At 41.2% G+C, this 137460-nt stretch overlaps 3 protein-coding genes and 1 pseudogene across 8 annotated transcripts; 2 read left to right on the forward strand and 2 right to left on the reverse strand.

The window, feature by feature from the left end:
- Positions 1 to 21151: 21151 nt before the first annotated feature.
- ZNF396 (zinc finger protein 396) lies at positions 21152 to 27533 on the forward strand. Its single transcript, XM_032654039.1, is given in 6 exon segments — positions 21152 to 21576; positions 23287 to 23689; positions 23692 to 23776; positions 23870 to 23885; positions 24044 to 24188; positions 25093 to 27533. Coding segments are annotated over 5 exon segments (927 nt in total). The 5' UTR covers positions 21152 to 21576; positions 23287 to 23463; the 3' UTR covers positions 25548 to 27533.
- Positions 27534 to 44749: 17216 nt separating this feature from the next.
- On the forward strand, positions 44750 to 109040 carry ZNF24 (zinc finger protein 24). Of its 2 annotated transcripts, none has more exons than XM_032654106.1 (4): positions 44750 to 45292; positions 46505 to 47007; positions 47254 to 47401; positions 49462 to 54920. In XM_032654106.1, the coding sequence occupies exons 2-4, from the start codon at positions 46588 to 46590 to the stop codon at positions 49998 to 50000; spliced, it is 1107 nt and encodes a 368-aa protein (XP_032509997.1). In that variant the 5' UTR covers positions 44750 to 45292; positions 46505 to 46587; the 3' UTR covers positions 50001 to 54920. The 2 variants fall into 2 exon arrangements, with proteins under 2 accessions (XP_032509997.1, XP_032509996.1); XM_032654105.1 differs by lacking the exons at positions 44750 to 45292; positions 46505 to 47007; positions 47254 to 47401; positions 49462 to 54920 and adding exons at positions 80320 to 80384; positions 101619 to 102130; positions 102406 to 102544; positions 108052 to 109040.
- On the reverse strand, positions 62151 to 63104 carry LOC116765054 (annotated as a pseudogene).
- ZNF397 (zinc finger protein 397) lies at positions 66930 to 120850 on the reverse strand. 5 transcript variants are annotated; one of them, XM_032654103.1, is made up of 5 exons: positions 120800 to 120850; positions 118747 to 119240; positions 118330 to 118471; positions 114621 to 115661; positions 66930 to 69660 (listed from the first exon to the last, which is right to left on the reverse strand). In XM_032654103.1, exons 2-5 carry the CDS (start codon positions 119152 to 119154, stop codon positions 67907 to 67909), a joined length of 3345 nt encoding a protein of 1114 aa, XP_032509994.1. In that variant the 5' UTR covers positions 119155 to 119240; positions 120800 to 120850; the 3' UTR covers positions 66930 to 67906. The 5 variants fall into 5 exon arrangements, with proteins under 5 accessions (XP_032509994.1, XP_032509991.1, XP_032509990.1 ...); XM_032654100.1 differs by lacking the exons at positions 114621 to 115661; positions 118330 to 118471; positions 118747 to 119240; positions 120800 to 120850 and adding exons at positions 78809 to 79040; positions 87784 to 87892 and having other exon boundaries at positions 66930 to 69918; XM_032654099.1 differs by lacking the exons at positions 114621 to 115661; positions 118330 to 118471; positions 118747 to 119240; positions 120800 to 120850 and adding exons at positions 78809 to 79040; positions 79684 to 79763 and having other exon boundaries at positions 66930 to 69918.
- Positions 120851 to 137460: the final 16610 nt, after the last annotated feature.

A 137460-nucleotide genomic window follows, 5' to 3' on the forward strand; every position in this document is an offset into this window, starting at 1 on the left:
TGAGGTGGGGCTAGTTCTCCCCTGCCCCAAGGAGAAGCGCTCCAGCAGCTCTGAAGATTTTTCTGGTTACTTATGAGTAACCAAAGATCCTGCAAGGCTACTAATTAAAGTATGGTGTCAATAATAATAATAATAAAACTAAATTTCATGTTTGGGCTGGGTTTCCCATCACACCTGCAGGGGAAAAGGTCCTGATACTTTTCTCTTTTCTCGTCAACCTCCTTTATGACTTTTGCCCCACCTTTGCTGTGGTTTCTGACCCCACCCAGGATGGAGGTGAAGGTGGGGCAGGGAGTCCTCGTACAACTTGGAATGCCGTGATGCTCTGGAATCAGCTCTCTCCATGAAGCAAGCACTTTCCTCCCTGAAGTACTTTTGTGGGTTTTTTGAACACCTAGTCTCTGGGGATCTCTTTCCAGCCTGTCACTTAAGACTCCTTCCTCAGCCTTTAGGTGTCTGATGGAGCCTCTGAACTTACTCTGCTGTGGGGCTCTGCTCATCAGGCAGCCTCCTTGGTTGGGATATAAGTTGACCCCAGGCCAGCTTTCTCATTTGAGTGGCCTGAGCCTGGTCCTTGGGAAACACTCCTGCCTTCCGTCGGTCACTTGGGAAAGCAGCACCTGTCACTCAGCCTGAACTGGGCTGACGCAAGCCCCGCTTCTCAGTCCTGCCACGCTGATTTGCACGCGCAACGTGTGCAGAGTTTACTCATGGCTGCTGTTGTTCTAAAGCAGGAAGACAGCAAAATGCCAGGAAACAGAAATGTCATAAGGGGAATGGACAATCTGACCAGTCTGACACATCAGTGAAGGTTCAGCCTCCCCTCAGGCCTGGAAACACTGTCCCATTGCAGGCTGTGTGAGATTTTGTTCCAGAATAGAAATGAAAACATTTATATACGCCAGGTGGTTTGTCATGGCAACCAATACGGTATCCTTTGACCCATATTCATATCTAGAAGCCAGATTATGAGCAGAGGTGGTGATGACTCCTCTGGTTTGTCCTGTGGATGCCACTTGCATGGAGCTGACTCCCCGGATGGTGAAGCCACTGCACCCAGAACTGAAACCACTCGCTCTTTCAAACAGCGAGGAATTTAGTGCGAAGAGCTGGTGACTGAGGTGTCCCAGGGCTGGGGTGGCATGGGGGTTACCAGAGGAGACAGACAGAGGAGGGAAGCTATGAGGATTGAGCCGCAAAACCCATGCAGCATGTATGGCGAGTCATATTTGACAAACTCAGAGGAAAGAGCTTGAAGGAGCCTCTTGGAGATCATTCAGTCTGCCCTTGGCAATCCCACCTGATGTCACAGATGAAGAAATAATAATAATAGCTACATTTTTTAGCACTTCCTTTTAGTGTAAAGGATCTCCTAGATGCTTAGGAAACACTACCTCATTTATTGTTACCTCATTTACTTCTCAGGACAATCCTATGAGGTAATTGCTCTCATTGGCTTCATTTTACAGGTGAGGAAACTGAGACTCCCAGAGTACCTTCATTTGCCCAAGTACCCTGGCCGGGAAGGTCAGCACCAGGAGGCGGGCCTGTACATCGTGAACCCTGTGATATCCATCACATCATCACACCACACGACAGACAAGCTCACTTGGAACCATGTTTAAGATCTGAAAGGGCGGTGCAGAACTTTCTCATGTTTCAAGTTCAGAGTCCATAAGCAGTGCTACTGCTTTGGAAATATCAGATTGAAATGTCAAGGATACAGCGTGAACACCTGGCCACAAAAGGAAAAGCAGAGGTGTGAAAAGAGCGTCAGCCGTATTCACCGGAGCCCCAGGGGTCCTGAGGGTCAGTCCCTTTCCAGCCCTCCAGAAAGGGAGCTGACTGGGCGACAGATGAGAGACCAGGGGGAAGAAGGACAGCAATCCTGGTGTTGGGGAGGAAGGTCCAGGAGAGGAGAAGAGGCCTAGAGACCAGAGAGCAAACCCTCAGATAAGTGGGGAAGGCCTGAAAGAATAAGAGGAAATGGCCCTGGATAAGGAAAGGCCTCTGTGAGGAAAGGGTGAAGCACACCTGAAGAAGGTCATGGGGGTGGGGCAGAGCGGGCAGGGGTGGTGTCTGTGTGAAAGTCATGGGCCCTTAAGGGAACAGAGCAGACTGCAAGGGACAAAGAAGGGAGAACAGACCTCAGAAACTGCCCAGTGTTTGCAGGCAGAGTGTTGGTTAAGAAACCTTCGCCTCTTTCATCATGGCCCCCGAGTCTGCTGGTGAAGAATTCCTGTGTTCCCACAGCAGCCCTGGGCCCTCAGTGCTCCCACCGTTGATCTCTCCACGTGCAGTCTATTCCATCGCTCTGCCTCATCCAATGTATCACCCCCAACCATGCCAACCTCTCGGAAGGCACACCCCAACTCATTATCTGTGGGACTCCTTGGGCCCTTAGCACGCCCTCCAAATGTATTATTTTTGCTCCCTTTGGGACCCCACTAGATTGTGAGTGCTTAAATCATGACTTATTCATCTGGGTGTCCCTTCAACAGCTCCCGGACCTCAAAGACAGTTGTTTAGATGTTAACAATAGTAGTTTGTTAACTCTACCAAAATGGAGGTAAGCGGCAGTCCCTGGTCACAGCCGAAGGCCCTGGCTGAAACAATGGACTTGAAAATCTTATTCACCTTGCGCCCTCTTGTGGAGAAGAAGGCAAAGAACACTGTATTACTACTACCTTGGAAGATGGGGATTTAGTTCTTTCCCTACCCCCACCTCCTCCTCCTCCTCTAATTATACTGGTAGTACAATATTAATAAATTAAAATATATTTAACTACAAATATATCTTTCAATATTTAATTCTAACTTAATATTAGTCTGTATTTATATATAACTATTCTAAATATAGTTATAATAGGATATTAATAAATCATCTTTACCATATTATGATTTATGATTTTGTAAGTATTATTCACAGATGAACTAGAAAGTATTATATAATTATATTTTCCTCCTGGTAATATCCTTGTATGTTTTTGCTCCTGGAAGATCATTACAATGCTTCATTTTTTTATTTGCTTAGTCTTCTAGGCATTGTCAAAATTAATGTCCAAACTCTCTGATGAAGCTCTAAGGTCCTCTCAATATGGTTAAACAAATCTGGAAACTTCAAAAATACTATTAAAAATTACTGGAACTGAGTAAGATGATGGGGGGAAATAGGTGAAGGGGATTAAGAGGCACAAACCTTCAGTTATAAAATAAATAAGCTATGGGATATAATATACAGCATAAGGAATATGGTCAATAATATTGTAATAACTTTGTATGGAGACAGATGGTTACTAGATATATTGTGGTAACCATTTCATAATGTATACAAAAGTCAAATCACTATGTAGTACACCTAAAACTAACATAATATAATACATTAACCATACTTCAATAAAAAATTAAAAGTAAATTAAAATTTTAAATTGTTTATTGAAGTATACTTGATGTATAATATCGTGTTAGTTTCAGGTGTACAGCATAGTGACTCAGTATTTTTGCAGATTATATTCCATTATAGGTTATCACAAGATAATGAGTATAATGGGTATAACCTATGCTATACAGTATATCCTTTAAATTAATTTTTTTTAATAAAAATGACTGGAGCTATCTTCAGTGCTACCACTTAAAATGAGACTAGGGCCTCCCTGGTGGCGCAGGGGTTGAGAGTCCACCTGCCGATGCAGGGGACACGGGTTCGTGCCCCGGTCCAGGAAGATCCCACATGCCGCGGAGTGGCTGGGCCCGTGAGCCATGGCCGCTGAGCCTGAGCGTCCGGAGCCTGTGCTCTGCGGCGGGAGGGGCCGCAACAGTGAGAGGCCCGTGTACCGCAAAAAAAAAAAAAAAAAAAATGAGACTAGTTATTTACCCCCTCATTTGGTGCACAGCTAAAATTCTGAGATCCCACACTTGCTTGCCTTCTCAATCTTTTGATGAATAGAAGTTCTGAATTTTAATAAGACAAATCTGTCATTTTTTCCTTTTTTGGTTAGTGCTTTTAATGTCCTATTTTTAAAATCTCTCTCATCCCAATACCTTGAAGATGTTTTCCTACATTATATTCCAAAATCTTTATTGTTTTGCTTTGCACATTTAGGCCTAAAATTGACTTGGAAATTATTTTTGTGTATGGTGTAAGGTAGGGATAAAATTTTACTTTACTTTTTCTACATAGATAATTAATTGATCCAACATCATTTATTGAAAAGACCACCTTTCACCCACTATTCTGCAGTGCTACTTGTGTCACTCATCAACTAACCATGTATGTGTGAATCTATTCCTGGTACCTTTAATCTCTTCTATTGGTATGTTTATTTATTCTTACATTAATATCACATTTTTTAGCTACTGCAGAGTTTTAATATATCTTTATAGACAACAGAGCAAGTCCCACCACCTCATTCTTCTCCTTTAAGGGTGTCTTGGCTCTTCTTCATACAACTCAACATCAAAAACCAACCAACCCAATTAAAAAATGGGCACAAGACCTGAACAGACATTTTTCCAAAGAGGACATTCAGATGGCCAACAAGCACATAAAAAGATCCTCAACATTGCTAATCATCAAGGAAATGCAAATAAAAACCACAATGAGATATCACCTCATACCTATCAGAATGGCTATCATCAAAAAGAACACAAATAACATATGTTGAGCAGGATGTGGAGAAAACGGAACCCTTGTACGCACTGTTGGTGGGAATGTAAATTGGTGCAGCCACTGTTGAAAGTAGTATGGAGGTTTCTCATAAAACTAAAAATAGAACTACCATGTGACCCAGCAATTCCACTCCTGGGTATATACCTGAAAAAAAAAAACCCACTAATTTGAAAAGATACATGCATCCCAGATGTTCATGGCAGCATTATTTACAACTGCCAAGACACAGAAGCAACCTAAGTGTCCATCAACAATTGAATGGATAAAGAAGATGTGGTATATACATATACAATGGAATACTATTCAGCCATAAACAAGAATGAAATTTTGACATTTGCAACAACATGGATGGACTTGGAGGATATTATGCTAAGTTAAATAAGTCAGACAGAGAAAGACAAATACTGTATGATATCACTTATATGTGGAATCTAAAAAATACAACAAACTAGTGGATATAACAAGAAAGAAACAGACTCACAGATATGGAGAACAAACTAGTGGTTACCAGCTGGGAGAGGGAAGGGGAGAGGGGCAATATAGGGGTTAGGGATTAAGAAGTACAAACTATTAAGTATCAAACAGGCTACAAGGACATATTGTACAACATGGGGAATATAGCCAATATTTTATAATAACTATAAAAGGAATAAAACCTTTAAAAACTATGAATCACTATATTGTACACCTGTAACTTATATAGTATTGTACATCAACTATACTTCAATTGAAAAAAAGAAGACTGTCTTGGTTCTTCTTAAGTCTTTGCATTTCCATATAAATGTTAGTATCAGTTTTTTAATTTACAGAAAAAGTGTTGAAATTTTTATTGGGATTGCATGAAATCTACAGATAGTTTTAGAAAGAACTGTCATTTTTACTATGTCAGGTCTTCTAATCCATGAACACAGGATGTCACTCCATTTATTTCAGTCTTTAATTTCTCTCAATAATTTTTCCATTGGTTCCTAAACAATCTCATCTATAAATTTTATTTTATGGACTCTGTTGGATTTTTTAAATTGCTGTAAAAGATACACAACAAAATTTACCATCTTAACCATTTTCAAGTGTACTGTGCAGTAGTATTAAGTATACTCACGTTACTATGCAACCAATCTCCAGAACTCTTTCCATATTGTAAAACTGAAACTTTGTATCGAACAACTACTCCCCATACCCCTTCCCCCAGCCCCTGGAAACCACCATTCTACTTTCTGTCTCTATGAATTTGACTACTCTATTGATTACACTCATATAAGTGGAATCACACAGTATTTGTCTTTTTGTGACTGGCTTATTTCACTTAGCATTATATCCTCAAGATTCATCCATGTTGTAGCATGTGTCAGAATTCCCTTCCTTTTTCAGGCTGACTAACATTCCATTGCATGTTTATGCCACATTTTGCTTATCTATTCATCTGTTGATGGACACTTGCTGGCTTCCATCTTCTGTGAATAATGCTGCTATAAACATGGATGTACAAATATCTTTTTAAGACTCTGTTTTCAATTCTTTGGGGTATATACCCAGAAGTGGAGTTGCTATATCATATAGTAATTTTAGTTTTTAATTTCTTTGGAACTACAGTATGTCATTTTAATTCTTATATAATTATTTTTAAGTAGTGGGGGAAAGTCATATTATGATACAATGTACTAATCCAGAATAAAATATTTTCCATAAATCCCTGCTCTATATCAAGCAAAACTTGATGAATTTTTTTAAATTTCCAAGTAATTTTGAGTAAGTTTAACATATTAATGTCAGAGGCAATCTCTAGTCAGATTAGGTTAGGAAACACTGTATTAGCTGAAACACTAAATTTGGAGCAAGAAGCAGACAATCAGTGCGGCAAGCAAGGGCAGTTAATTAAGAGATATTCATTGCATGTGTATTCATGTGTGTATTTTTGGTGGATGAGGCAAAAAAGGAATGAGACATTGTCCTAAAAGAGTTTAGGATCAAATGGACTGGGGCTGGTGGAGGAGCAGTGTAATGCACCAAATAATGAGAGGAAAATTATATTCAGAGTACAATTAGATGCTAAATGTGTGATATAGTCAAGTTCTTCAGGGTCATGAGAAGAACAAAATCACTATAGAACAGGGAAATTGGAAGAAACTTCACGGTGATACAAGCTGTGTCTCAAATTGGAGAGGACAAGAAGAGACACTTAAAGGTTCCAAGAATAGCTGGAGCAGTAGCACAGCAGTACAAGTGAGGAGAGCCCTCTGGCTCCTCAGCTTCCACGTGCAGCCTTCTACACAGCTTCGAACTTCTGTACATCAACAAAACACCTCTATTTTTTCCCGTAACAAAATACAACTTTCTGTATTAAAAGTAAAGTTCTCACCTCTTCTTCAAAATGTAGAGGCACACAGTTCCAACAGGCACCATATCCATCAATGGTTATATGAATCACTCCCCAAATTCAGGTGGAGTCCCACTGAATATTCTGTCACCTAAAGAATAAACTGTAAAGTTAATTTTCAACCACATGTATGTAACATAAAAATAGAAAGGAGATAGAAGACGAAAATGTTTAATACATTCAATAAACACACATGTATGTAATGAGAATATATACGAAGCTACTACTGCCATTATTTCTGTGCTTTGTTATGAGGCTGTCAATGGTACCCATCTCTTCCTTCTTGCACTGCCCAGTCCACATCACATTTTCCCCATCCTCAGCCAGAAATTCAGCTGGTTGGAGTTCATTACTTACCAGAGTGACCCAAACCTTCACTCTCAAGAGTGTTTGAGTCTTCAGTCCTGCCTTTCCTGGTTTCTGTAGTTTTCCATTAACTTTCGCTATTAGGCATGGAAGTACTAAGAAGCACACCCACATAACTCCCTGGGTTTCAGACATAGTCCTCCTTGCCTGCACTGTGTAGTAGCAGCCCAAGTTCAAGTACCTCATTTAGAGTAACCCCCTCCCCTTTTTCTCTGGCCAGTTGGTGAATAGTATAAGAGGTCCACAATGTCCAGGAGGCATTCTCACTTTCCAATTCAATTGAACCATTGTGTCTGCTGGTGGAAACGTTCCTCCCCTGGGGACTATGAATTCCAAACCAGCATTGCTCAAAGTTTCTGGGGAAGGAAGAACATTTCTTCTTAGTGAGTTTAAGAGTGAAAGGAGCCACTCCCACTTCCTCCCCTTGATGCCCAGATCCGTGTGTTCTGGCTACAGGAGAGAGAACATCATATAACAGTCACTGATTCAAAACCTATACTCTACCCTGTAAGGCAGAATCCCATGGTTCTGGGGGGGTTGTCTCCCAACTGGCACCACAACTGAATCATCCATTCCGACTTTCAATTAGGCCAATGGCTCCAGGTGATGGGGTATGTGGTAGGACCAGTTGATTCCATGGGCATAAGCCGATTGCTCTATTTCCTTTGCTGTGAAATGAGCTCTTTGATGAGAAGCAGTGCTGCGCAGAATACCAAGATGATGGATAAAGCATTCCATAAGTACACAGATGGTGGGGCTGAAGTGTTATGTTCAGGGAAGGCAAATCCATGTTCAGAGTCATGAATATTCCAGTGAGGATGAATCTCTGCTCCCTCTATGAAGAAAGAGGTCCAATGTAATCAATCTGCCCCAGGTGGCTGGTTGGTCCCCGTGGGGAGTGGTGCCATTTGAGAGGCTTAGCTTTGGCCTCTGCTGTTGACAGGTTAGACACTCAGCAGTAATGCTTGTCAGGTCAGTCTTGGGTAGGTAAAGTCCGAGTTTTTAGCCCACGCATAGCCTCCATCCCTGCCACTGGGGCCACTTTGTTTATGGCCCGTAGAGCAAGCACTGGGGTGACTTGGGTAAGGGACTGACTTACATATACCGAGTCTGTCATTTTGTTTACTTGCTTAGGAGCCTCCTCTGCAGTGCAGTCATGGCTCACTGGATAGAAAGGAGTCAACTGTTGTGCCATGGTAGTGGATCTTGCTGGAAGTCTTCCCTCTAGAGGGCAAGGGAGTATCTCACTAGAGGCAGCGTGCCTGAGAGGGTGCAGGAGAAAACTGCTGCAGGGAGAGCTGCTGCTGGATTCTGGAGAGCCACAAGCTGAGCCAGCACACCAGAACGGGGAAGGGAAACCCCTTCCTCCCGCAACATTTCTCCAGCGCCCCCAACTGACAAATCGTAACATCATGTTTGTGGGTAAAGGGAAAATATTTAGGAGGCCAATTTCAGGTTTACAGAGCAGGCAAAGAAGGGTGAATTGCAATAAACTGCTAAAAGGCAAAGGCACTGAACTGGGTTGAATAGTGTCCTCCCAAAATTCATGTCCACCTGAAAGCTCAGAATGTGACGTTATTTAGAAATGGACATTTTTTGCAGATGTAATTAGTTAAGATGAGGTCATACTGGATTAGGGTGGGCCCTAAATCCAATGAATCCTTTAAAAGGAGATGAGACAAGAAGCCACACTTAGACACAGAAGGAAGAAGGCCATAAGATGACAGAGGCAGAGATTGGAGTGATGCAGGATCGCCAGCAAGCATCAGAAATTAGGAAGAGGCAAAGACCCTTCAGAGGGAGTATGGCCCCGCCAACACCTTGATTTCAGACTTCTAGCCTCCAGAACTACGAGATAACAAATTCTTGTTGTTTGAAGGCACCGTTTGTGGTAATTTGTCATGGCAGCTCTAAGAAACTAATACAGCACCAAATGTTCAGTTGCAGTTTGTAGAGAACCAACTCATAAATGAATACCTGGAGCCCCGTGTTTCGGGAGAGAGGCAAGAAGCAAGACTCCACGTAGACAGTGTGCTAAACACCCAAGGTTACAGCAGACTGTGAAACTCTACCATTTATCTCCCTCTCATTGGGTTTTACTGTCTTCCCAGACATGGATGCTCAGTACTGTATGAAATGTATTATCTTCATCTCTTCACATGAAACTGTCATGAAGCCATTATGCTTTTATTGCAATATTTGTACCTGTAGCAGCTCTCTGACCCACTGCGCTCTCCTTGTGGATTACCTGTCTTCTCTGGTAACTACACCTTTAAATCCATCTGAACACTCTTTGCTAAATTTCAGATTTAACATTTTGACTTCGTCTTTCATCACCTTCAGACCTTACCCTGGACTCCCACTACCAGTATACATCAAATTTCATATCGTTTCCAGTCCACTCCCATAATCCCATTGCTAGTGGGAAACTGGCCCTTTTATCAATTTGATCCTCTTCTTTTTTATTCCTGCATTTATGGAGCATGAATTAAGTAGAGATCAATGTGCCAGCCACCATAAAGGGAATAAAGGACACAGAGAGCCCAAGGATGAATGGGACACAGACACTGCCTGATATGTACATGAGTGAAATAGACATATCTGGAAGATTCCAGATTTCTACTGGGGGGAATGAGTGGATGGTGGTGCTAGTTCAAGAGATAAGGAGGTGAGTGTGGGAGAAGTGAGGAGTAACTCATCTTTAGTTTAAGGTGTCAGTAAAACAAACAAGTGGCTTGTTTTTTTTTTTTTAATTATTTTATATTGGCGTATAGCCAATTAACAATGTTGTGATAGTCTCAGGTGCACAGCAAAGGGACTCAGCCATACATATGCATGTATCCATTCTCCCCTAAACTCCCCTCCCATCCAGGCTGCCACATAACATTGAACAGAGTTCCCTGTGCTATATAGTAGGTTCTTGTTGGTTGTCCATTTAAAATACAGCAGTGTGTACATGTCGATCCCAAACTCCCTAACTATCCCCGGCCCTCCTCCCTTCCCCCCAGTAACCATAAGTTCATTCTCTAAGTCTGTGAGTCTGTTTCTGTTTTGTAAATAAGTTCATTTGTATCATTTCTTTTTAGATTACACATATAAGGGATATCACACGGTATTTCTCTTTCTCTGTCTGACTTAACAGGTGGTAACGTCTGATAAGCACTCAGCTCTGTGGGGAGGAGCCTCAAGGAGAAGATCAGGCTCAAGATGTAAATTGGAACTGATTAGTTTAGAGATGGTTGGTGAAGAGTTACAGGTGGAAATAGATGAGCTGGCCCACAGAGAGCCTACAACATGAAAAGTGCAGGAACCAAAGGCAGAACAATGGGGAACACTCAATATGTGGGATTGCAGAGCAAGAGGAACCACTGTAAAGAGTGTTCAGGGGCTTCCCTGGTGGCGCAGTGGTTGAGAGTCCGCCTGCCGATGCAGGGGACACGGGTTCGTGCCCCGGTCTGGGAAGATCCCACATGCCGCGGAGCGGCTGGGCCCGTGAGCCATGGCTGCTGAGCCTGCGCGTCCAGGAGCCTGTCCTCCGCAACGGGAGAGGCCACAACAGTGAGAGGCCCGCGTAACGCATTAAAAAAAAAAAAAAAAAAAAAAAAAAAAAGAGTGTTCAGAAGAAGGAAGAGAACCTGAAGACAGAAGAGTAGTGAAAATGAAGGACAAAGAGTTCAAAGTGGAAGAAGTACCGTAGTTAATAATGCGAAATTCTGAGAAGATGAGAACTAAAACAAGTGAATTAGATTTGGCAACAGGGAAGACTAGTAAGGGGGTGAGGGTGGAAGCCTCAATACAGAAGGCTTAAAGAGGATGGGAGGTGCAATTATAGTTTATTCTCTATAACTGATGTCATAATACATATAATTGAAAAGTCAAATTGGTCTACAAGACCTAGAATGGACAAGGGCAGTCCCTTCCCCATCCCCCGCTCCCCAGGACTGCATCTACCTTCAATTCTTACAGCTGTTTCTATGGCGATTTACTTACACTTTAAAAATAACTTGTTAATACAGCTATTTCTTCTTGATATTTCATTTTAACTACTATTGACTAAGCTCATATTATGGAAGATAAGGACTTAGCTCTCTTATAAATCCACAGGCATCTTCGTCACACAGGATTCTCCTCCCTGCAACCCCAATCCTCCCAATATACTTCTAACATATTTTGGTTAGATCAGAATTCAGTGTTTACATTATTATGACTATATAAATATTATCCATAGCTAAGCCTTATGATATACTATAATTAAATTTCGTATATACTATTTTGCTTACCTGGATCTAATGATAAATGATAACATTGTTTTCCCCCTTTGTTTAGTCTTCTATCCATCTACCACTAATTTTTTCCATTGACTTTCAGCCAGAGTATAAATCTCCTCTTAACACTGGAACATAACAAAACAAACACACCCAGTACTCCATTGCACCATTTTTTCCCCCCCTTGAAGTCATGTTCCTTGAGCTCTCCATCCCTCTGCTGCTTAACTCCGACTGCCACCTGGGACCTCCTATCATCACCCTCTTGGGAATTTTCTTAATTATCTCCTGTGTTGAATCCTCTATTCGTATCTTCTTACTTGGTTTACTCTCTTTTTGGTAGACATCCAATAGTCTCCTGAAAAAGGCTGCATGGAAGGTAACTTTTTTTTAATACTTCGCATGCCTGAAAATGTCCTTTTTCTCGCTTTGCATAATGATCCAGCAGGGTTTTATTTTTTATTTTTAAATTTTTTAATTAATTAATTTATTTTTCTGGCCATGCCACATGACTTGCGGGATCTTAGTTCCCCGACTAGGGATTGAACCTGGCCACGGCAGTGAAAGCACTAAGTCCTGACCACTGGACCACCAGGGAACTTCCCAGCAGGATTTTAATTGGAAATAATTTTTCTCAAGATTTTGATGGCACTGTTTATCACCTTCTAAACTGAGAAGTCTAATACCATCTTGTTCTTCAATTTTTAGTTTGTGGCCTGTTAGATTCTGGAAGCTTTTAGGATCTTAAATTTTGAGAAATTCCATAATGATATAGGTCTTCATCCCATGTGTTGAGTACACAAAGGGCTGCCCCTTTTTTTTTTTTTTTTTTTTTTTTTTTTTGCGGTAGGCGGGCCTCTCACTGTTGTGGCCTCTCCCGTTGAGGAGCACAGGCTCCGGACGTGCAGGCCCAGCAGCCATGGCTCACAGGCCCAGCCGCTCTGCGGCATGTGGGATCTTCCCGGACTGGGGCACGAACTCGTGTCCACTGCATCGGCAGGCGGACTCTCAACCACTGCGCCACCAGGGAAGCCCAGGGCTGCCCCTTTTGATCTGTGAATTCTTGTCTTTCAGTCCTGGGACATTTTCTTGAAAAACCTTTACTCAAAGCTCAACCTTTATTCAGCCTCAAAGCATACACACTGGGGACAAGTTCTGTCCTCCTAATTGATCATCAAAGAATCCACACTGGGGAGATGTGTATCATTTTCAGGTTGTTTGATCATCTTCAGATTTTTTTTTTTTTTTTTTTTTTTTTTTTTTTTTTTTTGGCTGCACCTTGAGGCTTGAGGGATCTTAGTTTCCCCAACCAGCGATCCAACCCGGGACCTCAGCAGTGAAAGTGCTGAGTCCTAACCACTGGACTGCCAGGGAATCCCCTCTTCAGATGTTTTGGTAAAATGATTTATGCTAAGTATCTTGGCAGCCTTTACCTCAAAAACAGTTGCTGAGTGGGCAATTAAAAACATCTCCACTCATATCTGTGAATAATTAAACTGGGTTTTAACTGGTACAAATTCACTATTAAATACCAAAGAAGCCATTTTAAAGATGGGGGAAGCAGCCTCATTTACCAGTTGTTCAGTACTGCTACTAGTGCTGTGACTTCTCCAATATTCAGAACATGTCTCCGGCAGCTTGAATTTGGCTCTCCACTAAGTTATTCTATTGATAGAAAATAGATTCTAGATTCCATCAGAGCCTTGCTATTCAAACATTACCATCACCTGGGAGTGTATTAGAAATGCAGAAACTCGGGCCCCACCTCAAACTTATTGAATCAGAATCTGCATTTCAGCAAGCTCCCCAAGTGATCTGTAGGTATTGATACACTCAAGTTTGAGAAGCGATAATCTTGGACATCTTTGAGAATCAGAAGATGAAGATGAGAAGCCTCAAACTCCACTAACCTGTAGGGGCTAGACTAGTGATAGAAATGGCAGTGGGTAGGTGGGGACAATGGCAACTGGGGAAAGCATGATCTGTCTAAAGCAGGTAGCAGATACTTTGTCCAAGAAATGTTTGCTCTGGGGGAATGCGGGATCAGTATTCCTAGATTTTTCAGTTTTTCAAAAGAAGTAGTGTGATTTTTTTTTTTTTTTTTTGCGGTACGCGGGCCTCTCACTGTTGTGGCCTCTCCCGTTGCGGAGCACAGGCTCCGGACGCACAGGCTCAGCGGCCATGGCTCACAGGCCCAGCCGCTCCACTGCATGTGGGATCTTCCCAGACAGGGGCACGAACCCGTGTCCCCTGCATCGGCAGGCGGACACTCAACCACTGCGCCACCAGGGAAGCCCGATTTTTTTTTTTTTAATGTATTGAATCAAAATGTCCATGTTAGGAACCAATTCAATTTTAAAACAGTGAGCCAATAAAACACATCAACAGGCTGGTCTTTGTCAGTGTTGGTAACTTGTGTCTTCTGTTAGACCCTGTCCCCAGAAAAGTGAACATACGCATCTAGAAACATATTTCAGGGGTGAGAAATGATGTCCATTAAAGCTTTCTACGATTGTGGACATGTTCTGTATTTGTGCTGTCCAATATGGTAGCCCGTGAGACACATGAGGCTACGAGCATTTGAAACTGGCAGATGTGACCAAGGAATTGGATTTCTAATTTTATTTAATTTTAATTAGTTTAAATTTAAACTTAACTAGCCACAGGTATTTAGTGGTTACCACATCAGGCACACAGATAGAGAGCCCATAGACCATGGGTTAGAACTCTCCTCTTAAATGCTTGTTTCTCCAAAGCTTTCCTTTTGAGGCAGTTCCTTATCTACCTAATATAGAGATTCTCAACCTTGTCTGTTGTGGCAGACCCCCCAAAAAATGGCCCCCAAAGATATCAGATCCTAATTCCTGGAACCTGTAAATGTTACCTCATTTGGAAAAGGTGTCTTTGCAGGGGTGATTAAATTAAGAATCTTGAGATAGGGAAATTATCCTTGATTTTGTGGGTAGGTAGACCCTAAATGCAATCACATTTAACCTTAAAAGAGAGAGGAAAAAGGAGACTTGAAGTTACTGGCCTTGAAAATTGAAGTGATGCAGCCACATGCCAAGGAATGCTGGCAGCCACCAGGAGCTGGAAGAGGAAAGAAATGGATTTTCCCCTAGAGCTTCCAGAGGCAGTGCTGCCCTGCTGACACCTTGATTTCAGCCCGGTGAAACGGATTTTGGATGTCTGGCCTCCAGAACTGTGAGGGAATAAATTTCTGCTGTTTTAAGGCACCAATTCTGTGGTACTTTGTTCCAGAAGCCCCAGGAAACTGATACAGCTGTCCACTGGAATCACCTGGTGGAACTTTACCTACGTACATTATCTTATTTAATCTTCACCCAATGAGATGACTACTATGATCCCTATTTTATAAATGAGGAGATGAGGAGTAGAGGATTGCAGGAACTTGCCCACAGCTAGCTTGTGGCAGAGTCAGAGCATGAACCAGGTCCCTCTGCTGACTTCTGCACCCACTGGGGGTAGTAGAATGAGGGAGAGGGAAATGTCCAAGATGAATTCTAAGATTTTTGCCTGGAGCATGGAGTTAACAGTAGTTTTCACTATCAAAGCAAGGAATTGGGGAAGTGGGGCCAGTTGAGGGTATAAGGGGAAGAACATGAACTCAGTTTGGGATGCCTCCTTAGTTGTTTCCCTAACATGTATCTTAGTTGTTTCCCTAATTTGTATCTTCCTTAGTTGTTTCCCTAATTCGTATCTTCCACAAAGGGACACATCCAAACTCTCATAGCCATTCAATGTGTATCCACACTTGGACTTGCTACACACACTCTATCCACCACTCTCTGGAAACTGTAGTTCAATTGCAGGCAAATTTCTTTTTATTTCTAAAGCTAAATTTCTTGACTTTCTAACCTATTTTCCTTATAGAAATACGGCAGCTTGTCTCTAACACATCTGCTTCACATACCCTGGGCAAGGAAAAAAATGGTTCTATGCACAGGTGGAAACAGAACCACACCACTAAAAGCCTTTAACTAGGTGGAAAGCAAATATGCTGGAATGAGGAATGTCGTGAGGAAGGTGAATAGAAAGTTGAGGAGTGAATGTCTCTATAATGTCATTATGGCAATCAGAGAAGAAAAAGAAATAAAAGGAATACAAATTGGAAAAGAAGAAGTAGAAGTGTCACTGTTTGCAGATGACATGATACTATACATAGAGAATCCTAAAGATGCCACCAGAAAACTACTAGAGCTAATCAATGAATTTGGTAAAGTTGCAGGATACAAAATTAATGCACAGAAATCCCTTGCATTCCTATACACTACTGATGAAAAATCTGAAAGAGAATTTAAAGAAATACTCCCATTTACCATTGCAACTAAAAGAATAAAATACCTAGGAATAAACCTACCTAGGGAGACAAAAGACCTGTATGCAGAAAACTATAAGACACTGATGAAAGAAATTAAAGATGATACCAACAGATGGAGAGATATACCATGTTCTTGGATTGGAAGAATCCACATTGTGAAAATGACTATACTACCCAAAGCAATCTACAGATTCAATGCAATCCCTATCAAATTACCAATGGCATTTTGTACAGAACTAAAACAAAAAATCTTAAAATTTGTATGGAGACACAAAAGACCCCAAATAGCCAAAGCGGTCTTGAGAGAAAAAAACGGAGCTGGAGGAATCAGGCTCCCTGACTTCAGACTATACTACAAAGCTACAGTAATTAAGACAATATGGTACTGGCACAAAAACATAAACATAGGTCAATGGATAGATAGAAAGATAGAAAGCCCAGAGATAAACCCACACACCTATGGTCAACTAATCTATGACAAAGGAGGCAAAGATATACAATAGAGAAAAGACAGCCTTTTCAATAAGTGGTGCTGGGAAACCTGGACAGCTACATGTAAAAGAATGAAATTAGAACACTCCCTAACACCATACACAAAAATAAACTCAAAATGGATTCGAGACCTAAATGTAAGACCGGACACTATAAAACTCTTAGAGGAAAACATGGGAAGAACACTCTTTGACATAAATCACAGCAAAATCTTTTTTGATCCACCTCCTACAGTAATGGAAATAAAAACAAAAATAAACAAATGGGACCTAATGAAACTTCAAAGCTTTTGCACAGCAAAGGAAACCATAAACAAGACGAAAAGACAACCCTCAGAATGGGAGAAAATATTTGCAAACGAATCAATGGACAAAGGATTAACCTCTAAAATATATAAACAGCTCATGCAGCTCAATATTAAAGAAACAAACAACCCAATCCAAAAATGGGCAGAAGACCTAAATAGACATTTCTCCAAAGACATACAGATGGCCAAGAAGCACATGAAAAGCTGCTCAACATCACTAATTATTAGAGAAATGCAAATCAAAACTGCAATGAGGTATCACCTCACACCAGTTAGAATGGGCAGGCATCATCAGAAAATCTACAAACAACAAATGCTGGAGAGGGTGTGGAGAAAAGGGAACCCTCTTGCACTGTTGGTGGGAATGTAAACTGATACAGCCACTATGGAGAACAGTATGGAGGTTCCTTAAAAAACTAAAAATAGAACTACCATATGATCCAGCAATCCCACTATTGGGCATATACCGAGAGAAAACCATAATTCAAAAAGACACATGCACCTCAATATTCATTGCAGCAATATTTACAATAGCCAGGTCATGGAAACAACCTAAATGCCCATCGACAGATGAATGGATAAAGAAGATGTGGTACATATATACAATGGAATATTACTCAGCCATAAAAAGGAACGAAACTGGGTCATTTGTAGAGACGTGGATGGATCTAGAGACTGTCATACAGAGTGAAGTAAGTCAGAAAGAGAAAAACAAATATCGTATATTAACGTATATATGTGGAACCTAGAAAAATGGTACAGATGAACCGGTTTGCAGGGCAGAAATTGAGACACAGATGTAGAGAACAAATGTATGGCCACCAAGGGGGGAAAGCGGTGGCGGGCGGGGGGTGTGTGATGAACTGGGCAACTGGGATTGACATGTATACACTGATGTGTATAAAATTGATGACTAATAAGGACCTGCTGTGTACAAAAATAAGTAATATAAAATTCAAAAATTCAAAAAATAAATAAAGTGATTGCCATCTTCCTTCACTGTGTTTTTTTTTTTTTTTTTTTTGTGGTACGCAGGCCTCTCACTGTTGTGGCCTCTCCCGTTGTGGAGCACAGGCTCCGGACGCGCAGGCTCAGAGGCCATGGCTCACGGGCCCAGCCGCTCCATGGCATGTGGGATCTTCCCGGACCGGGGCACGAACCCATGTCCCCTTCATTGGCAGGTGGACTCTCAACTGCTGCGCCACCAGGGAAGCCCCCCTTCACTGTGTTTATAAGTAGCTTATAAAATTTACAGGGAGGGAATTCCCTGGCAGTCCAGTGGTTAGGACTCAAAGCTTTCACTGCCAAGGGCGTGGGTTCAATCCCTGGTTAGGGAACTAAGATCCTGCAAGCTGCTCCACGCAGGGAAAAAAGAAAAAAAGAAAAAATTTACAAGGAGTTTAATATACAGGAGAAGCATTCAGATATAGAGCACATTTGATATTTACTTTCACATAATCTCACAAAGTGTCCAATTTTGTGTTGTGTGATTGTATGGTATTGCTTTCATCTCATTCAGACTCAGATTCAGGCTACCGAAAACTCCCCTCAAAAGTCCATGTAAGCCACTGTCAAACCTCCTCATACTGTTTTTTTTTTAAAACTTCTTTAATGATGCACAATCCATCCAATGGTCAGCCTACCATCCAACAAACACCAGCCTCCCAAATATTCCCTGAATCTGCCTCCATCCTCTCCCCGCTGTGCACTAGTTCAGACCTCCATCAGTTGCAGCCTGGAACCTTGAAATAGCTTCAGAGCTGGTCACCCTACCTTCAGTTTGGTCTCCACTCAAACCCATCTTTCACACTGCCATCAGAATTTCATCTGAATTGCTGATATGCTTGAGCCAGTCGCTCAAGACCCTGCTTAAAATTTTAGTTCACAGCCTTTTACTTGGCCTGCCAAATCTTTCAAAACTAGACCCCTGCTTACTTCTTCACCCTCATCCTCAGCCACTCGTGTTTTGACGTCCTTCAATCCAACAAATGTAAACTTTCTGCTCTGGTCCCTCAGTCTGAAATGTATCAACACTCAGCTCTCCCCAACACCTCCCTTTCTTTGTGCTTTTGTAGCATCCTGTAGGTAGCTCCATCAGAACATCTGCCACTTTGTTTGGAATAGTCAGTTTATATACTCTTCTCCTTAAGTAGTCTATCAGTTCCTAAAGAGCAAGAATATGTATCTCAGGACTTCCTTGGTGGTCCAGTGGTTAAGAATCCACCTTCCAATGCAGGGGACGTGGGTTCGATCTCTGGTCAGGGAACTAAGATCCCACACGCCACGGGGCAACTAACCCGGAGCACCACAACTACTTAGCCCGCATACTCTGGAGCCTGCGAGCCACAACTAGAGAGAAGCCTGCATGATGCAACGAAGATCCCACATGCCTGCAACTAAGACTAACAACTAAGACGCAGCCAAATAAAAAAAAAAAAAAAGAATCTGTATCTCAGATCTGAATTCCCAGTGTTTACCATGCATCTGGTATACAGCTAGATGCTTGCTCTACTAGGAGCTTGTTCTTGTTAATTGCTTTCCACCCAAACATTAAAAAATAAAACAAACAAACAAAAGCCTGCCCTTTATCAAGCTTACTGTGAACTATTTATTACAACCAATCTTTTACATTTGCTCCCTTTTTCTTTTCTTTTTTTTGGCTGTGTTGGGTCTTTGTTGCTGCTTGTGGGCTTTCTCTAGTTGCGGCGATCGGGCGCTACTCTTCATTGCGGTGCGCAGGCTTCTCACTGTGGTGGTTTCTCTTGTTGTGGAGCTCTAGGAGCACAGGCTTCAGTAGTTGTGGCACACAGGCTCAGTAGTTATGGCTCGCGGGCTCTAGAGCGCAGGCTCAGTAGTGTGGCACACGGGCTTAGTTGCTCCGTGGCACGTGGGATCTTCCTGGACCAGGGCTCAAACCCACGTCCCCTGCATTGGCAGGCAGATTCTTAACCACTGCACCACCAGGGAAGCCCAGAAGCCTCCCTTTCTTAAAAGAAACTTTAGGTTCTTGGGTCCAGCTATTTGGTAGAATCCTAGCTGATGTACTCACCTCTGACTTCCTGCCAAATCACATGGCTTTTCACAATTCCTTATTCTCCTTGCAGCTTTTGACTGCTGTCCATTTTCTCCTTAAACCACCTTCTATGACTTCACACCACTGCCAAGATTGCCCTTGAGGATCTGTTTCAGATTCCTCATTGCCTTGAGTCATTTAACCTACCCACCATCACCATAAATACATTCCCTTGTACACTTTTGGGTTGTCTTGCTATTTGTGTTAGCAATTAACTCAACAAAAAATCTTATCTCATGAAATACCGCTGTAGAAGCAAGAATTTCTTTAAAAAAATAAATTCTTCAAATTTAATACCATTGTAGGTTAATTAAGATGCAAGTTTCTCCACTAATCCCCTAGGTCTGGCATAGACTGAGTACACCTGCCTTTTCTCTCATCACTTCAGACTCCATTACTAATATACCTTTCTTTTTTATTTGTTTGCTCACACCAAAAGGGTTTTTTTCTTCTTATTGTCGTTTATTAATTTTCAAGCATTGCTGTCCTCTCCCTGATTCCCTACTTCCCTCTATATTTCCAAGAGTCCCTAGGGAAAGTGGGTGGAGGAGGGAGCCAATATGTGGGGCTGTGGCCTTGTAGCTCAGTTAGCCTCAAATTTATTTTTAAATTTACTCAAGATTATCTGAGGACATATATATGTATATATTAGTGCCAAAATATGTGCGTGCGCGGGTTCACACCTTTTCAAGGTCCATTAGGTTCTCGTGAAAATATGGGGTGAGGATGGGAGGGTCAAACACATTTCTTACGACGATACTTGGAGCGTAGCCAGCCTCAGGAGCGCAGATTGGTATTACAGAAAGTTGTGCGTAGCGGTGGAAAGCCGGGAGTCTCCTCCGTGACCTTGGCCAAGTCACTGAAACTTTGGGTTTATTCCCTGTAAAATGGAGAAAAACCGTACTGGGTTATCGAAAGAATAAACGAAATAATGTAAGTAAAAGTACTCTGAGAAAAATAATGCTGGTTTCTTTGAACGGGGATCCCAAGCAGCTGGATTCCCATCCGTCGGTATTTCGCTCTTCCCCGCAGTCCAAGAGCTTACCCCTCTGGAAGCCTGAGGCGCGGGCCTCGGCTCGTCTCCATGGCAACGTCTCCGGCATCCCGAGCCCCGCCCCCCCCCCCCGCCGCCGCGAGGACCGGAAGCAGCGTCCTGTTGGGCGCTTCCCCGGCTTCTCCCCAAAACGCGGGGTCATCCTTCCTAGGGCGGAGGTGAGAGTACGTCTCTTCGCTCTGCTAGGCCTCTGGGAGAAGCGACCGGCACCCGGGGGGATGGGGAAGGGATGGCCGCCGGCCTGGGGCCACCTCACGGGAGCCCCACCACCACTCCTAGCACGCGCTCGCGCAACCCCTCTTCATACCCCTCCCCGCCCCCACCCCGGCTACCTCTTCCTCACGCCCCCGGCGCTTCCCCGCGGCCTCCACCTCGTCCCGCACCTCCTGGCCTCTTACAGCGCATGCGTGCACCCCCTCTCCTTGTCCGGGTACCCCGTGGCGCCTGACCCCCGCCCCCCAAGCCGACCTCCTCCCATCACCCTCCGCGCGCTTACCTGACCTCCCGCGCACCCTCCCCCCGCGCCCATTCTCCTCGTGTGGTCTCGCGGAGTCGGGTCCCCGTCCGGGAGCGGCGCCGTGTGGTGGAGGAAGGTGTCCCGGGACCGTCGGGAGCAGGCTCAGCAGAGGAGGTATTTCCAAGGGAGAGTGGGTCCCCTCGGGAAAGACCCACGGATCTGGGACTCTGGGCGAAACCTTCCCTCCAGGGACCGGGTTCGTTACGGACCCTCGCGCGGTGTTGGGGGTTTGGTCTCTTGGGTGGAACTGAGAGCAATTGTGGACCCGGCACAGACTTCGCTCCTGGTGCGGGAGACGCAAAGTGCGTCCCGGTGGCCACTCCTGCGACTTCCAGAGGATGCTTTAGCTTAGGGGCCCTCTGTGTAACTCCCCTAGACGGCTCCAGACACGTGGCCTCAAACCCCACCTGTCGCTCCGGTCTCGATCCCAGATTCGGTTCCGGCTCAGGATCATATGGGTCTGCTGCCCTTCTTTGCGCTGGGACCCCGGCCACCGGCTCTGGACCGCGCAGCACCGTAGAAGGTGTGGATGGCCTGAACTCAGACCCCAGCCCTGCTCCTTTGCCTTTGGTCTCCTTACCTGAGCTTGCCCTGGCGGGTTCCTCAACGTGGGGATGAAAAGAACCTTACAGGGCTTTTGTGGGGATTTAAATGAGTTTGTATTTATTAAGATCCCTAAACGAGTGCTTAGCACATAGTAAATTCTCTGCGTTTCGGTTGTGGAGCACTGTATAAAGTTGTGTCATTTATTTGGTAACCTTGTCTTTCCCGGGCTAGAATATAAGCTCTATGCAGCCGCAGGCTTTGTTCGGGTCACCGCCATATCTTCAGTGCCTAGAAGAGTTCTCGGTGAAGTGGGGGAAAAAATGGTAGAGAAGAAAAATAGGGGCACATATAACAGTTTAAATTAGCTGTCAGTTACTAGTGATACATATACTAAAATGCTACTAAGGAAAGTGTCTTCCCACCTCCTTCCTGCTAACAAGCTAGCGATACTTGGAGAAATTGTTGCCCCCATACATCACTATGTTGCTGGTGACACTGTGATTTGATACAGCGTTTTCTATAATCTATTTGATAATACATAGCAAGATATTTGTCCCTTTTCCTTTGACCCCAGTAAGTCAAGTCCTTGGGACATCTTTGAAGGAAATAATTTGAAAGGAGAAAAATAGTATATTTTCTGAAAATGTGCTTCCCAGCATTGTTTATAATAGTAAAAATTAGAAACAGCCTAAATATTCTACAGTAAAAAGATAATTAAGTAAATAATATGGATGTCACAGATGAGCAGTAGACATGGACATGAAAAAATGGAAATACATTAAGATGGAGGAATATGCTTTTTTCTTTTGAATGGTCCCTTTAATGCCAAAGTAATATTGTTTTTAAAATTAGTAAGCATCGAAAAAAAAATCTATGCAAAAGTACTTCTCTCGTGAGACTATTCCTTAGAGCTCCTTGCAGCAGTCTAGAAAAACTTAAACTGGCTCTTCGAGGCTGACCCAGAGTCATAACTTTCCTCAGCCTTCCCTTATTTCTGTTCTCCAGGAGCTCCTCTGCAACCCTGGCTGAACTCTTATTGTGATAGTCAGCCTCACGTGCATGATTTTCAGAATAGATTGCGAATTACTCATGTATGTAAATTAATGCCTCTGAGCTCTTTGATTCTCTTAGAGAAGGAAGTGTTCTTTGAAAGCATGGTTTATGTTAAGATTAAGGGCAGCACTTTCTGTACAGTCTTATGTTTCTAATCTTAGTTGTATCGTTCTAAGAAGCATTTGTCTCTGCCTTGTTTCCACTTGTCTCTTAATCATATTTTAGGAGTGTCCATAAGGAGAGGTTTCACCTTCTTGAAGATTAAAGCCTAGCAGTTCTGAGCTATTCCTAGTCCAAATGTCTGCCAAATTGAGAGAGACATCAAAACTCCCTTCCACAAACTTCAGGGGACCCTGACTGCATTCTGGCAATGAGGTGGAAGAGGGAGGGCAGGCCTCTAATATGGTCTCCAGCCGCCACTGGAGCAGCTACTACAGCTCAGAGGCCTACCGCCAGCGGTTCAGGCAGTTTGACTACCAAGAGTCATCTGGGCCCCGGGAGGCTCTGAGCCGGCTCCGCGAGCTGTGCTTGTCAGTGGCTGAGGCAGAGGTGCACAGCAAGGAGCAGATCCTGGAGCTGCTCGTGCTGGAGCAGTTCCTGGCCATGTTGCCTGAGGAGCTGCAGGCCTGGTTGAAGAGAACCGACCAGAGAGTGGAGAGGAAGCCGTGGTGATGCTGGAGGAGCTGGAGAAAGAACATGACGGGTGGCTGAACAGGTGAGAAGGGGCTGTGGGCATGAGGGACAAGGCTGAGTCAGGAGCTCTGGCACATCACTGGGGTTAGAGCTCCCAAATTGTACTCCCACTCAGCACAACTAAATGTAGAGTGTGGTGAGTGGACTTCCCAGCTGTTGCCAGAGACAGAACGCGCCTCTGCCTTCCTCCCTTTTCCTGTGTCCCAGGATAGTTTCTTCACTGTTATTTATCTTCAAGTCCCAACCTGATTCCCTTCTTCAGCCTCAGTTAGTACCAAACTGTTTCTAGGTCTCTCTTGGACGAAATGAGGACATGCTTGCAAAGAAGCTATCAACTTGTGAAATCACTCAGGAGACACCATGTAGCCAGCTTAAGCCCACAAAAAAGCAACTGCAGTGGGCATCGAAGGAGCATCACACCTTAAGACAAAATGGTGAGGGGCAGGGTTCAGTTCATGGTTGGGGGGTGGGAAGGTGGCCTCTCAGCCCACCCATCACACACATCTAGGCTGCGTTCTGTAAGCGGTCTCCAATCTCCCCTCCTGCCTCCTGTTCCTGTGGGAACTTCCACCATTATATATCCTGCCAGTGCACATTCTCAGTATTTTGTCCTTATTTCCTTCTCAGAGATTCTTATAATATCGTTCAGATTTTTGAATCCTTGACATCATCTCCATCCGGATTTTCAAACCTTTTTTTAAGCAGCATGGCCCTCTTCTCAATGAAATTTTATGCGGAGTTGCAATATATTAAACAGATGAAAACACAGCTACTCTGACTAAAGCAGGAACAAGCAGTGTCAGCCCACCTCTTCCGCCATCAGGCAGTCCCTGAGGCCCTTTTGAGGGACCCCAAGGTCACGGTCTAAAGACTGATTCATTTATTTTTATAACTTTTGTTTATTGATACTCTTGTACTAAATCTTGCTTATTGCTACCCACTACCACATTTAATTCCTCTCCTTCAGTTGCTCCTCTGCTTCTCCAATAATTCCTCATCTTTTAGGCCCTTTCTTTTCCTCCAGACTTTCCTCAGTTTCTAATGTATCTTTTTACCCCTACCCACCATTCTACCTTTTGCACAGAGCTTTTCATCTTTTTTTTTTAGAGCTTTTCATCTTTATAGTTGCCCGCCTCATCAGTATATAAACCTCTTTCACCTTTTGATCTTCTCAGTGTTTTCTGCCTTACCCTCTCCATCCTCCACATTGTGATGCTATGTTTCAAACATGCCAGCTAAAAAATAGTCTATATATATTTCATTTGGATCATTCTATTTCGTTTTCCTTCCTTCTGAACAGAGAACTGGTTACATTTGCTTTTCCATGTATTATTTCAGATAGAGACACCGGAACTATAAATGTGAAATCAGCTTCAAGGCGAAAGACTTCTTCAGGCAAAGAACTGCATCACAAAGTTTCTAACACTCTTCAAATGAATGCTTCCCAGAGTTTCACATTTAGAGGAACCTGTGAACAAGATAGAAAGTTTGAAAGAAGACAGGGAAACCGTACTCGAAAAAAACAACACAAATGTAATGAATGTGGGAAAGTCTTTACTCAGAGCTCAGCCCTTAATCTACATCAGAGGATCCACAGTGGAGAGAAACCTTATACATGTGACGTGTGTGCAAAGGCTTTCAGCCGAAGTGCAATCCTGATTCAACATCGAAGAACCCACACTGGGGAGAAACCCTTCAAATGTCATGAATGTGGGAAAGCCTTTAGTCAGAGCTCGAATCTTTTCAGACATAGGAAAAAACATACTAGAGAGAAAGTCCCATCAGTGCTGTGAGGGAGTCAAAACATTTACTGAGAACTTTTTCAACAGGGGAGCAGACACAAGGCACCAATACTCCTTTAGCATAAATCGGTAGTTTCAGTGGGCACCAGTTTCCTTTCAAAGGTTGTAAAAGCCACAGGAGAGAATGTAGAATATTTTCTGTCAGCATTGTTTGCTTTTCTGTACAGTGTCAGTTCAGATGATTGAGAGTCTAAAGCTTAAATCGGATTTCCATCCCTAGTGCAACTCTTGAAAAGATACTCTCAGACATGTCCTACTGTTTCCATTATTAACACAAATAATGAACTAGTATGTTCCTTTTTAGACAAGTACATTTTCCCTGTTGAGAAGGAGTGTGTGAGTTAGTATATAAGTGGGTATTCTCCATTTCATTTCTTGCACATTGGAGTTACTAGACCAAAGATTAAATCAGTTTTTTAAAAAAATTTCCTGGAAATTCTCTGGCAGTCCAGTGGTTAGGACTCCACACTTCCACTGCTGCAGGCCTGGATTCAGTCCCTGATCAGGGAACTAATATCCTCCAAGTCACGTGGTGTGGCCAAAAATAATAATAATAAAATATAATAAATTTCCTGTTTTATTTTCTGTTACCAGATTCAAAATATGAGAATAGGATTGAGGAGACCCAAAAGAATATGTACCTCAAGACCTAAGCTGAAATGTCCAGGGTCATTGTTAGGAAGCAGGTGAGTAAAGGGACTTTACTCGTCTCTTACAAAAACCTGAGAACCTACATACTGTTTTGTTTCAATTTTTAAAATTGAGGTTTAGTTGATGTATAATATCATCTATACATACTGTTGATGATACTAAGTAATTTCCTGTGTAGGAAAAAAAAAATTATCTCCTTTACAATTTATATTGGAAATATCTCAGTGAAAGCATTAAGATTTGCTCTACGTGTCTTTAGGAAGTGGCCTAAATATGATGAGTGTTCTAATAATGAACAGTTATCTGTGGGTGCTTATATAAAGTTGACGATCACCTTAACATAAAGAAATAAGGAAGATGAAGAAAAGACTGTCCAAACGAGACTGATGTTACCTGGTAAGTGCAGCACATAATGGAGAACTGTACTTACCTGGAAATGGGAACCCTTAACAGCTGGTGACTATCCTTCAGAGTTCTTCATGGCCTCTGTTCTGGCATTAATCAGCTGTGAACATGTTTCAGGCATCCCAGGACAACCTTTTCAGGGTCTTATGCATTCTTAGTAAATGAGTTTCTAGACAATTTATCATGATGTTAAGACCTTGGATTTCGATACTCTTGTACAAATGAGAAAATCACTAAAGTTCAATTTAAAGAGTCCATTGAGTTTAACCCACATTTAATTCAATCAGATTCTCTTGTTTAAAAAGTAAATGACTGGTTTTTTTTTTAAGTATTCTGACAATATATAACATAATGTCCCCCTTTCCAGGGATTCTTAATAAAACTCTGTGTGTATTACAAGAATACATGGATTGTCGTGCCTCCCATGGTGCCACCGTTACCCAATATGGAGGCAACCATGAGAAATGAAAGTCCTTAGAAGGAGAAGGGAAGATAGGCCTCATGGTGACCTTTGTACCTCATGAAGGGTAAACATTTCATTATCAGAAAATCCAGTCATATCTAGTGCTTGGAGTAACTCCTGAGACAAATGTGGGATTACATGCTCTGCTTAGTTAGAATATTGATAAATATTAGATTAGTAAGGGGAGAGGAGAATACAAATTTTAATTTTAGAATTTTCTGATAGTGATTATACTTTGTAGCTCTAGTAAATATGAATAAGTATTGAGTTTTGTACATTTTCATTTATTAAAAATGTAAGAGTCTTTTTATTTGGGTCTCATTCTTTTTATAATTAAAGAGAGGAACAAGCCATCTATTAAAGAAGCAAATGCCTCAAAAGATACATGTATTGTGAATTACTGCTTAATCATGGAAAGAGTTTTTTGGGTACTATGTGAATAAAATGACAGAATCTAAATCAAATATTCTGAGGGAAGCGTCTTTCTTCACTTGCTTCTGCCATAAACTTTGCAAGATTACATTGTCTTCAGTGTGAGTAATCTGAACTTCTCCAACAGACAGTGATGTGAATCATATCACCTTAGAATAACGAATCTTTAAAGGGTGTCGCTGAGTACCCGAAGTTATCTTGCACTTACACAGGTCTCCTAATATGTAGAAGGTGCTAGTTTATGTAACTGGAGAATTAAATGACTTGGTGTAACCTTGATAAAATTAGCGTATTAGCACCCCATCAAACTGATTAATTTCCACAGATAGTAAATACTCCAAAATGAAATTGGTGTTTTTTAAGTGAATTTCACTCCATCTGAGCCTTTATTATTATCTATAATCCTATGTTCCCTCTTTTTCTCCCATTCTCTTCAGAGACTAGGTCAGATGTTTGTCACTGTCCTTGAAACTTCCTGTATCAGGAATGCTTCTGGATACAAAATCCACCTTTGGTGGCTTAAACAAATTAGACTTTGCAACCAGAAATCTGGAGGCGAGTTGCTGCTAGCTGTCAATCGGCAGCTGAACAATGACTTGTCTGGCTGCTATCTCTGCACTTCTTTGGACCTTTCCTTCATACTTATTTTCTCAGATATGCAAGAGAGCTGTCCCAGCTCTGGGAATGGCATCTGGGGTCAAGTCAGAGAGGAGGAGGGACTCCAGCCATGGCCATGTCTTCTACTAGGAAAAGGGAAAGCTTTCCAAGAAACTCTAGCAAAATTCTGCTTATATTTCCTTGTTGCAGGTGTGTCTAATAAAGCCAATGTTTTCAACTCCTAGAGGGAAAGCAGCAGGGCAGATGGGGATTGGGAACCACAGTGAGTCAGCCAACAGTGTTTGCCATACTCCTTGGCCACTTTCCTTTTCATGAGCAGATGGCTATGATTTTGCCTCCTTCATTATCAAAAAAAAAAAAAGATGAGAACTCCACCAAGTTTGTCAACTTACCTACATCTCACCCATCATTTCCTCTCCCCTTCCTTTCAGAATAATAGAGGAGTCTCTCTTCTCTGGTCCGTCAGCATTCCTTCCCACCTCTGAAGGATGTTGGCTGCCATCAGTTATTCTCTCTCTTTTTTATTCATCCTTTTGTTTTCCTTCAGGATCCATCTCTTCAACATTCAAATATGCTGATGTGACTTTTCTAGCATATTCTTAAAAATTCAAGATGGTGGCTAATCCCTGAGTCAGGGGGAGCAAAATGGCCCTTACTTTTGCCTCCTTCATATGCATCCATCTCTCAAACACAGTGATCTTTCTAAAACATAAATTTGATTATGTACCCTCCTTGCTTAAAACACAAGCCACCCATTGCTTTTTTTTTCCCCCTTTGGCCAAGCCGCGCGTCTTGCGGTATCCTAGTTCCCCCACTGGGATTGAACCTGGGCCCTCAGCAGTGAAAGCATGGAGTCCTAACCACTGGACCGCCAGGGATTTCCCCCCATTGCTTTTAATATAAAATCAGAACTCCTAAACAAGGTTTTTGAGGCTTTTCATGATGTGACCACAGCTTACCATTTCAGCTTTCTCTTTTGTTACTGCCTCCTTAATACTCTATGCCAAGGACATTCTGAATTAGAAGTCCTTCTCCTGCCTCTGGGACTTTGTATGTGTTCCTTTTAAACTCTTATCCAGCTTCTGCACTTTATCTAACTCCTGTGTATTCTTCAGGTTTTAGCTTAAATGCCACTTCTTCCAGGAAGCCTACTGTAACACCCTAAGAATAGGTTGGGACCACCTCCACACCTTCCTATTGATTCCATAGTAATCTGTTCTCACCCTGGCATTACATTTATCACATGAAATACGATATTTTTAAAATATCAAACTACAGTCGGCCATAAAAAAGAACAAAATAATGTCATTTGCAGCAACATGGATGGACCTGGAGATTGTCATAGTGAAGTAAGTCAGACAGAGAAAGGCAAATATCATATGCTGCTTATATGTGGAATCTAAAAAAAAAAAAAACGGTACAGTTGAACTTATTTACAGTAGAGTCACAGATGTAGAACTTATGGTTACCGGGGGGAAGTGTCAGGGGAGGGGTAAATTGGGAGATTGGGACTGACATATACACACTACTATATATAAAATAGATAACTAATAAGGACTTACTGTATAGCACAGGGAACTCAACTCGACTCTGTAATGACCTATACGGGAAAAGAATCTAAAAAAGAGTAAATATATGTATATGTATAACTGATTCACTTTGCTGTACAGCTGAAACTAACACAGCATTGTAAATCAACTATACTCCAATTTTTTTTTTTTTTTTTTTTTTTTTTTTTTTTTTTGCGGTACACGGGCCTCTCACTGTTGTGGCCTCTCCCGTTGTGGAGCACAGGCTCCGGACGCACAGGCTCAGCGGCCATAGGCTCACGGGCCCAGCCGCTCCACTGCATGTGGGATCTTCCCGGACCGGGGCACAAACCCGTGTCCCCTGCATCGGCAGGCAGACTCTCAACCACTGCGCCACCAGGGAAACCCACTCCAATAATTTTTAAAAGATAAAATATCAAACTGCAAATATGGCCCAAGGAAGAGGAGGAATGATACTTTGAGAAGAAAGAAGTCACGGAATAGTAAAAGAAAAAAAAAGCCCTCCTGATCCTGGGAATGGTGAGACAAAGAGAAGGTCAGACACGGGTGACGTTTCACCTCTGCAGAAATGCTGGAGGGGGTTGGGAGAGAACTTGAAAGGGGAGAAAGCTGGGCTTACTTGTCATTGAGTGCATTGGGGTGCATTGGGAAACAGTTGCTCAGCAGACTTCCTGTGCTCCAACACTGGACTATTGTAAAAATGGCAATACAGAGTTAGTGAAGAGTCTACCAGCTACCATGTGATTTAGAAGGTATGTAGCCGTTCCCCCTACCCGATGGGGACCTTGGAAAGGAGCTGATTGAACCACCTGGAGAATTGGGATCATTGGACAAAGTAACTTTGTGGAACTTGTAGCCAGAACTGTGAGTCTCAGCTACACCTTAGAGGGGTGGCTAGAGCCAAGGTGGAGGCAAATCATGAAGGAAGGGATACTGGCCTCCTGCCTCACCAGAAGAACAGATCACTTACTGCTGCAGGTTTGGTGAGCAAGCACCTCAGACTAGCTGCCCAGAATAGAAACCAGAGAGGCTCAGGAGGATAGCAAGGCCATCTGAGACCCAATCCACAGCACCACCTCACCACAGGGAATATAAACTCTCTTCCCAGACATCTAGATGGCAGAGAAGGACAGAGGGAGAAATAGCCGTGATAGGGAGTTGAACTTAAAATGGACCGAATAATTTAATTCAACTCTTTCATCACTACCACTCCCCACTCAATGGGGTGGGAATTCAAGAAGCAAAAACATCAGTTGTAAAAAATAAGCTCCACTTTTCTTTTCAATGTGGTAGCTTTTTATCCACTAAATGGATACTATATCTACTCCTGTATTGACCTCACTATGCTATGTTTCTCCAGAGCATGAACTGCCTCATTCACGTGTTTCTCAAGCATCAGGCACAGTACATGCCCATAATAGGCACTCAAATATTTGTGAAATGAAAATATTTGCAAATCTTATATGTGATAAAGGGTTAATATCCAGAATATGTAAAGAACTCCTATAATTCAACAGGAAAAAAACAAAACCCATTTCAAAAATGGGCAAAAGACATGAATAGACATTTCTCCAAAGAAAATATATAAATGGCCAGTAAGTACAGGAAAAGATGTTCAATATCACTAATCATTTGGGAAATGCAAATCAACACCTCAGTGAGATGCCACCTCACACCCATCATGCTGGCTGATTAAAAATACAAAAAATAACAAGTGTTGGCAAGGATGTGGAGAAACTGGAACCCTTGTGCACTGCTGATGGGAATGTAAAATGGTACAGCCACTGTGGAAAACAGTTTGGTGGTTCCTCAAAAAGCTAAACATAGAATTACCACATGGTATGGCAATTCCACTCCTGGTATATACCCCAAAGAATTGAAAGCATGGACTCAAACCAATACTTGTACACTCATGTTCATAGCAGCATTATTTACAACAGCCAAAAATTGGAAACAACCCACGTGTTCATCAATAAATCAACGGATAAGCAAAAATATGGTATACACATACAACTGGAATATCATTTAACGTTAAAAAGCAATGAAATTCTGATACGGGTTTTCCCCGCTTTTCAAAAGTTCACTTTACACCACTTCGCTTTTACGAAAGACCTACATTAGTACAGGCTTTTCCCACTATCTGAAAGTAGAGTGTTCCTATGAAACTTTTCATAAGCTGAAATGGTGTAAAGCAAAGAAGCAATTACTGTAGACACAGTTCTAAGCTATGGCAGTTTCACGCTGAGATGCTGAGAGCAGTTCTCCAGGAAGGAGCTTGGCAGTGCCACTCTAGCTGCTTGGGCGGCTTGCTGCCTCTATAACAGCTTGCCACCAAAACAAAGGCTGAATGCTGTCATTGCTTTTTGCCGTTTTCCTTAAAAGTGAAAATCCTCCTCAGATTTATTTCAGTTAGTGAAAACAGGTACAGGTATCCTCTGCTTTTTGAAAGTTTGCTTTCCATCACTGCACTTTTATGAAAGACCTACATTAGTACCTATTTAACGGTCCGTAATAGAGGCAGTATGCTCCCCACACGGCAAGACTGGCACAGCCAAGCTCCTTCCCTGGAACTACACCAAGCATCTCAGCATCAAGCTGCCGTAGCTTTGAACTGTGTCTGTGAGCATATGTGCTTTATCTTGATTTATTTCACGTATCCGTTAGCAAGATGTGTCGTAAAGTAATCGATTCTTTGCTTTACACCATTTCGGCTTCCGAAAAGTTTCATAGAAACTCCCTGCTATGGGATAGCAGAGGAAACTTGTACACACTACAACATGAATGAACCTTGAAAACATGCTAAGTGAAATAAGCCAGACAAAAAAGGATGAATATTGTATGATTCTACTTACATAAGGTATCTAGAATAGGCAGACTCATAGAGACAAAGTAGAATAGTGGTTACCAGGGCAGGGGGGAGAGAGGAATGAGGAGTTGTTTAATGGGTACAGAGTTTCTGTTTAGGGTGATAAAAAAGTTCTGGAAATGGATAATTGTGATGGCTGTACAACATTATAAATGTACTTAATGCCACTGAATTGTACACTTAAAAATGGTTAAAATGGTAAACTTTATGTATATTTTACCACAAGAGCATTGGAAGAAACAAAAAGGAAATCAGTTTTCTATAATCCTGTCCTAATAACGTTTATATTCTAGTAAAAAAAAAAAGAGGAATAATAAGAAACTCTATGGAATGCTGAAAAGCAGAAGATCTGGAAGATAAAATCCAGACGAGTGTTTGGTGAAGGGACTAACAATTTTCTCTTTGCCACTAACACTTAGGACAGGCAATGATGAGACTATCCCAGCAGCCCTAAAAGAAGATTTGAATGGACTATATGGGCTACAAATCCTGGATGGCTAGTAAATAATATTAAAATTAGTTATAATTTCCATCTTGGATTCAATGTATTTCCTTATATAAAGCCATATGCTAAGTTAATTACTTTATTGATTCCTGAAATTTTAAGCTAATGGATGTATCTTATTATCTGGCTCTCTTAATCATACTTGAGTTTGAATTTAGCTCAGATTAACTGGTTTGTCTTCAAATGAAGGATTATTTTTATTCAAAGGCTACAAAGACATTGAGTGGCAGCTAAGCTAAGGAACTCTACTGTCAGAGCTAATGATCAGCCAGGTAGACATCTGCAGTCTTTTCCTATGCAGCTTTGCTGGCTCCAGTCTTTTGAAGAAGGAGTTGTCAGGATTCTAGGTAGAATATCTCCAGCTGGACATGTCAGTGAGGCTGCATCAGAACTGAGTTAGTCCATTAAATTTACTTTTGATTCATTGGCTATTAGCAGTCTTGTCACCTAGGTGGTTTTACAGCTCGATTTTTTAAATATTCATTCAACCCCAAATGATTAGTCTAAGCCAATTACGATAATCCTATTCCACTTGCAAGTAATTTTGATTTAGGAACAGGCATATCACTCAATTTGGACCAATGAGACATTAGGGGAAGCCTGCTGCATGGCTTCTGGAAAAGTTTGCTTTCTTCTAAAAAAGAGACATAGGGACTTCGCTGGCAGTCCAGTGGTTAAGGCTCTGCACTTCCACTGCAGGGGGCGAGGGTTTAATCCCTGGTTGGAGAACCAAAATCCCACATGCTGCGCAGCGCGGTCAAAAAACAAAAGAGAGACATGAAGAAGAGATGATGCTTTTCTATCTCCAGATGTTGTTGTGACTGGTTATGACAGCAGGCAGTGCTGCAACAGCTGGAAGATGAAGCAGACCCATGTGGAGGAAGGAGCCAAGAGTACTACAGACAAGCAGGACTGAAGCCCTGAGGTAACAAGTTTTTTTTTTTTCCTGAGGTACCATTCCTTTAAATACTTATATTAGAAGAGACAAAAGACTTAAAATCAGTGATCTGATTATCTACCTTAAGAAGCCAGGGAATGGGACTTCCCTGATGGCACAGTGGTTAGGAGTCTGCCTGCCAATGCAGGAGACACAGGTTCGATCCCTGGTCCAGGAAGATCCCACATGCCGAGAGGCAAATAGGCCCGTGCGCCACAACTGCTGAGTCTGTGCTCTATAGCCCGCGAGCCACAACTACTGAGGCCCTGACGCCTGGAGCCCGTGCTCTGCAACAAGAGAGGCAACTGCAGTGAGAAGACCGCACACCACAATGAAGAGTGGCCCCCGCTCACCGCAACTAGAGAAAGCCCGTGCACAGCAACAAAGACCCAACGCAGCCAAAAATAAATTAATTAAAGAAAAAAAAAGTAGGAGAAGTCAGGGAAAAAACAAAAGAGCAATTTAAAACTAAAGTAAGCCAAAGGGGGAAAATGATCAGAATAAAAATAGAGGCTCTGGTTCTAGGCAAGATGGAGTAAGTACACTCCAACCTGTCTCTCTCTAAAGAGAGATTCCCACAGAATCCTGGACAGAAAGCATGGAACTTTCATGCTGAGGACTCCTCAATGTAAATAATAGCAAGCAGACTGGGGAAGAGGACTAGAATTTCAAGTTCCACTGAATTTACCCTTTTTCCCTTTTGGTATCACCTGGCCTGGACTCAAAGGGAGCCTGAAACCCTGAAGTGCACAAAGAGAAGAACTCCAAGAGAAGTGTTCTGTGTCTGGCCCAAGGGATGGGAAAGGGGCTTCTAAGGGTCCAGAAAATAGGGGAAATCCCGCATCTTTTTTTTTTCATTCAACTTCTCTCCCTATGGCAGTGGCAGTGGCAGCAGCAGCAGCACAGCAATGGCAGGGGTCACAGGGAAGTCACCTTAAACTAAGAGAGAGGGGAACCCTTCACTCTGATCGGAGGAGCTTTGGTCCCAAGAGCATGGTGCCAATCCCCATTACTTTTATTCTCTTGGTGTCCTATCACTCCTTTGACCAGGATGCAGATGTAGTTGAGAGGAGTAAATATCACAGCAAGGAAAATAAAACCCCAGCTTTCTAGCTGGAAGACTAGTAAGGGAGGCCTCAAGGAGTGAGAAGGTGTTGCATTTGTTGCAGAGACTAGAGAGATCAAGAGTGATTCCCACAAGTAGTGTATGAACTCCTCTACTCACCTCTAAACTATGCATGCATGGATCTGACCCTAAACATCAGAGCACAGGCATTGAGAACTGAGCTACAGGGCAGACTACCGCCCAGAATCCAGACTGGCCACTGAGTGCATACACATAGGACTAGAAATGTTTGGAAACTGAATTGACTTTGGAAAGCCCAAACAATGGAGATCAGACCTCGTTACCTGACCCTAACAAGGGCAGCTCCTTGCTAAAACAAACAAACAAGTCAACCTTCAACTTAGGGTTTAAATGATACCCAGAATCTGATAACATAATATTCAAAATGTGCAGTATACAATGCAAAATTGTTAAGCATAGGAAGAAACAGACTATCTCAATTTGCAAAGAGAAAGAAAATCAAGTTATATCAAGGCCTAGATGACATAGATTTTAGAGTTATCAGAAAAAGACCTTAATCAGATATTATAACCCTGCTTAGGAAGTAAGGGTGAATGAATGGAAAGACAGGAAACATCAGCAAAGAAATAGAAGGTATAAAGAAGACCCAAACGGAAATTTTAGTGCTGAAAAATACAACCAAAATAAAATATTCACTTGATGAGCTTAATGGAACAATGTAGATGACAGAGGAAATAGCTATAGATCAGTAGAAACCATCCAATTTAAACAACACAGAGAATAAAAGATTGAAAAACAGAAAAAAAACCAGACAGTACAATAAAGAAAACCACAATCCAAAATCCTTAAGGAACACAGGCACAAAATTCCTCAACAAAATGTTATCAAACTGAATCCAGCAATGTATAAAAAGAATAAAACACCTGGACCAAGTGGGGTTTATCCCAGGACTGTAAGGTTGACTCAGTATTCAAAATCAAAGAAACACACCAGATTAGTAGTTGCAAAGAGAAAACACCACATGGCCATATCAATTAATGCAGAAAGAGTGTTTGACAAAATTCACCACCCACTGAGAAGAAAAAATAGGAACTTCCTCAAACTCATAAAGGGCATCTATTAAAAAGCTAGAATTCACTACAAACCTATTAGAATGGCCAAAACCTGGAACACCAACAATGCCAAATGCTGATGAGGATATGGAGCAACAGGAACTCTCACTCATTGGTGGTGGGAATGCAAAATTGTACAGATACATTGGAAGACAGTTTGGTAGTTTCTTACAGAATTAAACATACTCTCTTGCAAATGATATGACCGATAAGGGGTAAATATCCAAAATACATAAACAACTCATACAACTCAACTTCAAAAAAACAAACAACCCATTTTAAAAATGGGCAGAAGATCTGAACAGACATTTTCCCGAAGAGGACGTTCAGTTGGCCAACAGGCACATGAAAAAATGCTCAATATCGTTAATCATCAGGGAAATGCAAATTAAAACCACAATGAGATATCACCTCACACCTGTCAGAATGGCTATCATCAAAAAGAACACAAATAACAAATGCTGGCCAGGAGGTGGATAAAAGGGGAACCTTGTACACTATTGATGGGAGTGCAAATTGGTGCAGCCACTGTGGAAAACAGTATGGAGATTTCTCAAAAAACGAAAAATAGAACTACCATATGACCCAGCAATTCCAGTTGTGGGTATGTATCCAAAAAAAAGAAAACATTAATTCAAAAAGATAATTGCAGTATATCCAGACAATGGAATACTATTCAGGGCTAAAAAAGAGATGAGCTGTCAAGACATGAAAAGGCATGGAGAAACGTTAAATACATATTACTAAGTGAAAGAAGCCAACCTGAAAAGACTATATACAGTATGATTCCAACTGTATGACATTCTGGAAAAGGCAAAACTATGGAGACAGTAAAAAGTTGCCAGGGGTGGGGGAGAGTAGAGAGATGAATAGCCAGAGCACAGAGGATTTCAGGGCAATGAAAATACTCTTTATGATATTATAAGGATGGTTATATGACATTATACATTTGTCCAAACCCATAGAATGTACAACACCAAGCGTGAACCCTAAGGTAGACTATGGACTTTGGGAGATTATGATGTGTCAATGTAGGTTCATCCTTGGTTTAAAAAAAAAAAAAAAAATATATATATATATATATATATATATATATATATATATATATATACCATTCTGGTGAGTGATGTTGATAATGAGAGAGGCTATGAATGTGTAGGGGCAGGGGATGTCTTCTTCTCAATTTTGTTGTAAACCTAAAACTGCTCCAAAAAAGTCTTACATAAAGCAAAAAAACCAAAACAAACAAACAAAAACCTCTAGAATTAGGATCATACTTAATTGTGAAAGACTGAATACTTTTTCCCCTAAGAGATATCTACTCTCTCCTCTCCTACTCAGTATTGAATTGGAAGTCCTAGACAGTACAATAAGGCAAAGAAAAAGAAATCAAAATAATACAGATTGGAAATTAAATAAATTTTCCCTATTCACAGATAACATGATTATCTCCATAGAAAATTTCACTGACTCTATAAAATATCTTCAAAATGCTAATGATGGAGTTATGATGGTTAATTTTATGTGTCAGCTTGATTGAGCTAAGGGATGCCCAGATACCTGGTAAAACCTTATTTCTGGGTGTTCCTGTGAAGGTATTTCCAGAAGAGATTAGCATTTGAATCAGTAGATTAAGTAAAGAAGTTCACCCTTGTATTGGGAGTTTGGGATTAGCAGAGGCAAACTATTATATATGGAATGGATAAAAAACAAGGTCCTCCTGTACAGCACAGGGAAATATTCAAAATCCTGTGATAAACCATAATGGAAAAGAATATGAAAAAGAATGTACTTATGTAATTGAATCACTTTGCTGTACAACAGAAATTAACCCAACATTGTAAGTCAACTACACTTCAATAAAATAAAAAATAAAGAAGAAGTTCGCCTTCACCAATATGGGTGGGCATCATCCAATCTCTTGAGGACCTGAAAAGGCAAAGGATGGGCATATTTGCTCTCTCTGCTTGAACTGAGACATCCATTTTTTCCTGCCTCTCAGACATCAGCCAGAATGAATTACATCTCCAACTTTCCGGATTCCCCAGTTTACAGATAGAAGATTGTGGAACTTCTTAGCCTTCATAACTGTAAGGCAACTTCTAGAACATATCTTAGATAGATAGATACAGATATTGGATATATATCCTGTTGGTTCTGTTTCTCCGGAGAACCTTGACTAATACAGGAATTTATCAAGGTTCTAGGATAGAAGTCAATACACAAAAATCAATTATATTTATAAATACAGCTGTGAATAACTGGATATTTTAAAATATCATTTTAAATAGCTCCAAAAATCAGTTAATGCTCAGAAATAAATTGAATAAAACATGGGCAGGATCTACACACTGAAATATACAAAATGCTGATGAATAAAATCAAAGAAAATTTAAATGGAGAGATATAATGTGTATGCATGGATTGATAGACTCAATATGATTAACATGCCAGTCGTCCATAAAATTGATCTATGGATTTAAAGCAATTCTGACAGAATTCAGTAGGATATTTTGTGTAGATATAGGCAAGCTAATTCTAAAAGTTTTATGGAATGCTAAATATATATATATATATATATTATATATATATATATATATACCTAAATAATTTTGAAAAGAAAAACAAAAGTTGGAGGACTCACACTACCAGATTTTAAGCAATTATTATAAAGCTATAGTAATCAAAGATGTGGTATTGAGATAGACACAGAGATCAATGTAACATATTAGAGAGTTCAGAAAAAGATCCACACAAATATGGCTAACTGATTTTTTTTTTTATAAAGATGGAGGGCTTCCTTGGTGGTGCAGTGGTTAAGAATCCATGTGCCAATGCAGGGGGACACGGTTCAAGCCCTGGTCCGGGAAGATTCCATATGCCATGGAGCAACTGAGCCCGTGCGCCACAACTACTGAGCCTCCCTTCTAGAGCCCTCGAGCCAAAACTACTGAGCCCGTGTGCCACAACTACTGAAGCCTGCATGCCTGGAGCCCGTGCTCCACAACAAGAGAAGCCACCACAATGAGAAGCCTGAGCACTGCAATGAAGAGTAGCCCCTCCTCGCTGCAACTAGAGAAAGCCCACGCACAGCAACGAAAACCCAATGCAGCCAAAAATAAATTAAAAAAAAAAGATGGAAATGCAATGCAATAAAAACAAAACCTTTTTATCAAATAGAACAACTGGACATCTATATGGAAACAGACATATACACAAACTTTCAACCTATAATTCATACCTTATATAAAAATTAATGTAATATAAATCATACATCTAATATTAAATGTAAAAATATAAAACTTTTAGGAGAAAACATGAGAGAATCTTCAGGTCCTGGTGTTAGGAATTCTTAGCTATGGCACCAAAAGGACTAGCCATAAAATTTTAAAATGGATAAATTGGAGTTCATCAAAATTAAACATTTTTCTCTGTGAAACACACTATTAAAAGAATATAGAGATAGATATAATTTTTAATAGTGCTTTTCCAGATTCATACTCTATGTACCAAATATTGATTTTGGCTCAATATTTCTTTCTTTTTTCACTTTTTAAAATTCAACTTATTCAAACTAAAAAAGCAAAAATCATATATATTAGCTCCAGCTGCTATAACAAAATACTATAAACTGGGTGGCTTAAATAACAGGAGTTTAGTTCTTACAGTTCTTGAGGTTGGGAAATCCAAGGTCAAGGTGCCAGCTGATTTGGTTCCCAGGTGAGGGCTCTCTTCCTGTCTTGCAGATGGCCATCTTCTTGCCTTGTCTTCACATGGTGGAGAGAGAGAGGAAGCAAACTCTCTACATCTCTTTTTATAAGGGAACTAATCCCATCGTGGAGGCCCCACTCTCATGACCGTATCTAACCTAATTACCTCCCAAAGGGCCCATCTTCAAATACCATCACACTGTGGGTTAAGGCTTCAACGTGTGAGTTTGGGAGGCGGGCACAAATATTCAGTCCATAATACTACATGACCCAGCAATTCCACTTCTAGATATTTACTCTAGAGAGATAAAAACTTATGGTCACACAAAAGCATGTCCATTAGTATTTATAGTAGCTCTATTCAAAATCGCCCAAATCTGGAATCAACCCAAAAGTCCTTCAGTGGATGAATGGATAAACAAACTGATATCTACAGTAAAATACTACTCAGCGATCAAATGAAATGCACTATTGAGACATGCAACAACATAGATGAATCTCAAAGGTAGTATGTTTAGTGAAGGTTATGTAAAAGGTTAAATACTTTATGATTCCACTTGTATTACATCGTGTAAAAGTCATTGATGGATTATAAATCAGTGGTTGCCATGGGTTAGGGAGTAGGAAAGTTGTGAGTACATCTTGAGGGAGTTTTGTGGAATGATAGAACGATCCTGTATCGTGATTTTGGTGGTAGTTTTACAATCTGTACATGTTTTAAAACTCCTGGAGCTATCTGCTAAAACAGAACTAATTTTACTGTATATTAATTTCTTTTAAAAGGAGCAGAACTCCATGAAGTAGAAAACAAAAGTAATAGAGCAAATAAATGAACCCAAAAGTTGTTACTTTGAAAGATTAATAAAATTGATAAACTTCAAGCAAAACTGAAAAAGAAACAAGAGTATCAATTTCAGGAATGAAAAAGGGGACATCACTACTGATCCTGTAGACAGGATAGTAAGGAAATATTATGAACAACTTTATGCTAATACATCTGACAACTTACATGAATTAGATAAATTTCTTGAAATACACAAACTCCTGCCCCTTACATCTCATTGACCAGAACAGAATCATTTGGCCATTCCTAGCCATTAGGAAGGCAAAGTGAATACATGGCAAAGAGAAACAGAGAAGTCATGGATGGCTTAGCTCAATCACAACTTATTATCTATGGGCTGGGCACAGTGTTGGGCCCCCAAAATCAAAAAAATGAGGGGTGTATTAGAAGTAAGGGGGAGTGCTTTATGTAGGAAACTAGCAGTGCCTGCCACAGTTACCTTTTTAGTCACTTGCAATGAAAAGATTCCTCATGCAGTGCATTTATTAGCTAAAATGGAATATTTAACCAGTGTATTTTAAGTGCCCAGAGGGAGATACTTTTGAGCTGAGGAGAAGGTATGAGAGCTCCAAAATAATTGTTAGAGAAAATCCAGAAAAGATAATTTTGGATGAAATATGGTAACACCAAATCTGAAGGTCTGTGTTTTTGTTCAGCGTGAAAACTTTTCTTACTCCACTTCCTCCCTCTCGGGGTGCCTCCGTTCCTCTTCAGCATACTAATTCATTTAGGTGCCCCTGCTGGTATTCTTTTCTTTTTTTTTTTTTTCCTGCTGGTATTCTTAAGCGCTTTTACTGTAGCACTTCTACATTGTCTTGTAAATACTTGTTTTCTATGTCTATCTCCTTGTTTTCTATGTCTGTCTCCTGAACGAGACGGTAATGTTAAAAGAGGGAATCATGACTTCATTTTAATCATTTCTAGGTCTCTGGAACTCAGCCAGGTAGCATCTGTCTGCTTTTGTTTGTTTGTTTGCATTTAATTTTTACCATTAATTAATGGATGAGATGCTTTCAAGGCAAGGTTAAAAGATTTGGCTGGTAAAGAAACAGCAAGCCGTTTTTAGATTTAGACAGATTATTACTGACAGAGACAAAGCAAGAGTAGCCAAAGGTTTCAGCTCCCCATGAGCTTTTGTCTCACACACCAAAAGGATGACACCAAAACAACAGTTGGGTGACTGCAACCTGAGATGTGGGACCCCTTGTTGCTGAGGGGCTAATGCCACACTGCATGTCTAAACCTGTGTATAATCTGCATCTGTACTCTAGGCTGGTGAGGCAGAAAGCCTCATCACAACCTGGGAAGCCTGGAGAAACTTCCCTGACAGCCTCCTGGGAGGACAGGGAGCTGAGTGGCAAATGGCCTATAGCAGCTCCTCATGAGCCTCTCATGTGCCAGGGGGATCACAAGGTGTTCTGCCAAGACTCAGGTCAGCTGCAGCACAAGCCTCGTCTCTGTGGCCTCTGTAGCTATGTGCAAGGTCGTCACACGGGCTCTAGGTGCGCGGGCTTCAGTAGTTGTGGCCCTAGGGCTCTGGAGCACAGGCTCAGTAGTCGTGGTGCACGGGCTCAGTTGCTCTGTGGCCTGTGGGATCTTCCTAAACCAGGGCTTGAACCCGTGTCCCCTGCATTGGCAGGCGGATTCTTAACCACTGCGCCACCAGGGAAGTCCTAGATCTTTAAGACTAGATCTTTAAGATAGCAACAGGGTCCACCATTCAGGAAAGAGCTCACATAGTGGGGCTCAGAAGGATGGTGTTTCAAAACCAGGGTTGGTAGTCCCTGCCCTCAAACGAGTAAATTAGAGAGGAAAACTTCATCGTGGTTACCATTTATTCTCTCAGAATTAGGAATGATAAAACGAATCCCAGGCAAAGGGTTTTGTAAAATTTTGCAACATTTTTAATCTCCCCAAGTATTTCTGTTTGATGTGTATCCTTTTAGTTTTCCAACATTAATTAGATGTAGAAAAAAGAACTCTTAAAGTAAAACAAAAAACAAAAATTTTTTGAGCTAGCTTGAGCTAGCTTTTTTTTTTTTTTTTTTTTTTTTTTTTGCGGTATGCGGGCCTTTCACTGTTGTGGCCTCTCCCGTTGCGGAGCACAGGCTCTGGACGCGCAGGCTCAGCGGCCACGGCTCACAGGCCCAGCCGCTCCGCGGCATGTGGGATCTTCCCGGACCGGGGCACGAACCCGTGTCCCCTGCATCGGCAGGCGGACTCTCAACCACTGCGCCACCAGGGAAGCCCTGAGCTAGCTTTTAGAGTCACAGAAGAGAGAAAGGTTGGGAAGAGCAGCCAGGTAGGTTGGTGGCAGTAGGCAAGCAGGAAAGAAAAAAGTCTGGATTTCGGAAACCTCCTAAATGAAGAGAGAAGAGGCATTAGAAGTCGCAGGGGTTCTGGGGAGGCAAAGCTCTAGTCAGAGAGTAGAGTAATGCTATACCATCAGCTTCTAACTCACTTGCTCTCTCATTCATGAATCCAGCAGAGACTTGAGGGCTCTTTGCAAAGGACACTTTCCTGAAGGAGGCAGAAAGCTGAAGCCTGAGGAACTTGGAATGCTTCTGGAAGGCTGGACCTGCACTTCTAACACAGAACTTAAACAACAGGGCTCTTTTGTGTGGTTTCTGAGGCCTGACATGTGATCTGGCAAAGGCAGCAATCTGAGCAGCCCATGCTTCATTCATTTATTCAATAAATATTTATTGGGTTCTCTATGTACTAGGCAGTCAGCATCCTGGGACTACTAGGTGGGGATACTGTGGTGAACAAGACAGGCAAGGTCCCTGCCCTTAGGGGACTTATGGAGAAAAACAAAAGAAAACAAAAACCAGAGAAATGAATAAGTGGGCTCACTTCTACCCAGTGCTTGAGAGTGGGGAGGCTTCTGGGAGGAAAGGTGGTCAGGGAGGCTGAGGATCCTGGGTCACAATGAGCCTAAGAGCTGTGGAGTAGGGTGGGGTGGAGATGGGATTGGGGGCAAGGAACAGATTACAGGAGGCCTTACAGACAAACGTCAGGAGTTTTTATGTCATAATTAAGGCAGTAGGGATCCACTGAAGGCCTTTAAATAGGGGATGAAATGATCTGATTTATGTTTTTAAACGATCACTTTGGTAGCTGTTTTGTAGTATAAAATGTCAAGCCTGAAGTCAGAAGGTGACCACGCATTCTGCAAATTCAATGTGCGATCATTGCCAAAGCTCTTGGTTAAGAGTCTCATTTTGTTTCCCTGACACACAAATTGGTCATACTAAAGCTCTATAGCACAGCAAGTGGGAGGCAAAGGTTAGAGTCATGCCTTGGTTTTAAATCTTGCTTCCCACTTACTAGTTATGAGCTCTGGGCAAGCTATTTACTTGTGCCGCGATTATCTCAGCTGTGAAATGGGGATAATAAAAGTTCTTACCATCTTAGGGTTGTTGTGAAAATTAAATTACAATACATGTGAAGCATGGTGACTGTGCCTGGTACGATGTAGTTAGCATTCATAAATATTAGCTTTTGTTACTTCTGTCAGAGGATTACTGTGAGGATCACATGAGATAATGCATGTGAAAAGGCTTATGAAACCGTAAGACTATCTTAGTGGCTGAATTCTTTCTTTTCCTTGTCTTCTAAGCGGAACACAGAAGGCTGGGCTATCCGGAGAAAAGAGGCGCGAGGCCAACCGTAGCCTCAAAGAAGTCATTGTCGTCGGACAGCCCTTCCCCCCGCCCGGAGCGCATCTCCATGGTAACGCGGTGCTTCGCCTCCCCCCGCCTCCTGGGGCCCGCAGACCGGAAGCAGTCTGCGCCGGGGGCTGCTGGGAAACCGCTCGTGAGTGGCGTTTGTGCGTCCGCCGTGCACAGCGAAGCGGCTGCGGTTCCCGAGCCCGAGGTTTGCGCGAGTGTGGGGGGAAGTGCGTGAGGGGGACTCTGGGCTACGGGCTGCGGACCGCTTTGGCAAGAGTCAGCGAAGAAGCCTGGCGGGGACCTTTCTCGGCTTCCCGGGAGGCGCGGGGGGGGCAGGCCGCGGTCTCCGTGCCCGGCAGTTGGGGGACGGCGAGGGGTAGACGGAAAGCCAGATTCGGCTTTCAGCACCTTCGGAGACTCCTCCATCCCTTGTGTCCTCCGCGACCCTTGCCTTCCCCTCCCCCATCGGCCGGTTTTGTTCTATTTCGAGGCCCTGGCATCTCGCGGAGAGTTCTGGGATTCTTTTCGGGCGGAGGTGGGAGTGGGCGGACCTCGCGCGGGGCCTGCCGGGACTTGTAGTTCAGCCGGCCGCGGGCGGAAGTACCGTGGCTTCGACGCTGTTGTGGCAGAGTGGCTTTTGGTCTAACGAAAGCCGCCGCCGCGAGTGCGGGGAAGAAGGCTGGAATCGCTGCGGTGGGGGCGGGGTTCGCAGCGGCAGTCTGCAGGAGTGAGTTACTTGGAACTGGGCTCCCCGCCCACGCATCGTCGGGACAGCGAGGCTGCTCTCCCCTCACCTCCTCACGTCCCACGGGCAGGGTGCTCTATGAGAACGTAAAAGGAAGAGAAATTTATTTTCTGTAGACTGTTTGAACCGTCGATAAGGTAGGGTCTTGGAATAGGAACAAACGAATCTGTAGGCCAAACCTACGTGTTTGTAAGGCCGCCACACTCCAGAGTATTTAATTACACCTGTATGTATATTACCTGATAAGATCTTTTCCGATTCCTAGTCTCATGGGGTTACGGGAAGTTGTTTGGAAATTACTGGCTTTCACATTCCGGGTCCTGAATAGGTACATTGAGTAGCTGCATGGCTCCATTCCTAATGGGTATTGTAAACAATGGCATGGGCATGACTGTGCAAATACTAAGGAAAGGATCAGAAATAGTACAAGGTTTCCCTGAAGGTAGAAGCCAGGGAGCCTGTGAGTCACCCAGTGTAAGGACAAGAGTCTGCACCACTGCACGAAGTTACGGTGTTATGAGAGTGCCTTTTCTTCGAAGAATTTTACTGTGATTAATGCCTGTCATTACAAATGTAAAGGTACTTACGGCGCGGTGGGTGACTGAATAATACTTAAGTTTTATGGCACATAAGTGGTTAATTTTTATCAACATTATGTATCTGTTACTGAGCAAGTGAATGTTTTTTTCACGTATATTTTAACTCCAGGGAGTTCTTAAACATTTTGAAAATATTTCTTAGCCCTTAAAAAACATTTGTCAAAAGAAATTTTTTAAGCGGATAATGAAAAAGCAGTCCCTGCTTTTGAGGTGACCTAAGTGTGTCAGGGAACATCAGTTATGAATTGCAAATAATGTGTTCAAGGGTCAGATGCATTTAAATAACACTGAAGTGGTCTGGTGCTTACTTGGATTCTTTTGATTGTTGAAATAGGTTTTGTAGGTCACAGATAGGCAAACTTTTTCTCTAAAGGGCCAGAGTAAATACTAGGTTTTTCATGCCCTATAGTGTCTATTGCAACTACTCAATTCTGCTATTGTAGCGTGAACAAATAAATAAAATTTATGGAGACAACTTAATTTCGTATCATTTTCACATGTCATGAAGTGTTCTTTTGATTTCTTTCAACCATGTCAAAATGTGAAAACTCTACTTAGTACAAGCACGGTACAAAAGTGGGCACCAGGCTAGATGTGGTCGTGAGCTGTAGTTTGCCAACTTCTGGTTTAGGTTATTGATTGGAATTTTTAACCTAGTAAAAGAATACATTTTTATTTCCTTTAATCGGTATGTGTCCAAATTCTTAGAATATTTGGTCATTAATATATTTTTCATTTCTTGTGCCTCAGGAGTGCCTGTGAAGAAAACGGGGTATTTCCCTGAGGCCTGTATCCTACCTTGATTGTCTTTTCTTGAAGTATTATAAATCAGGATGTCTGCACAGTCAGTGGAAGAGGATTCAATACTTATCATCCCAACTCCAGATGAAGAGGAAAAAATTCTGAGAGTGAAGTTGGAGGAGGATCCTGATGGCGAAGAGGGGTCAAGTATCCCCTGGAACCATCTCCCTGACCCGGAGGTTTTCCGGCAGCGATTCAGGCAGTTTGGATACCAGGATTCACCTGGGCCCCGTGAAGCTGTGAGCCAGCTTCGGGAACTTTGCCGTCTATGGCTCAGGCCAGAGACACACACAAAAGAACAAATCTTGGAGCTGGTAGTACTGGAGCAGTTTGTTGCCATCCTACCCAAGGAGCTACAGACTTGGGTTCGAGAGCATCATCCAGAGAATGGAGAGGAGGCAGTGACGGTGCTGGAGGATTTAGAGAGTGAACTGGACGACCCTGGACAGCCGGTAAGCCTGCTGCGTCACGTTCCTGGGTCAGGAGCATTGGCATGGCAGTAGACGCAGCTGCTGAATTAATTCCACTCAACTAAGTTAAAATTATGTTTCTGTGTCGCTCCCCTCACCCCCCATTATCTATGCTTGTTTGCCATCTAGGCCTCTGCAGCATATGTTTTTTATGGTTTCTTTTGTGTGCGTTTAGGTTTGATTCTCATCACGTTCATTCTCAACTGAACCAAACCCTTTCATTTCCAGGTTTCTCTTCGACGACGAAAACGGGAAGTGTTAGTAGAGGAGATGGTATCTCAAGAAGAAGCTCAGGGATTACCAAGTTCTGAGCTCGATGCAGTGGAAAACCAGCTCAAGTGGGCATCCTGGGAGCTCCATTCCCTAAGGCACTGTGGTGAGGACCCCATGTGGGCAGGAGGATGAAAGAGGGTGTGGACCTTTTGTCCGGAACTCTTTGCTTATTTTTACTGTGGGGGGGGCGGATAATCACCTTAACTTGATTGCTTAGACATAGACACACTGTAGGGTTTCGATTCTTTTCTAATAACAGTTGGTTTGCTAACCTCAGGTCTTTTATTCCTCAACATTAACATCATCAGCCTTTTCTTCTCTTTTACTTCTTTCTTTGAAGGCCTATCCATTTCAGGCTGGCATTTGCCTTACTCTGAGCCAGCACCCACCTGTAGACTGGGTCGCTCTGTTTCACTTGCCATATTGCTTATTTGCCATCTGTTTCACATCCTTTTAGTCTCTTGCCTAGTGTTCCTGGTACAATAAGCTTACCTGATACCTCTTCAAATCTAGTTTTTTTGTTTATAGTTTATTACTGAAGCCTTTTCTGAATTTTTAGCTTTTTGTATGTGTTTTTTCCTTCAAACATCCTACCTAAAGTCATTTTTGTTTCCTAAGAAGCTTCTTTTGTAGAAATGATATTTAGAGAAAATTCTTCACCTTTTCTAAGTATTTAGGCAAAAATATGGCCCCTAGCTATAATAAATATAAGTATAGAAAAATTAAGTAGAAAGCTCATAATTCACTAAGGCTGTTCTTTCCCAGTATCTTGGCAGTTAATGCCACATACTTACTTATTTTGATACAACCCCGTATATTCCTAAAACCGCTATATGTCTTTTTCATATTTTTATGAATTAAAATGAAATTTTGTTTGAGACTGCTTTGGGAATCATTCCTTGAGGTAGTTGGAGGTAATGCTAGTGTAAAGAGCTCTGAGCAGGCTTCCCCTCTGAATTATGGGGCATTCTTTAGTGCAATAAAGTTTGAGAACCACTGTCTTTGGTTGTTGGAGGTGGTATCTTCCTGGGAACTTCTCCCCTGCCTGAACTTTAGGATAATTCTCGCCTCTTTTTAAGTAGCCTCATTTTAGCAGTCTGGTCTCTACCACACTTGGGAGCTCAGTTCTTTGTGTGCCATTTGTCACCTTCACACTCCTCTGTTCTTCAAGTCTCCAGACCTCACTGATCCCCTCTAACTCTTCAGCATCTCTTTGTCCGCCTTTTTTCTGATTATCCCTTTCTTAATCATTTGTTACAGATTTGCTCACTGTTTATAACTTTTTTGAGCAGTTCTGTTCACCCTTTAGTAACTGTGTTTATTCTTTAAGGCTTGAAGTTTCAGGACTCGCTCATAATCACTGCCTGCCTACAGGTGGGTCATGGTACCTCATGTTGGTAATTTGGGCCGTTCTTTCACTGAACACATCTAACTGAGGCCTGGAAGTAACAACTCGTCTAAAAACCATGACAAATACCAAATACATGAGGCTGCTTTTAAAGGAAAACTTTCACTTATTAAAGGTGCATTATTAAAGGTGCATTGAATTTGTAAGTGTCATGTCCCAAGTTAACACAGGACACTCTCGGCTTACCTTCAGCTTTTTGTCAGGACTCCTATATTCTCCTTTTAGTCTGATCTTGGCTGTGACCTGCCTTGTCCTGCTCATTTTAGAAATAGTCACTTTCTGACAGATTGATGGTTATTTACACATTGTATTTTGATATAATTTCTCCCTTTTTCAAAGCAAAAGAATATTGAAATGATTTCTAATGGCCAATTTTATTTTATTTTTCTCCAGACCTAGCTGCATCACTTTGACTGTCTCTAACAAACTTAGACTCTCTAAAAAATCTGCCATTTTTCTGCCCTTTGGTTTTTGACTACTACTGTATAACCCACTCCCTTATGTTACCACTTTATTAGGATACAACCTTTTAATTTCTCATGTTCCCATGCTCTCACTTCATTAACCTCATAATCAGCCATTTCATTTTTTTTCTTTTTTGAGAGTAGGTAACCTTATCACCTGTTTTCATAGTGCTGTTTATAGACATATGCAAGCTATTTACTTTTAGTTCATTTTTTAAAAAAATTTTTCTTCAAGTTTCTTTCCTCTCAGAATAGGAAATGAGTGATATTTACATTTTCTGTTTATTTCAGATGATGATGCTAGGACTGAAAATGGAGCGCTAGCTCCAAAGCAGGAGATTCCTTCAGCAGTAGAATCTCATGAAGTTCCTGGCACTCTCAATATAGGTGTTCCTCAAATTTTTAAATATGGAGAAACCTGTTTTCCCAAGGGCAGGTTTGAAAGAAAGAGAAATCCCTCCCGAAAGAAACAACATATATGCGATGAATGTGGAAAACACTTCAGTCAGGGCTCAGCCCTTATTCTTCATCAAAGAATCCACAGTGGGGAGAAACCCTATGGATGTGTTGAGTGTGGGAAAGCATTCAGCAGGAGTTCTATCCTTGTGCAACACCAGAGAGTCCATACTGGAGAAAAACCTTACAAATGTCTCGAATGTGGAAAAGCCTTTAGCCAGAATTCTGGGCTTATTAATCATCAGAGAATCCATACTGGGGAGAAACCTTATGAATGCGTTCAGTGTGGGAAATCCTATAGTCAAAGCTCAAATCTTTTTAGACATCAACGAAGACACAATGCAGAGAAACTTCTCAATGTTGTGAAAGTTTAAGAAATGAAAAAAAAAAAATCAGCACTCAGGTCTTTTTCTTCTGAAATGAAGACAAAATTAAAAACATGAAATGATACATAATAGTTTTCCTATAGACTTAGAAAATCCACTGGGAAATGTAGAAAATTTTCACCCACTATTATTATCTTATCTTGAAAGAAATGGTGTCATACCTGCCTAGAAACTGAAATTTTAAACTTAATTCAGGTGTTAATGCCTAAATCTTCCATGTGATGTTTATATTCTTATTATTTTTCCAAACGATAAACTACCTGATTCTTTGTCCCTTTGTTAAAACTTTTCCTTCTTAGACAGATATGTTATTTGTGTTGATCATTGAAATGTTCTTTACAAGGATACATTCCTTTCTACATTGAAAAGCAATGTAGGAATTGTAAAATCTGAAAACTGAAACCATTTTTTCCAAATTTACCAGTTTTCTTTTACCTAATTTGAATATGCATTTCAGAAAATAGAAGATAAAGGATGACCAAAAACCTCAAAGTGAAATGAGCCTTAAAACTCAGATAAGAAGTGATGGTGATGAAACATCAAAAAGTGAATGGGACACCTAGATTGGGGAAGATTGACAAATACTTCGATCCAAGAATTGAAGTATATCAAGAATTTATCTAGGTGTAGTTAGTTTCCTGCCTGCAGGAAAACTCAAAAATAGCTCATCTTACCTGTAATTGGGAAGCATCCCACTAATGAAAATGATGTCCTCTCATGTATCATTAGAAAGTGGACAGTCTAAACAATAAACAGTTACAAAACTATGAAGGTAGAAATTATAACACTAGGAAAAGATTTGTAGTGAATGGCAGTGTTGAAGGGCAAATGTAAACAAGAGTGATGGTCTGTCTTGGCTTTTAGAAAACAAAAGACTTGAAGATCTAAGTCATTATTATTTTTCCTTCATTTTTAAGGACAGAAAAATCCATGACAGGTGGGCAATGAGTATCAGGTTTGCGATTTTACTCCTTTGGTACAAAAGGATTGAACACCAGGCTAACAAAGCAGCCGTGCATTTATTAAATTTTCTACCGACAAGGCACTGTGCTAGGTACTGTAACCCTGCCATAATTAGGTAGGTATTTCTTCCACTGTAAATCTTTGGGGGTTGGTACAAAGCTGTTGCATGTGAGTTAGCCTCTTCCCCCACCTCAGATTCCTAGAGCCATAGTTGTCTTACCAGGGTGTTGTATTTGGGTAAAGGAAGACTCAGCTCAAAGAGCTAGCCAGCTCTTCAGCAATCTTCAGAGGTGAGTCCGAGATAACTATCACAGTTTGGAGGTTTGTGGGTCTTTTATAAAAAAAAAAAAACAAAAACTAATCAATCTCTAGTAGCATTGAGGTTATACTTACATGTTAAGTTGAATGGGTTCTATTTTAAAAAAAAAAAACTAGCTTATAACAACTAGTTTAACTGTCAGAGTTGGTGGAACTATTTTTTTTTTTTTCATTTTAAGTCTTTAACACATTTTTTTAATGTATAAAAATAATACACATTGTAGTAGTAGGATCATATACTCCTTGTCTGAGAATCCCAAGTACTGTGGTTCTGTTTAGTGGAAAACTCTGAAAGTTAAAATATAGATATGAGAAAAGGCTTTTTTATAGTGGGCATAATTGTGTGGAAAATGACCCATGTGAATAAAAATATTTCATAGTTCCAGAGGTTTTGGTTACATCTGGTACTTGGATCAAATTAAAAAATGGAAGGTGAGATTTGCATGAGCCTAATGCGAGGCCAGCTGATGGAGAAGTGAGGCAGAATGGAGCTTGTTTATAGATTTTCTGATAATTATAAGAAATGTGCTTTATAGATTAAGATTTATTGAAGTATAAATATGTAGTAATGATATAATGTATTTTAAGTTATACAAGAATATGTAGGGACTTTTGTTTGGGTCTTCTCTTTGTGGCTGAGAGGAAACAAGTCAATGTCCAATAAAGCTATAAATTCCTCCACTCTAAGATAAAACGGTCTTGGGTTGATTGATTTATTTATTTATAACTGGCTTCTTTCCAAGTAGGTTTTGAGGTGGCATATTTGGAATACTGCTGGGATGACAGAATTCTTTTATCAGAGTAGGTAAGAAGGGAATAACCTCTTGGTGGCTAGAATTTCATGGTTTTTTTTAGATCTTATTTTTCGTATATACAAAGAAGCTTCCCTGTGGTACATTTTTCATAAATGCCAAAGATGTTTGGTATAATGTGAGAGCTTAGAGAAAGTATTTGAGTTGGCAAATATGAGGTTGTCTTGCCATCTCCGATACCTGTACGTTGTTTAGAAAGGATTCTGAAACTAAGGCAAGGCTCTGGGGAAAATGGGTTGGACCCAAAAAAACTGTGTGACAATACACATGAAGAGGAAGTGATGGTCTGTGTACTCGCCATCTCTGGTTAGTCTAAGTTCCCACTAGACAAATTGATTTTAAATAACTATTTGGTGATTTATGATTTCATCCAGACATTCATTTACGTTAACACAGATAATCATATTGGCGATTCTGGGGGGGTGCCCAGCCTCTGATGAAGTGGTGATCTGGCAGTTGCCAGGCAGTGGCATCTGTTGGGTTATCAAGTGAGCAGTCATTGTTAACAGCATGCAGACTGCTGATGCCTGTCCAGTAGCCACTGAGCATTTATTTGCTCATTACTGCTAAATTTTCTTTTGGTTTTCTTGGAGGTTGAACTCCCCACATTCACACCCAGTTGGCACTTGATCATTTAGCAATATGTCTAATACATTTGTGTAAGTTCAAGGGAGAGTTCTATGTACTGAAGTAATCTGCATGCCAGACATTGGATTAGACACTTTACCTATCTCACTTAGATTTGTAGACTAGGAAAGCAAGATTTAGAGATTGTGTGACTTGCATGTGGCCAATTAGAGCTAAAACTCAAAATCTAGTTCTGTGAATTCCAGGGATGTATATTTTTTCACAATGCACTGAATGATGGCTATTAAACCTTGATTGATAAATTTTATGCTTTTATCTTATGGTTAACAAATGTAAAAGCTATTAAAACATGCTCGTTTGAGTTTTCTACAGTACAGAAATGTAAAATGAAAAAGGACATTCCTTTTCATGGTCTTCACACAGAAGTAATAATTATTTGGTTTGCTGTTCTTCCAGACTTAGACATATACATAATTAAGCAAAAATGTGTTAATAGCTGACACTTGTCACTGTATACAAGCACTGTTGGAAGTGCTTTACCATGGATTAACTCTTAATCCTCACAGCGATCATATGTGTGTGGTAGGTACATATCCCTATTTTACGTGAACTGCACTGAGACTTGCCTCCTCCCTCCCACTTTGATGTAGACATTGTCTTTTTATAGCTACATACTAATCCATTGCATCAATACACTGTAACTTATTTAGCCAACCCCTATTGGTAGGTAATTTGGTTATTTCTGATTCTTTATTATAGGTAAATTAGAGTTAACATCCGTATATATTTTGCTGCCTGTGTTGGTATTTCTGTGGGATAAATAGCTAGAAGTGGAATTATTGGGTCAGAAAACATGCACATTTAACATTTTGAGAAATACCATCAAAAAGATTGTACCACTTTACAACTCCATCAGTAGTCAGAGTGCCTCTTTGCCTACACTCCCAACCAACACTGAATCCTTCAATATTTTTGCCACTCTGATAGGCAAAAATTTATCTTTCTTTTCTTTGTTAATAAGAAGGAACATCTTTTCGTATGTTCATTGGCCATTTTCATTTCCTATTGTGAATTGCATTTCCCCATTTTTTTAAATTATGGAAGTATAAATGACTACCATCTCAGTGTACTTAACTCTTACACAAGACTGAAGAGAGACCCTTTTCTGCAGCGTTTCCTGTCACATTCCACTGCCCACAGTTTAGTATACGTTCTTCTGATCTCCTTTCCATAATTTCCATGTGAATATACATACACATATAAATGCTGTTTTTACATAAATAGGGTCATATATGTATTCTGCAGCTTGCCTTTTTTTTTTTTGTCTCAGATCCTGAGGTCTTTAAATTAATGGTTGAATAGTATTCAGTACTATGAAAATACCATTATTTAACTATTCCCTTATTTTTTTCTTTTGCTATTACATTGCCGAAGTAAAGATCTCTTTCATAGCTCTTTGTGCACGTGTGTGAATATGTCTTTAGAATGGAGTATAATGTAGATTGTTGGGACAAAGGGTGTGCTCTGGTAGACCCACCTTAGCCTTCCCAAAGGCCCTCATAACTTTCTATTTTCACCAACTGTATAGAAAGTGCTCATTTCGCCATATAGCCTTACCTACACTTGATAATTTTTATCTGATGGACAAAAAAAAAAAAAAAGGATGATTTTGCATTTCCCTGGTTAATGGTGAGGTTGATTACATATATTTATTGGCCATTTATAGTTTTATCATGGATTGTTTGTATCCTTTACCTGCTCTTCTGTTGGGTTATGTGTGGATATATGTTGTTTTTGTTCAGCATCTCTTTCCCCATCTTGTGATAACAGAATCCTTATTTATTGTGGGGAACCCATTCCCTGTGGCTTAGGTGAGTACATAACCAGGCCTGGCCCTCCTGAGTCCCACAGCTCCTTAGCCACAGTGATTAAAGAATGGGCATGTAACTCAAGCCAGGCTAAAGAAAGCCCTCAACAGAACTTCTGCTGGAACTCTTGGAAAGAACGCTCGACAGAGATCTCACGAACTAATGACTGTGTAAGACTGAAAATTTGTACCATGTGGAGCGAGTCTGAGGGGAAACTCAGAGGCTAGCAGAAAGGAATGAGAACTAAGTTCTGATGTCAATTTTCTGGAGGCCCTAGATCCAGCTGTGCCTAAAGCCTGCCCTACCTCTGGACTTTAACGTTTTGTGAGCCAATAAAGTCCCTTTCTTGTTTAAGATAATTGAATTGGATTTCTGTCCTGATTAATATAGGTTATTTGTATTTTCTTATCAATTTTTAGAAAACCTTTGTAATTTTAAATTCTAGACTTATACTTAATGCACTACATAGGTTAATAAAATTAGCATGGCGTTCCATGATTCGGCCTCTCTCAACCTCTGCCATTTGTTACTCTACACCACACACCACACACATATACTTTAAATTCCAATAATAACTGAACATTGGTGTTGGCATTGTCTATAGATGAAAAACTTCACACAATCAGGTCTTTGGCATTTCTCTTCTGTCCTTCCTACAGATTCATTAACTTGGGACTCAGACAGGATTACACTGCTGAGTCTATGCTGTACCCACCTCCAACCGTTGCTCCTGGGGTGTTTCCCTGAAGCATCCCCTGTATGTGACTTCCTCCCCATGGCCTCCACTCCCCTGCCTCCCCCCAAGGTTCTCTGGAGTCCTCTTTTTAAAATTTTCAGGCCTGTGGATTTGAAGTTGCTCAGGTCCAGGAGTGTTCTGGGGTTTACATCTATTGATTTTGGAAACTATAGACGGCAGTGGAAAAAAAGGAAAGCATATTGTTCGACGTGATGAATGGTAAAAAAATATATTGGGAAAGAAAGGATCACAAAACATCAAGGAGGAAGAGTATTGCAATTTAGATAGGTTGTCCAGGGAAGATTTCACTGATAGTGAAATTTGAGAAAAGATACAAATGAGTATAAGGAAGTCCATGAGACTCTGGAGGAAAGATGTTCTAGGCATGGGAACAGCAAGTGCGAAGAACTTGATGTAGGAGCAATGCCCGATTTGTTCAAGAGACAGCAAGAAGGCCAGTGAGGCTGGAGCAGAATGAAAAGGGGGAAAGTAGTGGATGAAGCCAGAGAAATGAGTTAAGGGTGGAGGGTAGGGCCAGATCATGGAAGACCTGGTTAGCCATTGGTAAGGACTATGACTTTTACTTTGAATGAGATGAGAAACTGTTAGAGGTTTTGGGCAAAGGAGTGTAATGAGTAGGTGCTGAGAATAGAACAAAGCAGTGTCTAGCTATCTCGTTTCTTTAAATTCTTTAAAAATATAATTCTATAATATAACTATTAATATATAAACTAATATATAATAGGAAAAGTTTAGAAATAGAAATCACCCCAATAGTCACCCATGAGTCCACATAGTAACAGTCCATTAACATTTTTATGTTCTCTCTATGCCTATATTATTCTCTATATACCTATCCCCATCTATACCTATTATACCATGTTTAAAACAGAAAGAAAAATCTAGAAGACAGTAAACAAAATGTCCGTATCTTGGTTTGCTAATCTTAGTGCCTCTTTCCTCTTAACTTTGGATCAACTGTGCTTCTGCCTGAGGCTAGCATCTTCATTGGATCTAAGCCACCCTCTCACACCTACTCAAAGACATACCCCAATAATCCTCACCTCTTGCATTATCAAATTTTCCTCTCCTGAATTTTTTAATTAGCATGCAAACATACTTTTTAAAAGTCACTCACATAGCCTTCGGACCAAGATGACTAACCTGCCTGAACAAGTACAATACCAGACAAAATATATCAGAAGCAAAGGATGGGAGAGACGTGATCCCTGAAATGGGAAACGTGAAGCAAACTTGGGTTCCCTCAGTTTACTGCCTGGAGAGAGTTTCTAGGCTACAGCACAGGGAGGGAGAACTCAAGCAGACCTTGACCGTATTCCTAAATTGAGATGATGGAGCAAGGCGCCCTGAGAGGCCAAGTGACTAGATTGGCAGGGCAGAGTACCAAAGAGGAGAGACCTAAACGCTGGAGGTCTGCAGAGGGTCCCTCACAAGTATTCAGTTGATTGCTGATGAACACCTGTGTAAAGAAACTACCTGAGGTGGGGGAAAGAATCATCCAGAAGAATTAGGGGGAAAAATCACTGGAACTCACAAAGTGCCAGTAATAGTACCATCGGCGAGGGCAGAAAACCTCCTAAGTCACAGGACGTCAGAGCAATGGCTCTCAAACGATGGCAGTTTTATGCCCCGCTCCACCCCCGCCAAGAGACAATTGGTAGTATCTGGAGACATTTTTGGTTTTCATAACCAGAGAAGATGGGATCTACTGGCATCTACTGGGTAGAGGCCAGAGATGCTGCTAAACATCCTACAATGAATTATCCAGCCTTAAATATCAATAGTGCTGAGGTTGAGAAACTCTGGGTTCGAATAGTAGAGTCTTGCCTGCATAGGAGAAAAAAATGAACCCTAGACTAAACACTGCCTGAAAGATACTTAATAGCAAGACCTAAGAGGATAAAACTGCCCAAGTAATTTAAACACATCCCAGAACAAAGCTCAAGAATATATATATTAAAAATATTCAGTACCCAACAACATACAATACAAAATGACTGGCATCCAATCAAAAATTGGATAACTCGTAAGTCATGCAAAGCAGGAAAATACAACCCATAATAAGAAAAACCACTCAATCAAATTGACCCAGAAATGACAAAGAATTAGACAAGCTCATTAAGACAATTATTAAACTATTCCATGTGATCAAGAAGCTAGTGGAAGTATTGAACATGCTCAGTAGCAACATGAAAGCTATTAAAAAGTCAACCAAATTAAGCTTTTAGAGATAAAAACTACAATGTCTGAGATTTTAAAAAAATGCACAGATGGGATTAACTGTGGATTAAACATAATAGAAGAAAAGAATTAAAAAATCATGGTAGATAAGACATAACAAAAGAAACCATCCAAAATGAAAAACGGGCAAATAAAACACTAAGAAAAATTGAACAGAGCTGTAGTACAACTTCAAGCAACCTAATATGTTTAAGAGTAATTAGAGTTCCTGAAGGTGAGGGGAGGGAGGAGGAATAGCGAAATATTTGAAAAAAGTAATCTCTGGGACGCAGCTCTTATTGGTAAATTTTTAGTAATGAAGTACTTATACTAGAAAAAAAAAAGTCTCAATTTCTTCAGCTTCCACCTTAAGAAACCAGAAAAAGAATAAATTAAACCCAAAGTAAAGAGAAGAAGAGAAAGATTAGATTGGAAATCAACAAAATAGAAAACAGAAAAACAAGAGAAAAATCAATTTCTGTACTCTGTTTAAACCAAAAGCTAACTTTTAAAAAAGATTAATAAAATTGATAAACTTCCCGCCAGACTGATCAGGAAAGAAAAAAAAGTTGAAGATACAAATTATAACAGGAATGAGAGGTGTGACATTACTGTATATTACACAAATTTTTCTCCACATAAAGAGTGCTGCTAATCAGTGGGAATTCCCTGGCGGTCCAGTGCTTATGACTCAGCGCTTTCACTGCCGTGTCCCAGGTTCAGTCCCTGGTTAGGGAACTGAGATCCCGCACGCAAGCTGCATGGTGTGGCCAAACAAGACAAAACAAAAGAAGAGTGCTAATCAACTTTGCTAACTTCCATATTGCTGATTTCAATATTCATTTATTACTTATATTGCTTGAGCCATCAGCAGTATTTTGCATAATTGATGTATTTTCATTTGGCTTCAAGAAACAACATGCTTGGTTTTTCTCTACCTCATGGGACATTTTTTTTCAGTCTCGATGCTGGTATTTCCTCACCTCTCTGGACTTCAGTATGTTGGAGTGCCTGAGGGCTCAGTGTTCAAATCTCTTCTTTTTTCTACCTATGTTCACTTCCTAGGTAATCTCATCTGGTCTTAGATCTTTATTACCTAGGACTCCAAAATCTATATTTCAGCCTAGATCTCTTCTCTGAACTACAGGCTCATATATCGCTTTGCCTACTAGACATCTCCACTTTGATACCTGCTTTAATCTGGGTTCCTAAGAAAACAGCATAAAATTAAACCTTATTGTTAATACTTTATTGGGGTGATGCAATCCCGGAACAGGATGACTGAAGGTAAATGAGCAGTGAAGCAGGGGAAAAAGAGAGAACAAACACAGGTGGGTGTTACTGAGCGTCTACAGCATAGGCACAGCTCTTTGCTTAGTCTCACTGACTATCTTCAGAGGGCAAATGGCATGAACTATGTCATCTCACCTCACCATGGGGTAGGAAGAGGGAGAAGAATTTTCTGCAGGCTCCCCTCGCTCGCCCTCTGGTCAGTTTCCACCACAGAACATCAATTCCACACTTCCAGGTGCACCATTCAGCCTCTCCAGCAGTCAGGTTCCAAGACAACGCAATAGCACAGGAGTGGCAGGCAAGAGATCCAGCGGGAGTCAGTTGCTCCCTCTGCCTGCAGCCCGGTGGGCCTGCAACCTGAAGGGTTGGTGCAGGCAGTCTTCTTAGAGCGTCATCAGTATCACAGAGCAGAAACTCTGGCCCTGCAAATAGGCGGAGGCTTATAAACTGGGCTTGGTACAGTGACTAATTAGGCATCTTAAACCCAACATGCCCCCATCACATTTTTAATTTCTCCCCAAACATGTTCTTCTTGTAGTTATCTTCACCTTAGAAAGTGGCAATTTTGTCCTCCCAGTTGGTCAGGCCATAGTCTCCCTGATTTCCTGCTTGCTCTGCTTCACTCAGCTCTCCCCACAGCATCCAGATCATGTTCAGACTGTGTCACTTCTCTGCTCAAAATCCTCTTCCTCCTCGCTCTGTTTGAATGTCAAAGGGGCATTGTGTCTGTAACTTACTAACAATTCAGGGAAAACTTAACATATCTATATATATAGATATAGATATATCTGGGCATGTAGCATAAGTAGATAGAGAATTATAAAGCAAATGTGATAAAATAATACTTGGGGAATCTGGGTGAAGCAAATATAGGAATTCTTTGTTCTATTCTTGCAATTTTTCTGTAAGTTTGAAATTATCTCAAAATTCAAAATTAAAGAAAACTTAATGGCCCCGAAAGGGAGAGAGTGAATTACTAACGGAAAACCAGGTAAGGTGCTGTTATCGAGAAAGCTTGGGGCAGGGAGAGGGAGAAGGGAATATTGAGAAAGCAGTTATAAATATCCCCTACAGCCATATTTAAAAAGAAGACGAAGAGCTATGTTTATGGATGTGTAAAATATTTATGATAGGGCTTCCCTGGTGGCGCATGGTTAAGAATCTGCCTGCCAATGCAGGGGACATGGGTTCGAGCCCTGGCCTGGGAAGATCCCACATGCTGCAGAGCAACTAAGCCTGTGAGCCACAACTACTGAAGCCCACGCGCCTAGAGCCCATGCTGTGCAACAAGAGAAGCCACCGCAATGAGAAGCCCGCGCACCGCAACGAAGAGTAGCCCCCGCTCGCCGCAACCAGAGAAACTCCGCACGCAGCAATAAAGACCCAACACGGCCAAAAATAAAACAAATAAATAAATTTATTTTTAAAATGTTTATGATACAACAATGGGAAATTTTTCATTTGCCATCATCAATATCATTTTTGGAAAAAAGTACACAAATATATATGTAGAATGGCACTCATCAAAATACTAAGTTTGCTAAGTAGGCTTCTGGAGATAAATGACTTTTATCTTTGTTTTTACATAGTATCTTTTTTTTTTTTAACAGCAAGCTAGCAGCACATTTATAATCAGCAAAAAGAAAAAAAAATCAATAAAAGTTTAAAAAACCTTTCATTTAGATCATGGGTCAGCAAACATTTTCTGTAAAGGGCCAGATAGCAAATATTTTCAGCTTTGAGGGCCATACAGTTTCTGCTGCAACTATGCAACTCTGCCTTTATAGCAGAAAGCAGCCTTAGATAACTCACAAACAAATGGGTGAGGCTGTGTTCTATTAAAACAGTGGCTGGCTGGCCTTCCTGCAGTAGTTTGTAGACCCCTGATTTAGAAGAATACTTTTTCCCTAAAGCATGGCTTACAGGAAAGGAATATTCTCATTCTTCTGGAGTTTTCTATAGGGCCCCCTTGACCAACTGACAGTCTGGGAATTCCACTGGCCCCATGTAATTAGCTATATCATTGAGTAAGCTGACTAAATAAAATTTAATGAAAGCATTTAAACAGAACCACATTTATAAACAAATAACAAACACCTTGTCTGGAGAAGTGTAGTGTAAGTGATAAATATGCATTGTATGATATTGTAGATAATTAGATTCAGTCTGCTTGCCACTGGATCCCAACTGTTGGAAAGAGATTCCTTTTAATGTGCCCTGGAGGCTCGGATGCAGCTGCCTGACATCTGGAGTGATCAAAGGCCTGAAAGGCATCCTAGGGAGATGCGGAGAAATGCGTGTGCCAAAATCCTTGGGAAAGCCATGCCTCCTGGTCTAGTTCCAGGAAGGAAATCTTCTGTAAGGAACGTAATCCACAGCTTCCATAAAATTAGTTGGGTAGTGTATTGTCTTTTTCTTTTACCGTGAAGAGATTGTGTAAGATTGCTTTATTTCTTCCTTTAATGTCTGGAACTTTTCCCTGCTGAGATATCTGGCTTGGACTATTCTTGATGGGAAAATTTTAAGTTACAGATAATTTCCTTTTTTTTTTCTTTTTGGCCACCCCGGCAGTGAAAGTGCCCCATACTAACCACTGGACCACCAGGTAATTCCCAATAATTTCCTTAATAGACACAGAGCTATTTAGATTTTATATTTCTTTTCTTTTCTTTTCTTTTTTTAAAGCCATTGAGCTGGACATTTTATTTTAAATTAATTAATTAATTTAGTTCTGGGCTGTGTTGGGTTTTTGTTGCTGCACACTGGCTTTCTCTAGTTGCGGTGAGCAAGGGCTGCTCTTTGTTGAGATGCGCAGGCCTCTCATTGCGGTGGCTTCTCTTGCTGTGGAGCACGGGCTGTGGAAGCGTGGGCTTCAGTAGTTGTGGCTCTCGTGCTCAGTAGTTGTGGCTCGCGGGCTCTAGAGTGCAGGCTCAGTAGTTGTGGCGCACGGGCTTAGTTGCTCTATGGCATGTGGGATCTTCCCCGACCAGGGATCGAACCTGTGTCCCCTGCATTGGCAAGTGGATTCTTAACCACTGGGGAAGTCCCAGATTTTATATTTCTTATTGTGTTAATTTTGGGTAAATTTTATAATTTTTTAGGGAAAACTATGAATCATATCCTTTATATTACACTTGTAGTGGCTGTAGATCTGTGCTGATGGCCACTTTTGCATTCCTTATGTTGACAAACGGGACTTCTCTCGGTTTCTTGATCAGTTTTGCTGGGGGATTGTCAATTTAATTCTTTCTCAAAAATGAGCTTTTGGCTTTTTTTTTTCAAAAATGTGTGCTTTCTATTTCATTAATTCATGCTCTACTATTTCCTTCCTTCTATTTTCTTTTTTTAAAGAAACTGTTGATTTTTCATCAACTTCATTTCCATTTTCTCTTTAAGGTCTATGGGAGAACAGCTTAAAGCCAATCAGTGGTCGTCCCTCCCCATTCAATGTCCTGAGCAGTGGGAGCTGCAGACCAGTCTTCAGGAGGGAACTGCTGAATAGGCACACAGGGGACCTACACATCTGCAGACCAGTCTGGGATCTCAGGTTGAGTAGCAGTAAACTCAGGAGTTAGAGCCGTCCATTCGCACTGAAATTCCTCCTTGGTCACAACCTTTTCAGGTGTGGCCTGCTCTTCCTTTTCAGTTTCTTCCAGGTGTGTGTGGAAGTAGAGATCAGGAATGACCTCCCGTGGGTGTCCACGGGCGATGGTGCCACGCATGTGCAGAACTTCCAGGGTCAGCACCCACCACCTCGGACCCCCTGAATGAGCTCCCTTGTTGCTGTAGGGAATGGCAATGCCCGCAGAACAGAGTTGAGTCTGTGTTACACAGAGCAATGGTGGGCAGGTCAACATAAGACACCTGTGTGAGAGGCTGGTGGGCAGCCCTGGGGTCAGTAACCACCAGAAGTCTCTACTCCTGGAAGGCTGCCTGGATCTGGTGAGTAAAGCTTCCAGGAGTGACACAGTCAGCAGTAGGAGTGGCTCCAGCGGCAGCAGCAAACTTCAGCACAGCTTGCCGGCCAGTACTTCTGGAGGATACGACACTGACATCTGTTGAGTTTTCAGTGGCATCAATGGCACAAGCTACCAGCAGAACCCTCTCCCAGATTCTCTTCAGATTTATGAGGCAGATGCCATCACTTTTCCTTTTGTAGAGGCACTGTTGCATTTGGAAGTCGAGGCTGGTGTCACCCTAAGTGGGTTCCTTATGTAAGGAATTTGAGGACCTCCTCTTCCTTCATTTGCAGGACATCAAGGGCTCTGCACATTGTGAATATTTCTCTTTAAGTTATGATGAGAAACCAGAACAACCCTTATGGACCTCATCCTACTTGCTTTAGATTTACTTGCTATTCTTTTTCTAACTTCTTGTGATGGATCCTCAAATCATTGAATTTTAGCCTTTTTTTCCCCTAATAATATCACTATTATCCAGATAAAAATATATTCTAATTTCTTTTTTTTTTTTTTTTTTGCGCTATGCGGGCCTCTCACTGCTGTGGCCTCTCCCGTTGCGGAGCACAGGCTCCGGACGCGCAGGCTCAGCAGCCATGGGTCACGGGCCAGCCACTCCGCGGCATGTGGGATCTTCCCGGACTGGGGCACGAACCCGCGTCCCCTGCATCGGCAGGCGGACTCTCAACCACTGCGCCACCAGGGAAGCCCTCTAATTTCTATTGCGCTTTCTTCCTTTACCCATGGGTAAGTTCAATTGTTTTTCTTAATTTCCAAACATTTAGGAATTTTTTTAAGTGTGTGTGTTATTGATTTCTAGCTAATTTCATTGTTATGTGAAAACATGTGCTAAGTCTGTGCTGTCCAATATGTAGTCGCTAACCAGATGTGGCTATATAAATTAATTAGAATGAATAAAATGTAGTTCAGGCACACATTTTAAGTGTTCAGTAGACACATGTGGCTAGTGACTACTGTGTTGACTATGGTGTCTATTGTATTGAACAATGCAGGTAGAACACAGAATATTCTATCGCACAGCCCTACTCTAAACAATTTCAATCTGATGAAATTTGTTGAGGCTTGCTGCATATGCTTGTTGAATATACAAACCCGCATATGCTCAGTTTTGGAAAATGTTCTCTGTGCACCTAAAAAGAATCAAGGTTTCTGTCACTGTTGGTTGTACTGTTATCTAATATGTCCATTAGGTCATTTTGTTAATCATATTGTCCACATATACTATATTCTTAGACATTTTTTCTGCTTGCCCTCTTTTACTAAGGGAGTTGTGTAAAAGTCTCCTACTAGGATTGTAGATTTATCTCTTTCTCATTTTAGTTTTGTCAATTTTAGTTTTATATACTTTGAAGCAAAATTATTAGATGTATACACTTTTAGAATATTTCTATTTTCTTGGTAAATTGACTCATCAATAGAAATGTCCCATTTTATCTCTAGTAAGACTTTTGCTTTAAAGTCTACTTCTTGTTTGATATTGGTACAGCGATTAGCACCTTTCTTTTGGTTAGTGTTTGAATGCAGTATCTTTTTTCCGTACTTGTATTTTAAATTTCCTGGATTCTGGTAGTTGTATCTCAAGTAAGTACTACATGATTAATTTTTAAAATTCTAGTCAAGAATCTTTGTCTTGTGTCCACTTGCAGGTAATATAATTACTGGTGTATTTGGGCTTACATCTATCATGATCCAATTTGTTATCTATTTGTCTTGCCTATTTATATTCTTATTCCCTTGCCTTCTTTGAGATTAATCAACAATTTTTTTTTTTTTTTTTTTTCCGGTACGCGGGCCTCTCACTGTTGTGGCCTCTCCCGTTGCAGAGCACAGGCTCTGGACGCGCAGGCTCAGTGGCCATGGCTCACGGGCCTTCTCGGACCGGGGCAAGAACCCACGTCCCCTGCATTGGCAGGCGGACTCTCAACGACTGTGCTACCAGGGAAGCCCTAATCAACAATTTTTATTACTCCATTTTACTTTTTGTTAATTTGTTAGTTATATTCCTCTTTTACTCTAGCGATTACAACATGCACCCTTGGTTTATTAGAACCTAATATAAATTAGTGCTTCTACAATCTCTCTGAGAATGTATTTAGTTCCTAACTTTAGGCATTATTATCTTTTCTTACAGTTAATATTCATTTAGATTTACCTTCAGATTTACACTTCCCATGGTTCTTCATCTCTTCCTAAACTGTTTTTTCCTTGTGCCTGAAGAACTCCTTTTAGTATTTTTTGTTTGAGTATGTGGGCAATGAATTCTCTCATTTTTGTTTGTCTGGAAATGTCTTCACATTGTCTTTACTTTTGAAAGTTATACTTCCAAGATATTTCATTATCTTCTGGCTTTATGTTGAGAAGTTAAACCTCAGTCTATTTGTTGCTTACCTGAATATAATGGTTTTTCCCCTTTTTTCGATTTTTCTCTTTTTCTTTGCTTTTGTTAGGTACTATGATGTCCCCAGGTATACTTTTCTTTGTAGTTTTTGTTGTCTGTGGTGCTCCTTTAATGTATAATTTGATTATTCATGAGGGTTGGGAAATTCTTGACCACTCTTTCTTTAAATATAGCCTTTGTCCCATCATCTCTTATTTCATTTTGAGACTCAGATATGTGTATGTTAGGCCTTTTTTTCCATATCAGATATGATTCCTAGGCTCTCTGCTGTATCTTCTATAATTTTTCCCCTCCATGTTTCAGCCTTCATGTTTTCTACTTATGTAGCTTTCACTAACTCCCATTTCAGTGTATCCAAGCTGCTAGGTACTTCATGTAAGTGGGATCATAAGATATTTGTCCTGTGCCTGGCTTATCTCACTTAGCATGATGTCTTCAGTGTTCCTCCATGATGTAGTGTATATCAACATTTCTTTTCTCTGTAATGCTCAGTAATATTCTATTGTATGTATACACTGCATTTTGTTTATCCATTTATCTGTCAATGGACATTTAGGTTGCTTTCAGCTTTTGGCTATTGTGAATAATGTTGCTATGAACATCAGTGTACACACATTTGAGTCCCTTCTTTCAATTATTTTGGGTATACACCCAGAAGTGGAATTGCTGGATCATATTGTAATTCAATGTTTACTTTTTTAAAAATAATTAATTAATTAATTTTTGGCTGCGTTGGGCCTTCGTTTCTGTGTGAGGGCTCTCGAGCGAAAGCGGCAAGTGGGGGCCACTCTTCATCACAGTGCGTGGGACTCTCACTGCCGCGGCCTCTCTTGTTGCGGAGCACAGGCTCCAGACGCGCAGGCTCAGTAGTTGTGGCTCACGGGCCCAGTTGCTCCGCGGCATGTGGGATCCTCCCTGGACCAGGGTTCGAACCCGTGTCCCCTGCATTGGCAGGCGGATTCTTAACCAGAGCCACGAGGGAAGCCCTAGCATCACATTTCTTAACTGTCTTTTCTCCTTCATTTTAATTTCCACTTTATTCTTACTCTTTTAAGTACATGCTTCAGTCATTATTTTCCTAAACACTTAAGCATGAGGGCAGGAATAATTTTTTCTTCAGCAGCACTCAGTACAGTGCCTGACACTGAATATTTATTGAATTAATGACTAAGCACCATACTCTACATCACTTCTTATATTTTCTTGCTTCTGTGCCTTTGTTGATTATTCCCTCTCTGCCTTTATGCCTCTACTCCCATCCTTCAAAACTCAAATCTCAGGAGTTCCACAAAGCTTTTCCTTTTCTTTCCAATCAGAATTGAACCCTACCTCCTGTGAGCTCTTATAAGCATCTTGCCTAACTTTATGATTATATTGAACCATATATTTTCTGTATACATCAGCCTTTATCACTGTACAGTACATGTTTTTGGGGGACAGTATATTCTTTGTGTATACTACAAAACCTAAAAAAATGCCTTGCACATAATTTAACAATGTATGTTAAATTAAAATATTAATTGGATAATTATGGGGATAGTCAAAGTAAATGACAGTAGCAGGATTTTAACAAATGGTTAATACCACAAAGACAATTTTTTTTACTTTTTTTTTTTTTTTTTACTTTTAAAAACTATTTGTTTTTCAGTTGAAAACATTGTGTACACATGGCATATTATCAATATATATGTCAGAAATCAACAAACAAAACAAAGTCTGATGAATGTTGCCATTAAAAAAAGATCAATAGGTCTTTTTATTTTTAGACAGAATATGCAATATCAATTAGTCATGTGGGTGTTACTTTAGCTAACATTTTTGTTCAATCTATAGATGACAGACAGGATAAACATAGAAGTAGAGAAATATCCACACTTTAACATATGGAATTATTTTTTTTTAAATTGTTTCACATATTTAGAAACTGTAATTAAATGGTAGTGTTGAAGAAGTAATTTCAAACCACTAAAGTTTATGGATGGGCTACATTATTAAGAGCAAAAAAATTCATGTTTGCTGTGAACACCACAGGAACTTGAAAACTCATGCTCACTAGGAAGACCAAAACTTGGCCACCCCCACAAAAAAAAGGATATTTCAGAAAATGGGGCACTAGAGTTATGCAGTTAATAAGTTTAATACCAGAATAGCATAGCATGTTCACACAGAGGGAATTTAATAACTAATGTTTGCATAAGGTAGGATTCTCCAGCTTTCAGGAGATAAGTGGTATGCGAATTATCAGAGTGAATGCCAATTAAGATATGGGAAGGGTTTAAATTTTCCCTACATTCGCTAAAATAACTTCTGTGATATGCAATAGGTGATCTGGGCTCACAAAAGGTTTGAGATTATAACACTAATACATTTCTTTCTGATTGCACACAACACCACACTGGTTTTTACAATATCTGATAAGGTTCTGCATTAATATGGTTAGACATTTCTTATAATGATAAAACTTTCCTCTTGTGCAGTGTTTGAATAAAAGACTAGAGCTTTTCTTACATTACAGCAGATAGAATTTTTTCCCATCGTTTCTGACATTCAGTAAAAATTTTTTCACATTGAAGGTTTTTCCAACAACTCACAGGATTCCTCCTCAGAATTTTTCTTTAGTAATGTCTGAGCTCTGAGTTAAACTTTCATTATAAAAATTGAATTAATATGTTTTCTCTCTAGTGCGTGTGGTCTTTTTTAATGTAGCACAAGAGTTGAGCATTGATTAAAACCTTTTTCATAATCATCCATAGCATTCATAAGATTTTTTTCTGGCAGAGTGTCTCTGGTACCGAATAAAGTTGGTGTATACACTAAAGGTTTTCCCATATTCATCACATTTAGAGTGTCTTCCCCCGAATGGACTTTCTCATGATTAATAAGATCAGAGAGTTGGCTAAAATGTCTGCTGCACCGAACACACCTGTGGGATTTCTCTCCAATGTGGATTCCCTGGTGTTCAGTAAGATCAGTGCATGCGCTAAAGGCTTCCCCAGACACATCACATTTATATGTATTTTCATTAGTGTGGATTCTTTGATGGTTAATAAGATCAGAGCGTCGACTAAAGCTTTTGCCACACTGATCACATGGATATGGTTTCTCCCCAGTGTGGATCCTCTGATGTAGGACAAGAGCTGAGCACTGACTGAAAGCCTTCCCACATTCATTACATTTATATGGTTTTTCCCCAGTGTGGATCCTCTGGTGCTTGATAAGGTCGGAGTTCTGACTGAAACTTTTGCTGCACTGTGTGCATGGATATGGTTTTTCTCCAGTGTGAATTCTCTGATGAAGAATAAGGTCAGAACTCTGACTGAAGGCTTTCTCACAACAATCACAATGATAGGGTTTTTCCCCAGAGTGTACTCTCTGATGTTTAGTGAGGTCTGAGCTTTGACTAAAATTTTTATTGCACTGATTACATGCATACGGTTTCTCTCCAGTGTGTATTCTCTGATGTTTCACGAGGTCAGAACGACGACTAAAACTTTTAGTACAATCGCTACATGGATAGGGTTTCTCTCCAGTGTGGATTCTCTGATGCAGAATGAGGTTTGAGCTTTGACTAAAGGTTTTCCCACACTCATCACATTCATAGGGTTTCTCACCTGTATGAATTCTATGATGTTTAATAAGGTCTGATCTTCGACTAAACATTTTATTGCACTGGTTACATGGGTAAGGCTTCTCTCCAGTGTGAATTCGTTGATGATTAACAAGATCTGAAAGTCTACTGAAGGTTTTGCTACACTGATTACATGGATAGGGTTTCTCTCCAGTGTGAATTCTCTGATGCAGAATAAGGACTGAGCTCTGATTAAAAGCTTTCCCACATTCATTACATTTATAGGGTTTCTCTCCAGTGTGGATCCTTCGATGTTTAATAAGGTCTGAATTCTGACTGAAACTTTTGCTACACTGATTACATGGATATGGTTTCTCTCCAGTGTGGATTCTCTGATGTAGAATAAGATCTGAGCTCTGACTGAAGGCTTTTCCACACACATCACATTTATATGGTTTCTCACCAGTATGGATTCTTTGATGTTTTATAACATCAGAACTCTGACTAAAATGTTTGTTACACTGGTTACATGTATAAGGCTTCTCTCCAGTATGTATTCTTTGATGTTTAACCAGGTCTGAGCGCTGGCTAAAACTTTTACTACAATGACTGCACTGATAGGGTTTTTCTCCTGTATGTATTCTCTGATGTATAATAAGATCAGAGCTCTGACTGAAGGCTTTCCCACATTCATCACATTTGTAAGGTTTTTCACCAGTGTGGACTCTTTGATGTTTAATAAGGTCTGAGCTCCGACGGAAACTTTTAATACACCAATTACAAGGATAGGGTTTCTCCCCAGTATGAATTCTCTGATGCAGAACCAGGGCTGAGCTCACATTAAAGGCCTTTCCACACTTATCACATTCATAGGGTTTCTCCCAATGGGTTCTTTGATGCCTAATAAGGCCTGTACTACAAGCAAAGTTTTGCCCACATTCAGCACAGTTATATTGTCTTCTTTTGAAGAGGTTCTGATCCTTTTCATTGAATTTATCCCCAAATCCACAGAATTCCCTGCATTCAGAATCCTGGAGAACATCACCTCTGGGGTTACCAGACTCTTCAGTCAATGGTTCAATTTTTGCTGTAATTTCCTCCTCGGAAGCCAGCTCTCCAACCTTGGCCTTAGTCTCACCATCTAGAACAATAAAATATAAATGGAATATGTTCTCCATACTGTAAGAAAGTTTCAGGTGAAATATATTAGTATTTTCCTATGAAAATACTGAAAATTATCTTCTGAGAGGGAAACTAAGAAGAATCAACAAGTAATGGATAATCGTTTATTGAAGTGGCTTATCAGATATGTTCTGTATATGTCTGTCACAGGAGATCTGGGAATACTGAAACCTAATTACAGTGATTAGGAAAGTTTGACTATATTAGAGCTAATACATAAACAATTTACTGACATATATAAAGTAGGCAGTATGAATGAATACTTGGGTGAAGGAGTGGGGGAGGAGGTGAAAGGGAGGGAGAGGAGGAGGAGGCAGTGGCAGCCAGGCTGTCACTGTGAGTGTATACCAACCAGGCTGGTCACATGTTGTCATTAGTGGAAAGAAAGAAGCATCAAGCTCAGGAATGGTTAGAAAAGAAGTCTGAATTTTCAAAAAGAGGTCTACATAGTCCTCCACCTCTTTTGCCCTGATTATTAGAAAGAAGTGGCCTAGAAAACATGATCCTTTTGGGAACAGCCATATTCAGTGACCAAACTTCCTTACTAAGGTATGTGGACCAGAAAAAGGTTAGGGAGGTAGGATCAGAAATCTCTTTTGAGTTGATTTTTGAGGAGATTATTCCTCTGCTCAACAATACCAGAGGCCTGTAATGGTAGAGAACATGGGAGCTCCATTGAAATTCTTGAGACTATCAGTCATTAAGTGGTGTTTACTATAAAAGGCACACCATTCTCAGACAGCAAATGGTCTAGAGAGCTGAAAACATGACAAAGATTAATTTCAAGGGCTAAAGTCCAAAATCCCAAGCCTCCAAGTGGAGGCTTATCCTCTTTGCCAAAGGCAAAGGGTACTGGAAAAAGTAAAGTATTGCGGTAAATCTAAATGTGTATGTACTGAATGATATAAGCAATATGAATGTCTCATGGATTTTACAATATATATGTAGAGTTAAAATATATGGCAAAAATAGCACAAGAGGAGGGAGGTAAATAGAACTATAATATTACAAGGTCTTTGGGTTATCCTAGAAATAATAAATTAAGATAAACTGTAATAAATCAAATGTGTATGTTGTAACTTCTAAGGCAGCCTTTTTCAACTAGGGTTCCACAAGAAAATAAAAAGAAAATAATTTGCCTGACTATTTTCTTAATTCTCCCAAAGATGGTAGATAGCAAGTAAATCAATAGATGTACAGGAGAAACATTAATATGTAACTTAGTGGATGCCTCAGAGCATTTTGGCTTAATTCTCTCACAGAATCACATTTGAGAAAGGCTGCTATTAGGTGACAATTAAATAACAATAAAAGGATGTATAAACAATAAGCTAATAGAGAAAAAAACAGAAAAATAAAAAACTTGTTAACATAATTAAATTAGGCACAAAGGGAGAAAAAAGAAAAAGAAAAAAGAAACAAAATATGGGAAAATAACAAAAAATAAGATGGTACATTTAAATCCAAACATCAACTATGTTACATGTAAATTAACTACTTCAATAAAAAGCAAAGAAAGACCAACAGCTAACATCATACTTAATGGTTAAACATTAAATGCTTTTGTCCCAGGAACAAGGGAGGAAAATAAGGATGCCCTCTCTTAACTACTTTTATTCAATATTGTACAACTTTTACTCAATATTCATAGTAAATGCAATATAACATGAAAAATAAATGAGGCATACAAGAAGTCAAACTGTCTTATAGACTATGCAGTCACGTATACAGAAAATACTAAAGTGTCTTTAAAAAGTTATTAGAACTTGTAAATGGTTTATTAGTGCAATACACAAAACCTGATTGTATTTCTGTATACTAGCAATGAACAATTAGAACCTAAAATTAAAAACAATTTTTTTCAATTGCACCAAAAAAATGAAATAATTAGAAACAAATTCAATGAAATATGTGCAGTATCTACATAATGAAAACTATCAAATGTTGCTGAAATTAAAGATCTAATAAATAGAAATATATGCCATCATTTACGTATAGGAAGATTTAATATTGTTAAAGTGATGAAATTCTCCCCAAATTGATCTATGGATTCAATGCAACCCCAATCAAAATCTCAGCAGGCCTTTTCATAGAAACTGACAAACCGATTCTAAACTTTGTGTAGAAAGGCAGAGAAGGGTCTAAACAATTTTGAAAAAGAAGAACAATATTAGAGAGCTTATACTCCCTGATTTCAAGCTTTATTACGAAGCCACAGTAATCAAGGCAGCGAGGTACTGGCATAGGATCGACATATCCATTAATGGAATAGAACAGAGTCTATAAATAGATCCAAACATATATGTACAACTGACCTTCAACAAAGTTGCCCATATAATTCAAGGGTGAAAGGGTAGTCTCTTTTCAAAAAAAGTGTTACAACTGGATATCATAATAACAAAAATTAACTCTGACTCTTTCCTTATGCTATACACAAAAATTAACTAGACATGTAATATAAACCTAAACATAAAAGCTAAAACTATAATACTTCTAGAAGAAAGCAAAGCATAGATGACTAAAATTAATGCACAGAACTGAGAAAACAAATTTGTGTTGTTTAAGCCACCTAGTCTGTGGTTTTGTTATAGCCCTAGCAGGCAAATACAGCATGTTTTTGAACTTTATGGAATCATACCACATGTATTCTGTGACTTGTTTTTTTACTCAACATTATGTTTGGAAGATTCATCCACAGTCATGTGTGTAGCTGTAGTCCATTCATGTTCACTATTATAGTGTGACATACACCACAAGTGGTTTATCCATTCTTCTTCAATGGATAAGAACATTTTGCTATTTCAAACAATGCTGATATGAATATGCGGGTACATCTATCTTGATACACATATCCAAATGTTTCTCTAGGTTATATAAATTTAGGATCAGAACTGTTAGGTCTTCAACTAGACTTTTCCAAAGTGGTTAAGCCAATTCACACTTCCATCAGGTGTATATAGTTCACATTGCTCTATATTCTAACCAACATCAAGTCTATTCTCTTTTTAACCCAATACAATCAGGCTTTTTATCTCCGTAACTCCATCAAAACTGCACTTATTAAAGTCCCTAATATGCTTTATCTTGAAAAATCCAGTGGTCAGTTTTCAATCTTATTCTTGATTTGTTTGACATAGTTGACTACTCTCTTAAATCATTTGCTTTCTTCCTGCTAACTTACCTTTCTCCTGCTCTCCACACAACAGTCAGAGTGATCTTTACATGTTATCCTGTGTAAAGAGTTCCAATGGTTTCCCATTTCACTGGGAATAAATTCTAAGTCCTTACCGTGACTTAGAAGGTTCCATATGATCTGGTCCCTTTCTTTCTCTCTGCCCTGATTTCATTCTAAACCACCCCTATCACATGTCTACCCCAGGCTTATTACTCTGTTCCTGCTATATCTATGGGCCTCTGTCTTTTGCTATTCCCTCCACCTGGAAGACTCTTCTCTCAGATGGTTACAGCTTATTCTTTCACTTTGGTTATCTCTCTAACCAACTGTTACCACCTCAGAAAGGCACAATGTTGGTGGGCCCTGCATTTTTGAGGCAACAGATACCATAGTAAATGTGCTGAAATGACCAATTTGAGTAACTTGCACAGTTGCTACTTTTGAGTGAGGCTTAGAGTAAAAAAGCGTTCTGCAGTAGGACCATGTTGCAATGCAAGCTGTCCTGTCACATGACCCTTATTAACCAGGATAACCAATGGTATTGGAAGTGTCTGCAGCAGTCATGGTTGCTGTATGAAGCCTCTTGCAAGCCTCTATAAGAGAACCACACTGGAGTAAGGCCATACTGTTTTCTGCCAACAATTTTCTAAGTGAAAAGCAGATCCTGGCTTGCTTTTGGGCACTAACAGAAACTTAATGCTTGACCACAGGGCACCAAATAACTATTGCAAACTGACCACTATGTATTAGTTGTTATTTGACCCATCAATTCATAAAATTGAACATACAAACCAGTATTCCATTATAAAAGCATATCTGGAAGACAAGTATATTCCATGTGCTAGTGACTCAGATTCCCATGGTACTTGTTCCTACTGCTCCACTACCTCTCCCCCTCAACCTATATTCATGGCCCTATGGGAATTCCCTATTACCAGTTAACAGAGGAGTAAAATGTACAGAACTGGTTTGTAGATGGGCCTGCCCAGTGTGTGGGCACCACCTGAAAGTGAGTACCTTTCACTTACACCCCTACTCAGGGGTGGCCTTAAACATGCTGGTAAAGGCAAATCCTTCCAGTGGGCAGAATTTCAGGTATACACCTGGTTGTCTACCTTCCATGGAAGGCAATATAGCCTAAGATACATGTATATACTGATCCATGGATAGTGACTAATGGGTTATTTGATTAGTTAGGTACCTGGAAAGAACAAGATTGGAAGACAAGAAATAAGAATTCTGGAGGAAAAGTATGAGGATAAACCAAAGAATGAATATGTTTGTGGCCCATGTGAATCCTCACCAAAGGGCATCCACTGTGGAGAAGCCTCCCAATCAGAAGGATGGACTTGGTGACCCATATTATGAATGTCAATCAGCCTTTTTACCAATGTTTGCCCAATGGACTCATGTACAAAGAGGTCATGGCAGCAGGGATGGAGGCTATATATGGGCTTAACAATACGGACCTCCACTTATCAAGGTTGATATGCCTGTAATCATTGCTATGTGCCCAAGTAGCCAACTGCTAAGGCCCTAATAAGGTACCATTCCCTAGAGAGGAACCAGCTAGCCACTTGGGGACAGATTTATTACATCTGACCCCTTTTATTATGGAAAGGGCAGCAACTTCAAAGGACTAAATACATAGTCTAGATACAAATTTGCATTGACTTAAGAGAATGCCGTATATATTATGGTACTCTCTATAATATTACCTCCAAAGGAGTCATTTTACAGGGAAGGAAGTTAAGCGATGATCTAATACACATATAATTCATGGGTCTTACCACATGTCCCATCATCCAGAAGTAAGTGGATTGTGATAATGGTGGAACGATTAAATGTAGGCTCAATTACAGTACAAGCTAGACAACAACACCTTGATAAGTTTGGGGTGCTGTCATACAGGATGTAATATGCGCATTAAACTAAAGGGTGATAAACAGTGTTGTCTCCCCCATGGCCATAATACATGGGCATAGGAACGAAGGGTGGTAGAGAAAGTAATGATGTCTCTTCTTACTATATACCTCATAATCCACTTATATTATTTTTGCTTCCTATCCCTATGATCTTGGGCTTGGTGGGTTCAGGGTTCTGATTCTCAAAGGAAAAATACTTCTACCATGGGACAAAGTCATAATTTTGTTAAATTTGAAGTTGAGACTGCTTCCTGCTTCAGCATTTTGGGCTCCTCAAACTGCCAAACCAGCCCGCAGAGATGGGGTCCCTCTACCGGCCAGAATGACTGATACCAATCACCAGTGGGGAAATGGTTGCTGCTATTGGAACTCAGAGGACTCAGTGGGGGTGCCTCGTAGTTCTCTCATGTCTAATAGGCCCAGTCAATGGTTCACAGAAGTAACCTGAAAGAGGCAGGATCACCAAGGACTCAGGTCATCTAGAAAACGTTTATTTTATTTGACTAGATAAAGAACTCTGTGCCACTGAGATTCTGGCAGAAGGCAAGGGCAATATGGAGTGGGTGATGGAAGAGGATAGTTATAACTATCAGCTTAGGCTTTGTGTATGCTGTTCTCCATCCCTTGTTGATTTCTGTAATCCTTCCCATCCTCTTTATGAAACTTTGAATTACCCAATTTGAATGAGCCATCTGTTTCCTGCCAGAATCCTGACTGATACATCTTATATAACCATTATCACTATCTGATACTACACTGTATACTTAAATATTTCCTGTTTCCCCTACTAGAATGTAAAGTCCTTGAGGGCAAAGGCTTCTCTGATTAGTTCACTGCTACATCCCCAGAACTTAGAACAGTGGCTGATACAAAGTAAACCCTCAGTAACTAATAATATTATTATTAATGGTTAATAATCATTAATAAGCTATGATCTTATGAACTAATAAACATTTATCAACAATAAATATTTGGTGAACAGTTAATTAAATGATTTGAAGGATACATTAATGTATTAATGTATCCAGTGACTACCTCTAAATGGTGGAGTTGTAGGTTATTAAAATTTCTATTTTGTGCCTTTCTATATTTTATAAATGCACTTTAATATAATTATATTTCTTTATCATAAAAAAGTTATTTTATACACATTCTAAGAGACACAAACACATATAGTATGTATGTCAATTTAAGTAAAACAACAAGGAGGAGGCAGTGATTCTCAGGAAAGAAGACAGCTAGATGCCTTAGAATAGACTCTTAAGGAAAAACAAATTCTAACTACAGGAGAGAGAAACTAAATAAAATAAAATAAAAGATACTCCAGGGCTTCCCTGGTGGTGCAGTGGTTGAGAGTCCACTTGACGATGCGGGGGACATGGGTTCGTACCCTGGTCAGGGAGGATCCCACATGCTGCGGAGCGGCTGGGCCCATGAGCCATGGCCGCTGAGCCTGCACGTCCGGAGCCTGTGCTCCGCAACGGGAGAGGTCACAACAGTGAGAGGCCCGCGTACGAGGAAAAAAAAAAAAAAAAAAAGATACTCCAAAACTAAAGACAGGCAAAAGATTTAGAGTAAAAGAAAAGGACAACAGGTTAATTTCATAGGCAAAACAGCAGTAATGGAAAGACCAAAATCAAAAAGCAGCAAAATATGGTGGGAATGTGAATTGGTTCAGCCACTATGGAGAACAGTATGGAGGTTCCTTAAAAAACTACAAATAGAATTACCATATGACCCAGCAATCCCACTACTGGGCATATACCCTGAGAAAACCAAAATTCAAAAAGAGTCATGTACCAAAATGTTCATTGCAGCTCTATTTACAATAGCCCGGAGATGGAAAGAACCTAAGCGCCCATCATCGGACGAATGGATAAAGAAGATGTGGCACATATACACAATGGAATATTACTCAGCCTTAAAAAGAAATGAAATTGAGATATTTGTAATGAGATGGATAGACCTAGAGTCTGTCATACAGAGTGAAGTAAGTCAGAAAGACAAAGACAAATACCGTATGCTAACACATATATATGGAATTTAAGGGGAAAAAATGTCATGAAGAACCTAGGGATAAGACAGGAATAGAGGCGCAGACCTACTGGAGAACGGACTTAAGGATATGGGGAGGGGGAAGGGTGAGTTTTGACAGGGCGAGAGAGAGTCATGAACATATACACACTAACAAACGTAGTAAGGTAGATAGCTAGGGGGAAGCAGCCGCAAGGCACAGGGATATTAGCTCGGGGCTTTGGGACAGCCTGGAGGGGTGGGAGGGGGAGAGTGGGAGGGAGGGAGACGCAAGGGGGAAGACACATGGGAGCACATGTATATGTATAGCTGATTCACTTTGTTATAAATCAGAAACTAACACATCATTGTAAAGCAATTATACCCCAATAAAGATGTTAAAAAAAAAAAAAAAAAAACAAAAAACCAGTTGAGCTGGGGGATATGTGTGAAATTGGTGAAGTTATGAAAAGGAATGATACCCCAGATATCTGGCTTCAAGAAAAGTTTTGAATTTGTTTTAATCATCTGTTTTCCTGATTATAATTATTATATTATTTATAAAAAAATAAGAAAAAACAAAACAGAAAATAAAAATAATCTATAATCCTATTCCAAAAAAAAAAAAAAAAAGCAGCAAAATATGATGTGGAAAAGAGAGCCTGCAGAACATCTGAACAAAGTCATCACCAAGATTATCTTACTAAAAATAACAGTGACTACCATTCGTAAAGAATTTACTACCAGCCAGGTATCTGCTCAGAGCCGTATATATGGAATCTTATCTAGTGCTTGTGGTATCTGTTATAATAGTAATGGACCCCAATGATCCTATCTCCTAATATCTATATCCTTGTGTGGTTTTCTCCCACAATGACTCTGGAATTGGTTATGTGACTTGCTTTGGTCAATGAGATAATAACAAATGTAACGCAAACACAGGCTAGAAAAGTGCTTAGCATCCCTCTCTCTTTTTAAAGACTAGCTGCCCTGTGAAGAAGTCTAGGCTAGCCTGCCGGAGATACGTGACCCAAGCTATAGCCAGCACCAACAGCTGGACATGTTATAATTGATACCAACATAGACCCTGGCCCTAGTTGAGCATGAGTGATTCCAGAAGAAAACTGCCCAGCTGAACCCAGCCCAAGCCAATGACCTACAGAACCATAAGAAAATAACATCGTTGAAAAATGTCTTAGTGTTTTAGGTCACTAAGTTTTGGGGTCCTTTATTATGGAGTAATAGATAGACACAACCCTCAAAATAACTTCCAAGGTATGAGTTATTATACACTTATAAAGTGAGGAAACAGGATTATTTTTTTAAAATGTAAGTAACTTACTGAAGCTAGTAAATGACAAAGCTAGTATTTGAATACAGGTGTCAGACTCCAAAACTTTTAACTATGCCCCAACAGTACATGAGAAAGATGACTTGAAAAGATTTTAAAGGGCAAATACCAAACACTGACAGATTGGTAATAAAGTGATTATAATGGGAAAAATGGACGACACTGGGTACTTAAGAAGAGGAAGGAAAACCAAGAGAATTTGATTGACAGAATGTACAATAAAGCCATGGGCTTGGAGCACAAAAGAAATGGTACTGCCTAATACAGTGGGGAGTAAGCAATGAGGCATACCAATAGCACTTGAAGACACTAACATAGCAAGGTAACACGGCGCCCACCCCCCAACCCACCCAAACCACTAAGAAAGATACACACTGCTTCTCACCTGACAGAAGGTAGTGTTCTTGAGCTTCATAATTGAATTGGATCTCCATAGACTGCCACTGGACACTTGACACCTCAGGGAGCAAATGGAGATTTACCATTTCCTCACTAAGCTTTTCTTGTCCATGTAGGAGTCTGAGACCTGGAGGCAACTGGGCACCACCGGACTTGGAAGGGAATCATTGCGGAGACTGGAGATATAAGTTCTGAGACTAGACCACCAGGAGCATTCTCTAGATATAAAAGAAGTTAAAGAGAAAATAAAATCTCATTTAACTTTCAAGCGCTTTTCTTTCAAATTTACTACGCTTCTTTCCCTATCATTCAGGAGTCAGGCATCACCCCTCTTGGATATACATTCTCCATTCCAAACCTAGAGATCTTCAAAGATAATCAGGGGGTTAATGCTACCAAAATCAGAATATAACTGTAAAGATAAGGCAGGGGAGGGAATTTCAGAATTTTGCCCTAGCGATTAGCTCTATATTATTCGCTGCCCCTTCTACACCGAAATGACACTACTGATCCATCATCATGATCTGTCTCTCCCTCCTTCCGTTCTTATCACACTCACGCATTCGTCCGCTGATTCGTGTGAATGCATCCAAGCTCTGGATTCCACCCGGCCCCAAAGTTTCTGGTGTTCATTCAGCTGAACCCAACGCTAGTCAAGGGCGACCGCGTACCAAAAGAACACCAGGCCGAGAACCGACCAGCTCGCAGTGCCCAGGAGCCGCGCCTGGGGGCCACGTCGGCAGCCTCGACTCCCCACGGACACAAGAAACAGCATACGGTTCCCCGGTGGCGCTGCAAGGCCGCTGGGGAGGGCAGATCACCCGAGTTCCTCCGCCTTCCGTGAGCCGACATCACCCATACCTCGATGTATTCTCCAAGTCACCGTCAAGCCTCACACCCTGTAAACCGGCCATCACCGCCGACCGCTCTAGGAATCTGGGAGGATTGCTCAGCTCTATGGCGCGCAGCTTCGCACGTGCGCACGCGCGGGGCGGGGGGCGGCGAGGTGAGGTGGGGGCGGGGAGTTGCCGAGATTTAACCTTGAACAGCTTCGGATCTGGCTCCAGCGGAGCCGTAGCTAGGGGCCTGGCTGGCACTATCTGCCAATGACTTTTTTTTTTTTTTAAAATACGTGTGTGTGTGTATATATACATGCACACACATAACTTAATCACTTCGGATTTTTAAAAATGAATTATTTTGGCTGCGTTGGGTCTTCGTTACTGTGAGCGGGCTTTGTCGCGGGCGAGCGGTGGCTACTCTTCCTTGCGGTGCGCAGGCTTCTCATCGCGGTGGCTTCTCTTGTTGCGGAGCACGGGCTCTAGGCATGAAGGCTTCAGTAGTTGTGGCTCGCGGGCTCTAGAGCACAGGCTCAGTAGTTGTGGTGCACGGGCTTAGTTGCTCCGCGGCAGGTGGGATCTTCCCAGACCACGGATCGAACCTGTGTTCCCTGCATTGGCAGGCGGATTCTTAACCACCGCGCCACCAGGGAAGTCCCCCTATCTGTCAATTCTTGACGTGAATGTCCGAAAACATCTTTCTAGAAAGCTCCCTGGGGCAGGGTAGGTTTTCTGACTACAAAATGAGTTCTTCCTTAATTATCTCTCTCTCTTTTTTTTAATCCCTTCCCCCACCCACCCAACCCCAAACCTGTCAATCAGATTCGCCGGTGTGCTTCCATTCTAACTTTCTTCCTGTCCTCTCTGGTTTTCCCCCCAGCACAGTGGCATGCCTCTAATAAAATACTGATTTCTGGGCCCCACGCCGGTTTAGAATCAGTAAGTCTGTCATGGGAGCCCAGGTTCTCAGGTGATCCTGATGCTGCTGGTCCTGGGACCACACTTTGAGAACCACTGCCTTAAAAATAAATAATGCTCAGGAATTAATCCCTAAATTGCTGCGAAGCTGGATTTTCACCTACTTTGCTATCAAGAAAGGCCATGGGGTCTCCTAAAATGTTTGCTCGCCAATACAATCCTCATTGTGGCTAAAGGATCAGGGTGAGAAGGACCTGAAAGGGGGTGGGGGAGGGCATCAGGGTAGGAAAGGATATTGCTGTTTCCTTGGAAATATCTTGGGAAATAAGGGCGGGGGGCAGGGGGGGGGAGATATAGAAATAAATAATAGAAGTATTGAGACTGGTGAGACGTGTGACTTGGGTTAAGATGTCGGAGGAAAAGGTATAGGTTTGAGAAAATGGTGACTGGCTGAAGTAATGATTGAGGTAGAGGAAGAGGGTTTTCTGTTCCAGCCTAAGACCCTGTTCTGATTTATGAAATCTTAGGGATGTGTGAATGAGACCCTGATAAAAGGTAAGGAGCTCGTTTGTGTCCAGCCCTCCCAAGTAGAGAGTACAGATGCTTTTTAAAAAATAGCTTTACTGATGTATAATAGGCATACAATAATCAGCAAATATCTAAAGTATACAATTTGGTAAATTTTGTCATATGTATACAACTGTGAAACCATCACCACAATGAAAATTGTGACCACATCCCTAAAAGTTTCCTCCTTCCCTTGATAATCCCTCCCTTTCCTACCACAGCCACTGTTCTGCTTTCTGTTACTATAGATTAATTAGCATTTTCTAGAGAGTTATTTAAATGGAATCAAACAGAATGCACTCTGTTTTGCACTCAGACTTCTTTCTAAGCATTATTATTTTGTGATTTATCTATCTTGCTGTGTGTATCAATAGTCCACTCCTCCTTTTTGTTGCTGAATAATATTCCATTGGATGTACACACCACAATTTGTTTATCCATTCACCAGCTGATGGGCATTTGGGTTATTTATTGTTTTTTCACTATTACGAATAAAGGTGCTATGAACATTCGTGTACAAGTCTTTATATGGACATATGCTTTTTTCTCTTTCCTGGTTAAGTGCATGTTTAACATTTTAAGAAACTGCTACACTGCTTTTCAGAGTGGCTGAATCATTGTGCATTCCCACCAACAGTGTATGAGAATGCCACAGCTGACATACTTGTAATAGGTTTCCAGTAAAAGAGAATGGGAGAGTCAACCAAAGGTTAATTCTCATGTACAAATGTAAGGGTTTTGTTAATCTTTTACCCAGAAGTGATGAAGTGAACATACATTTTCTGGGTGTTTAACCAAGAAAACCAAACTGTTCTTTCAGATTATGCTAGATTTGTTGCTTTGTGGAGTCTTACCAGAGATGTTACATTCTGTGAGTGAGTCTGAGAAGCCAGCTTGGAGTTCAACAGTTCGATGGATTGGCCAAAACAAACCTAGACCCAACTGTGATCCACTCCAGCTGACACTGAAGAGGTTCATCTCAGTAAGGTAAAAGACATTCAGAGGTTTCCAGAGAGATCAGGGATGGTAATACAGGCATGAAAATGATATCAGAGCCTGAAGAATGAAACTGATATGTTACCCCCCCACCCCAATATTCTACCTGATTTCTATTTCCTATTCCATTTCTTCTTGGGAGAAACTAGGCCAAACTAACATATATCTGATTTAGGCATGGTTTGTAGAGTAGTGGTTCTTAATCTTTGAGCTAATATAATTCCTTTGAGAATATGATGAAAACTATGGACCTCTTCCTCAGAAAGTTGAACATGAAGACCTACATGAGAACTTTTGCTTACCATGTATTACATTGCATTGGAAATTAATTTCCTTCGATACTTAGACTATATAAGCAATCTTCACAAAGAATGAACTTCAACTTAAAACTCAATCTCTAGGTTTAGGTAAAAAAGGGATATAAATCCAAATTGTGAAGCCAAATTTAAAAAAATTAACTTTCCTTTTGATCAAGTATGTATTAATGAGTAGGCTGCTGCTGTTTGTTTTGAATAAGACACCTGAATTACAACAATAAAACACCTTTGAAATGTTAATGTGTGTGTCCAATTGACTTTGACTTTTCAAAAACGAACAAGTGCTGAAAACTCAGATTCAGAAGGGGAAATAACGGCCAATATAATCAGAGTTCCCTAGGTTCACTTTGCAGAGATGGGTAGGCTTGTATCAGAAACACTAGAATTCTCCAAGACCTTTAGTGTTGAATTCAGATCAAATCATTTCTTTTGTCTTCAATCAAATGAGGTCATTGGCAACAATTTGAAGTCTTCAACTTCAAAACCAAGTCACAGTGGTTTAAACAACTCTTAGTTTGTACTTACCACACTGTTGTGTTGAATTGTGTCCCGCCCCCTTAAAAGATATGTTCAACTCCTAACCTCTGTTACCTGAGAATGTGACTGTATTTGAAAATAGGGTCTTTGCAGATGTAATCAAGTAAAGATGAGGTCATACTGGTTTAAGGTAGGCCCTAATCCAATGACTGGTATGCATATAGAAGAGATGAATTCAGACACAGAGGGGACTCACAGAGAGAGGAGGATGCTATGTGAATGTGGAGGCAGAGACTGAAGTGATGCATCCATAAGGGAAAGAATGCCAAGGACGGCAGCAACCACCTGAAGTTAGGAGACAGGCATGAAACCAGTCCTTCCCCAGAGCCTTCAGGGGAGCATGGCCCTTGCCAGCACCTTTGATTTTGGATTTCTAACCTCCAGACTGTGATAGAATCAATTTCTGTTGTATTAAACCACTCTGTCTGTGGTACCAGAAATGTGGTGCTGCTTTAACAAATACCTAAAAATGTCGATGTGGCTTTAGAATTGGGTGGAAGCTGGAAGAGTTTTGAGGCTCGTGATACAAAAAGTCTAGGTTGCCTTGAAGAGATTGTTGGTAGAAATATGGACATTAAAGGTGACTTTGGCAGGGTCTCAGAAGGAAGTGAAAAGGACAGTAGAGGAATCCTCTGTCATCTTAGAGAATACATATATTGTCATGAACAGAATTTTGCTAGAAATAATGAGCATTAAAAAAATACTTCTATACAGAGTGAAGTCAGAAAGAGAAAAACAAATATCGTATATTACTGCATATATGTGGAATCTAAAAAAATGGTATAGATGACCTTATTTGCAAAGCAGAACTAGAGACACAGATGTAGAGAACAAATGTATGGATACCAAGGGGGAAGGGGGGATGGGAGGAACTGGGAGATTGGGACTGACACATATACACTACTGATACTATGTATAAAATAGAGAACTAATGAGAACATACTGTATAGCACAGGGAACTCTACTTAATGCACTGTGGTGATCTAAATGGGAGGGAAATCCAAAAGGGAGGGGATATATGTGTATGTATGGCTGATTCATTTTGCTGTGCAGTAGAAGCTATTAAAACATTGTGAAGCAACTATACTCCAATAAAAATTAAAAAAAAAAAACTTCTGGTGGGGGGAATTCCCTGACAATCTAGTAGTTAGAACTCAGCACTTTCACAGCCGGGGCCCAGGTTCAACCCCTGGTCTGGGAACTAAGATCCCACAAGCCACGTGGCATGGCCAAAAAAGAGGTCTTAGGCAGAAATGAAGAAAACATTACTGGAAACTGGAGAAAGGTGATAGATGTTAGAAAGTAGCAGAAACTTGGCTGAATCATATTCTGCTGTTGGACAGAAAACAGAACTTGTGACGACCTTGGGTAATTAACTGAGGATATTTCCAAGCAAAATGTGTGAAGTGTGGCTTGATGTTTTTTCCTTGCTGATTATAGTAAAATGTGAGAGGACGAGATAAATTGAGGAAGGCACTGTTAAGCAAAAAGGAATCAGTACTTGAGGATTAGGAAAATCCTCAGCCTACACAGATAGCATGCTCTGGAGACAAGGCCATAAGTGTAGCTGTACAACCTTTTGGTGAAGAGGTTGGATGTGTGATTCATGGATCCAATCAACCATCTCAACAGAAACCAGGAATAGAAATGGGGTTATCCATAGGAAGGATCTGTGGAGGACCCTTGTATCCAATTGTGTGGATCCCCTGATATCCATGGAAGACCAACGTGGCTCTTGAGAATGTTATAGCACCAGAAACAACACCGCCATCTTGGACCGAATTTTTTTTTTTTTGGCTGTGCTGCAGGGCATGCAGGATTCTAGCTCCCTGACCAGGGATTGAACCCACGCCCCCTGCAGTGGAAGCGCAGGGTCTTAAGCACTGGACAACCAGGGAAATTCCTGACAGAGACAGGACAAAATAAAGGAAAGCTGTCAGACTTTTGGGATTCTACATCCAGGAAATGGAGTACCCAGAGGGCGGGTCCACTACTGAGGGCTGAGACACCAAGGCCACCTCAGCTGAGAGTGGCTCAGGGGTCAATGGGACCTATGTGGCCCAGAGACTGGGGTTGATAGTGTTTTCACTGACCCAGAGGGCATATCAAGCCACAGAGTAATTTGGGAACTCTAAAATATTTAGAAATTAAACAACCCATATCTAAATAACCTGTGGTTCAAAGAAGAAATCACAAGGGAAATTAGAAAATGTTTTATGCTGAATGAAAATGAAATACAACATATAAAATTTTATAGGGTGCAGCTACAGCAGTGCTTAGAGGAAATTTTTTAGCTTTGAAATGCCTATATTAGAAAAGAAAATCTCGTATCAGTAACCTAAGTTTCCACCTTAAGAAACTTAAAAATGAAGAGCAAACTTAACAACAACCAAAACAAGCAGGAGGAAGGAAGTAATAATGATTTGAGTAGTAATTAATGAAATAAAAAGCAGAAAAACAATTTTAAAAAAACAAACCAAAATTTGGTTCTTTGAAAATACCAACAAAAATTGACAAGCCTTTACTAGACTGACCGAAGAAAAAAGAGAGATTAACAAAATCCGAAAAGAAGGGACATCACTACCAACCCTATAGAGATTTAAAGGGATTATTGTTATGCCAACACATTACACAACATAAGTGAAATGGGCAAATTACTAGAAATATACAAATTACTAAAACTGACTGGAAAAGAAATAGAAACTGTGAATAAATATATGAAAAGTAAAGAAATTGAGTTAGTGATAAAATTTTTTCTAACAAAGTAAAGCACAAAAGCACAGGTTCAGATGACTTCACTAGTGAATTCTATCAAACAGTTTAAGAATAATACCAGTCCTTCACAATCTCTCCCAGAAAATAAGTGGGGCCAGTAGTTACTCTGTTACCAAAGCCAGCAAAGATATCACAGGAAAAGAAAACTACAGACCAATACCTCTAACAATATGGACACAAATATCTCAGTCAAACAATAGTAAATTAAATCCCTTAATATATTAAAAAATTATACACCATAATCAAGTAGAATTTATCTTAGTAATACAAGGTTGGTTTAATATTCAAAAATAAATTAATGTACTTAGAGACTTAAATACTTCACTCTGAATAATGTTCACCAATAATAAAATGTCTGAGTGTTGGCATAATCACACAATATAATATTATTAGAAGTGAAAATGTACAGTGTACATCTACAAAACAATATGAACAAATTTCACACACAATGTTGAAGTCTGACTTAAAAGAGTGCATACTGAGTTCCATTTATACAAAATACAAAAATAGGCAAGGCCAACCTATCGTGCTCAAGGTTCAGTGTAGTCTACCTTTCAGGGCTAGAGGAGGGTAGCGGCTTGAGGAGAGCACAAGGGGGTTTTCTGAGGACTGATAATATTCTGTTTTTTTATCTGAGTGCTAGTAACATGAGTGTGTTCAGTTTGTGACAATTCAACAAACGGTACATGCACATATTTACTGGTAAAATCAGCATTACTAACTGATACTACTTGGCTGGTCTGCACTCAAAGCATGACAACATAGACCAAATGCACCATTTTTTATTATAATGCTTCATCTTATTTTCTGAGACCTATCCAGTCTTATTCTCACCCTGTCAGCTATTCCTCTTTTCTTTTATCTTCAATTTTTCACTCCACTCACACTTTACCTTTTTTCTACAAATATAATTAGGTCTCTACCCTCCTCAGAAAACAAAGAAACACCTTTCAATCTTGTTGCCTAGACCAACCAGTGTCCTCTCTTTTTCCTTCCTGCATTATCACATTTCTTAAAAGGAATTATTATCTATTCTCAGGGCCTTACCATACACTTCTTAACCCCTGGCAAGGACATTCCTCAGGTAACATCTCTCTCTGACCCTTCTTCTGCCCTTCGCCTTAATTCCAGCATCACCTTAGTTCTCATCATCTCCAGCTCTCTGGCACAACTCCTAGACCCCTGTTTCCTCTCCTGAGATGCTCTCCTGGCTTTGATGTTTGAACCAGCTGGGCCCAACTTCTCTGAGAAGCCCCTCTTCTTTACCAACTCTTCCTCTTCCCACCCCCGGGTACTAGTATTTCATAATTCCCTGTTTATTTTCCATAATATCTCCCTTGGTAATGTCATTCCCTTCCCCATCTTCAATCATATTTTCAGATACTAGCAAATCTTGCTAAGTTCACATTTTTAACCGCCTGTCCTCTTTCTCTCCTCTTTTTTGCCCTTTAATCCTCTCTACAAAGTACTGTCAGATACTGCCCTGAAGTACAGTTCTGGCCATCTCACATATAAATGGTCTGCACCGTTCCTAAATGCGTTCCTAATTCCTTAGCCTGGCATTCGAAACTCTCCAAACTTGACCCCAACCCATCCCTTAGCCTAGGTTCCGGCCAACCAAGATGCTGGGCTAACTCCCCAGCCTGCCCTGTACGTCCCACCGCTGGGCTCTCGCTCCTGCCGCTCCCTACCTGGGAAACCTGCGCTCCTCCAAATCTCCGTTTTACCCGGTCGTCAAGGCTCAGCTTGAGTACCGCATTCTACGGGAAATTACTGACCTTCTTTGGCTCGGCCCCGGTCCCCACGCCCTTACAGTCGACGGTAGGGTTGATCTCCGCCTTGTCCCCTCGCCATGCCAGGCTACAGCCTCTTCCCCTACAGTCATCCCCGTAACTTCTAGAACTGTCATTGCAGACAGTCAACGTGTTTGTGGTGTGTGAATGTGATCTGGTCCTCTTCCCCAAATTTACAGATGATGGGTTCTATTTTTATCTCCTTGATGCTATACTAACCTCTATCTCTATTTCTTTTTTCCTCTTTCAGTCGTCTGTCAACCGTTTTCGACCTGGGGCTCTCCCCACCAGGTCCCACCCAGAGACGCGCTCCTTCTCCCGGACCCCGCACCAGTCCTCCGAACCCCGCCGCGCGCCCGCCACAGAGCTGCAGTCCTCCGGGCGGCCTAGAGGGGCGCGCCGCTCTCACTTCCGGCGCGCGCGCCCAGAGGCCGATCTGCTCCCCGCCTGGGGTCGGTCCCCGCAGCCCGCGGAGCGAAGGGTGAGTGTGGTGGTCCGGCAGCACGGCCCTGGGTGTTTCCCAAACCGCCCTTGACCGGCCTCGGCCTTCCTCGGCCCCGGGCAGAGCCTGCGTCTGCACCAGGTGGCCGCCCCTCGATGCTACCGTCCGCCCGTCCATCTGTCCATCAGCCCATCACTCCGTCCGTCCATCTTTCATGCATTTGTCCGTTTGCCGGTTCATCCACCCGCCCTTGCGTCGACTGACTCCACAAGCACTTACCGGGCGCCTCCTGTGTGCCAGGCCGCTAGCAGAGGAGTCGGGGAGGCACTAATGGAATCTTTCCTCCCACTTCACGCGCCCAGAGATCGCTTTTGAGTCCGCTCTCAGCCGTCCTTATTGACTTCCCAGTCTAGGTTAGATTTTTTACCAGACACTTTCAGAGCACTTTCTGCTCTCCCTTTTGTAGTTCTTATCACGATTAAATCAGGTAGTTCCGTGCGACTTTTGTTTGACATCTGCTTCTCCTTACTATTTTTAAGTTCTGTAATGCAAGGACACTGTTTATAACTCTTTGCTCAGTGCCTAGCACAGTGCCTGCACAAAGTAGGCACTCAATAAATATTGTTAGAGAAATGTGCGAAAACCACAGGCTGTCCTTAGAAGTGCTCTTGGTTTGGTGGGGGAAGGCAGATGTGAAAGGGCAGTTCAGCAGAACACACATCCAAGAGTATGGACTCTGGAGTCAGACCATGTGGTTTCAAAACAGTCCCGACTACATCTCTTACTAGCCATGTGACCTGAGACAAATTGCATAACTTCTCTGTTTCTCTTCTGTAAAACTGTAGAACATAGAGTGCTATGAAGGTGAAATGAATGAAGACACTTAAAACAGGTAGACAGCACTTGACTGTAATAAAAGCTCAATTAGTGTTTAAGTAAGCAGACAATGCAGATACATTATACTGCAGTAAGCAGGATTGTCCAAAAGTGCCGTGGAGGATCTTGGGTTGAATGGACTAAGAGGTAACTGGAACCAGGATCTTATCTCCCAGAGGTGCTTCCAGCCCCCCAACTGGGTTCCCTAGACAACTCCATAAACAACTGACACTTAAATCCACACTTCTGGTCCAAAGCAGTCAACTTATGTCACACATTGGATTGGGTGATGGTGATACAGTGGTGAGCAAAAATGTTGATGTAGCTTACAATCTAATCATGGAGAAGATATGTATTACCCCAACAGTCCTACCGAAGTATATATACTGACAAAATGAGAGACGTGCTCTGAGGGAAAGGAATGCAATTCTCTTTCATTGTGTCTCTCATGACTCCTTGACTGGCCCAGGGTTCTCAAGCCTGCCTACACATCAGAATCACTTGCGGAATGTTTTACAGATCTAAAACCCGACCCACAAGTTTCTGGCTCAGGCTGGGATGAGGCCCAGGCATCTGTAAAGTGAGGTGACTGCAGTCAAAGAAAGCCTCACCTTGGCTAAAGGATTTTGTTTTGTTTGTCTTTTTAAATTTTTATTTTATACTGGAGTATAGTTGATTAACAATGTTTTGTTAATTTCAGGTGTACAGCAAAGTGATTCAGTTATACGTATACCTGTATCCTTTATTTTTTTTGGCTATCAGATTTTTTTCACACACACACACACTGTATTTTATTTTTACAAGAGATAAATAAACAGACACCAAGCATTGTAAATGGATGACCACAACAAAATCAACAATGATTCCAATTACCAAACACGAAACACACTCATACTATGTCATAATATTGACATTCAGTCCAGTAATCCTCCACTGTAACAGCTCCTTTACTTTGCAGTGAAAATTGATTTGTATATTTTTTGCTTCTGAGTCCTTGTGGAATGTTTTTTTTTTAATATTCAAACAGAAAGTCACAAAAATTATAATCATCCTCATCAGCTCACTCAGTCCCATGTAATTAATTTTTTTTATCTTGATCTTTTGTTAGCACTTTTGTGAATTCATCAGTTTTCCATTAGAGTTCTGAAAATGCTTATTCATTCAGTTCAGCACTATAGTCAGTTACCAGAAACCTGTACTTGTCAGAGTCTTTTCCATGAATTCCTTGAACATAAAACCCTCTTATAGGAACATTTTTGCAAAAGCATCAGAGTACACCCAGAACTGTCTATAAATGACAAAAGACTTAAAAATGACCACGGTTAAAGATTTGATGAAAGTTCATAATAATGCAATTGACAAGGAAATTTAGTTATTTCTGAGATACACATTTTAAAGTAATAACTAGAATTATGACATAACATTATACTAGAACATATAAGATTTTTAGAAATTTCACGTAATGTCTGAAACATTTATATTAACATATTTCCATACAAATAACCCAAAGAAAGTTTAACATTAGTTTTGTTTGTTTGTTTTTTTGTACTGCAGGTTCTTATCAGTCATCAATTTTATACACATCAGTGTATACATGTCAATCGCAATGGCCCAATTCAGCACACCACCATCCCCGTCCCACCGCGGTTCCCCCCCCCTTGGTGTCCAAACCTTTGTTCTCTACATCTGTGTCTCAACTTCTGCCTTGCAAACAGGTTCATCTGTACCATTTTCCTAGGTTCCACATACATGCGTTAATATACGATATTTGTTTTTCTCTTTCTGACTTACTTCACTCTGTATGGCAGTCTCTAGATCCATCCATGTCTCTACAAATGACTCAATTTTGTTCCTTTTGATGGCTGAGTAATATTCCATTGTATATATGTATCACATCTTCTTTATCCATTCATCTGTCGATGGGCATTTAGGTTGATTCCATGAGCTGGCTATTGTAAATAGTGCTGCAATGAACATTGGGGTGCATGTGTCTTTTTGAATTATGGTTTTCTCTGGGTATATGCCCAATAGTGGGTTTGCTGGATCATATGGTAATTCTATTTTTAGTTTTTTAAGGAACCTCCATACTGTTCTCCATAGTGGCTGTCTGTATCAATTTACATTCCCACCAACAGTGCAAGAGGGTTCCCTTTTCTCCACACCCTCTCCAGTATTTGTTGTTTGTAGATTTTCTGATGATGCCCATTCTAACTGGTGTGAGGTGATACCTCACTGTAGTTTTGATTTGCATTTCTCTAATAATTAGTGATGTTGAGCAGCTTTTCATGTGCTTCTTGGCCATCTGTATGTCCTCTTTGGAGAAATGTCTATTTAGGTCTTCTGCCCATTTTTGGATTGGGTTGTTTGTTTCTTTAATATTGAGCTGCATGAGCTGTTTATATATTTTGGAGATTAATCTTTGTCTGTTGATTCGTTTGCAAATATTTTCTCCCATTCTGAGGGTTGTCTTTTCATCTTGTTTATGGTTTCCTTTGCTGTGCAAAAGCTTTGAAGTTTCATTAGGTCCCATTTTTTTTGTTGTTTTTATTTCCATTACTGTAGGAGGTGGATCAAAAAAGATTTTGCTGTGATTTATGTCAAAGAGTGTTCTTCCTATGTTTTCCTCTAAGAGTTTTATAGTGTCCGGTCTTACATTTAGGTCTCGAATCCCTTTTGAGTTTATTTTTGTGTATGGGTGTTAGGGAGTGTTCTAATTTCTTTTTTTTTTTTTTTCCACTACGCGGTCCTCTCACTGCTGTGGCCTCTCCCGTTGTGGAGCACAGGCTCCGGATGCGCAGGCTCAGCGGCCATGACTCACGGGCCCAGCCGCTCTGCAGCATGTGGGATCTTCCCGGACCGGGGCATGAACCCATGTCCCCTGCATTGGCAGGCAGACTCTCAACCACTGTGCCACCGGGGAAGCCCTAATTTCATTCTTTTACATGTAGCTGTCCAGTTTTCCGAACACCACTTATTATTATTTTTAACATCTTCATTGGAGTATAATTGCTTTACAATGGTGTGTTAGTTTCTGCTTTATAACAAAGTGAATCAGTTATACATATACATATGTTCCCATATCTCTTCCCTCTTGTGTCTCCCTCCCTCCCACCCTCCCTATCCCACCCCTCTAGGTGGTCACAAACCACCGAGCTGATCTCCCTGTGCTATGCAGCTGCTTCCCACTAGCTATCTATTTTATGTTTGGTAGTGTATATATGTCCATGCCACTCTCTCGCTTTGTCACAGCTTACCCTTCCCCCTCCCCAGATCCTCAAGTCCATTCTCTAGTAGGTCTGTGTCTTTATTCCTGTCTTACCACTAGGTTCTTCATGACATTTTTTTTTCTTAGATTCCATATATATGTGTTAGCATACAGTATTTGTTTTACTCTTTCTGACTTACTTCACTCTGTATGACAGACTCTAGGTCCACCCACCTCATGACAAATAACTCAATATTGTTTCTTTTTATGGCTGAGTAATATTCCATTGTATATATGTGCCACATCTTCTTTATCCATTCATCTGTTGATGGACACTTAGGTTGCTTCCATGTCCTGGCTATTGTAAACAGAGCTGCAATGAACATTTTGGTACATGACCTTTTTTTGAATTATGGTTTTCTCAGGGTATATGCCCAGTAGTGGGATTGCTGGGTCTTATGGTAATTCTATTTTTAGTTTTTAAAGGAACCTCCATACTGTTCGCTATAGTGGCTGTATCAATTTACATTCCCACCAACAGTGCAAGAGGGTTCCCTTTTCTCCACACCCTCTCCACCATTTATTGTTTCTAGATTTTCTGATGATGGCCATTCTAACCTGTGTGAGATGATACCTCATTGTGGATTTGATTTGCATTTCTCTAATGATTAATGATGTTGAGCATTCTTTCATGTGTTTGTTGGTAGTCTGTATATCTTCTTTGGAGAAATGTCTATTTAGGTCTTCTGCCCATTTTTGGATTGGGTTGCTTGTTTTCTTGTTATTGAGCTGCATGAGCTGCTTGTAAATTTTGGAGATTAACCCATTTTCAGTTGTTTCATTTGCAAATATTTTCTCCAATTCTGAGGATCGTCTTTTAGTCTTGTTTATGGTTTCCTTTGCTGTGCAAAAGCTTTTAAGTTTCATTAGTTCCCATTTGTTTATTTTTGTTTTTATTTCCATTTCTCTAGGAGATGGGTCAAAAAGGATCTTGCTGTGATTTATGTCATAGAGTGTTCTGCCTATGTTTTCCTCTAAGAGTTTTATAGTGTCTGGCCTTATATTTAGGTCTTTAATCCATTTTGAGTTTATTTTTGTGTATGGTGTTAGAGAGTGTTGTAATTTCATACTTTTACATGTAGCTGTCCAGTTTTCCCAGCACCACTTATTGAAGAGGATGTCTTTTCTCCACTGTATATTCTTGCCTCCTTTATCAAAGATAAGGTGACCATATGTGCGTGGGTTTATCTCTGGGCTTTCTATCCTGTTCCATTGATATATCCTTCTGTTTTTGTGCCAGTACCATACTGCCTTGATTACTATAGCTTTATAGTATAGTCTGAAGTCAGGGAGCCTGATTCCTCCAGCTCATTTTTCATTCTCAAGATTGCTTTGGCTATTCGGGGTCTTTTGTGTTTCCATACAAATTGTGAAATTTTTTGTTCAGGTTCTGTTGAAAATGCCAGTGGTAGTTTGATAGGGATTGCATTGAATCTGTAGATTGCTTTGGGTAGTAGAGTCATTTTCACAATATGGATTCTTCCAATCCAAGAACCTGGTATATCTCTCCATCTGTTCGTATCATCTTTAATTTCTTTCATCAGTGTCATAGTTTTCTGCATACAGGTCTTTTGTCTCCCTAGGTAGGTTTATTCCTAGGTATTTTATTCTTTTTGTGGCAATGGTAAATGGGAGTGTTTTCCATAATTTCTCTCTCAGATTTTTCATCGTTAGTGTACAGGAATGCAAGAGATTTCTGTGCATTAATTTTGTATCCTGCAACTTTATCAGATTCATTGATTAGTTCTAGTAGTTTTCTGGTGGCATTTTTAGGCTTCTCTATGTATAGTATCATGTCATCTGCAAACAGTGACAAGTTTTACTTCTTCTTTTCCCGCTTGGATTCCTTTTATCTCTTTTTCTTCTCTGATTGCCATGGCTAGGACTTCCAAAACTATGTTGAATAGTAGTGGTGAGAATGGACATCCTTGTCTTGGTCCTGATCTTAGATGAAATGGTTTCAGTTTTTCACCATTGAGAATGGTGTTTGCTGTGCGTTTTTCATATATGGCCTTTATTATGTTGAAGTAGGTTCCCTCTGTGCCCACTTGCTGGAGAGTTTTTTTCATAAATTGGTGTTGAATTTCGTCAAAAGCTTTTTCTGCATCTATTGAGATGATCATATGGCTTTTATTCTTCAATTTGTTATTATGGTATATCACGTTGATTGATTTGCATATATTGAAGAATCCTTGCATCCCTGGGATAAATCCCACTTGATCATGGTGTATGATCCTTTTAATGTGTTGTTGGATTCTGTTTGCTAGTATTTCGTTGAGGATTTTTGCATCTATATTCATCACTGCTATTGGTCTGTAATTTTCTTTTTTTGTAGTATCTTTGTCTGGTTTTGGTATCAGGGTGATGGTGGCCTCATAGAATGAGTTTGGGAGTGTTCCTTCATCTGCAATTTTTTGGAAGAGTTTGAGAAGAATGGGTGTTAGCTCTTCTCTAAATGTTTGATAGAATTCACCTGTGACGCCATCTGGTCCTGGGCTTTTGTTTGTAGGAAGATTTTAAATCACAGTTTCAATTTCATTACTTGTGATTGGTCTGTTCATATTTTCTATTTCTTCCTGCTTCAGTCTTGGAAGGTTATACCTTTCTAAGAATTTGTCCATTTCTTCCAGGTTGTCCACTTTATTGGCATAGAGTTGCTTGTAGTAGTCTCTTAGAATGCTTTGTATTTCTGAGGTGTCTGTTGTAACTTCTCCTTTTTCATTTCTAATTTTATTGATTTGAGTCCTCTCCTCTTTTTCTTGATGAGTCTGGCTAATGGTTTATCAATTTTGTTTATCTTCTCAAAGAACCAGAGTTTAGTTTTATTGATCTTTGCTATTGTTTTCTTTGTTTCTATTTCATTTGTTTCTGCTCTGATTTTTATGATTTTTTTCCTTCTGCTAACTCTGGGTTTTGTTTGTTCTTCTTTCTCTACTTCCTTTAGGTGTAAGGTTAGATTGTTTACTTGAGATTTTTCTTGTTTCTTGAGGTAGGCTTGTATAGCTATAAACTTCCCTCTTAGAACTGCTTTTGCTGCATGCCATAGGTTTTGGATCATCGTGTTTTCATTGTCATTTGTCTCTAGGTATTTTTTGATTTCCTCTTTGATTTCTTCAGCGATCTCTCGGGTATTTAGTAACGTATTGTTTAACCTCCATGTGTTTGTACTTTTTACATTTTTTTCCCTGTAATTCATTTCTAATCTCATAGCATTGTGGTCAGAAAAGATGCTTGATATGATTACAATTTTCTTAAATTTACTGAGGCTTGATTTGTGACCCAAGTTGTGATCTATCCTGGAGAATGTTCCATGTGCACTTGAGAAGAAAGTGTAATCTGCTGTTTTTGGATGGAATGTCCTATAAATATCAATTAAATCTATCTGGTCTATTGTGTCATTTAAAGCTTCTGTTTCCTTATTTATTTTCATTTTGGATTATCTGTCCATTGGTGTAAGTGAGGTGTTAAAGTCCCCCACTATTATTGTGTTACTGTCGATTTCCTCTTTTATAGCCGTTAGCGGTTGCCTTATGTATTGAAGTGCTCCTATGTTGGGTGCATATATATTTATAATTGTTATATCTCCTTCTTGGATTGATCCCCTGATCATTATGTAGTGTCCTTCCTTGTCTCTTGTAACGTTCTTTATTTTAAAGTATATTTTATCTGATATGAGTATAGCTACTCCAGCTTTCTTTTGATTTCCATTTGCATGGAATATCTTTTTCCATCCCCTCACTTTCAGTCTGTATGTGTCCCTAGGTCTGAAGTGGGTCTCTTGTAAACAGCATATATATGGGTCTTGTTTTTGTATCCTTTCTGCGAGCTCGTGTCTTTTGGTTGGAGCATTTAATCCATTCACGTTTAAGGTAATTATCGATATGTTTGTTCCTATGACCATTTTCTTAATTGTTTTGGGTTTGTTTTTGTAGGTCCTTTTCTTCTTTTGTGTTCCCCACTTAGAGAAGTTACTTTAGCATTTGTTGTAGAGCTGCTTTGGTGGTGCTGAATTCTCTTAGCTTTTGCTTGTCTGTAAAGCTTTTGATTTCTCCATCGAATCTGAATGAGATCCTTGCCGGGTAGAGTAATCTTGGTTGTAGGTTCTTCCGTTTCATCACTTTATATCATTCCACTCCCTCTGGCTTGTAGAGTTTCTGCTGAGAAATCAGCTGTTAACCTTATGGGAGTTCCCTTCTATGTTATTTGTCATTTTTCCCTTGCTGCTTTCAATAATTTTTCTTTGTGTTTCATTTTTGCCAATTTGATTACTATGTGTCTCGGCGTGTTTCTCCTTGGGTTTATCCTGTATGGGACTCGCTGGGCTTTCTGGACTTGGGTGGCTATTTCCTTTCCCATGTTAGGGAGGTTTCGACTATAATCTCTTCAAATATTTTTTCTGGTCCTTTCTCTCTCTCTTCTCCTTCTGGGACCCCTATAATGCAAATGTTGTTGCATTTAAGGTTGTCCCAGAGGTCTCTTAGGCTGTCTTCATTTCTTTTCATTCTTTTTTCTTTAGTCTGTTCTGCAGCAGTGAATTCCACCATTCTGTCTTCCAGGTCGCTTGTCCATTCTTCTGCCTCAGTTATTCTGCTAGTGATTCCTTCTAGTGTAGTTTTCATTTCAGTTATTGTATTGTTCATCTCTGTTTGTTTGTTCTTTAATTCTTCTAGGTCTTTGTTAAACATTTCTTGCATCTTCTCGATCTTTGCCTCCATTCTTTTTCCGAGGTCCTGGATCATCTTCACTATCATTATTCTGAATTCTTTTTCTGGAAGGTTGCCTACGTCCACTTCATTTAGTTGTTTTTCTGGGGTTTTATCTTTTTCCTTCATCTGGTATATAGCCCTCTGCCTTTTCATCTTGTCTGTCTTTCTGTGAATGTGGTTTTTGTTCCACAGGCTGCAGGATTGTAGTTCTTCTTGCTTCGGCTGTCTGCCCTCTGGAGGATGAGGCTATCTAAGAGGCTTGATGGGAGGGACTTGTGGTGGGTAGAGCTGACTGTTGCTCTGGTGGGCAGAGCTCAGTAAAACTTTAATCCACTTGACTGTTGATGGGTGGGGCTGGGTTCCCTCCCTGTTGCTGACTGTTGCTCTGGTGGGCAGAGCTCAGTAAAACTTTAATCCACTTGACTGTTGATGGGTGGGGCTGGGTTCCCTCCCTGTTGGTTGTTTGGCCTGAGGCAACCCAAAACTGGAGCGTAAGTGGGCTCTTTGGTGGGGCTAATGACAGACTCTGGGAGGGCTGACACCAAGGCGTCCTTCCCAGAACTTCTGCTGCCAGTGTCCTTGTCCCCATGGTGAAACAGAGCCACCCCCCGCCTCTGCAGGAGACCTTCCAACACTAGCAGGTAGGTCTGGGTCAGTCTCCTCCGGGGTCACTGCGCCTTCCCCTGGGTCCCGATGTGCACACTACTTTGTGTGTGCTCTCCAAGAGTGGAGTCTCTGTTTCCCCCAGTCCTGTCGAAGTCCTGCTATCAATTCTCACTAGCGTTCAAAGTCTGATTCTCTAGGAATTCCTCCTCCCGTTGCCGGACCCCCGGTTGGGAAGCCTGACGTGGGACTCAGAACCTTAACTCCAGTGGGTGGACTTCTGTGGTATAAGTGTTTGCCAGTCTGTGAATCACCCACCCACCAGTTATGGGATTTGATTTTACTGTGATTGCGCCCCTCTTACCGTCTCATTGTGGCTTCTCCTTTGTCTTTGGTCGTGGGGTATCTTTTTGGTGAGTTCCAGTGTCTTCCTGTCGATGATTGTCCAGCAGGTAGTTGTGATTCTGGTGTTCTCGCAAGAGGGAGTGAGAGCACGTCCTTCTACTCCACCATCTTGGTTCCTCCTCCCCTGTATCTATTCTTTTTCAAATGCTTTTCCCATTAGGTTATTATAGAATATGGAGCAGAGTTCCCTGTGCTATTCAGTAGGTCCTTGTTGGTTATCTATTGTTTTTGTTTTTGCTTTTGCTTTTTTAAAACTAGTCAGAGGAACAGGATGAGATTTGCAATTTGAAGTCACTGTGGTTACACTATAAATAGACTGTGGGTTATTGTACAGTGTAACAGGAAGGATAGTTGCTGGAATGAAGAAGGTGGTGGCAGAGATGGGAAAGAGCAGATTCTGGAAATAGGAAATAAAATCAATGGGACTTAATTTGCATTAAATACAGGAAGGAGGTATTAGGAATGCTTCCAGGTTTCTGGCAGTGCAGCCGTATGGTTGTTCCTACTTCTGAGAGGGAAATCACTGGGAGAGGAGCAGGTTGGGGTGGGAGGAATCATCAATTGATCGTGGATGTGCTGAGTTTGAGGTCCTTTTGAGAAATTCAAGAAGAGTTATGATGAGGCTTCCATGGTGGCACAGTGGTTAAGAATCCGCCTGCCAATGCAGGGGACACGGGTTCAAGCGCTGGTCCACAGAGCAACTAAGCCCATGTGCCACAACTACTAAGCCTGAGCTCTAGAGCCTGTGAGCCAGAACTGCTGAAGCCCGCACGCCTAGAGCCCATGCTTCGCAACAAAAGAAGCCACTGCAATGAGAAGCTCGTGCACCGCAACGAAGAGTAGCCCCCACTCGCTGCAACTAGAGAAAGCCCGCGCGCAGCAACAGAGACCCAACACAGCCAATAAATAAAGAAATAAATTTATTTTTAAAAAAAGAAAAAGAGTTGTGATGGATGTGAGTCGCAATGGATAAATAGGGCTGGAGCTCAGATGAGAGGTCCAGACTAGAGATCGATGGTAACTGAAGGTAAGGATGAGACTGCCTGGGAGAGCATGAGAAGAGTGGTGGACTAAGGGCTAACCTATGGAACTCTGATGTAAGGGAGGATGGACTTGTGAAGGAGATGGAGAAGGAACAGCGATAATTCTTCAGCCACCCAATGGAGGACAAGTTGCTGAGGCATAGTATTTATACTGATGCACAGATCTGACAATGCATCATCATGGGATTTCTTAAATGTCAATTGCTGTAATAAGACCTAAAGAAATGTATTTAGTATTTTCCAAATACCACAAAATTAAGTAGAAAAATGTCCCCAAGTTTCTCTGTGTTTAGGTTCCTCCTCTCACTATTCCTTAACTCTGCCAAGGCTCTGGCCCAGGGTTTTTACCCTGGCTGCACATCGGAAGCATTTGTGGCACTTATTGAAGCCCCACCCATGGAGATTCTGATTCAACAAGTCTGAGGGCCATGCATGGCTGTTTCTGAGCCATAGCCATGAGCCTGGCCTTTCTGAATCACCTACAGTTTCTTCGGTGGGCCACATCCTCTCATACCTACTGCTCCTTGCCTGAATGACCTCCCTCTACAGCTCCACCCAGCTCACTCATACCAGACTCTGCTGAGATGGTTCCCCCAGGCAGGCAGTTCTTCCTGGTCTTAGTCATCTTTCCGGGCTACCTTATCTGCTTCCCTCCATTCTTGGATGTATTGCACTGTGTTTGCCTGTTTCCCTATCACTTCCCCTTATTAAACTAGGAGTCCTTGAAGACAGACCTCTGAATCCTGAGAGTCCTGTTCAGTACACTGCCTAGCACATAGCTCAAATATTGTTGAGATAATAGATGAAGGAATCCATTCCTCTTTCCTTTGTGCTGTCTCAGAATCTTGTGACTTAAAGTCAGGAAAAATTCTTCTGGGCTTCCCTGGTGGCACAGTGGTTAAGAATCCGCCTGCCAATGCAGTGGTCACAGGTTCGAGCCCTGGTCCGGGAAGTTCCCACATGCAGATGGAGCAACTAAGCCCATGTGCCACAACTACTGAAGCCTGCACACCTAGAGCCCATGCTCTGCAATGAGAGAAGCCACTGCAATGAGAAGCCTGCACACCACAACGAAGAGTAGCCCCTGCTCGCCGCAAGTAGAGAAAGCCTGTGCACAGCAATGAAGACCCAACACAGCCAAAAATAAATAAATTAAAATTAAAAAAAATAAAGAACTAAACATTAAAAATAAAAAAGAAAAATTCTTCCCTTTTTTGTACATTCACCCTGGCCATTCTCCATGACCTTTTCCTAACATTTTCACCCTTATTTTTTTATTTTTATGTTTTTTAGAAAGCAGATTTTTTTTTTTTTTTTTTTTTTTTTTTTTGCGGTACGCGGGCCTCTCACTGTTGTGGCCTCTCCCGCTGCGGAGCACAGGCTCCGGACGCGCAGGCTCAGCAGCCATGGCTCACCGGCCTAGCCCCTCCACGGCATGTGTGATCTTCCCGGACCGGGGCACAAACCCACGTCCCCTGCATCGGCAGGCGGCCTCTCAACCGCTGCGCCACCAGGGAAGCCCTAGAAAGCAGATTTTAAAAAATTTTATATATTTATTTATTTATTTTTGGCTGCGTTGGGTCTTCGTTGCTGTGTGCGGGCTTTTTCTAGTTGTGGCGAGCGGGGGCTACTCTTCGTTACAGTGCACGGGGTTCTCATTGCAGTGGCTTCTCTTGTTGCATAGCACGGGCTCTAGGCGCACAGGCTTCAGTAGTTGTGGCACATGGGCTCTAGGGTGCAGGCTCAGTAGTTGTGGCACACGGGCTTAGTTGCTCCGCGGCATGTGGGATCTTCCTGGACCAGGGCTTGAACCTGTCTCCTGCATTGGCAGGTGGATTCTTAACCACTGTGCCACCAGGGAAGTCCTTCACCCTCATTCTTAATTTATAGTAGCAACCAGGATTGTCCTGGGCATTAACCCGTTCTGTAATTTAAAAAAACAAGTGCTTTAGAGTTGGGCTACTCTAGGTTCATGTCTTGACTTTGCCGTATACCAGTTTGGGGCCTTGGGCAAATTATTTAACTTTCAAGAACCTCAGTTTCCTTGTCTGTAAAGTGGGGCTGATAATACATACCTATTAGTGTTATTTACAAGCCTCAAAAAATTGTATTTGTAAAGTGCCTGGCCCATAGTAGGTTTATTAAGTGCAAATTCCCTTCTTTGGGGAGACCCTATGGCTTAATAGAAAGAACTAATAAATCCTCTGGTTGCAAAGAGCCATTCTGCTGCTTACTGGCTGTGTGTCTTTGGTCCCCTTGTGATTCTCAGTAGCCTCATTTGGAAAATGGGCATAATTATGATTATCCTTATAGAATTATTAGGGAAATTATATTAAATTTATGTCAAGTATCTAGCTAGTGCTTGGCATCTAGTAGGTGCTCAGTAAAATGGTGGTTATTATTCTGAGAGGTGATAATATACTATAGTGTTTTTCCTGATTTCCATGATGTATAAGCATTAGTTATTATCCCTAATGTCATCTCTAACATTGTTACAAAAAGTTGAATTTATTTCAGTGGTACTTTAACTTTTCTGTTTTACATCCTGAGAAAAATCCTGAATCATCTATAAAGGTATTATTTACATGGAAGCTCCCTTTTAGTCAGTTTCCTTTACAGTGCTACACTCGGTGGCAACTGGCTTTCAAACACCTGAATTTATATTCTAAACACATTTTTTTTTCCCTGTGTGATATTAGCATTGTCCACCTCAGGAGCTCTTTGGAGAACTGGAATTCAGAAAGAATCTCTCAGACACGAGACGTCCATCCCCTCCCCGCTTCAACTAGGCAGCCTCTTCAGACTATCTCTGCCCAGAATGGCAGGAAGGTCGGCAGCCTTGGTCTACCATGCTCCAAAAGAGCAGGAAGGACTCATAATTGTGAAGGTCGAAGAAGAAAATTATGTTTGGGGGCAGGACTTTGGCCTTCAGGGCAATGCCTATAGTCAGGAGGCCTTCCGCCAGCGGTTCAGGCAGTTCGGTTACTCTGACTCCGCGGGGCCCCGGGAGGCTCTGAGCCGGCTCCGTGAGCTGTGCTGTCAGTGGCTGAGGCCAGAGGTGCACAGCAAGGAGCAGATCCTGGAGCTGCTGGTGCTGGAGCAGTTCCTGAGCATGCTGCCAGAGGAGCTGCAGACCTGGCTTCGAGGGAACCAACCAGGGAGTGGAGAGGAAGCCGTGGTGATGCTGGAGGAGCTGGAGAAAGAGCTTGACGAGCCAAGGCAACAGGTAAGTAGGTGTTTTGTTTGCTTGTTTTACTGACTGTAAGTTAATGAGGAAGCCATTCTGAGTGGCCTTGACTGGGCTCCCCGAGAATTATAAAATGTTTGTCCTTTGGGTTATTATTTGTGCACTGGGATCAAGTCACTAGAGCTTTTAGTCTTGTTGTTTTCTATCTAATCACCTGAATGAGTTTCTGATTCTGGCTGCCCTGCCCTGTTAATCTAGGGGTTTTCCTCTTGTATGTCCTCAGAATCATAGTGTTGGTACTTGATTACTCCTAGGACACAGCTCATGGCCAAGGAATGATCTGGAAGGAAATGACATCTGTGGGAGCACTGAAGTCGCTGAGTATCCAGCTGGAGCCCTTGGAGAACCAGGGCAAGAATGAGATTCAGGAGCCCCAGGGTTTCTGTGAGAGAGGTGAGGAGCCACAGTCCATTGAGGTTGAGGGCGGAGGTGAGGGCTTAAATCCGTGGCATGGGTCATTTTCTTAACAACTGCCTCTTATGACTGTCATTAAGTGCTGTGAAAAAGCCCCCTTGCCTAGAAATATTCTTCCATTGGCTCTGCCTAGAATCTGAAATTCCAATATAATTTCTAATTTGGGGTTAAGAATTAAGGTCTCTAATAAAATTCTCTAATAATCTCCATAATATTCAAAGAGCAGTATTCTGGGTTTTTAATATTATGGTCCTACTGACAAGGCAGTCCCTAAGATGGAGATGCATAATGTATCAATAAGAGAAGCCACATAGTAACTTGAAAAGGGAAAATTTAATGTTAAGAATTATTAATTATGCCAGAGGATTACTTACTAATTAGTTTTTAAAACCCCCATAACGTATACAGAAGTAACACATACAGGGAGTCTTTAGGGTTGAGGCAGAGCACCCAAGAAAGGAACAAATCTGCAAGAGGGTGCTGCATCTTCCCCCTCCCTTGGCAGAACTGAGATCCAGATCTTGTTGGAGAGGACACAGCTATGTTCCACTGGGTGGAGATGCCCCCTGAGTGCTTGCTGGCAGATTTGCTGGGAAACTGCTCTTTGGCGTATGAAGGAAAGCCATTCATGGGTGGGGGGAAAGTGTGTGTTCTAGGGGGCAGAACTCAGAAGCTACCCTCTGGGGTGTCAGGAGCAACCCCCCACCATGGGGAGGTGCCATGACACAGAACTTGCTGCAAAGCTACCCTCAGGGATGGTGCCCCTGAAACTGATTGGCACTGCTGGGTGCCCCACACGTTGCAGGGAAAAAGAGAGCACACCAGCACCAGGAAGAAAAGCCCCTTCTTCCTCCAGGGTCTGTTCAGCCCCTACTGTTAAAGGTCACATCGTTGTCAGCTGGCCAGGGAGAAGTGTTGCACAGGCAGGGCACTGAAAGGTGGATTTGAAGCTGACCAAAAGGGCTTTGATTATGTTATTGGCAAAATCATCCCTATGGGCAGCATGTACATCAGGCCTGTTAACTTGTTCTCATTAACAAGTTTGTTACAGCCAACTACCCTTCTGATTTCATCTTTACCAAGCAATCTTATTAAATTCCTATGAAGCCTAGCTATAATAAAAATGTACATTAGTCTAGTCTGGTCTGTGTGACAGTTAAATTACTCATTAATTTTTGTTATGGTTTTATTGCTCAGTTTCATGAGCTTGGCTAATGAGAGTTAACCCCAAGAGGTAAATCTATTCATTGTATGATGATAAAGTTAGGTTTATGAGGCCACAAGGTCAAGGGCTAGATCTTGGACCATGGCATTCACCAAAGGTATCCATGCATCTGTACACTGAGACCTCCTAGGAAACTCCCTCCCAGCACCCGCCCCCCACATCATTAGCCAAGTAAGCCCACTTAAATATTTTCCGCATCAAGCAAAAACTACATTCAAGTGGATTTAAAAAAATCATCTCCTCAAGTCCCCTGCCTTAAAGTAGGTAAATATCTAGATCAGTTAGGGTAGATGACTGCTATTTCCTTCTTTTAAGGTCTTGAGGAACAGAGACTGTGCTGTAATTTTTTAAGTCGTTCTTGGGCTTTTCATACTGATATTTGTTGTGGCCTGAATTATGTCCCCCCAGTTTCTATGTTGAAGCCCTACCCCCACCCAGTACCCGAGAACATGACTGTATTTGAGGTAGGGCCTTTAAATAAGTAAATAAGTTAATATGAGATTGTTAGGGTGAGCCCTAATCCAATACGACGGTGTCCTTGTAAGAAGCGGAGATTGGGACATAACACAAATCGAGGGACAACCGTATAAGGACACAGTGGGAAGGAGCCACTGCAAGCCAAGGAGAGATAGACCTCAAATGATACCAAACCTGCCAACACCTTGATCTTGGACTTCCAGCCTCCAGAACTGTGAGAAAATAAATTTCTGTTGTTTAAGCCATCCAGTGTAGGGTATTTTGTTACGGCAGGCAGACGGGCAAACTAAAACGGTATTAAACTTCTTCTCTGTGTCCATATGAACTACTTACTGCTTTAATTTAATTCCATTTTATTTTATTTGTTTAGCAGAATCCTCATAAAACACACCTGTTCTTGAAGGTAATGAGTACACTGCCCTTTGACTTTGTTTTAACTAAGCATTTCACTGCCTCTGATTCCATCTGTGTTCCATCTCTCCGGTCATCACAGCTCATTCCTCTGGATGTGCTTCAGTTTCTCCACATTCATTTGAAGTACAGGGATAAAAAAAATTAAGTACTCTAATGAAGATCTGGTCAATTTACAAGGTAGATTCACACACACCCCAACTCTTATTTGTTGCACTCTATATATTTTTATTTGTTTGCCCCTTCACAGTGGTATTATGTTGTTGACTCAATCAACTTATGGCCACAGTGATTCCATCTTCCAGCCTTCCTTGGCCTTAGCAAAATGTCCTCATCCTCCGTTTATGCCTGATTCCTAAGTATATGGTCTTGAATGGCCTTGACTGGGTTTCTGATAAATCTCATTATGATGATCTCTTTCTAGTCTTGAGGGTCTTAGCTCCACCTCTGAAGAATTAATGTGGATCATTTCACATCTCTTACCTAGGTCAATAAGGATTAAATCATTGGAGGAATCCACCTTGATAGGATTGTAAGAGTTGCCATGTCATTTTTACAACCTTACACTCTTGGTTATATAATATAATATATAATTTTCCTTAGCTTCTTCACTAGCCTAGCAGTATGTTTTGCTAGAAGAAGAGCCTGAGATGGAGATTTGAGTGCAGGTGGTTTACTGAGGGCGTGCTCCTCAGGAGAACTCTGTGATGGAGTGAGAGAGGTAGGGTTAGGAAGGGAAAAGATCAAGCAATGATATGGTCTCGGGTAAAACCTAGCCTTGGCTTAATCCATGAGGTGGGGCTTTGGGGGGACCCCCTGGAGCATAATTGTACTGCTGAGTTGTTCCTTCTTGAAGCGGGGTTGGGGGGCAGTGAGGGTCGAAGTAATTTCCTAGGCCAGGTGGCTTTCATCAGCCAGGGCAACGCTCCAGAGAAGAGGGAAGCTGTGGGTCGTTAGGAGCCAACACTCACAGCGGCTGGGGGAAGGAGGCACTGTGTTGGTGAAGGGGATCTGAGTGGGTAGTGGAGCCTATATAGTATTAAGGCTGAATCATATTTGCCCATGTGCAATTAAAGGCCAAGTCCGAGTTAAGATGATTTTAGACCATACAGGTCACTGAAAAGGTAGGGAAGTAGTGGGATGGGGTGAGGGGATGTTATATAGAAGAGCTCTTCTACAGAGGAACCTGTGGCTTATTTCTCTTCCGAAGAGCCTCCTATAATCTATACCCTGCCCTCCAGCATCTGGACTTTGGGCTTGATTGTAAATTATCACTCACTCTTGGAAGATATCAATTAGATTGTTTGGATTATTTTTGTACCAATATTTCTAAATATTCAAGTAATCATCTCATATTCTACTTTTAATCTCTGTCATTTCCAGGAATTACTCTAGTTAACTGTTTATCCTAATTTTTAAAAATGTAATATACAGGGTTTCCCTGGTGGCGCAGTGGTTGGGAGTCCGCCTGCCGATGCAGGGGACACGGGTTCGTGCCCCGGTCCGGGAGGATCCCACATGCCGCGGAGCGGCTGGGCCCGTGAGCCATGGCCGCCGAGCCTGCGCGTCCGGAGCCTGTGCTCCGCAACGGGAGAGGCCACAACAGTGAGAGGCCTGCGTACCACAAAAAAATAAATAAATAAATAAATAAAAATGTAATATACATATATAGTTGAAAGAATAAGAGTCTTGGTATTTTCCTGATCGATACATCTAAGGTCAAGATTTTTCTCTGGTCTCATCATTTGTCTTCATGTGATTATAGAATTTGAAGAAGTATTTTAAATCCTATAAATTACATTGCTTTTCTAATTTTCACAGCCCTAAATTTGTCCCTACACAATTTTATTGCCACTTTATACCCTTTATAATGTATACTCTTTATAATTTGACCTATTTACTACTTTCACAAGATTTCTCATTAGGTTGTCAGGTCTCTGACTTTAACCAAGTCGGTGCTTATTATTCTTCTGCCTTTTTTATATATTATGCTTTTATTCGTAAATTTTCCCTTTTTGAACGAGCATAGCCTTGAGTAATTTAAATTTCTATTTAAGATCCAAGAACAGTGTGAATTTTAGTGTTCTGTCCTGATCTAAGAGGCAGTGTTGTCCATCTGTGATTTCTGGTAAGGAGTGAGGAAAGGGAAAGCTGGATAGCTCCCTGCTTTGGTCACGTAATCATTGTGAGCCTTTATTGTTGTGTTTGAAGTGTGATGAACTCCAAGAATATCAAAAAGAAGTATTTGTTTTCATAGAAAAACATGACTTTTCTGAAGCTAAATAAAAATGGTTTTTAAATTAATTTTTTTTTCTTAGTGCAACTACAGCCCTGCTTCCTTCCAGTAGGGAAAGCAGATGACATAGGGGGAAAGAGCAGGCCTTGATGTTAAGCATCTTTGTTAGAATCCCGACTCTACCAATTACTAATTCTGTGGCCTTACATCAGTGACATAGCCTCTCTGAGCCTTCGTTTCCTGATGTGTAAAATTCATATAAGTTTAGAGGGCTTTGGGGGGGACGAAAGTAACTTAACAGTTCTTCAGATTTTCCCTACTCAAAATAATTGAAGTTACCTCAGCCATCATCCAGTAGTCTCCTGTTCTGAGTTACTAGAAATCGAGAAATGAGAGGGGTGTGTCGTGTGAGAGCTGAAGGTTTGGCACCAGGCAGTCACGTCTGCCTCTTGTTTCCATCCACCATCTTTGACCATTTATACATAAAAAAGTGAACATAGAAGACTCCCACCTGGCCCCAGAATGAGTCAGGAACTCACAATATTCCTTTTCTTATGCTCTGCATGTCTTATTCTATTTGCTTATAATCATTTGATCAACTTAGAACCTGCCAGAATCTGCAATTTACCTTTGTACCACCTACCTCTGTCCAATTCTAACCCCTAAAGCATTTCCTAATTGTATCTCCTGCTCTCCTATTTTTGTAGAAGCACTGCTGATTCAAGACTCTTAGACATCTGTCTTTATTCTAATTACTCTTTATCACCTCTTTTCCTTTCCCTCATTACCTAAAAGCACATCTTCTCCTCTAACCCAAGATTGTCTCCCAGCTTCCTGGTCTCTCACTGCTACTCCTGTTTATCACTAACTCCCTTAACTAATGTCTTGCCCTGTTCACCATCCCTCCTTTCCAATGCTGACTCTCATTCTAGTCTATGTTACTCTCTGAGGGTGCCAACTCTCCCTACCCCAGGCCACTTTTCTAAATTCTAGGTTGGGAAGCTAGTTTTTAAGAGTTTTCCTTCTAATAGGTAAATACCTATTTCATTTGGTTTATTTTCTGTTTCTGCTACAGTAAGTTCTTTTCTTCCAACATGGGGAGCAAATGACACTTGCATTTTCTGTTCACATTTTTAGATGGCAAGCTGGTGGCTGACAAATTGTTGACAGCAAAGCAAGAAATTATTGAATGTGTGGCATCAGCAGCCATGATATCCTCAAGACGACTCCCTGGGGAAACTCCTTCAGGACAGGTAGTTGAAGAAGCTTTGGGAGGTCTGGACAATTTTGAGAAGCCAAAAGGAAGTGCTTCAGGGGACAAAATGAGTCAGCTCCCTTCCCAGGAAAGACATTTTAGCCTGACAAACTTCAACAAGGAAATCTCCACAGAAGAGAGTGTCCTGGAATGTAATGAAGGTGAAGGAAGTCTCAGTCTGAACTCAAATGTTATAACACAACCGAGAATTCACGCTGGGGGAAAGCTCTATGAGTGCTTCGACTGTGGGAAAGCCTTTTGCCAGAGCTCAAAGCTGATTAGACATCAGAGAACTCATACTGGAGAGAGACCTTATGCATGTAAAGAATGTGGCAAAGCCTTTAGTCTGAGCTCAGACCTTGTTAGACATCAGAGAATTCATAGTGGTGAAAAACCCTACGAATGTTGTGAATGTAGAAAAGCTTTCAGGGGCAGCTCAGAGCTCATCCGGCATCGGAGAATTCACACTGGAGAGAAACCTTATGAATGTGGTGAATGTGGGAGAGCTTTCAGCCGGAGCTCAGCCCTTATTCAGCATAAGAAAATTCACACTGGAGACAAAGGCTATGAATGTATTGAATGTGGTAAGGCTTTTGGTAGAAGCTCTATCCTTACTGAACATCAAAGAATTCACACTGGAGAGAAACCTTATGAGTGTAATGAATGTGGAAAATCCTTCAATCAGAGCTCAGCCCTCACCCAGCACCAGAGAATCCACACTGGAGAAAAGCCTTATGAATGTAGTGAATGTAAGAAAACATTTAGGCATAGATCAGGCCTTATGCAGCATCAGAGAACTCACACCAGAGTTTAACTCTTTGGGTAAGAGTTGTACAACTATGAAATACTAGGAATTCACTTTGGGGGTGAATAATGGGATATGTATATATGATATATATGTGATATAACGGGATATATTTTATATATATATATATATATATATATACATATATATATATATATATGGTTCTGTTGAAATGCATGTATGGCAGGGGAGTACCTAGCCTGGTCCATGAGTCACTAAAGGCTTCCTGGATGTGATGAAATCTCAGTTGAGGCATAAAAGGTGGGTAGAAGTTAGCCAGACCAAGGCAAGAAGGAAGAGAAGAATGTTACAGGCAGAGGTTATATCACATGCAATGGCATGAACAGAGGATCTGGAGACATCCCTTCCTCTGAAGTCTCTGGCAGGAAATTTTTCTTGGGGGCCCCTGGTTCAGAAGCCAGGACAGGTGTTTGTTCCTCTCTTCCTATTTAGTCACTGAGTTGGGTGGCCTATCCCAGTTCTCTTGGAGTACTTAGGAGAATTAGAGTGATGGAAGACTTTGCTGCGTTGTATGGAAAAAGGCATGTTTGTACACCAAGGAAAGAATACATATTGGAGGCTAGAGGGACAGTGCGGACTGAAGTGCTTGTGTCCCATGACCCTAGGGCTCAGGAAATGGGAAGCTGACAGGAACACCTGAATGGGAGGTCTGCCTTCCTTATTCCCTGTTCCCTCCTCTCATCACCAGACTCACAGATGCTAAGCTACGTGAGGGCAATGATTATTTGTTGAATATTCCTCAAAACTTTACTTCTCCAATTTTTATTTTGGCAGTTTTAATTAACTCACAATTGCTGAGGGCAGTTAACACCTAAGAGGAAGTTTGAGTCCTCTTCTAAGATGTCCTGATTTCCCTTCCTGATACTGTCACTTCTGAAGAAGATGTGATAATCAAAGCTGTTGTGGGTAATAGGAGAGGTGAAATTAGGGAGACAGCTTTTGTGTCCAGAGGTTGTAGGATTATTAGTGAGGCCAGTCAGAAATCTAAAAAGATCCTTCAAATGGATAGTTGCCTTTTCCTATGGGTGACAATCAAATGATTTCATGTTTTTAATACCACTTAATATTTTTTTTACTGATTGTGAATTAATTGTAAATGTTGATAGTACAGAAAATGAGAAAGTATAAATCACCCACGATCCCACCATCCATAGAAACTTTGTTAACATTTTGGAGTACTTCTAGTAGATTTTTTTTTACACCCCCCCCCCAACCCTAATATATGTGTACTTTTTTTGGTGAAAATCTTGTTTGGTAAATCATTTTTAGTAACTGATTTTAACACTTATACTTTTGATTATATACTTCAACTGTTTATTTAAAATATTTTTTGTAGTTGATCTACAATGTGGCGTTAATTTCTGCTGTACAGCAAAGTGATTCAGTTATACATATATATATATATATATATATATATATATACACACATTCTTTTTTAATATTCTTTTCCATTATGATTTATCTCAGGATATTGAATATAGTTCCCTGTGCTATACAGTAGGACCTCATTGTTTATACTTTAACTATTTAGTATTAGAATGTAATGCAAGATGTCTTGTAATAAAATTTGAGTTTTAAGTTTTGCTTTGAAATTAATCATTCAGTAATAGGGAGCACCGTAACACGAATGGAGATGTGCTGGGAGAATGGGGGAAGGAGTTGTGGGAAGAAGGCAGGGAATTGGTGGTCTTAGCTTTGATTCCTGGGCCAAAACATGTCTGGAAACGATACCTAGTCCCTGGGGCTGCAGTTCACCAGGTGAAGTCACAAAATTGAGGGGACATCTGGAGCTGCACTGTGGTTGAAAGAACATGGGAATGAGAGCAAGTAGCCTCTACAAACAGACGTATCGTCCACAAGAATCAGGACGCTTCCCCACCTTGGGAGCAAGAGCCTGGGAGAATACCACAGCTTTCCCCTCCCCTCTCAGCAGGTCCTTAATAGACACACATGTGCAAGAACACCCCATGACCCTTTAGATCTGTCATCATTTGTGCCTGCCAACAAGAGAGCTGTGAACGATAAAGTTACTGAGCAGCAACATCTGGTTTTGGGCCATCAGAGAGCAGGGGGTAGGTCTGCCTACCCTGCTCACCCTTCCTCTTGACTTTGCAGAAATGCTCTTCAGGTCAGTTCCTTCTGCATGGAAATGATTGGCAATCCTCCTTGCTCTAAGGATTCACTTTACGGGGCAAAAGAAGCAAAGTTGTTCACAGGGGGGGTTGGAGAGACCAAGGTCAGACTTGCTTAAATTTCTAATCTCATCTGGACAGTGTTAACTGCAGCCTGTGGAAGTGAGGAGGGAGGAGTGGAGAGGTAGGAAACTGGTATTAAGCACTTTGCCTAAATTCCACATCTTTTTAAATCCATGAATCTGCGCAGGACCCATTTAAGGTAAACAGTGGACTGCCTCTACACCGAGAGAAATGAGGGCTCTGAGCAGAAAGGAAAGGGATGGATTACTTTTCCTCAGGCAACTCTGGTGAAGGAAAAAACAATTACCTTTGACATCCACCTACTTGGTGCCCCCTCTGTTTCATATAGACTGTTGAAGCTTTAACTGTAAGAGATCACCTACTTCAGCTCTCTTAAACTGAGGGTCCAGAGTTGTCAGGTGACTTGCTTATGGCTGCAGAATTCACGGAGAAGCACTAATGAGAACAGAAGTCTTCACTTCAAGGCTATTGCTTTTCTCAACTATAATCACTTTCATGCAAATAACTTATATTTGCACAGAGATTTATAATTTGCACTGGTTTTTTTGTACACTAGTCAGATGAGTACATCTGCCATTGTCACTTACCAGTTAGGAAGTCACAGATCAGTTAACGAGTTAGCTAACTGCCTAGGACTTGGAAGGCACAGAGATGCCATAGAAAGCACATGCTTTTCTTGATAATTTCTCAGCTATCCTGGGCTTCCATTCCCTTTTAAACCTTTTTTTCTCTAACTTTAGAAATTTTAGATATTTACTGTAGAAAAAATTGGAAGACACAAACACAAGAAAAAATTAAATCTCCTATAATCTTATTACTCAGATATAACCAGTATAGCATTAAGATTATATATATTTCCAGTATTTTTAATGCATAAATATATTTTTACACAAATCGTATTGTACATATCGTCTTATATTTTTACTTAAGATATGAACGCTTTCTTATTTAATATTAATCAACATCAACAGCTTTTAAGACTTTGTATACATTCATGATGGTTTCTGAAGCATACATTTCCAGGTAGAATTTTAAAGTCAAAAGGCAATGTTTAAGGCTTCTGGTATTGATTGCCACAGACAGCATCTACTCACATCTCACCAGCAGCATTAGAGTCCCAATTTCCCTGAATCTTTTTTTAGTTTTATGAGGGAAAAAAAGCGCCATCTCAACTCTTGCTTTAATATACATTTTTAATTCTAGCAAGGCTAATATTTACTGTCCATTGGCATTTATTCTTTTGTGATTTGCCTATTTAAGTACTACTTTTTTCTACTGGGACTTTTTCATGGGGAGATAGTACAGAGAAGTGGCTCCCCAGACACGTTCTGGATTCCTACTGCCTGGGTTTAAAGTCGGAGGTCACCACTTTGTAGCTACATGATCTTGAGTAAGCCATGACCTCAAGCCTTCATTTCTTCATCTGCAAAATATGGGCTGAGAAGTAATACATATACACAAAGCCCTTTGCAAGTACCTATTATGTTTCTTACCAATATATGCAAGAACCCTCTATATAAAGAATATTTGCCTTTTGTAATATATGTTGTATCAATTCCTACTTAACATTTGTTCTGCCCTTTTCAGTTTGATTGGATCTTCCTCTGTGGAAGAGGAATATGAGTTGAATAGCTTTACCATGCTGTTTGGTTATTTAACCTAGCCCTTTCTTTTCTCACATTCTCTCCAAGCATGGGCATCTAGTCCTCCTGCCATTCTTACTGGTTAGTACATGCCCATGCCCCAACAGAGGCATTACTTCTCTATTTATCCTCATGAAAACTCTTCCTATGTGCAGGACTCGAGATTCCCAAAGGTTTGAATTTTTTGGTAAGGTGTGTTGTAACTCTGACCTATTAGGTATTTTAAATAACATGTCTTTCTGTTGCTGACTAACCTATACACCTTTCTGCACTGCACTGAGAAGCACCAGTCTAGGGATCCTTTTCCTGCTGGGTCCCTCAGAAGAGGGCAGTCTCTCTGGATGGACCGTGACTGTTACTGTTATTTCCCTTTAGCATGGTCTTTAACAAAATTCACAAGACTGTGAAATACTGCTGATAGGACAAAACTGAACACACGTGAGGCGCCTGGAGAGTAACAGACCCAGCAGTGGAGGAAGTTTTTAGTGCCTGAGCCTAGGGGCGCGCACTAGGAACTGTGGAAGTACAGACCCAGAAACAAATGATACGGCAGCCGTAGCGGCTTCCGACCCGGAGCCTGGGGAGTTAGGAGGAAGCCGACAGAAGCGCTGGTCATGTCTTAAGAACCAAAGGAGTCCTTATGTCTGCGAGGGTGAGATTTGGAACTCTAAGACTCTTAACTTCTAGACTGGGCTCTGCCCTCACCCACATGGAAGGCCTAGCCTCCAGGTTGGACAAGGAAGCTACGTTTTAACCCTTCCCCTGGGGTCATACAAACCAAGACAAAGCTCCTCACCACGCCATGCTCCAAGGACTCCAGGTTTTGTCTATTAACAAATTCCTCCACTGGCTCAGTTTCACTATAGGCACTGCAGTAAACAGATTCTGGCCACATGCATGCTTTTCCTACAGACAGGAACCCACTTCAAAAGGAACTCAAAAAGAATACTCCAGGCAAAATGGCCTTTTCCTTTCCTCAGATGTGCCAGACTTTCTTCCTGGCTGGCCGACCTTCCTGGCCACTCATCCTTCAGATAATTTTTCTCAGAAGCCTCCCCTGATGGAAGGTTGGGCCAGGTACTCCTTAACATCACACAGCACGGATCGTACCACAGTGTCACCGCCTGTTTGTGTTGTCCGTGAAACTGAAGGTATGGTCTTATTCTCCACTGTATCCCTAGCGCCTGGCACAAAGCAGCCACTCAAAAAATAACTGTTGGATAACTTAATTTGTATTTCCTTTTCGTTATCTCACTTCTGGTCTGCCGTGGGCTCAATAAGTCATCGATGAAACTGTTTCCCCATATCTCGCTGCCCTGCCACTGTTCTTAACTGGTCAGTACAATTTTTGCATTCCTGAGACAAAATGTCCCTCATACTCTCCACACCATCCTCCAAATCTGGCCCACTGACAATTAGATGCAGTGACAAGAGTTGCTGGTGCCCTTTGTGACATTCTCATGGAAAATGATGTTTCAATGTTATAGTCCCATCTTTCACAGTTCCTGAGTATTCTTACTGGTAAGAGAAAGGTGGAAGCAATGATTCTTCTGTCTGCTCTTCTAATTAGTCACAGGAAAAGCTTTCAGGGGACAATGTGCATGAGCACTGGCAAGTGCTGTATAAAGTCAGATTGATTCGAGACCTAGTACTGTACAACCACCCCATGGAGTCTTACTCCAAAGTAAATTAAACCCTTTTGACTAACAAAGATAGAAGCCTGACTGAAGTATTTACAGTACTGATTGTATTCATAAGTCACTTTACAGTGTGGACTCTCTGATGGCGCATGAGGACTGATCTGTGCCTGAAAGCCTTCCCACATTCGCTACATATGTAAGCCTCATCCCCAGAGTGGATTCTCTGATGTTGAACAAGGGCTGAGCTCCTTTTGAAGGTTTTGCCGCATTCATTACACTGATAAGGTTCCTCTCCACTGTGAATTCTCTGGTGTCTGATGAGGTTTGAGCTCAGACTGAAGGCTTTTCCACACTCACTACATTCATAGGGTTTCTCTCCACTATGTATTCTCTGATGGGTTATCAGCTCTGAGCTCTGCCTGAAAGCTTTTCCACACTCATTACATTCATAAGGTCTTTCTCCTGTATGAATTCGCTGGTGTCTAATAAGCTTTGAGCTTTGGCTAAAGGTTTTCCCACACTCATTACACTCGTAGGGTTTCTCACCAGTGTGAATTCTTTGATGGATAATGAGATATGAACTTTGACTGAATGCTTTGCCACATTCATTACATTTACAAGCTTTCTCACCAGTATGGATTTTCCGATGTCTAATGAGGGCTGAGCTCTGGTTGAAGGCCTTCCCACATTCACTGCATTCATATGCTTTCTCACCACTATGAATTCTCTGATGAATAATAAGATAGGACCTCAAACTAAAGGCCTTCCCACACTGGCTACATTTGTACGGCTTTTCTCCAGTATGGATTCTCTGATGTTGTGTTAGAGCAGAATGCTGTTTGAAGCTGTGCCCGCATACATCACACCTGTAAGGTCTCTCTTCTGCAGGAACTTTCTGATACGTTATAGAGTTTGTATTTAGAATCAAGCTTCTCTGGGGCTCAGGATGGTCTTTGTTTCCTAGAGATTTGTGTGTGAAGATTACTTGACTGAAACTGCCCCCTTGGGAAGGGGATCTTCTTAATTTCTCCCCTGTAGCACTTCCTTGCTGCCATTCTGAACTGCTTTCATGTTCACTAATTCCTCCAAATGAAGGCTCCTGGGGAAGTCTTTGTGATTTCTCTCCTGAAATGTCCTTCTTTGTTGCTGATCCATTGTTCTCACAATCTGAAATGATAACAGCAAAAAAACAACTTTTTATTTCTCCACTTTCAATACTCCCTTTCTATGTGAGAGAAAACAGATGCTTCTACTTACAAACATAAAGCCATCTGCATGTATCTTTTCTTTAACTGGTCAAAATAGGGTCCCTCCTCCTTTCTAATACTAAGGCCTACGTCTACAGTTTGAAATTTATCCTTTCCTGCTTCCTCTGAGACTTCAGTTCATCAGTTACCCACTATTCCTTTCCTATTGTTTTCAATCTCTTTCTCTGCTGACTCCTGTTCGTCAGCATTTAAATAAATTCAAGTCTCTCTCATCTTTTTAAATCAAGCTCCTTGCCTACAACTCTCCCTCATGCAACATCACTCCCACTGAGAATAAAGCTTCTTCAAACGGTTGTTGGTACTCGTTCCCATTCTGTAATCTGGTTTCTGCCATACCTGTGCACCTCCCACCCCCCAAACTACTCTCATCAAAATCAACTTCATAGCTGCTAAATCCAATGGCTTCTTTCTGGATCTTACTTAGTTGGCCTCTCTGTAGCACTGACACTGGGGACCACATCTTCCTTCCAGAGCCATTCTCTTCCAAATACATTAGCCTGATTTCTGTGGCTGTTCCTTCTTAGATTCAAGGTCAATCACTCGAACACGAGTTTCTCAGGGTTCTGTTCTGAGCTCTCATATATCCTCACTCCACCAACTCTCTATGTCCTAAGCTTCAATCACTACTTATGTTATAAGCTAATATCCCCCCAGATCCCCAATTCTATCCCAGTTCTATGAAGCTCTAGACTCTCGTATCCAATGCTAATTGGCCATATTACCTGTAAATATTTGACAAGCACCAAAATGTCCCAAACTAAACACATCATCATATGTATTTTTTTTCCTTATGTTTTCCCACTTATATGAATAGCACCGCCATTAACCAAGTTGTTCAAGACCGAAACCCGAGTATCACCCTCAACTCCTCTCCCACATGCTCCACGTTTAACGACCAGCTACTGCAATTCAAGTTAAATGCAGAAGAACAGGAGTCAGCCGTGATCTTTCCCACCTCTCACCACAATACATCTTGATTTATTCACTGTGGCCACTTGGATTACAACTGTCTCTAACCAGATTCTACTCTTGCCTTCCTCAAATCCATTCCCGCTCTGCAACTGAGTCCTAAAACACAAATCTGATCATGTCACTCACTCGTCTAAAACCCTTCAACTGTTCCCCACTGTACTGTACAAACGAATGAGCATGACAGACACGTTTTCACAATCTGTGTCCCAGTTTCGTCTCTAGTTTCCCTCTAACCAGCTCTCCCCTAGGAGTTCTCTCTTCAAGTTAAATTGAATTACCTGAAATTCCCGGAATGGATTGTAATCTCTCACCTTCAGGATTTTGTGGACTTTGCTCATGTGATACTGTAATGTGGGAAATATAGATTTGGCCTCACCCCCAGTTCCTGGCACAGAGCTTTTAAAACCCCTGAAAATTTCCTCTGTGGTAGAGATGAGAAGGTGCCGGAGGTTATTCTAATGAGTTGACTCTTGGAGGGCAGGGCAGCTGGTTGATTAGAGTGTTAGAACTTTTGGACCCATCCTCTGACCTCCAGGGAGAGGGGCTGGAGATTGAGTTAATCAATCACCAATGGCCAATGATTTAATTAACAAAACCTCCATAAAAACCTTAAACAAAGGGGTTCAGAGAGCTTCAGGGATGGTGAATGCACCCAGGAGAGCGGTGAACCCCAAACTCCAGAGAGACAGAAGTTCTTGTGACCAGGACCCTTCTGAACCTTGCGCTATGGACTTCTTCATCTGGCTGTTCACTTCTGTCCTTTATGATGAACAGGTAATGGTAAGTAAGGTGTTTCCCTGAGTCCTGTGAGCCATTATAGCAAATTATGAAACCTGAGGAGGGGGTTGTGGAAGCACCAATTTGCAGCCATATCGGACAGAAGTGTGGATAATCTGGGGACTCATTACATGCAACTGGCATCTGATGTGGGAGGCAGTCTCTTGGGACTGAAACCTTAACCTGTGGGGTCTGCACTGGTTCTGGGTAGTTAGTGTCAGAATTGCTTAATGGGAGGGAAAACCCCACATATGCAGTGTCAGAAATGTTGTGAGCAGAGAAACAGTTTTTCCCTTTAGCTCGGGAATCTCCTCCTCCCACCTATTTACCTGGCTTTCTTCTACTCAGAGTTCAAGTCCTAGCTTAGATGTCTCTCCCTCCAGGAAGTACTCCTTGGACCTCTAAGGTGGAGTTAGGGTGGGTGCCTTTATATGTGCCCCCAGAGTACATTAATTACTCTGTAATTTACTACCCTATACTGTATTGTAATTGCCTTTTTGCTTGTCCACCACCCCATCTAGGCTTGAAAGTTCTTTCAGGATAGAGACCCAGTGCCTACCACAATACAGACGTGTACTAGCACCTTATTAAGTCATGAAATGAAGGAATAAGTGGATAAATGATGGGGAAACTGACACAAGGAGGGCTGACTGCAATTCATCAGGATTGCTGAATACAAAGGTGCTCAAGAGTGAGCACCTCCATTCGAGAAAAATAAACGTGAGGCTCACATGGGGCATGCTGTAAAATGTCGTTAATTCTCTACCCTCAAGACCAGAGGCCTGATAACAGTTCCCAGATGAGTTTCTACTTCTTACCGCTTCTGGGGGAAAGGCAAGGTTCCCAGGGTTTCAGCTGTGTCTTTAAAGGCTGGAGTTCGATGTCTGTTAACTCCTGGGATGCTCCAAGACATGTCAAATCCATCCATGGCACTGCTGGTCCCTGTGGACTAGCTGGGACCTGAAATCAGTAAAATTTGTGAGAAAATTTCTTTGTGAGAAAATCCCTAGGGAAAATGCTTAGTAAAAATCTCCAAGAGGTCACCGAAGACATCTCCAGGGATGACGGGTAGGAACAAAAGAACTGTTTAACGACAGAGACAGGTATGGCCCTGGCAGTCACTTCAGGGTTACGGTTCAGTAGAGACAAATTCTCACTCCATTCTTATGATGCCACCACATGCTCCAGGAAGTAGATTCCTTTCCCCAAAATATATCACATCTCCCTGTTCTCACCTGCTGCCCTGGATCATCAAATTCCCTCTCCAAATCCTCCAACAGAGTCACAGCTTCCTCGCCACTTTTTGGACTGTGTTGCTGAACCCAGATCTGCAGCTCCTCAGGCAGGATGCTCAGGAACTGCTCCAGCACCAGCAGCTCCAGGATCTGCTCCTTCGTGTGCAACTCTGGCCTCAGCCACTGACAGCAAAGCTCCTGGAGTCGGCCCAGAGCCTCCCGGGGCCCAGGTGTCTCCTGGTAGCAAAACTTTCTGAACTGCTGGCGAAACAATTCCTGGCAGGATCGGGTACTCCCATTCTGCTTAAGTTTCTGACCCCAAGAAAGGCTTTCTTCTACTTTCACTAGTATTAGCTCTTGTTCCTGAGAATTCTGAGGTACTGGGGTTGAAACTGCTCTGGATTCCATAGCCGTTCTGAGATGAAACAGCTTAGCAAAAAGCTCACTACAACTATGTCCTCTACTTCAGTTGCTTTTGAGTAAACTCTTCTTTCCTGAAGGATATAAAAGCACTGTTAACTTACAGCAATGAAAGAAAACCTCTAAGAGCTTACAATAATAAAGATCAGTCATCGCTCTAAGAACTTACGATAATAAAGATCAGTCATCGGAGTAATATATGGAAAGGGATCAGGTTTGAGACTGTAACTAAGTAATAATCAAATGACAAAACTAAAAGTCACCTCATTCAACGTCTCTCATTTTGTAGAATTCCTACCACATTTATGCTATGAGAAATTATTTTAGAGGCAAAAGAATGCAATATTAACATGAATTACATATTGAGGAATTTCCTTTTCAATTCTCTGTCAATCCTGTTTGTATCAAGCAGAATAGTCTGTCTTTAACACCTTCTGAAGATGTTACTTACAGAATTCCCTTTTATGTATCTTTTTTTTTTTTTTTTTTTTTTTTTTTTTGCGGTATGCAGGCCTCTCACTGTTGTGGCCTCTCCCACTGCGGAGCACAGGCTCCGGACGCGCAGGCGCAGCGGCCATGGCTCACGGGCCTAGCCGCTCCGTGGCATGTGGGATCTTCCCAGACCCAGGCACGAACCCGTGTCCCCTGCAGCGGCAGGCGGACTCTCAACCACTGCGCCACCAGGAAAGCCCCAGAATTCCCTTTTAAATAAACTATAGGCCTCAGACTTCCATGGGTAACAGTATCTAGCTAGGATTTGATATGCTGATTTTTAAACGTTTATTTTTAGTTACCTTTAACCTATGGCACATAATGGTGCTTTTCATTTAGGTAGTAATAAAACATTTTTAAAAATCCATATTAAACGTGAGTTGATTTAAATAAAAACATTGTTGGACGTTTGCCATTTGATTAAATTTAGTATTTAATGCGCTTCTTCAACAAACATTGAGGCACTTATTATGGGCTCTGTCCCGAGCCAGGTATTAAGATACAAAGGTTTTTGCTCGTGAATAAATGAGTCTACCTAGAAATTAACCAAGAAGTATTTGTTAAATGCTTACCATGTGCGCAAATGTCAGATATTATAGAGACACAAAAGCAAAAACGTTAATCTCAACTCTCAAAAAGCTTAGAAGATAGGGGAGTAAACATTTTAAAAAGTGAAATATGGCAACAAATAATTGTTTTTAATTTTGTAATATATAGACCGATCATGATCTGATCTTTGGATAGAAGAATATTGATAGAAAGGTGTACCCCTGAATTAGCAAGACAGATCAGTACATCTGAACACTAACACTACAGTTAACTTTAGAGAACAGAATATTTAGCCTACAAATCCGTGGTTTATTAACCAGCCCTGCCGCACTAGCCTTTCTATTTTTATATCCCGGTTAAATCGCAGCATCTGCGAAATCACGGCGGTGGGGGAATAACTGCCCTTTCCGCTGGAAAGCAGGGGCAGTGCTGGTCTCCTCTGCGTCCCCAGGACACTCGGAGACGCCGCCCGGACAAGGTGCCGAGACCCGGAGATGGGCAGGCCGAGGAGCGGGGCTCCTCCACCCAGCGCCCACCGCCCCGGCCGCGCGCCCTCCCGCCCCCGCTCCGTCTCAGGCCCAGTGTCCCTCACCGCGAAGCTCAGGAGCCGCCAGGGCACGAGCCCCGGACCTGCAGCTGCGAGCCACAAAGACCGGAAGTGCGCGCTCGCGGCCTTCCGCTCGCGCGCCCCCCCCACCCCCGAACCTCCATCCGTCCCGCCCCGTGCTCACAGTCAGCCAATCAGCGCGTGACTCCGGCCCTCCCACCGCCTTCCCGGAGTGGCTGCGGGCCCCGTGGAGCATCGACGCCGGGGCTAGGATGCTCTAGAGGCAGAGATCTTAGGGGGACGTCGCCGTACCCTAGGGCACTGCTGCACGCCTCGGCCACCTCCTACCCTGGCTTTCTTCCTCCTGATTTGTGTCGTGTCATTTTCCTGTAATTCCTGTGCATTTCCCATACTGCCGACAGAAGTAAACCCGTGGATGAACGCGCTGAACAAAAAGTAACAACCGTTTATATTTCTTTTCCCTCTGAGTATCGTTTGAGCCTTCCAACTGCTCTGTGCGATAGCTATTTATGCTCATTTTACAGCCATAGACTCTGCCCAATGTCAGGCAACGTGTGACAAGATACACCGAAGTCACCGTAGTTCAAGGACACTCTGGGGTCCCAGACATTGCACCTCTAATGCAGGACTTTTCCATTTTTCACTGGAACTTAGCTGGCTTAAGTTTTATGGTTTATATTTTTCTTTGGCTGTTCACTAGATTAAAAAATGATGCCTCATTTTTTTCTTTTTTTTGGGGGGTACGTGGGCCTCTCACTGTTGTGGCCTCTCCCGTTGCGGAGCACAGGCTCCGGACGCGCAGGCTCAGTGGCCATGGCTCACGGGCCTAGCCGCTCCGCGGCATGTGGGATCTTCCCGGATCCGGGCATGAACCCATGTCCCCTGCATCGGCAGGCGGACTCTCAACCACTGTGCCACCAGGGAAGCCCACCTCATGTTTTAACTTGCATTTCTTTTAAATTAGTGAGCTTGAGTTAAAGTATTTTCCTCACATGTTTATTGACCATTTATGGTTCTTCATGGAAATGGCTTTTCCCTTTTATTTTTTTTACATCTTTATTGGAGTATAATTGCTTTACAATGGTGTGTTAGTTTCTGCTTTATAACAAAGTGAATCAGTTATACATATACATATGTTCCCATATCCCTTCCCTCTTGCGTCTCCCTCCCTCCCACCCTCCCTATCCCACACCTCTAGGTGGTCACAAAGCACTGAGCTGATCTCCCTGTGCTATGCGCTGCTTCCCACTAGCTATCTATTTTACGTTTGGTAGTGTATATATGTCCATGCCACTCTCTCACTTTGTCACAGCTTACCCTTCCCCCTCCCCATATCCTCAAGTCCATTCTCTAGTAGGTCTGTGTCTTTATTCCTGTCTTACCTCTAGGTTCTTCATGACTCTTTTTTTTCTTAGATTCCATATATATGTGTTAGAATACGGTATTTGTCTTTCACTTTCTCACTTACTTCACTCTGTATGACAGACTCCAGGTCCATCCACCTCATTACAAATAGCTCAATTTCGTTCCTTTTTATGGCTGAGTAATATTGCATTGTATATATGTGCCACATCTTCTTTATCCATTCATCCGATGATGGACATTTAGGTTGTTTCCATCTCCTGGCTATTGTAAATAGAGCTGCAATGAACATTTTGGTGCATGACTCTTTTTGAATTATGGTTTGCTTAGGGTATATGCCCAGTAATGGGATTGCTGGGTCATATGGTAGTTCTATTTGTAGTTTTTTAAGGAATCTCCATACTGTTTTCCATAATGGCTGTACCAATTCACATTCCCACCAGCAGTGCAAGAGTGTTCCCTTTTCTCCACACCCTCTCCAGCATTTATTGTTTCTAGATTTTTTGATGATGGCCATTCTGACTGGTGTGAGATGATATCTCATTGTAGTTTTGATTTGCATTTCTCTAATGATTAATGATGTTGAGCATTCTTTCATGTGTTCGTTGGCAGACTGTATATCTTCTTTGGAGAAATGTCTATTTAGGTCTTCTACCCATTTTTGGATTGGGTTGTTTGTTTTTTTGTTATTGAGCTGCTTGTAAATTTTGGAGATTAATCCTTTGTCAGTTGCTTCATTTGCAAATATTTTCTCCCATTCTGAGGGTTGTCTTTGGTCTTGTTTATGGTTTCCTTTGCTGTGCAAGAGCTTTGAAGTTTCATTAGGTCCTATTTGTTTATTTTTGCTTTTATTTCCATTCCTCTAGGAGGTGGGTCAAAATGGATCTTGCTGTGATTTATGTCATATAGTGTTCTGCCTATATTTTCCTCTAAGAGTTTGATAGTTTCTAGCCTTACATTTAGGTCTTGAATCCATTTTGAGCTTATTTTTGTGTATGGCGTTATGGACTGATCTAATCTCATACTTTTACATGTACCTGTCCAGTTTTCCCAGCACCATTTATTGAAGAGGCTGTCATTTCTCCACTGTACACTCCTGCCTCCTTTATCAAAGATAAGGTGACCATATGTGCGTGGGTTTATCTCTGGGCTTTCTATCCTGTTCCATTGATCTATCTTTCTGTTTTTGTGCCAGTACCATACTGTCTTGATTACTGTAGCTTTGTAGTATAGTCTGAAGTCAGGGAGCCTGATTCCTCCAGCTCCGTTTTTTGTTCTCAAGATTGCTTTGGCTATTCGGGGTCTTTTGTGTTTCCATACAAGTTGTGAAATTTTTTGTTCAGGTTCTGTGAAAAATGCCAGTGGTACTTTGATAGGGATTGCATTGAATCTGTAGATTGCTTTGGGTAGTAGAGTCATTTTCACAATGTGGATTCCAATCTGAGAACATGGTATGTCTCTCCATCTCTTTGTATCATCTTTAATTTCTTGCATCAGTGTCTTATAATTTTCTGCATATAGGTCTTTTGTCTCCTTAGGTAGGTTTATTCCTAGATACTTTATTATTTTTGTTGCAGTGGTAAATGGGAGTGTTTTCTTGACTTCACGTTCAGATTTTTCATCATTAGTGTATAGGAATGCAAGATATTTCTGTGCATTAATTTTGTATCCTGCTACTTTACCAAATTCATTGATTAGCTCTAGTAGTTTTCTGGTAGCATCTTTAGGATTCTCTATGTATAGTATCATGTCATCTGCAAACAGTGACAGCTTTACTTCTTCTTTTCCGATTTGGATTCCTTTTATTTCCTTTTCTTCTCTGATTGCTGTGACTAAAACTTCCAAAACTATGTTGAATAAGAGTGGTGAGAGTGGGCAACTTTGTCATGTTCCTGATCTTAGTGGAAATGCTTTCAGTTTTTCACCATTGAGGACGATGTTGGCTGTGGGTTTGTCATATGTGGTCTTTATTATGTTGAGGAAAGTTCCCTCTATGCCTACTCTCTGGAGGGTTTTTTTCATAAATGGGTGTTGAATTTTGTCGAAAGCTTTCTATGCATTTATTGAGATGACCATATGGTTTTTCTCCTTCAGTTTGTTAATATGGTGTATCACATTGATTCATTTGCGTATATTGAAGAATCCTTGCATTCCTAGAATAAACCCCACTTGATCATGGTGTATGATCCTTTCAATGTGCTGTTGGATTCTGTTTGCTAGTATTCTGTTGAGGATTTTTGCATCTATGTTCATCAGTGATGTTGGCCTGTAGTTTTCTTTCCTTGTGTGGTTTTGGTGTCAGGGTGATCGTGGCCTCATAGAATGAGCTTGGGAGTGTTCCTCCCTCTGCTATATTTTGGAAGAGTTTGAGGATAGGTGTTAGCTTTTCTCTAAATGTTTGAAAGAATTCGCCTGTGAAGCCATCTGGTCCTGGGCTTTTGTTTGTTGGAAGATTTTTAATCACAGTTTCAATTTCAGTGCTTGTGATTGGTCTATTCATATTTTCTATTTCTTCCTGATTCAGTCTTGGCAGGTTGTGCATTTCTAAGAATTTGTCCATTTCTTCCAGGTTGTACATTTTATTGGCATAGAGTTGCTTGTAGTAATCTCTCATGATCCCTTGCATTTCTGCAGTGTCAGTTGTTACATCTCCTTTTTCATTTCTAATTCTGTTGATTTGAGTCTTCTCCCTTTTTCTCTTGATTAGTCTGGCTAATGGTTTATCAATTTGGTTTATCTTCTCAAAGAACCAGCTTTTAGTTTTATTGATCTTTGCTATCATTTCCTTCATTTCTTTTTCATTTATTTCTGATCTGATCTTTATGATTTCTTTCCTTCTGTTACCTCTGGGGGTTTTTTGTTCTTCTTTTTCTAATTGCTTTAGGTGCAAGGTTAGGTTGTTTATTCGAGATATTTCCTGTTTCTTAAGGTAGGATTGTATTGCTATAAACTTCCCTCTTAGAACTGCTTTTGCTGCATCCCATAGGTTTTGGCTTGTCGTGTCTCCATTGTTATTTGTTTCTAGGTATTTTTTAAATTTCCTTTTTGATTTCTTCAGTGATCACTTCGTTATTAAGTAGTGTATTGTTTAGCCTCCATGTGTTTGTATTTTTTACAGATCTTTTCCTGTAATTGATATCTAGCCTCATAGGGTTGTGGTCGGAAAAGATACTTGATAAAATTTCAATTTTCTTAAAATTTCCCAAGGTTTGATTTGTGACCCAAGATATGATCTATCCTGGAGAATGTTCCATGAGCACTTGAGAAAAATGTGTATTCTGTTGTTTTTGGATGGAATGTCCTATAAATATCAATTAAGTCCATCTTGTTTAATGTATCATTTAAAGCTTGTGTTTCCTTGTTTATTTTCATTTTGGATGATCTGTCCATTGGTGAAAGTGGGGTGTTAAAGTCCCCTACTATGAATGTGTTACTGTCGATTTCCCCTTTTATGGCTGTTAGTATTTGCCTTATGTATTGAGGTGCTCCTATGTTGGGTGCATAAATATTACAATTGTTATATCTTCTTCTTGGATCGATCCCTTGATCATTACGTAGTGTGCTCCTCTGTCTCTTGTAATAGTCTTTATTTTAAAGTCTATTTTGCCTGGTTTGAGAATTGCTACTCCAGCTTTCTTTTGGTTTCCATTTGCATGGAATATCTTTTTCCATCCCCTTATTTTTAGTCTGTATGTGTCTCTAGGTCTGAAGTGGGTCTCTTGTAGACAGCATATATATGGGTCTTGTTTTTGTAACCATTCAGCCAGGCTGTGTCTTTTGGTGGGAGCATTTAATCCATTCACGTTTAAGGTAATTATCGATATGTATGTTCCTATGACCATTTCCTTAATTGTTTTTGGTTTGTTATTGTAGGTCTTTTCCTTCTCTTGTGTTTCTTGCCTAGAGAAGATCCTTTAGCATTTGTTGTAAAGCTGGTTTGGTGGTGCTGAACTCTCTCAGCTTTTGCTTGTCTGTAAACGTTTTAATTTCTCCATCAAATCTGAATGTGATCCTTGCTGGGTAGAGTAATCTTGGTTGTAGGTTTTTCTCCTTCATCACTTTAAATATGTCCTGCCGGTCCCTTCTGGCTTGCAGAGTTTCTGCTGAAAGATCAGCTGTTAACCTTATGGGGATTCCCTTGTGTGTTATTTGTTGTTTTTTTGTTTTCTTGCTGCTTTTAATATGTTTTCTTTGTATTTACCTTTTGACAGTGTGATTAATTTGTGTCTTGGCATGTTTCTCCTTGGATTTATCCTGTATGGGACTCTCTGTGCTTCCTGGACTTGATTAACTATTTCCTTTCCCATATTAGGGAAGTTTTCAACTATAATCTCTTCAAATATTTTCTCAGTCCCTTTCATTTTCTCTTCTTCTCCTGGAACTCGTATAATTCGAATGTTGGTGCATTTAATGTTGTCCCAGAGGTCTCTGAGACTGTCCTCAGTTCTTTTCATTTGTTTTTCTTTATTCTGCTCTGCAGTAGTTATTTCCACTACTTTATCTTCCAGGTCACTTATCCGTTCTTCTGCATGAGTTATTCTGCTATTGATCCCTTCTAGAGTATTTTTAATTTCATTTATTTTGCTGTTCATCATTGCTTGTTTCATCTTTAGTTCTTCTTGGTCCTTGTTAAATGTTTCTTGCATTTTGTCTATTCTATTTCCAAGATTTTGGATCATCTTTACAATCATTATTCTGAATTCTTTTTCAGGTAGACTGCCTATTTCTTCTTCATTTGTTAGGTCTGGTGGGTTTTTATCTTGCTCCTTCATCTGCTATGTGTTTTTCTGTCTTCTCATTTTGCTTATCTTACTGTGTTTGGGGTCTCCCTTTTGCAGGCTTCAGGTTCGTTGTTCCTGTTGTTTTTGGTGTCTGTTTCCCAGTGGCTAAAGTTAGTTCAGTGGGTTGTGTAGGCTTCCTGGTGGAGGGGACTAGTGCCTGTGTTCTGGTGGATGAGGCTGGATCTTGTCTTTCTGGTGGGCAGGCCCCCGTCTGGTGGTGTGTTTTGGGGTTTCTGTGGACTTATTATGATTTTAGGCAGCCTCTCCGCTAATGGGTGGGGTTTTGTTCCTGTCTTGCTAGTTGTTTGGCCTAGGGTGTCCAGCACTGTAGCTTGCTGATCGTTGAGTGAAGCTGGGTGTTGGTGCTGAGGTGGAGATCTCTGGGAGATTTTCACTGTTTGATATTACGTGGAGCTGGGAGGTCTCTTGTGGACCAGTGTCCTGAAGTTGGCTCTCCCACCTCAGAGGCACAGCACTGACTCCTGGCTGCAGCACCAAGAGCCTTTCATCCCCATGGCTGAGAATAAAAGGGAGAAAAAGTAGAAAGAAAGGAAGAAGATAAAATAAAATAAAGTAAAGTAAGGTAAAATAAAATAAAGTTATTAAAATAAAGATTACGAAAAAAATTTTTTTAAAAAGTAAAAAAAAACGGACAGATAGAACCCTAGGACAAATGGTGAAAGCAAAGCTATACAGACAAAATCTCACACAGAAGCATACACATACACACTCACAAAAAGAGGAAAAGGGGAAAACATCATAAATCTTGCTCTCAAAGCCCACCTCCTCAATTTGGGATCATTCCTTATCTATTCAGGTATTCAACCGATGCAGGGTACATCAAGTTGATTCTGGAGCTTTAATCCGCTGCTTCTGAGGCTGCTGGGAGAGATTTCCCTTTCTCTTCTTTGTTCTCACAGCTCCCGCGGCTCAGCTTTGGATTTGGCCCCGCCTCTGCGTGTAGGTCGCCGGAGGGCGTCTGTTCTTCGCTCAGACAGGACGAGGTTAAAGGAGCCGCTGATTTGGGGGCTCTGACTCACTCAGGCTGGGGGGAGGGAGGGGCACGATTTGGGGCGAGCCTGCGGTGGCAGAGGCCGGCGTGACGTTGCACTAGCCTGAGGCCCACCGTGCGTTCTCCCGAGGAAGTTGTCCCTGGATCCCGGGACCCTGGCAGTGGCGGGCTGCACAGGCTCCCCGGAAGGGGGTGTGGATAGTGACCTGTGCTCGCACACAGGCTTCTTGGTGGCGGCAGCAGCAGCCTTAGCGTCTCATGCCCGTCGCTGGGGTCCGCGCTTTTAGCCGCGGCTCGCGCCCGTCTCTGGAGCTCCTTTAAGCAGCGCTCTTAATCCCCTCTCGTCGCGCACCAGGAAGTAAAGAGGGAAGAAAAAGTCTCTTGCCTCTTCGGCACGTCCAGACATTTCCCCGGACTCCCTCCCGGCTAGCCGTGGTTCATTAACCCCTTCCAGCTGTGTTCACGCCGCTAGTCCTCTACCTGCGGTCCGACTGAAGCCCGAGCCTCAGCTCGCAGCCCCGCCCGCCCTGGTGGGTGAGCAGACAAGCCTCTCGGGCTGGTGAGTGCCGGTCGGCAACGATCCTCCGTGCAGGAATCTCTTCGCTTTGCCCTCTGCACCCCTGTTGCTGCGCTCTCATCTGCGGCGCCGAAGCTCTCCCTCTCCGCCACCCGCAGTCTACGCCCTCGAAGGGGCTTGTAGTGTGTAGAAACCTTTCCTCCTTCACAGCTCCCTCTCACTGGTGCAGGTCCCGTCTCTATTCTTTTGTCTCTGTTTTTTCTTTTGCTCTACCCAGGTACGTGGGGAGTTTCTTGCCTTTTGGGAGGTCTGAGGGCTTCTTCCAGCATTCAGTAGGTGTTCTGTAGGAGTTGTTCCACGTGTAGATGTATTTCTGATGTATCTGTGGGGAGGAAGGTGATCTCGTCTTACTCTTCCGCCATCTTAATAAATCTCAGGCTTTTCCCGTTTTTAAAATTGAGGTGTTACTATTTTTCTTTTGTATTTGAGAGAGGTTTTTATTTGCTGAGGATATGGACTCTCATTTGTTACAAATATTTCCCCTCTTATTAGTATTTAATTATTTTGTAAATGTTAGTACAAGATGATACATGCATAGAAACAAATTCTCCTTTGTGAGCTAAGACAATTAAAACACATATTTGGAAAAAAATATTCACTAGCATTCAGAGTGGCTCACTAAGTAATTCTTAATCGTTGTGCACAGACTGGTAATTTTACAAAGCAAGAGAACAAGTAATACAACCTTGTGTTTCAGCTGTTGCTGCCTAACAAAGCCCGCCGATAGTTAGTGACTAAAAACAGCAGGTGTTTTATTGCTCACAATTCTGTGGTCAGGAATTCAGACAGGGCTTAGCAGAGATGCTTTATGTGTCAGTCCTCTTGGCCTAATTGGGACTGAAAGGTCCAAGATGGTGTCACTCACATTGTTGTGGTCTTGGTGCTGCCTTTTGGCTGGAGTTACTTGATTCTCCTCCATAAAGTTTCTCTCCATGTAGTGGCCCATCATTTGGGAGTTAGCCTAGGCTTTCTTACGTCATCCTGGTTTCCAGCAGTGAAGGAGGAAGGGAAGATGCTTGATCTCTTAAGACCTAGGTCTGGAACTGGCATTATATTTATATATGCATAATACTTCTTCTGTATTCTGCTGGCAGGACTAGTCTCATGGGAAGCGTCTTGAAATAGACTACCTTTTAATAGGAAGAGCAACTTGAACATAGGAGGAAATTAAAGCAATTATCATTGCATTCAATCTACCACACCTTGTTATATTGAGAAGTCTACTATTTAGGAGCGGAGCTATTGAGAGAGAGAAGAAATGCTCTCAATTGCAGTGGTAGAAAACCTTACTAAATATCCTTAATGTTTAAGCCTTTTTATTACTTAACATAGCTAGGTGCATGGAGGTCAGGCCATCGCCAGGGTTGGTTAATTCAATGAATTGACAATATTGTCAAGGACCCAGGTCCCTTCCCTTTTTATGCTCCTCCATCTTTAAGTGTGTTGGCTGGTTCTCCAGTCTGATTTTCCTTATGGTCCTAAAATGGTCTCAGTTACAGATTACAGATAATACCCAGAGGCAAGAAAAGGGGGACACCCTTATATTCGGTCGCTTTTTAAGACTAAGGAAAACCTTTCCCTCCAGCAGATTTTCCCTCATATCTCATTAGTTAAAATTGCTTCACCTGTTCATGCCTATCACTAACAAAGGGGTGAGGCCTCCAAGATAGGCTCGGCCAATTGAGATTCATATCCCAGCCTCTCCTGAAAGACACAGACAGTCTGGGGAAGGTGAACAAAATTACGGTTATGTTAAAAAGACAGAAAAAGGGGTTAGATAGATGAATAATGAGTGTGCAACAGTAACATCTACTTCAGTAGGTAATCTTTTTACAGGTAATAGGCCTATATGGGTAAGAAAGTGAGACACTTTGAAAAAATTCAAATTCCTATCATTCCTTACAAGATGGTACAGATATTTAAAATATAAACCAGTTACTTAATTGCAAGAGATGTAGACTAGAGATTTATAGCAAATTTCTAGGACTTGGTTTAAATTCCTAGTGGGATAGCAACTGATTACTTTTAAGAGCCTTAGTCGACAATTTCCACTTACATAGCGTCTTAGCCCATTTTGCTATAACAAAAATACCATAGACTCAGTGGCTTATAAACAACATAAATTTATTTCTTACAGTTCTGGAGGTTGGAAGTTATGATCAAGGCATCAGTAGATTCAGTGTCTGGTGAGGACCCACTTACTCATTCATAAACTGGTGATTGGTGAGTAAAGCTATTCATTCAGTAGAGTCCAACTGCCTGAATTATGTAAATATCATTTAGCAATGCTATATACTTCATGGTCTTCATCAAGTGAGGTAAACTTAACTGTAAACCACTATTCAGTTGTAAAGATAAAGAAAATGGCTTCTGATGCTTAAAGGAAAATGGATCATTCTTTCACTCAGCAAATATTATTGAATATTAGTATATGTAAGAGAAGTGAGGGAATCAAATGAAATAAAAGATAAGTTTCCTCACTTCACTTACAACTATAACACCTGGAGTATAAACTTCATGAGGGCAGGGGTTTTGTTTTGCTGTTGTCGTCTCCCCAGTATGACTAGCAAACAAATACACAAGAGAGAGCATTGGTTCTGTTAAAGTAATTCAACAGGGAGGTCGTTTGACCGAGGTGGCTCTAATGCCTTGGCAGCCTGTATAAGCAAACCAAAACCTAAGCCAGAGTTGATTCGTGTAAATACCTCAAGGTCAAGAGAGTGAAACTTAAGAACAGCTAATCACGAAGAGCCAATTAGGCTTTCTCAAATGAGGCCATCACTTAAGCTATAGTCAATCAATTTCCTTGCTTCGCTTCCGCCACGTCTGCTCTATAAACCCTTTGCTTTTGCTCCTGCAGTGGAGTGCTCCTAGCCATTTTCAGTTTGGTGCTGCCTGATTTGCTTTGATGTTTGCTCAAATACACTCTTCAAAATTTTCATGATCCTTAGTTTACCTTTTAACAATACCAAAACTAGTGTTAGTAATTGAAGGATTCAGAGATGTAGAATATTCAGAAAGGAAAATTTTGAATAATATACTTAGACTATTTATTTTAACCTAAGATTTATTTTAATCAGGTTTTGACAGACGTGCAGACAACAACCTTTGAAAGAAGAGTTTATTACTCACAGTTACCCAGAGGATGGTAGGCACCACGTGCCACATGGGGCCATATGGCGTCACTTACAGGGAGAAGTAGAGAGAACTGGGACTAAACCTTTGTTATAGTGCTGAGAAGAGCTAGGTGGGGATGTCTCCTACTGAGTGGGAAGCCAAACACACAGTTGATGCTTGTGATTGGAGGGTTTGTGACAGATTTCCGAATGCCTGATGGTGGAGGTGTTTGTAAAAAACCTTGCATTATTAGCATGGCTCCATGACTCCAAGATGCCAGATCATTAATACGGAATATCAAGAATAATTATTACACAATTAAATTCTATTACTGTTACTGTTATTTCACCAATTTAGCTTTGTATTTTTTTAGAGACATAATAGATGTATTAACAGAACAAGACAATGCTTATTTGTAGCACAAAAGACAGTAAACAAAGGCCTTATTTACTGAGTTGTTTCTCTTTGCCTCAATGTCAAAGAAAGCCGTTGAAGTTGCTCATGAGGTACATTCTTTCATTTACCATGCCTAGAACAGAGATAAAGCTACAGACATGCTCTTATTGTTGTTTACTTTTTATTTTTCCCTTTATGGGCTAACCACAATGACAGATCTCATCCTAGCTCTTAATCCTGCCAGCCACTTCAGAAAGATCTTCCACCAGGATTCTGTTCTGCCTTAGGGGGGATTCAACAAAGAAAGATACATTCTAAGATTGGGGGGGTGGGGAAAGGCAATGCCTTTCTAAATGAATGGATTATGAGTAATGAAAAGAACAACTCTACTAAAGAAGCTGAATGAAATATTTTCTAATGGTTTTGTGGGTAGGAAACATTAAAGTGTGGAGGGGAGGTTTTTTTTTTTTAAAGCTGTAGGACTTAGGTGTTAAAAGGCACGTCATTTCATTATAACTGTTATTTGTGGTAAGCTGGACCTGTTTAAAAATCTAATTTGGTTGTCTTGAGCTTGTATTATTTGCCTATATTCTTTTGTTGTTGTATTAATTGTTACTAGAAGGAGATTGATGTTTTAATTGAATTTTTAATAGAACAGTGAACTTATTGAATCTTCATTGGGTTTCTATTTGGCAACATCTAATGAGAAGTTCATTTCTTTTAATCATTTTAGGTAACATGGTGGGAAATGACTAATATATATACTACCCAGTATTACCTCTAGGCCTCCCAAATGCCAAAATATACTTTTATTTAAAAAACATTTTTCAGGAGGTACAGTCCAGTTTGCTTACTTTTTCTGGATTTGTATTGCTTTTAAAAATTCATTATTTTATATCATCTTTTTGTGACTGGGATTATACTGCTGCAGGTCGTAACACTTTCATATTGAGTAAAAGAATTTAGAACAGAAAAAAAAAAGGAAGTATGTATCCTTATCTCCACACTTCCATAATTCCCCAAAATCATACTTTAATGTAAAAGTAAGTGATAGCTTTAAAAATTTTCAATATACTCTCTTCTTATTTATTAATCCAGTTTCCTCTTACCATTCCAGTGAAGTTGAACCTTAGAAGATAGTAACCTTGTAATTGCGACCTCTTCTCAATCCTTATCCTTCCTGAACTTAAGCACTTTGTCACTGTTGACAGCCTATCCTTTTTTTTTTTTTTTAGTTTCTAGGGCACTATTTTTCTCTACTACTCCAGCCGCGATTTGCCTAGCTAGCTCCTCTTTACCACCTACTTCCTTTCCTTCAGAAAACCATTTCTCTATTCATGACACTTCTGACACCAAATGTGTGGGTTTTCATTACCCAGCAATTCTCCAGTTCTCTGGGGACACAAACTAGGTGTCCTACAGTTTAATTCAGTTCTGACACTAACTACCCAGTCAGCACAGACCCCACAGGTTAAAGGTTGAGTCCCATAATACTGCCCCCCACTTGAGACAACAATTTTTTTTTTTCTTTTTTTTCGGTACGCAGGCCTCTCACTGTTGTGGTATCTCCCATTGCGGAGCACAGGCTCCGGACGTGCAGGCTCAGCGGCCATGGCTCACGGGCCCAGCCGCTCCGCAGCACGTGGGATCCTCCCGGACTGGGGCACGAACCCGTGTCGCCTGCATCGGCAGGCTGACTCTCAATCACTGCGCCACCAGGGAAGCCCCCAAGACAACAATTTTAAGTAGTGGGTTCCCAGCTTACCCACACTTCTGTCTGACTTGGCTATAAATTGGAGGTTCCCACAGTCCCTCCTGCACAGGTATGATAATTTGCTATAACAGCTCACAGAACTCAGGGAAATACTTGACTTACTATTACTGATTTATTATAAAGGATACAAATGAACAGCCAGATGAAGATGTATATAGAGTGAGGTCAGGAAGGGTCTCAAGGTGTGGGAGCTTCTGTTCCCATAGAGTTTGGGTTGTGCCACCCTACTGGTAGCTTTCTGAACCCATCATTTAGGGTTTTTATGGAGGTTCCATTACAAAAGCATGATTGATTAAATCATCGACCACTGACGATTAACTGAATCCCTAGTCCCTCTCCTCTCCCTGGAGGTCGCTGGGTGAGGCTGAAAATTCCAGTCCTCTAACCATGTGGTTATTTTCTCTGGCAAACAGCCCTTCCAATAGTCACGCCATTAACATATACTCAGGTGTAGTTGAAAGGGGCTTATTAAGAATAACAAAAGACACTCCTCTCACCCCACCACTCAGGAAATTCCAGGGGTTTTAGGAGCTCTGTGTGAGGAACGGGGGATGAGGACCAAATATGTCTTTCTTATTATATCTACCAAGCCCCAAATCTTAATTTCCAACCTGTGAGGACATGTATCCTGGACAGTTTACCAATTCTTCAACATTCACACAGCCAAATCCGACTTGACTACCTTCCTTCATTTTTAATCTTATTAATAATTGTTATGTTATGGAATTATTAGAATAATTACTTATTAACTTGCTTTTTTAACCTCGCACATCATGGCTAAGTAGAAATTTTAGGGCCAGTGGAAGGGACTGGGAAAAATTGGTCATTTAAAAACTTTGGTCGTATTGAGGCAGGAGATAGATGGGCCCCAGGCTGAGCAGCCAGAGTTTGTCCCCTGTGACAGATACTCCAAAATAGCAGGAGGGAGGAGAAGCTGAGCCCTGCCCAGATAAGAGATAAAAGACCACATATTCCTCATTCTCCAAGTCAAGGAGACCTGACTACACAGGCGCAGAAAGTCTCCTTGGAGGTCAGTAAGGGAGGGGGCACCACCCCATAGTAAGTGATGCCAACCTACACATAGGCCTCTTTGCTAGAATCCATCTTGGCTAAGAGATGCACGCACACACGCACGCACGCACGCACGCACATGGGAGGACCCTGAGATATACCAAATACGGACTCAAAACCAGGCAAAGGAAGATGATTGGTCAAAGAAAACCCAGAAGAAATGCCCCATAAAAGTGATTCAAACTACCAAGAGGGTGCAACTCCCTCTGAGCCCGCCCATGTGTCTATCCACAAGTACTCTTTTTCCTCCTAGTAAACACTTTGCTTGTTTCACTACTTTCCGTGTCTTTGTGGGAATTCATTTCTGCAAAGCCGAAAGGCCAGGGCCTTGTCACTGACCACTGGTCTAGTGGCTAGGATTCAGCACTCTCACCGCGGCGGCCTGACTTCAGTGTCTGGCCGGGAACCGAAATCCCGCTTCAAGCTGCTGCAGGCCAAGGCCACCTGAGATCAGTATTGAATCATCATCTGAAGTAGCTCGAATTTGTCTTCTTTTCCTTTTTACTGTTTTAATTCAAGCCTTTATTATCTTTCTAGTAATAGCTTCTTAATTGATCTTGACTCACATCTGCCCTCTTACTCCGGTGCATCTTGCAGATTGCTGCCAGTCTTAACATGAATCTGATGATGTAAGCCTCCTATGTAGAAATCTTTGCTGCCTTGCTGTGTCCTCAGAGTACGAGGTGCACACCATTGCCACGCCATGCAGCATCTTCCTCCTTCTGACCCACAGTATTGCCTGTTGTATACTCGGGCATCAAAGCTGAGGCACCACATCTCTCATCCTGCTCTCATCCTGCTCTGTTCACCATTTTGCCGTTGCAAAATGTCTTTAATAAATTGTCTTTACTAACCTTTTTGCTTTTGGATGTAATCCTGAGCATCCTTCAAGGCTGCTTTATGTATTGTTTTCCCTTTGAAACCTTCCTCAGCACCCTAGGAAGGGCTCTGTTATGAGTTGCTCCTCTTGTACGTGTCAGTATTCCTAGGGTCTAGCAAAGCACTTTGAGCATACTGTTAACTTCTTTTTAAAATTTGAAGTCCTTATTTTTAGAAACGATCCTTAAAAATGTAGTTTTTATTACCATTTAGTTCTTTACCTGGTAAATTTCCTTTGTTTGATTTCTTAGCAAACCAAACTAACATCATCATCAGTCATCAACACTTTGACAAACATTTACCAGATGTCTAGACTGCTTGCATGCAATTAGGGGGCAGAAAGATTTAACAGTTGGTCCTGCACCACCAGCTCAGCCAGCTCCACGGTTGCGTGATTGTACTTCTTCCAGTGCTGTGCTACCATACAGTCCATGGTGAGTCCTAGCAGAGACTGTGCACAGGAAGATGATGTGCTACTAAGTCTCCAAGTTTCACTTGAAATTCAAGGTCTACCCTGATGCACACTTCACACATTTCTAAGCTTAGTGGCTACTCCCTTATATAATTTTAAACAGGTCTGAAGTCAATTTTGCAGTTAAACAAGTCTAGTTGGTTTAGTTTTGTGTTTAAATAGCAGCAGATTTCTCAGTCTCCTAGGAAACTGCATGGCAACTAGGAACTCTTTAAATATAGAGCATGCCAGGATCTCTTAAATCTTTAAAAGCAAGGACACTATTAATGAACAGTTTATATAGGTAAGCATGATGACATGGCAGAATGAAATAAACTCAACTAATGACTGAATCTAACTAAACCAAACCAAACAAACTCAAACAAGTAATTATTTATCTTTAATATCTAACTGGCCCAATATTTTACCATAATTTTATTATTCTATAAAAGGATCACATCCTACAGGTATAATAAAATATATAAAAATGTTGAATGTCAGTCAAACAGAAGTACCTATGCCATGGGATAAATTCTTCTATTTTTACCGACTCGTATACTTGTACAAAGAATGAGTAACTTAAATGACCTTAAAACCCTCACTAGTTTTTGTAGTTATTTGATCATATTATTGTTAGTATCTATGTTAATAATATAGATATATAAAGGGTTAGTATTATAAACTGTAAAAGTATATCACATATTAATCATGTTTATTAGACTGAAAGGTCATCAAATGTGCATATGAGAGGTGTTCCAGACTACTCAAAGCATTCTTCAGTTTCTCTTATTCCCAAGCTCCCCTTGTTCCTTTACCTCTCTCCTCTCTGGCTTGGCAGGAACCTTGCTAGTTTGCGTTGTGTTACACCTGTTGTGAATCCACAAGCAGGTGATAATTAGCAACAGTGGTGACATTGGATCTAGCTGTAAAATGGTTGAAACCATCCAATGACCTCTACTGCTTTGGACATTCAGTTTGGTTGGAACCAGTAGAATAGCTAAATTTTTGTTTCCCACAGTCCAGCAATTCTTTAGTGGTTCTAAATACTCAGGAGAAAGTCACAGGATTTTCGTGACGTTTTCCTGGAGCATGCTGCCACCTCTTGGCCAGATAAAAGCAGGGCAGCTTTTGTAGGATCCCAGTGGAGCCTGCAGTATAATTCCTCATTCTCACTAACATTTAATACTTTCTGAACATAGTAATTTGGATTTTCAACATCTAGAGGATTCATCAAATATTTGAATTATAAATAAAAATCATATAAC

This window comes from Phocoena sinus, chromosome 14 (genome assembly GCF_008692025.1).
Source record: "Phocoena sinus isolate mPhoSin1 chromosome 14, mPhoSin1.pri, whole genome shotgun sequence".
NCBI lineage: Eukaryota > Metazoa > Chordata > Mammalia > Artiodactyla > Phocoenidae > Phocoena > Phocoena sinus.

Bases quoted from the DNA above. Each gene is read 5' to 3' on its own strand.
- ZNF24 (XM_032654105.1), top strand. From the start codon at position 80,345: ATGTCCGAAAACATCTTTCTAGAAAGCTCCCTGGGGCAGG. The intron at 80,385-101,618 runs GTAGGTTTTCTG...TGTCCACCTCAG, and splicing joins AGAAAGCTCCCTGGGGCAGG to GAGCTCTTTGGAGAACTGGA. The intron at 102,545-108,051 runs GTGAGGAGCCAC...TCACATTTTTAG, and splicing joins CCAGGGTTTCTGTGAGAGAG to ATGGCAAGCTGGTGGCTGAC.
- ZNF397 (XM_032654103.1), bottom strand. From the start codon at position 119,154: ATGGAATCCAGAGCAGTTTCAACCCCAGTACCTCAGAATTCTCAGGAA. The intron at 118,472-118,746 runs GTGAGAACAGGG...TACTGATTTCAG, and splicing joins TTGATGATCCAGGGCAGCAG to GTCCCAGCTAGTCCACAGGG. The intron at 69,661-114,620 runs TAAAGTGACTTA...AAAGAACCCATT, and splicing joins CCATCAGAGAGTCCACACTG to GGGAGAAACCCTATGAATGT.